General features: G+C 34.7%; 2 protein-coding genes across 4 annotated transcripts; both read right to left on the bottom strand.

The window, feature by feature from the left end:
• Positions 1-66303: 66303 nt before the first annotated feature.
• On the bottom strand, positions 66304-67271 carry LOC128558772 (transforming growth factor-beta-induced protein ig-h3-like). The gene has a single exon (XM_053548983.1). The coding sequence runs from the start codon at positions 67187-67189 to the stop codon at positions 66305-66307; it is 885 nt and encodes a 294-aa protein (XP_053404958.1). The 5' UTR covers positions 67190-67271; the 3' UTR covers position 66304.
• A 4492-nt stretch (positions 67272-71763) lies between these two features.
• LOC128558437 (calpain-5-like) lies at positions 71764-120305 on the bottom strand. Of its 3 annotated transcripts, none has more exons than XM_053547599.1 (13): positions 120235-120305; positions 99331-99502; positions 92273-92404; positions 88206-88408; positions 86909-87092; positions 85498-85688; positions 84917-84994; positions 84046-84223; positions 82916-83029; positions 81950-82146; positions 80424-80551; positions 77454-77590; positions 71764-75560 (listed from the first exon to the last, which is right to left on the bottom strand). In XM_053547599.1, the coding sequence occupies exons 2-13, from the start codon at positions 99499-99501 to the stop codon at positions 75366-75368; spliced, it is 1908 nt and encodes a 635-aa protein (XP_053403574.1). In that variant the 5' UTR covers position 99502; positions 120235-120305; the 3' UTR covers positions 71764-75365. The 3 variants fall into 3 exon arrangements, with proteins under 3 accessions (XP_053403574.1, XP_053403575.1, XP_053403573.1); XM_053547600.1 differs by lacking the exon at positions 120235-120305 and adding an exon at positions 112295-112414; XM_053547598.1 differs by lacking the exon at positions 120235-120305 and adding an exon at positions 111880-111903.
• Between the last annotated feature and the right edge of the window lie 23874 nt (positions 120306-144179).

The raw sequence follows: 144179 nt of genomic DNA, 5'->3' as shown, positions 1-144179 counted from the left end.
TGTTCAAAACAAAAGTAGTGAGGACGTGGTCGAATCAGGAAGCAGTAAGAACTTAGTAAGAACGTATAAATGACGTAACTAAAACCTAGTAGGACTTAGTACAAGCGTAGGCGGACGGGAAAGACTGCATGACGTTCTCAATGCGCTGTCACTGGGTTGTCATTGCGTTCTTGCTCCGTCAATGGAGTTCTCACTACGACCTATCTACATTTGTGTGCTATGACCATGCTATGTCCGTGCCACGTTGTAGAATACCGCATTGGGTAATCAATACGTTCTTTTGGTGCTTCACATGTCACGTTTGCAGTAGGTTCTCACCGTGTCTGTTATAGATTCTGAGAATTGAGTATGAATACTGGATCCAATTCCCCATCACTTCATTTTCAACCAGCATTGGGTATGATCCCAAATCATCAGGAATTACCACACACTCACAGACTCAGTAGCATTAGGAGCTTGTCAGCTTGTAGTGGACTTCTTTCCTTTTTTCCACCACGGCCTCTCTATAAGAGGGTTCTGATTTCTTCAGGGGGTGGGGGTTCTGGGGGATCGGGGGGGGGGGAGCTTGTTGTATATTTTATTTGATTGTTGTTGAGTGTAAATGGGGACACAATATAACTTGCAGAAGGAATGAAAAAGATGCATGCACGTGGCGTAGTATTTATGAGGAGCCGGCGAACGCAGTGAGAACGTGATAAGCCAATGGTAAGCAAGAGGTGCAATCTGACTGGTCATACTAAGAATGTAATAAGAACGCATTGGACGTGAAGATGCATATGTGCGTGATAAAAAAAAATAGTGCGAACGTGTTAGACGCAGTGAGAACCTGGCAAGGATGATGTAACGGCGCAGTATGAACTTGAGAACTGCATATTTTTCGAATTTGACCTCTGCCCCAACTGCGTCGAAATTTTCAGGACGCAGTGTGGTCTTCATGGTCTTCGTCTGAGAGTAATCAGGGCATTAGTGACGGTACATTAAACTATAAAACCATTGTTATGGAAAAATGTGCCACAATTTGACAAAAACAGAACATTACAGAACTTGCAAATGTAAATTTGATTACGCTGATCAAACAGCAATAACTTTTTCCCAAAGAAACCATGATGGTCTGACAGGCTAAGGATGTTCACATGGTCTATCTCCCTAACATAGCTAATAATTATATATTTTTACTAAGTGTCATTAGTTCTCTTAAAGTAAATAAATCTAAATGAACACAGCAACACTAACAAATTCTGAGTCGCGAAAACTAATGACAAAGTGAAACACAGTCAGGTCATTTATTCACTAATACACACTACAGTCAAACCTCGTTCGCTCAAACTCAGATAATTCGAACACAATCTTCCAATTGAAGCTATCGTCAGGTCCCGACCAAATTATCTAAAATATATTTACGATCAATCAAACAACCGATAACATTTTATCGGTCCCGACGGGCTCCAGTTAACGAAGTTCGAATGTATTTATAATGATTTACAATTGTTGTAAAGTTCTACACAGGACTGTTGCCATTTTAAACATTCTTGATATGCCAGTTGCCATAATATACTTAATTTTGAATCACATAAATGCATTCTGACTTTCCTTCTGCTTAATAGCAAATTTTATCCAAGGGAGACAACTTTTTTTTCATTTTTGGCGGAAAAGCGGTATTTTTGTTTATATAATATGTTTGAATTTATTCAGAGAGGTGATTTTAGCTAATTATACTGATGACTGTAAGTGTCTATATAAGTTTTGTAGATAATATTTATTTATTTAATTTAGGTATTTCTGAAAATATATACATGCATGGTGGCCATCTTGGATTTTTCGGCCATATTGGATTTTTGGAGTGGGTCTCATGCTCATTTTTTTGTGTTTTGCCCTAAAGTAGTTATGTATCAAGTTTTGAGCTTTTCCCATTTTCTTAAGTTTTTTTACACGATTTTACTGGAATGGTATTCATCTTCAAGTTTGTTACAAATAAGACATATTCTATTATAAAATGGTGCATTATTCCACCTTCCAGTTTCCACTTTAAGCCTATGGGAAGAAACTCTAAATCTGGTAAATGCAACCCTATGTTTCTTAACATTTACTTGATTGACGTATAACTGATAATTAAAACTGGAAAAAATATATATACAATAATGCTCTACTTGATTCTGCAATCCGATAAGTCCTCTCTTGTAACTGCATGTCTTTTATTCTTTGTTTGAAAATTGATAAAAAAAGAAATGATTACACCACCAACATTTTGTGTGAACTACACTTGGTAAAAACCCATAATTGAAAGAGTATTTCTAACTAGTGAAGCCCAGTTTGTTTCATCTGGATGGACATCAAGGTCTCTTAACATTAACTTATATACAATTGAAATATATTTTCTTTCAGGTGCGTTTACAACTTTAAGCCAGTATTTTATTATTCTAAATGAATGTAATGATTAAAATTTTAACCTTCAAAGTTCCCCGCAAATGAAGTCGTTCTGTGTAGATGTTTTAACCCCCAAATGAGACTTACAAAATTGTAGATGAACTCGCTTTATTTGATTAGCCTTACAGAATCCCCAAGTTTCGCTCCCATAGTTCAAAATTGGCGAAATCAGTTTATCAGATAGTTCTAGAGAATGGGAATCACTAATATTAACATTAGTTATGTTATGTTAAGATATTTTCTAAGTTTAAAAACTGCTTTTTGTGCTTGGCCGGCTAGCGTTTTTTATACTTCACAGAAAGAGCCCCTGAGGTGAAAACAATATCTAAATATGAACATTTATTAACTACTTCTAACTGAGTATTGTCTAAATAAAAACTTAAATTTCGTGGAAATATACCACCTTTCCTGAAAACTATAATCTTTTTCTTTTCTTTATTTACTTTCAGTTTACACTTTGAACAGTACGAATGCAGAATATTCAAAGCTTTTTTCAAGTTCTTCCGGTGATTGCGAAAATATAACAATATCATCGGCATACATTAACAAAAGTAATTTGAAAAAAAAAGAATAGCAACACCCTCAAAGCCATTAAGCAATAATTCATCTTCTAAGTCATTAAGGTGCATTGAGAATAAAAAAAGGGGATAAGCTCTCCCCTTGACGAACACCTAAATAACATTCAAAATTTTCACTTACAGCATTGTCGCACTAAACTTTTGATTTAACTTTCAATTGATATACCAACTTTTAAAAATATCAAATATTTTACCTCTAATACCAAGCTGTATCAATTTGTATCATACATTTTCTCTTACTAAGTAATCAAAGGCTTTAGAATAATCCAAAAACAACAATACAGTTTAGAGTTATTGTTTAACATAAGATTTACAAGTCCAAGCAATGCAAAAATGTGGTCATTTGTACCCATTTTAGAACAAAATCCTGCCTGTGATTTAATGTAAATATAATACTGCTCTGCCCAGTTAGTAAATAATTTATGTAAGTAAGGAACAAAGACATCCTCTCTGTGTATAATAAACTCATTTAAAATTCTGTCCGGTCCTCCAGATCTACCTGTTTTAAGATTTGAAATTTCCTTTTTAATTTCACTAGTAGTAAATGGTACGTTTAATTCTTGAAACATAATTCTTATTTCTGAATTAAGGAAAGTGTCATTGAAATACAACACGTCTTCATCTGGTTGGAAAAAAATATCATCGGGATTATTTACCGCCTTAAAATATTCATAAGATGTGTCTACCGTTCTATTTTGGGGTTTCTTAATTTGACACGAATCTTTAAGCATCTTCCAGTACATTCTTTCTTTTTTCGATTTTTCATCCAACCTTTCAACAACTTTTTCGTATTCTGTCTATCATTTTCAAAATTGTATTTTCTGACTTTTTTCTTATAAGCAGTCCGGGATTGTACCATTCTTTTACGATTCATATCAGACGGTTCTTTTCTAAACAAATTTAATTTTTTATAGAATTATAGAATTCTGTCCGTTCGTCATGGAATAAATCCTCAAATAAAATATCCCCCCTAGCTTTAAAACTGCTTTAGGTATTCTTTTTAAAGTGCTTATTACATACTGTATTAATACATGTCATAAAAGAGGACAATGAATTATCGATACCATCCGCTGAATCGACCTCATTCAACGAATAAAGTAGTTCAGACAATTTCAGTTTAAAGGAATCCGTATTTAAAGCTTTTTTGTTTAGCGCTTTTTTGTCGTCTCTCCGTTTATAGTAATAATTAAAAGTTTCAACATTTACAGTTTCAACAGTAGTTGTGTTCGGTCTATCATTACTTCCAAAACGTGAGAATTCAATCAAACTGTAATCTGATAAAATATTTGGATCGTGCACATAAAAAGATGAGAATATTTTTAATATTCTGGGTTTACAATACAATAATCTACTACACTTTTACCAGATGATGCAACATAAGTAAAGGATCCAACATCTTCACAAACATGCCCATTTGCTATCCGGAATCCGGATTGTTAAAAAAATTCTATTAGTAACAGACCATTAGCATTAGTAGTTTAATCTTGCGAAATTCTTGGTATAAAACAATCTGATATGTAATCATCGGGTAAAATATCACCTTGTGTCAAAAAAGTACTATCGTCTGAAACAAAATCATTCAAATTTCCCACTCTGGAATACAAGTCGCGAAGTAACATAAAATGGCAAATTTCCTCACCATACATATCTTGTAAATGTATAACATCTTCTAGTAAAGTATCATATACATTTTAATCAATAAAAACATTTCTGCTAGAGTTAGAAGGCACAATATAACGGACACATAAAAAAAGATCTTAGTCTAACCCTGTAAGGTTTTTACATATCAGGTTCTGTTAACACAAGCATGTCATTTGAAACAAACTTATTTCGTACATATACAATAATTCTTCCCGAATTTCGAGTTGTCCTTTTTAATTTTTCTGTTCTGGTTAATTCAAAACGTGTAAAATCTTCAACACATAAAACATGTTCAATACCACCCTATGTCTCCGCGAAACATACGATGTCGTTATTGTCAAATATTTGTTTCACATATGAGGAATTTAATTTATTAAAACGTTTACTTATCAATGACTTAATATTCAATAATGAAAATCTTAAATGTGTATTACAAGTATACTCAATGTTCTCCTGTCGTCTGGCCTAACTGTGCGTAGCTCCGTACTTTCCATCGGGTGCAGTTGAACTTGTGCAACTATCCTGCGAATTTGAACGTTCCTGCGCATTATTTAAAGATAAATGCGACCCTTTTCCCACGCTTGCTGACCTTCTTCTATCCTGATTGGTCGAGCCTTTCTGAGGACTACCATGTGGTTTCCCCGATCGACGACTGCTAGACAAAGAACGGTCACGTGGTGTTTTACTATTACTACGCGATGTACATTTAACACTACTGGGCTGTAGAATGATTTTTGATGACTGCGAATCATGCAATGTGTCATTTTCAATAGTCTGTGAAATTGTCTGTTGCTCCGAATTTGATGTTGATTACACAGTCTTAACGTGCGTCTGCTGCTCCATATCGAATACTGGGCTATCACTCACTATAGGTTGTACATTATCACCAAAGTTGTTTGTACAAATGTCATTCCTCTGTGTTGCCTGGGATCGAGTAGGGTCACAGTGCGAGTCTCCCGTGCTAAGAACTTGTTGCTGAGGGGGCGGGGGTGGGTGGGGTGAGGGGGGAATCAATATTTTTTACATCTCGGGATTTACTATACGTTTTAAGAATTGGTGTCTTACCATTAACTAGTCTGTCCCATTCAGGGAATTCGTTCTCCTCAATTTTGCCATTAACAAGTAATGCTGCTGGAAAGATCATTTTAACATTCGTCCTAGGTAATGCCCTATAACGCATGAAGGCTGGCCAGAGCTTCTTCCTGGCTGCCTTTATATCTGGCGAATAATCTCTATCTATAGCATAATTTGTGTTCCGCAGGTATGCAGCCTCGCTTGTTGCGAGATTAACTTCGGATTCGTAACTAAATGTGAAGAGAATCGCCCTCTCACGTCTGCGCTGACCCTGTCTGGGTGGGACTTTTAGTTTTTTACCAAGTCTAATTGCATGTTTAATACTTATTTCTTCATAGTCTAAATCGAGATAGTCATATTAAAAATTCCTGACTTCGTTCAATGTAGCATGTTGACCAGAAATAATAAGATGACACTTACGACTTCGTGGCTAAATATCGATAAGTCTGTATGTAAGATCGGTAGGTGGCGCACAGACTTAGCTAAGCAATTACTAACGAAGAACAAATATTACAACTTCAACGGTCTATTATGAAATTTTCAAAAATTAAAGTTGATGATATTTACGATTGACCGATAGTTTTCAGTTCTTTATTTTTCTCCATTTTGCAGCTGTAAGTCTTCAAACATGACCACAAACGTCTTTTTTTTCAGCAGGAGCAAAATGGTGTTCTTAAAAGGTTTTCTAAGTAGCGTTTCTGTATACAACAAAAAATGCGGCAAAAATTCTTCATTTTCAAGTTTTTTCTAAAATTATCTCTCCAATGATATATAATTTTTCAAATTTAATAAGACGTCACATTGGAGGCAAACGATTTATGAACGCAAAACTCGTAAAACTGACGTCGAGTTTAACCAAGCGTACATAATTTAACAGCTATCGATTGAAAAAAGACAATAGTGCAAGAATGTCACAATATACGCCCGTCGCAGCGAATTAGAAAATAGCACCTGCATTTGCAAATGGATTCTTCATTTTGTGGTTGTTTAGTAATTATTGTAATTCTTTTGTTTTTCTAAGTCCACAAAAAAAACTCCTTACCAAGTAGAGATACCTTAAAATACATGCACCTAAAATTTGAAAGTAACATCTATGTTACAGAAAAGTGGTCTTGGTTTTTTCCTACGGTCAATTATAAAACAGTTACAATATAGGTTATTTATAGTAACAACTAAGGGAAGTTAATCTTAAAAAAAAAAGAAAAAAAATCCCCCCCAAAAAATGTGTAAGTTCACACAAAAATCCTTACCCGGTAGAGAGAGGTCAAAATACACCTCAACATTGGATGTAATATGCATGTTGTACCACAGAAAAGTGGTCTAGATTTTTCCCTACAACAAGTAATGAAACAGTTCCAATGTCAGCTATTTTTAGAAACAGCAAAGGGAAGTAATTCTAAAGAAGGGATCTGCGCACGACACTCCGTCTCATGATGGTGTACAATTGCAAATTACCCCTAGTAAAAAGAAAAAAATAGGACCAGGATCTTTACTGTTCGCTATTCACTCAGTAAAAACAACTCTATTAACATTTAATGGTATAATTCATAGATGGAAAAGCCCATTACGATAACTTATTACAGTTAATTTTAAAGCCGGTTAATAGTTTATACTGATTCTTCCTACTGTCATAAGATTTATGAAATAAGTGTAAAAATAAAAAAAGAAATAAATAACTCCCCAAGAGAAAGAAAGAAGACGATTTAAAGACAATAGAAAGTGATATATAGTAAGTGGGGTAACAGAGCTTTTATGACCCAGCTTGAAACGACACTGACCGGATATTGCTTCTCCCTAGGCATTATTGTTATACACAATAAATTTAAAGGTGTTTAAACATTTGACACAACTAAATTATTAACAATCTTGGGACTAAAATAAATAAAAGATAACGCAATTTTTAAACGAATAATTTAAAATATGTTTTTTTTTCAAATATGTTGAAGTTAATGGTGTATTTCTTAAGAACGCTGACAGACTATTTACTGCGGAAACACATGAGTATTAGTTGTTTTAACTACTTTTTACGATGAAGTTTGTATATTTGACGCGCATTGAACACTAAACCCTCCATAGCGTTATTGGTAGCTAGCGGAAAACTTTTTTATTGACGCGGCGGTCGGACTTCGATTCCCGTCGCGATCATCCTTTTTTCTTGATATGGCATTTTTAAATAGTTTAGAAACAAAACTTCCTACTGTAATTTCTAACTTTCATCATATGACCAAACTCCAGTTAGAAATATATCCTGGATGAACTGATTATTTTGCTTTTTAGCTCACCTGTCACAAAGTGACAAGGTGAGCTTTTGTGATCGCGCGGCATCCGTCGTCCGTGCGTGCGTGCGTTCGTCCGTGCGTAAACTTTTGCTTGTGACCATTCTAGAGGTCACATTTTTCATGGGATCTTTATGAAATTGGTCAGATAATATCTAGATCAAGTTCGAAATTGGGTCATGTGCGGTCTAAAACTAGGTCAGTAGGTCTAAAAATAGAAAATCCTTGTGCCTTCTCTAGAGGCCATACTTTTCAATGAATCTTCATGAAAATTGGTTAGAATGTTTACCTTGATGATATTTAGCTTAAGCTTGAAACTGGGTTACATATCATCAAAAACTAGGTCATAAGGTCAAATAATTGAAAAACCTTGTGACCTCTCTAGAGGCGATATTTATCATGGGATCTTCATTTTTCCTTTTTGTCTAATTCCATTTTCCATTTCACAGTGACAATAGTTAAGTCTAGTCTTGAGATCTTTTATAGGAATGATGTTAAAATTATCAGACATTAGATAATAGGTAAGAGTAGATTTTTTTGGAAGCACAGAGCACCAAAAACACAGCCCCAGAGCCACGCATTTAATTAGTAGGCTTAAAACAAAAAGAAGCTGAAATGGAAAAATATTTCAGACGGTTGCTTCAAACATCCAACAAGTACATATTAATATAAGCTAAATATTGATAAATGGGAAGGAAATGGTAAGGGGCGAAATGGGGTCGGGGTTGGGGGAGGAATCCGAAGGGGAAAGTTGAACAAGGACAAAAATACAAGAGAATGCCATGTTCTATAAAAACAAGTCGCACTCCAACGTAAACCACAATAGCGCAGACACTCATGTACCAAAGACAAACACACAACGACGATCAACTGAACAACATAGAAAAACGAACAAGCAACACATAAGAAAACAGTAGGGCACCGTTATAGACTCACAAGCTTACAAACGCACCCACACAAGTAGGAAAAAGCAATCAAGTACCGTCTTGGGATTCGGCTGCAAAAATAAAGAGGAGCCACGAAAACTTACTAAAAGTAAATGGGATGCAAAAAGTAGCGTAAATGCAAGGGAAAGGAGACGGCAATACGGGGAGTAGGGCGGAGGAAAAACGCTTACAGCAAACAAGAAAACATACGCAACACACAATACAAGACAGACAAAACAACCTGTTGAAAGTAGGGGCACCGCCTTGGAACGGTCAGTTGAACAACAACAATGTAAATAAAATCCCCGCTGAGAAAGGCTCTAACATAAGTGCAAAAGTAACAGATAAATAAAGCAAAAATAAAAAATAATGTAAATTTAAGGTACAATTACACCAATGTACTCAACAACTTGTCTGAAGTCAGAGCAACAAGAGCCTAACTTTTAAGGGCACGACTAAGAAAACTATTAGACAAAAATCAACTCCCTCCGTCCGTTGTATGTAGGATTTAGGGGAAAAGCATCATGGAGTCCTACACTTTATTAGTCATCGCACCATCAAATAGGAAAGCGTAGCAATTAACTGTAGAAGGTGTCAATCACTAAACATGCACTGTGCTCCACGATTTTCGCATCGTATCCTCTTTTGATAAACTTTTTAACCAATTTTACAAAAACTTGATTAAAATAAGGGTTATGTTTAATTTTCCAAATGTTATCAACTACATCTCCATAGTATTCCGGATGTGTAAGTCCAAGTTTTAAAAGTGTTTTAAGGGGCGTATTGTATTTTTCTAATAGTTCAGACGATCTGTAGTAAAATTTACTAAAAGCTTTCCGTAACTTATGATAACGGTAACCCTGTTGTAACAATTTCTTGGTGATATGAAGAATTCTGTCATTAAAATCCAAATATTCATGACCCTGCACCTCCACCACCTGATGTTTTAGATAATTAACGTTATTTAAAGGATTCTAGAAGTGGAAATAAGTATTTGTTCTAAACACTTGATTATATGTATATGTATTCAAGAAAGTAATAGAATGTTTGATACACCATCGCCAAGTGTGCAATGCAATATTCAATAATAATTTAATTCTACATAATATAAAGCAGTTGCAAAAAGTATCATACTTGAGCCGCGTCGTGGGAAAACCAACATAGTGGGTTTGCGACCAGCATGGGTCCAGACCAGCCTGCGCATCCGCACAGTCTAGTCAGGATCAATGCTGTTCGCTGACGGTTTCTCTAATATCAGTAGGCTTAAAAATCGAACAGTATGGATCCTGACTAGACTGTGCGGATGCACAGGCTGGTCTGGATCCATGCTGGTCGCAAACCCACTATGTTGGTTTTCTCATGGCATGGCTCATTTATGTTTTCTCTATTAAAATGTATGTATGGTATTAACATTGTACGTATAACTTTACATTGTTTTTAACATGTCTACTGAGTAGTGATATTTATGCTGTAAATAAGGTAGCGTTTTGTGTGTTTTTTGTGTTTTTTTTATCTGTGTAAAAATATTTTTGTCCACTGATTTTGATTTTTTTTGCTAATCAATTCAAGGCTGATCTTATCGACAGGTTTCCTTTCACCTACAACCATTTTTTTTAGTTATTAAAATGTGTGAAATAGTAAAAAACATATTTTCAAATATTTGTATTGTGCTCTGTACTTTTTTATATTTAATTATTTTTAATAAGATACCTATGGATTAGCAAAACTAGTTCGATTATATTGTTTTATAGCTTTTGTAAAACCATTGATGTAGATATGATTGTGCATGGTTACATTCTACCAATTCAATTCCTTACTTATTTCATATTAATAACAAAACATTCAGACCTCATTTTCAGCACTTTAGAGTATTTCAATGATATGAAAACCATATATGGTCATTTAGTATAACATGTCTTCTTATCAAAAATAGAAAAATATTGACATGTTATGTTGTATATAAGAAAAATAATCTGTTCTGAGAAACATCACCCTCTAAAAATGCCCCCATGAAAACAGCCGTTTAGCAATTACGCGTAGGTAGACACTTTTCGCAAAGAATAAAACTTATTCCAAGAAATTTACAATGAAAATGGTCTAGATCTATTTTCAATACTATACGCGTAGGTAGACACTTTTCTCAAAAAATAAAACTTATTCCAAGAAATTTACAATGAAAATGGTCTAGATCTATTTTCAATACTATAAGCAATAAACATAAGCCAAAAATTTAACTGTCACCTCCTCATGTCACTCATTATACCAGATGTCATCCGTAGCATGGAACTACATTTTGGACTATTTCACATGTAACACTGAGTAGTCACTTCCGGTTTGGTGTAATCCGTCCATAATCCCTTATAGTTTCAACATGGAACGGCGTAGTACATATATAATTGTAAATATATATAGCTGTTTATTTGTTGTATGTATTACGATGAGAATAAAGATTACTTTTGTTTTAGTTACAAGATGAAATGCTCTATTCATAGTCGGGCGTCAACAACATTTCAATATTAACTATGAATAGCTATCGGCCGACTTAACAAATATTATTATTTTACAATCATGTTATAAACAAAATAAATAAGTATATATGATATATTTTAAAGCAAGAAAGACTGGTTAAATATAATACAGTTGCAGCACTTTAGATTGATATACTGTAAAATCATTTAATTTCGTGGGCATGAAATTTCGTTGTTTTTGTCAAGACGGCAATTTCGTGGGGATAAGAATTCGTGGATTTCAACTTTTGAACATAAAATGAATTGGAATTTAACTTGTTCGCTGGGATTAAATTTCATGGATTGACTAAACCACGAAGTCCACGAAAATTAGTCCCCCACGAATATTAATGATTTCACAGTACCAGATAAAAACTGAGAGATGGATTCTAATCTCGACCCGAGTCAAGCAGCTTTATTAGAGACATTTGGAAAAAATCTAAAGGTTAAATAAACGCAAAAGTGCACGAGCTAAAAATGTGTTCAAAAATTATATATCATTTTGAATCGGATTCAAAGAGACCTGACTGGCGCGTGTGGCACAGTTAAATGTCGCAACACCGCTTAATGAAGCAATCACCGTTAAATGGTGGGCAAGTTTTTTTTGCGACATTTAACGTTAAAGGTGCGACATTTAACGTCAACCTTGCGACAGTTAACGGTGGTTGCGACATTTAGCAGTTTTGCTACATTTAACGGTGCCACAGCGCGCCAACGTCTCTTGTAGTAAATTAGAATTCCAAGGAAATCTTTACTTTAAAGCACAGACAAATGAGCACACACAATCAAACTAAGCAGAAACAAAGGTATAAGCTGCTTCTATAATATATAAGCACACAATCAACGTCTAGCATAACTAATTTCAGAATGTGTAAATATTCTTAGAAATATGCATTGACAAAATATTAAAAAATCTTTATCGAGTTCATTCTTTTTTTTCCCTGTTATTTTTCAAATTTGCGTAACAAAAGATATATCATTTTCTGACAAATTTTATGTTTATAATGCTTCATGTATTTTCATTATTGTTACATTTTGCCTTTCTTAGAAATGCAATAATTACTGTTTATGTATTTTTTTTTTTTGGCATTTTTCTAAAACATTTGTTTAAAATGTTAATTTTTCATTAACATGTTTCATATCTTGTTTCAGGGTATATTGTTTCATACAATAGTCCTTAATGTAAAAAGTTGAAAAAAAAGATATAAGAGTTATAATACGATAAGCATATATTCTATTTTAATCTTTATTCTTCACCCGATAGTGTACAAAAAGTTGAGCCTCATATGAAAATGTATGTGTATTTTGAAAGGAAATGGTGAGCCATATTTCTTTAAATATTGAAAAAAAAGCCTTTAAAACATTCAGTTACTGCTTTTTAACTTGAATTTCAATTTGATGAGTTTTCAACAATACAAAATAACTACATTTTTATAATCAAAATGTAATCTGCAAGAGTAATGTACTACTAGGTAATTTCCACGATTTTATGAGCCACGGTATACTTTGTAGCAGCATTTAATTGAGTTTGGGTGAAGTGTTTTGTTTGGTTTAGTGATGACCGATTATGCAAAAAAAATTGCATAAAGTTAAGAATCATATTTAAAAACTGAGCAATTGCCACTGACACAAAAGACAGGATTAGATGTATAATGGCACTTATATGAATGGTCGATTCAAGGTTTGTGCTCAATGTCCATGTGTTTCCTGGGTTAGATATCAAAACAAAAATACCTGTGAAAAATTATTCTTGATGTCATGTAATAAGACACTAACGTATTGAATGGTTTGGCGGTCAAAAGTCTAAACTATTTGCCTTCGGTCACCCAGTAAGTGTATATTGTGTATTAAGGTTAAAATAGTACAGGCTTCATCAATGACTAACTAGTTATTGTACCGACATGTGTTCCCACTAGAAACTGATAGTTCTTTAGCAAACGACTGTTCACACGCATTGTGAAAGCATCTCAACATACATAGCTACTTTCTATATTTAGCCAAGTTAGATAAATTTTATGAAGATTTTGTACATGATGATTTGGTGAAAGATGCATCTAGTAATCCATTAATGATGTTCTTAGTTCGGTGATTACATTTGAACAACTTTGATAGAACACCAGTCAAACTGCCTTAATGTCTGGTACTACACCCGCGTCCTTCCAACACCATTCAAACTTTCTTACTTTTTTAACGATATCCGCAGCCTTCCACCACCATATATACAACCTGTCTTATTGTCTGGTAATGTACCCGTGGCCCCTCAACACCATTCAAACTGTCATACTGTCTGGTACTATACCCGCGACCTTCCAGCACCATTCAAACTGTTTTACTGTCTGGTACTATTCCCGCAGCCTTCCAGCACGATTCAAACTGTCTTACTGTCTGGTATTATACTCGCGGCATTCCACCACTGTTGGGAACTATATCCAAAGCCTTTTTACACCATTCAAACTGTCTTACTATATGATACCATACCCACAGTCTTCCTACACGATTCAAACTGTCTTAAAGTCTGGTATTATACTCGCGGCATTCCACCACTTTTATAGCTGCTTTATTGTCCGATAATATAAATGCAGCCCTCCAACCCCATTCAAACTATCTTACTGTCTGGTAATCTACCCACGATCATCCTCCATAATTCAACTTGCCTTACTGTCTGGTTCTAAACCCGCACCATTCAAACTGTCTCATTGTCTGATACTATCCCCGCTCTCTAGTACTATAACCGCTGCCTACCTCCACCATTCAAACTGTCTTACTATCTAGTACCATACCCTCAGCTTTCCTTTACCATTCAAACTGTCCTATTGTCTGGTACTATACCCGCAGTTTTCCAACACTATCCAAACTGTCTTATTGTCTGGTACTATAACCGCAGTTTTCCAGCACCATTCAAACTGTCTTATTGTCTGGTACTATAACCGCAGTTTTCCAACACCATCCAAACTGTCTTATTGTCTGTTACTATACCCGCAGTTTTCCAACACCATCCAAACTGTCATTGTCTGGTACTATAACCGCAGTTTTCCAGCACCATTCAAACTGTCTTATTGTCTGGTACTATACCCGTAGTTTTCCAACACCATCCAAACTGTCTTATTGTCTGGTACTATACCCGCAGTTTTCCAACACCATCCAAACTGTCTTATTGTCTGGTACTATACCCGCAGTTTTCCAACACCATCCAAATTGTCTTATTGTCTGGTACTATAACCGCAGTTTTCCAACACCATCCAAACTGTCTTATTGTCTGGTACTATAACCGCAGTTTTCCAGCACCATTCAAACTCTTATTGTCTGGTACTATGGCCGCAGTTTTCCAACACCATTCAAACTGTCTTATTGTCTGGTACTATAACCGCAGTTTTCCAGCACCATTCAAACTGTCTTATTGTTTGGTACTATAACCACAGCCTTCCAACTCCATTCAAACTGTCTTATTGTCTGGTACTATAACCGCAGTTTTCCAACACCATTCAAACTGTCTTATTGTCTGGTACTATAACCGCAGTTTTCCAACACCATTCAAACTGTCTTATTGTCTGGTACTATAACCGCAGTTTTCCAACACCATTCAAACTGTCTTATTGTCTGGTACTATAACCGCAGTTTTCCAACACCATTCAAACTGTCTTATTGTCTGGTACTATAACCGCAGTTTTCCAACACCATTCAAACTGTCTTATTGTCTGGTACTATAACCGCAGTTTTCCAACACCATCCAAACTGTCTTATTGTCTGGTACTATAACCACAGCCTTCCAACTCCATTCAAACTGTCTTATTGTCTGGTACTACATCTGCTCTTTACACATGACCAACTGATACATACAATTCAAACCCATTATTGTACTTCTTTTTTTATCTACTGTTTTAGATTAAGGGCATATTAGAATCGAAATAATTTATAGCACAACCGTGTTTTAACACTATTTATACACTCGGGTGGTAATACGTCGTACAAATAATTTCACTCGGGCTGCGCCCTCGTGTAATTATTACGCCCGACGTATAACCGCCCATTGTGCATAAATAGTGTTAAAGCACTCTTTTTGTTATAAATTATTTCTTAATTAAAGACGTTATTAGTGAACATCACTTGTAGCGTAGCCGCTTATTAAAGCCGCTTTTATAAATAACTCAATACACTGTTTTTCGTTCCTATCTAGTTTATTTTCCGTCACCAATAGTATAACTGCGGACTGACAGAGCTAACAAAATTCCAAGTAGCACAAATAAACCTTTAAGCATATCGTAACTCTCTGTCTTCGACTTCAGCCCTTCTCGGGCTGCGCACAGCGCCAGGCCTTAGCTCTGGTTGGCTTCCGAGCCACCACTTGGTTGCTGTGTGAGTGGGCGTCCCCTTCAGCTTTCTCCGACAATACACAATTTGTCTCCATATTTATACAACCGCGCAGTCTGGTCAGGATCCATGCTGTTCGCTTTTAAAGCCAATTGGAATTGGAGAAACTGTTAGCGAACAGCATGGATCCTGACCAGATTGCGCGGATGCGCAAGCTGGTCTGGATACATGCTGGTCGCAAGCCACTATGTTGGTTTTCTCATGGCTCGGCTCATATAAAGTGTCATATGAAATTACCAATAAGATGAGGTGGGAAAATCATATTTAAATGGAATATTTCGGTTATTGAGATATTTATACAGCTGCATGATAAATTTACAATTGTACGTTTAGTGTATGTACATGAGTAACATAATAATCAAGACCTGATATTAAGGTAGTTGTGTACTTATGATAAACCAGAAGTAATAGCGTAACAACATTTATCTGGATAACGTAGAATAAATTCTGGATGCGGTATAAGGAAATTGAGATAATTGATCGACATCTATTTGAGAAAAAGGAAATATTTGTCTTGTTTGTGTAAAATATTTCCTAATTACGTTTTTTTTCTAACTGAAACTGTCACCGACCTCAAGAATGAATGCCCTGTTTTAGTGACTTTCATCTTTCATTTAATCATTGTCGGCTTTTCTTCAGTAGACAGCCTTGTGATATATTTATTTACAGCATGAGAGTTATTTCACTTCATGGTATGACATCATGGTACTATGTAACTCCAGTTTTATAGCACCGATGTAAACAACAGAAACTCATGTACGGCAAACAAGAAAAACATTATCACACATGTTTTATGTACTCAAAATGCCTTGTGTAACAGTGTTTTGAGACGCTCCCTTTAAATGGATCGATGCGTATTTAAATCCATTTGTGGTTGTACTATAGCATAGAAGTCTGAAGGCCGCGAACAGGAACTTGGAAATACATTTGCGTTGAACAAAGGTATGGATTCTTTTATTTTTATTTAGCATGCTTTATATTATATGAGGGTCAGTCCAAGAGTGGATGGACAGCTCAAGTGTTAACATGCACTTTTTGATACTGCCTCTCAATTTATCGTAAAGGGCCATGTCAACGGAGATGAAGTAAAATGCTGGTTTGTTTATAATGAGATAATAATGAAGTGCTTGTTTGTATTTTATACTTATAAAAGTAAAGTTTCTTGTTTAACGTGGACGACGGAAGTTCCAACCTGGTATGGGTGGAAAACATATTTCCAGGCGATCCCACGGCATGTGTCATATCTACCTTTCCAACATACAAACTAGGCCGATACTGCTGGAAACAGTATCAATTAAACTAAATCCCCTGGCTCTGAACACTAGTCGGGATGTAGTTTAAATATAAAGCTTGTAGGTATTCTTTAGAGAGGATATTACATGAGTGTCTTTCATATTGATTTATTGAGTTGAATAAAATAATAAAATGCGAGACTCTGCCGAGCATTTTATCAATTGTATTTAACAAGTTTAATAAATTCAATGTGGAAAGTCACAAATGTAATATTCACATGTTAGCCTTTCCTGTCGAAAAATTCTACTTTCGTTTACAATATAAACAAGACAATTTTACCAACGTCTCCTATACTATAGACGACGTCGACGTCAAAGCTTTATTACACTTGTGTATTATCGTTTTTATTTAATGGCTTTATTACACACACGCGACGTCAAACATGTGATAAATAATGTTAGGCAGTCTAACAGAATGCGTTGCAAACTCTAAACGATAACACTTTGTTTGACACCGCAGATAATTCAGTGCGACACAGCATCATAGTGATGAAAAAGTGTTATTTCTTAGGTAAACATGTACCTGTGGCATTGACAGTTGATATATCAATGACTTTCGAAACATGTTTTGAACATTTTGTGTATGTGGTGTTACGTCAGAGGGTAACAAATTCTTGTAACAGGAAATAAAAGTAACAGAAAGACAAACCAGCAGCTATTAACAATAACAAAATTTTATTCATGAATTTAAGCAACAATGCAAATACAAGAGCTGTCAAATCCAATAATGTGTAAAAATAGTCCAAATCCAGTCCAGGTCAAATTTAAATCCAGTCGGAATAAATTGCACAATAGTTCACACAATTCAAAAATAACTTTAATATATCAAACAAAAACAAATAACAATTCCTCTCTGAAAGATAGCTCTTTAAACCCAGAATTTAAATAAATCCTTCAAATAATTCTTCAAAACATCAAAGCCCACCCGCTTAGCTCAGAGGGTAGAGCGTTGGTCTATGGATCACGGGATCGTGAGTTCGATCCTCGGGCGGGGCATATGTTCTCCGTGACCACTGTATAAGTGGTTAAGTTAGCGAGATGGAAATATTGGCGAATTTCGCGTATTTAGAAAATTCGCTAATATTTTTCTAGCGTAAATATTAGTCAGCCCATCATAAAAAGAGGGTCATTGACCCTAAAGCGTTCACCTGTACAAGACTTAAGCATTTGTATAATGTAATGGTGCAAGTACAGAGTTAGGTTTCTTCTATGTTAACCTTTATTTTATTCATGTCACACAATTTTTAAAGTTTCCACTACCGGTATATACATATAGAGAAAAGTAACCTTGCTTACTGGCAGCCATGATTTTTTGACAAATCAAAATAATCAGAGGTCAAAGAAGGACCATTTGTGTAAAATTATTTAAAAATCAAGGCAGCAGTTTCACAAAAGAAGAATACATATAGGGAAAAGTAACCACGCCCTCTGGCAGTCATGTTTTTTGACGAATCGGTAAAATTTGAACAATCTTGGTAGAGGGTATCACAAGGACCATTTGCAATAAATTGTTTTAAAATCAGGACAGCGGTTTCACACAAAAGATTGTTTTTTATTTCCACCATAATGTTATTATACATGTAGGGATAAGTGACAACGTCCCCTGGCGGCCATGTTTTCTGGCGAATCGGAATAATTTGAACAATCTTTAGTTATTAGAGGATCACACAAAGACCATTTGTGATAGATTATTTTAAAATCGGGCCAGGAGTTTCACACAAGAAGATTTTTAAAGTTTCAACTATATACATATAGGGAAAATTGACCGCGCCCCCTGGCGGCCATGTTTATTTGACGAATCGGTAAAATTTGAACAATCTTGGTAGAGAGTGACATAAGAACTATTTTGTGAAATTACTTAAAAATCGGGTTGGTGGTTTAGGAGCAGATGTCGTTTGAAGATTTTTCTATTTATAGCTCTTTGGTGGCAAATATGTGCAACCAAGCGGAACCATTTGAACAACTTTGGTAGAACAGCATACAAGGAATATCCAGGCCAATTTTCATTAAAATCTATTCAGTGGTTTTGGAGGAGATGTCATTTAAACACAATTGTTGACGACGGACGGACGACTTGACGAATGAACGGACGCACGACGGACGCCGGACAAAAGCAACTTCTTTTGGCCTTAAAAACGCAAAAAAAAGCTATAGTTGTTTGGTTACACTTAAAAAGGTAAGGATTAGATCTATCATAATTTGATTAAATATCCACTTGCTGAATTTCACACCTTTACAAAATGTTACAAAAGGCTTTACTTCGTTATTATACTGAACAGCAAAAGAAACTATCCAGTTTTAAAACTGGGGTATTTTTTATTCAAAAACTTTAATTAATAAATCACTTGTGTTTTTCATATCACATTACACTTGAAGAACTTTACGTGTAAAATTTAAAAAAAATCAATCAACCATGAAGTCAGTTGTCCCACAATAGCCGTTTTGCACGAAATTCACGTGCGCCTGTAATTAACAATTTTCTTTGTGAAATTTTATTGTCATTGGAAATATTGATAATTGGCTAACTCGAAAAACAGCATAAAGTTTCAAAAATATTGTTGGTTACACCGCACGACTGAATCAAATTTAGCGCGAGCGCCTAATTGGGATGTCACTATGCAACTGACGCGCAGAAGATATAGCCTTTCAAACGGCTATTGTGGGACTACTGACTTCACGGTTGATTGATTTTTAAAAAATTATCATGTGAAGATCTTCAAGTGTAGATTCTAATTTTGATATGAAGAAACAATTCAAATTTGAAAAATTAATTTTTATTTCAAAATATACCAGTTATACATCTGGATAGTTTCTTTTGCTGTTCAGTATATATAGTTAGATTTTTCAGTTTAATAATTAGATATGATACTGCTTTTCTTAATAATACCAGTACATTTTAAGTAATTACATTTTATAAAGAAAAGACACACAACAACTTTAGTAATGTGTAGCATATTCTTTGATATATGAACATTTGTGAATAACATAAAGCTACAATCATTTGTAATGTCTATACCTTAAAGATATGTCATTTTTACTTATTATTTTTTGAACGTATAGAAAATTTAATATTGAAAGAACAGGTTTGTACTGGTACAGAATCCAGGAACACTGCTTTGGTTAACTGCCCGCTGTTATAGTACTTTTGAAGAACGGCGTTAATCAAACAAAACAAACAAATAAAAACAATATCCAAACTGTTAATATTTTGTCATAAAGGAATAAGGGAACTTATTTATCTAAGTTCTATGATCTAAGTTCTGGACAGTTTTCAGAAACACTCTATTTAATATATCATGGAAGGTTCCAGAACTCTCATGTAACACTAAGAATAAAAGGAACATTCTGGAAAAATCAGAAACAATCCTTTCTAAAAATAATTGTTATATACTGTTTATCAGTATTGTAGTAGAATTTTCTGGAACATAGTAGAAATAAAAAGAACTTATTTACATGATATCTCAAAACTAAATCAGTTAACAATGACTCATCAGTAAAATAAAGGGGAAGAACAATACACATAACAGTGGAAATCCATTTGAAAACAGACACTAAATTACTTATAAACTCTATGGGGTTCTTGTGACTCTACAGAATAACTCACAAGCTGTGATGTAAAATAGGATTGATTTGTTATTTTCTGACATTTTTAAACGTACGTTTGAGAGACAGAAATGGATTTACTGACATAGTGTCCTATGATATTTGGATCTGTAAGGCGTTAATCGTGCGAAAGATTTAGGTTAAAGTAAAAGATAATTTAGTTGTATTTTATATTATAATCAAATGTAACTATGTTTTTGGATATCTATATACATAGTGATCTGCTTAAAAATATATATTAAATCACTAGTATAGTCTGCTGTTTTTTCTTTTTATCTTAGGTTTTTTTTATGTTTTCATGAATTTTATCAAACATTTTACTGTGAACAGGATTTGTTCGCGTCAAGGTTACAGGATACCTGTTTACCTAAGACACCTTTTCATAACTATGTCATCTGACACTATTTTGCACTGAATTTTCTGCTGAGTCAAACAAGAATATCTGTGAAAGGAAAGATGAAATGTATGATATCATAGTTATGATATTCGTTGCGAATCTGTCACAATATTCCCAGAACCGCCGATAAGAGCTGATAACATATGATTGTGTCGTCGTTTAGGGTTTGCAACGCTTTCTTTTAAAATTCGTTAAAATTTGAAGAATATCCAAGACCTTAATTTTTAAACTACCTATCCAATAATGATTGTACACTATATGTAAGATCATACTGACAACAATTATATATTATTTATGATATTTTGTAACATGATATCGTTGAGACTTGACACCTCTTCCGTAGTGATGCAACCTACTGTTCATGACATCTCGTAAGATAAAAAAAAATACAGTAAATGAAAAAAACGCGGAAGAATATCATGATGTGTTTAGAAAAATCTGTGTTTATTTGGGTAATATAGCTAATAAACGGGCCAACTATGTATTACAGTATAAAGTACCCGAAAGAAAGACAAAGACAATAACGCCTAAGGAAAAATATTCATTGCAGCTCAGCATTTCAAATTTTCTAACTTTTACAGTGACTTTGATTACTTGATAAACAGTTTTGGGGTTTTATTCCAGTTAGAAGAATCTGTTGTTAAAATTATACGACAAAATCAAAACATACAATCATAATCATATCATATACAGTGCAACCTCTGTTGGCAACACCCTTTGGGAGATACAACTATTGACTACTATGTAGGGGTTGTTGTTCTGGAGAGGTAAATTTGATAGTATAATTCATCTCTGGTTGATTTCGATGATGTTATTAGATAACTTTATTCATTGTAAAAAGTCGCAAAAAAAAAGAAAAAAACAAACATGATAAATTAAATTGCACATATACAATGTAAGTATAACAATCACATTTATGGTTATTTGGAGCTATCTAAAACATTAATTTTGTTTTAAACTGCATTTTTGAAATGCGAGACAATAGTACAAACGGGGCTACTCATCCCCGAAACATTTGTGGTATTCAATGCATACATGTTAAACATCTCGTAAAATGTTAACATTGATTGTATGATTGACAATTTAGTAAGGACTTTCAACATTTTCATATTTTCCAGTGTCAGATATACCTTCTTCTTCAATTTATCATATGAGCCGTGACATGGGAAAACCAATATAGTGGCTTTGCGACCAGCATGGATCCAGACCAGCCTGCGCATCCGCGCAGTCTGGTCAGGATCCATGCTGTTCGCGTTTAAAGCCTACTGCAATTAGCGAAACCGTTAGCGAACAGCATGGATCCTGACCAGACTGCGCGGATGCGCAGGCTGGTCTGGATCCATGCTGGTCGCAAAGCCACTATGTTGGTTTTCCCATGTCACGGCTCATATGAGTATATAACGATTTCACAATTGTATCGGAATAAGTATGAGTGGAGCTTTTAGAAAGGAGCCATTATTAATGGACGTAACATTGTAGGTAATAAATGTTCTCAAAATATGCTCACAAGGTTTATTTACTCTATTTATATTGATGGGTTTAACGTCACACCAACACAATTATAGGTCATATGGCGACTTTCCAGTCCCTCCGTGCACTATTTCATCAAGAGCGGACACCTGGGTAGAACCATCGAGCTTCCGTAAGTCAGGTTGATGGCTTCCTCACACGAAGAATTTAACGCCCCGAGTGAGACTCGAATCATCATCGATGTGGAGCAAGTGATTGGAAGGCAGCGACCTTAACCACTCCGCCACGGAGGCCCCTCACAAGGTTTAAATCCCTTTCTAGTTTGTCAAAACAGAGGTGTTATTGTAAGGCTATTGATTCGAATATTTTTTAGTTGAAATAAAACTTTCTTATTAAAAAGATTGGATACATCTGTGTTTTGTGACTTTAAGAATGGGGCGTGGTGTAAAATGTGTAAAAATATTAAATTAATTAAATCTATTTCTGAACGACATCCACACATTAATATGAACCCTGGTTGACATTAAACATTAGATATTTCAATAAATATCCATAGGATTTGTTTTATACATTTTATTATCACTCTTTGCGACAACGTTTCGGCCCAGGGCCTTTCTCACGTCACACGTCTTTGATTACATATTTTTTTCGATTCTTCTCTTATTCAACTCTTTTTCTGCTGTTTCCGCCATTCCGCCATTCTTTCTGTTGGTGTTCCGATTCCATTAACAATTCATCTGTACGGATGGCCTTATTTATGAAACTTCGAATTTCCTCTCTGAATCCCTGACACAGATCGCCTTGGTACTAAATATTCTTTCAATTCTTTCGATATGTAACCGTTCTTAAACATTCTATTTCCTGTAGTTTTAACTTTTTTCTCTGTCTCCATTATTCTGTTATCGTTTGCTCGGCAGTATGACTCGTTATTTTCAATCTCGTTTTCTATATGTTTGATATAGTCTTTTTATCGGTAATAGTAACTCCCGATCCTTCGTCATACATTTCTCGCTTGATCCGTCAAGTTTATCATTTTTTTCTTACTTCATCTATGTATGTATCAAGCTATTTCATTCTGCCAGGTTTTTGAGTAAAAAAGTTCTCTTTCTTAAGCCATGGAGGTTCTTCCACAAGCTGTTTCTCCTCATTATTGTTGAAAATTTCGCGTTACCTCATTCTTCTTTCCCATTCTGTCTGATCGCTGTGTATTTTTGCTAAATCTTCATTCAGAGAAAAATTGCAAATTATGTAATCTAAGACTTATGCATGTGATTTGATAAAGGCCCTGGGCCTAAACGTTGTCGCAATGAATCATAATTAAAAAGTTGTCGCAATGAATCATAATTAAAAATTTTGACAAAATCACGATTATGTAAAGCAATAAACCATCGTCTCAAGTATCTACTTTATCAAGAATATACAGCTGTCACACAATTCTATAAAAGTAAACAAATCAAAACACAAGACTGAGTAGAGCTAAAGTCAGAAAAGCAGTCAGTTTTGTCAAGGAATGTCTAAATCAAGAGTAATGCCCATTTCAAAATGAAATTCAATCCAAAGGACCGGCCACTTTAAAGATTTGAATGTATATCTCTATTAATAATTAATATCCACATTGAGAGAATTGCAATGATTATTCTTAAGACTGAAAAAAGTTTTGATGAACTTCAGATAATGACCATGTACTCCAAAGGAAACACACGTCTGTCCAACTCGTATCCTGATCTGACTGTCAGAAGAAAAACACAGGATGTGGAGACAAGCAAGTTTTCTGATATCCATACATTTTCTGGAAATTATATAATAAAAAGAGACATGATTCTGAGCAAGTCATGTCCGGATCTGAAAAACTTGGAAAAGCCAGTGGATCAGTTTTCAAGCTGCTCTGAAAGGGCTTCGCTTATAGCAGGAGATGAATTAGCGCTAACTGATAAAACAAGAGATATTTCTTATGAAACGGATAGAAATGGACAAAGTTCCCCAGGATTAATATTTGAAAACTCTCTAAGTATTTCTGATAACAATTCTTCAAGTGAATTTCCATCAGATGATTCACCAGGCTCACATGAGGACTTTAAGACTCCTGGTAGAGACGTTCCAGCAAAATCACCACAATATAACTTAAATCGGTCTAGCGTTTATGAGAAATTGGGATCCAGTCCCGATCAATCAAACTTGAAATACAGGCCATGTTATCAGCTTATGCCACAATTCAGCTTCCCTCAAGCTAATATGCGATGGAGTTTTAAAAAACAATCACGTGTGGAATCAAAGGATCCAAACATTATTACATTAAATGAAGTTGATGATAACAACGATGCTGCTGCCCCAAATATTTATGCCCCTGCACCTCCACCACCTGATGTTTTAGATAATCAACGTTAAAAGATTCTAGCAGTGGAAATAAGTATTTGTTCTAAATACTTGGTTATATGTATATATGTATTCAAGAAAGTAATAGAATGTTTGATACACCATCGCCAAGTGTGCAATGCAATATTCATTGAAATCTAATTGATAAAAAATAATAATTTTATTCTACATAATATAAAGCAGTTGCAAAAAGTATAATATTTGAGCCGCGCCATGGGAAAACCAACATAGTGGCTTTGCGACCAGCATGGATCCAGACCAGCCTGCGCATCCGCACAGTCTGGTCAGGATCCATGCTGTTCGCTACCGGTTTCTCTAATAAACGGTGCTATGTACTTTTTAGCTCGACTATTCGAAGAATAGGGGAGCTATCCTACGCGCCCCGGAGAGGAGGCAACTCTATCAAGCATTTTTGACTGAATTATGGCCCCTTTTTGACTTAGAATATGCTTATTGTAATGTTAAAGTTTTACTTATTGCTTATATTATACTATCAAGCACTGAGAATAGTCGTGCGCGCTGTCCACTGACAGCTCTTGTTTTAATATCTAATTATTTATATTAAGATACCTATGGATTAGCAAAACTAGTTCGATTATAATGTTTTATAGTTATTGTAAAACCATTGATGTAGATATGATTGTGCAATAATCCCTTATAGTTCCAACATGGAACGGCGTAGTACATATATAATTGTAAATATATATAGCTGTTTATTTGTTGTATGTATTACGATGAGAATAAAGATTACTTCTGTTTTAGTTACAAGATGAAATGCTCTATTCATAGTCGGGCGTCAACAACATTTCAATATTAACTATGAATAACTATCGGCCGACTTAACAAATATTGTTATTTTACAATCATGTTATAAACAGTATAAATAAGTATATATTTAAATACATTTTAAAGCATGAAAGACTAGTTAAATATAATGCAGTTGCAGCACTTCAGATTGATATACTAGTACTAGATAAAAACTGAGAGATGGATTCTAATTTCGACCAGAGTCAAGCAGATTTATTAGATACTTTTGGAAAAAAATTTAAAGGTTAAATAAACGCAAAAGTGCACAAGCTAAAAATGTGTTCAAAAATTATATATCATTTTGAATCGAATTCAAAGAGACCTGATTGGCGCGTGTGGCACAGTTAAATATCGCAACACCGCTAAATGTAGCAGTCACCGTTAAATGGTGGGCAAGTTTTTTGCGACATTTAACGTTAAAGGTGCGACATTTAACGTCAATCTTGCGAAATTTAACGGTGGTTGCGACATTTAGCAGTTTTGCTACATTTAATGGTGCCACAGCGCGCCAACGTCTCTTGTAGTAAATTAGAATTCCAAGGAAATCTTTACTTTAAAGCACAGACAAATAAGCACACACAATCAAACTAAGCAGAAACAAAGGTATTAGCTGCTTGTATAATATATAAGCACACAATCAACGTCTAGCATAACTAATTTCAGAATGTGTAAATATTCTTAGAAATATGCATTGGCAAAATGATGAATCTATATCAAGTTCATTCTTCTTTCTTTCTATTATTTTTCATATATCCGTAGCAAAAGATATATCATTTTCTGACAAATTTTATGCTTATAATACTTTAAGTATTTTCATTATTGTTACTTTTTGCCTTTCTAAGAAATGCAATAATTACTGTTTATGTACTTCTTTGGTATTTTTCTAAAACACTTGTTAAAATGTTAATGTTTCATTGTTTCATTAACATGTTTCATATCTTGTTTCAGGGTATATTAATTCATACAAAAGTCTTTAATGCTAAAAACATAAAAAGTTTGAAAAAAGATAATATTGTTATAATACGATAAGCAAATATTCTGTTTTAATCTTTATTCTTCACTCAATAGTGAACAAAAAGTTGAGCCTCATGTGTGTGTACTTTGTAAGGAATTGGTGGACCATATTTCTAAAAACTATTGAAAACAAAACCCTTTAAAACATTCAGTTACTGCTTTTAAACTTGAATTTCCATTCGATGAGTTTGCATATGAAAAACACGTTGTTTTTATTTTTTTCAAAATAACTACATATTTATGATCAAAACGTAATCTGAAGGAGTAATGCACTACAAATATTTTGCATAAAATTAAAAAAAAAAAAAACATTTTAAAACTGAACAATTGCCACTCACACAAAAGACAGGACTTTGTGTTAAATAGCATTTATATGAATGCCCGATCCATGGTTTATGCCCAGTGACCATATGTTTGCTTGGTTTAGATATCGAAACAAAAATATCTGTGACAAATTATTCCTGATGTCATGTATTAAAACATTAACTTATTGGATGGTTTGGCGGTCAAAAGTATAAACTATTTGCCTTCGGTCACCCAGTAAGTGTATATTGTTTATTAAGGTTAAAATAGTAGAAGCTCCATCAATGACTAACTATTTATTGTACCGACATGTGTTCCCACTAGAAACTGACAGTTCTTTAGCAAACGACTGTTAGTGCATTGTGAAAGCATCTCTACATACATAGCTACTTTCTATATTTGGCCAAGTTAGATAAATTTTATGAAGATTTTGTACATGATGATTTGGTGAAAGTTGCACCGGGTCATCCATTAATGATGTTTTTAGTTCGGTGATTACATTCATGGTAATTTTATTATCAGTTATTATAAAGGTAAACTGCAATATCATTTTGTTGTAATTTAATTTCCAGTCACGTGGATGCAACTGGATACAGGCGCTTTTCAGATTTTCCCTGTTGTCAATAAGATCTGGATACACTTAAAATTTTATGGCAAATTCTTATTAGGTTTTTCGTGCTAAAACAAATTCTTTCTAGATCTGTATGGAAATAATAAAAATAAGATTATCTTGAGATTTATTCCAATTTTGTCTTCCATATTTCCCATAGATTAATTTAAAGATAACAATTTTAAGATGAGTTTGATTTAATCAGTTGATATCATTTTTCATAGAACATAACAGATAAACAAACACAGTTTATCTTTGACATTTCCTAAAAAGAAAACACGTCTCTTTAGATAAATCCGTATGTACATAACAAAATAACAATGATGTAGCATGGCTTTACCGTCCCTAAATTTAGTGTTTGAATAATTATTAAATATAATACCAGATTTATATAGCGCCCTTTTTATGATAAACACTTTCAAAGGCGCTTTACATTATAGCAAACGCAGTCACACAGTGCGCGAAATCATCCTCTACTAGTACAGACACAGAGTGATCTGACCAGAGGGACAGTGTGAGATAAAGCCCCCAGAACAGACAGAGAGAATGTTTTAGATACAGACGTGTCCGGCTAACTTAGCCTAGCTCTTTGCGAATAGACAGTCTGGTTCTTTAACGTGACCGTTGTATAGCACCGATACACGCGAAGCCGTCTTTCCTGGGAAGAACCAGTACAGGCTTCTAGTTAGATGGGAGACACTCAAGAGCATCTCAGAAATGTCCAGTTCCTGGACCGGGATTCGAACCCCGGACCTCTAGATTGACAGTTAAGCCTGTTACCACTAGTCCAACGCCCCCCACCCCCCTAAGTAATAAGTAATAATACCTAAGTAAGAGCTGTTACAAAGATTAATACTTTTGTACGGAGGAAATGCACGCTGTCAAGTTTGAGGATCGTCGGTCAAAACATTCTAATGTTATGGAGAAGACAATTGTTGATGAGACCCTTCGCACAATACGTCTCTTTAAACATTAAACGTGCTTAGGGCTTGAACGGTAGTTTCTCAAAATCTAATCCAGCAACATATGAAAATGTCATTTCTTAATGCTCATTGTAGTGCCGTTAAATGTCGCAACACCGCTAAATGTCACAATTACAGTAAAATGTCGCAAGTTTGACATTTGTAGTACCGTTAAATGTCACAACACCGCTAAATGTCTCAAAATCATCTGCCACTAAATGTCGCACCTTTACTTAAATGTTCACACATGATATCTAAATGCTAAGATATAGTGAAAATGTCTAAACGATAATAGGTAAGGGAAAAGAAATTTTGAGAAGATTGAGAAACACTGAGAAACTTTGGTCTACTTCCAAGAATCGGATTACGAAACTCATGGAGGAACACATACCATCAAAATTGCTCAAAGGTCATAAGTCGAAAAAGCCTTGGATTGAGAAGAAAGTAAGAGCTGCTGCCAGGAAGAAACTGAAACTATTAAAAGAATGAAGAAAGCAAAAGATGCTATCGACATCCGTAAGATCAAACCCACGACCTCCAGCACGCGAAGCGGAGGCTCTACCACTAGGCTATCGGTGATGACGGGACATGCGATTCCGGTTTAAAGTAGGTTTTATCGAGAAAAATTTTAAATGTCAGGATCATATTGAATTTATAAACTTATAATGTTTGGGCCACCAAAGAATACATTCAACTCCGACAGTAATAGTATGTTTAAACTTGGCCAATAAAGTTTCTTTAATGAACTTTTTCGAACTCATATATGCCTATCTTTACGCCATTAAATGTGTTTTGCATATATTAAAACAGGTAAAACTCGTCGTGCAAGATGTTCAATTTAATATGATAAAGGAGCTGAATAAAATCAACATTGACGTTAAAAACAATTCATCAAACGAAGTCAGACCAATAATTGTTGTGCGGTATCACGGTTTTCGGATTGATTCTGATGTAGCTGAAAGTCTTCAAGGATATACTAGTAAGTGAAGTGTGCTTATGATGAAATTTTAAAATTGTGTTTCGAAATTGTGTCTAATGAACATTTCGGAATGATTGTTAGAGGGTCAATTTAATTTTCCTGAAACTTTCGTATGCTTTCTTTGAAAACTTTCAAACATGCAAATTGACGCCGGTCTTTAAATGAACGCAACTGCCATAATGTATAAGTGGTGTAAATCTTTGGGTTAAATTAAATCATACGAGTCAGTAATTAGCTTTGGACAAAATGTCCCATTATGAGATTTCTTGTATGTCAATGACTTGCGCTAACGATTTTTGAATGATTCCCCAAGAAATATCAATGGGGTTTATACCCATCAAAATGCACAAACTTAAATTCAGTCTTTATATATGCATTTTTACAGTTGTTTGCTAAAATTAGGAGTTTACCATGAAAATCAGAAATTAACCATCTTTAAGATAGAAAGTCGGCGTATTTAGACAAATATTTAAAACGACAACTTCTGTATTCATATTCATGATGCAAATTATGCTGAACAAACGACCTATCTTTACTTATAAAACTGATTTTGAGTATCAGTTACTTTTATCAATGAACACGTATTTTGAACATAATTTACAAATGTATATAAGCCCCGATTGTTTTTCAAATTTGTACCGGCAAAAACGAATCAACCAAAATGATTTAACCGAAAAAAATTCAACTTTCTAGGTCAAAAACACAGGATCAATACTTGGCGCAACAAATTATTCACTAGACGTCAAAGCACTCATAAACTTTTCTGCGGGTAGCCGCTTTGCCTTGGAGATGAAAATTATACTGAAGAAGAAAATTAACTAATATTTTCAAAAGTACAAAAAAATATTGAATATACAAATCGTTTTCGTGAAGATATCCGAGTGCTGCCGAATTACAAGCTTAACGCATCTGTACCTCACCAAATGATGAGCAAAAACTTCGGACTCTGACTCATCCTTCTATCTCTCTAGCTTTCTCTTAATTTCTACAGTTATGTCATCTCTACCTGTTCTCTAGCATTGATGTTATTCATTTTGCTTAATTTCGTAATCTTCAAATTATACTTTGTCATTTTTTCCACAATAAATACAATGCTTTTTTGTTTGTTTTGTTTTGGGTTTAACGCCGTTTTTCAACAGTATTTCAGTCATGTAACGGCGGGCAGTTAACCTAACCAGTGTTCCTGGATTCTGTACCAGTACAAACCTGTTCTCCGCAAGTAACTGCCAACTTCCCCACATGAATCAGAGGTGGGGGACTACTGATATCAGACACAATGTCGTTTATCAAATAGTCACGGAGAACATACGCCCCGCCCGAGGATCGAACTCGCGACCCCGAGATATGTAGACCAACGCTCTTACAAAAAATACAATGCAATCAATAATATAAATTTTCCTTTAAATATACCTTCGGGAATGGACCGAACTACTAATCTTATATGAATATGTGCTCAAGCCAATTTGCCTTTCTTAGAATGTTTTTGTGTATGCTCTGTATAATATGTACGTTGTATATGTTGTCATTAAATATGAAGGAATAAAATATGTTTAAATCTAAAAAGCCTGTAATAAAATTATCAACAACTGTCACATTGATGTCACATGGACATACTTTTTAGCACCATATATGCACCATGCAATAGAACTTTCCTGATTAATCCGTTTGCCTACATAAATGATATACTGGAAGCGAAGTGATATATACTCTGAATCTATTATGTTCTACGTTCAATAATTCATGTCCCTTACCAAAAGAAAAGTTTGCGGCAAATTTGCCGCAAAGTTGCGGTAAATTTGCCGCAAACATTTTAGTTCACCAGAACAGAGTAATATATGTTTGCAGGAGTTCGCCGGTAGCGGCGACCTTTCGGCAAACGTTTTGGTGACTTTGCTGCAAACTCACCACAGACTTTACTGAATTAAGAGTTTGCCATAACATCTCCAGAAACTTTATCACATTATGCTGTTCACCAAAACATCACCAGAATCTTTTATCTATATTTTCTTCTGCAAAACATTCGCCATATTATCTTTTAATTACCTGACCAGATGTGAATGCTCGCCAGAGGATTGCCAGAACAGTGTCACATGACTTCTTCTTTGTTTGTATTGGTTGCATAGAGTTTGGCACCATTTTCAAACTGCCAAACAGTAGTTGAACATCGATGTATTAACATGAATTATTTATGTTTCTTTACTAAATAAAAACTTCCAGAAAAAGATGGATAAATCACCGAAGTATACTGTGTTTAATTCCGTGGATAAATATTGCGATGTAAGGTTAGTTTTCACATTATTAGGCATGCAAAAGCAGAATGATTTTTATACGGTTAGCCTTTGTTAATTTCAGACATGTGTCACCTAAAGACCCTTAGATACAATAGATTGCAATAAATAACTTAGTGAATCTGCAAATTTATTAAGACATTTGCACACAGAGGAAATTTTTGCAAATCAGTTATCAGCTTTCACAACGGTTCCTTTAAAATATTTAAAGAGTTTCAAACCCATGTAAGCATAAAATATATTTACTAACGACATACTTTATCATAATCATCTCGTGCATTTGTATTTTTTCTTTATAATTATTTAGAAAAGATAAATCATCATTAGCAGATGATATTTTGCTAATTTAATAGACCTTTCTTACTTTTCTTGAAAATATATCCTTTGTTCTTCAAAAACAGAAGGTCTGTTTCTTTAGCGCCAAAAGTTTGCAGCAAATCTGCGGCAAACAAATTTGCATAATTGTTTGCTGCAAAGTCGCCGCAAACTAATTTGCATAAATAGTTTGCCAAAGGCTCGTCAGAACATTGCCAGAAGTTCGCCAGAAAGGTTTTGGCGAATTTGCGGCAAACTTTTACCATGCAAATTAGGTTTGCCGCACATTTGCTGCAGACTTCATTTGCATATTCATTTGCATAAATTTTTGCGGCTAATTTGCCGCAAACTAATTTGCATGGTATAAGTTTGCCAAAGGAAAGTTTGCGGCAAATTCACCAAAACATTTGCGGCAAATTTGCCGCAACGTTCGCCTGAAGCCTGATATTTTGGTAAGGGGTAGGCTACGTCCGTCTTCAAAGTGTTAACTATTTATATATTTGTAAATAAACATATGTATTCTTCTACAAAATACAAAGTGAATGTAAGTATTTAAGGTATATGACCCATAATAGTGTACTTCCTTTTTAAGAGTATTCAGTTTCCATCATTAACCTAATAATACTTAAACTTAAGTTTTTCAGTTCGGTGTAAGTTCAAGTCTCACTGAGACCAAAATTTCCTTATATTCATTTATTCTAGTAAGATTTTACTTTTTCTAGACTTGTTATTGATTTATTGAACAAAGTAAAATTTTCATTTGATAAACGATAGCATGCTGTTTACAGTGTATTAACCTCTGAAACAGAAGGAAGCAGAATTAGAAATCTTTAGAAACTTTAGTCAAATGCTGTAAAATTAACCTGTTTAGCCTTAAGTTTCAGATTACATATTGTGGAAGAAATGCAGGTAGATTTTACGTCTGCTCTGCCCCAATGTTAGTTTAGAATGAAATAAGCAAACTTTAAAACAGTCTCACAGAACTCGACATCAATTTTTCAATGTTGAAGTTAGAATTCTGTCTCATTAAATGCGTTTGCTTGAGGCAGCCTCGGAAAAATGATATTGACAATTTTATTTTGTGTTTTGTTATCATTAACAAATAGTTTGATGTTTCCTTTATCATAATTAATGGAATAACAGTGAAATCCCTGCAATTTACGGACAGTGACCATCACTTTAAAATTTGTCTCTACTTCAGCTTGAGGAAGTATCCAAAGTAATAAAAATGTATAAAAAACGGCACGGTAAAAGTTGTTTAAGACTTGCAACACAGTGTGAAACAGATTCAGCTTTAAGAATATATAATACGAGTGCCATTTTTGAAAATTACTATTAGATGTTCTACACCTTAATAAAAATTGGGTTGATATTTATGTTGCATTCCATGTATCTCGAAATGTACTTAACCTTAACTAGAGTGATAAAACATAAGACGATATGCATGTAAAGTTGTATACCTGCTGTTCTCTTTGAGATTCACTCACGACAATGATCCTTGACTTATTAAAAAATACACATAAGGTACTTTTACGTTTTCCTTGCATAATCTTAATGAATATTTCACCTATGGCCATTAAACAATGTACAGTGACAAAGACTGATGACTCCTGTGTCAATACCTTTCGAAAAAAGAAACAGTATTTTTTAATTATCGTTATATGTTATTGATCATTAGGCACAATTTATAAAAGATATTAATTATTTTATTTGTTTCAGTGTAAGATCAAAATATATTTCACCTAGTGAACATTAGATGCAATATCTACATTGAACTCTTCCAATCAACATTCTGACAATTAAAATTTTCATTATCATGATCGCTAATATCAAAATAAACATATATTGCATTTTTCAGGAGAGGAAATTAAGCGAATAATTCTGATTATTCTTCACCGATACGAGGAAAGAGCTGAATGCTTATATCGAAAAGTACAGGATCCAGAGAAGATTCCGTACAGTGAAACAGAAACACCAGATTACAAAGATTATAAAATGCTAAAAGGAATTATCCACATTCAAGTGGGGCCTAAAGAAAAAAATATTTTCAAATATGATGCAAAAAATCAGTTAAAAACTTGGATAAAGGAAATTGAAGATGATAATCCTTAATGCGTCCGAATCGTATCCAATGTTAAATTAAACATAATTTTGTAGACTTGTCAATCGTAACTTTATACTTATCATGCGCTGTCGAGAAGTTATTCAAATCGTTTTATTCAATATGCCCTTTATGCGCCATTTAACAACATGTTGTTCTGTAAAATGAAATTATTGTCTAATATTGAAAGTAACAGATTTACTATGAGGTCTTCAGTTAAGCCAAGTGTCCTTTATAATACAGTATAATAATCTGTTACTGGTTATGGCTGCAGATTGATGTACTTGGTTTGGTCGTACTTTTTAGCTGTAATGAGGTTGTCTAGATATTCCCATCTTCTACAACCAATGGGAGATTATTTTATTGCATGTCGTTTTTTATGAATGAAGATAAAATTAAAGCAAAATTAAATACTTTCTATTTAGCAGCTTTTTTGAACGAATCTCGGGAAATGAATGCTCGTAAAAAGAAATGATGTCATAACGTTCAAAGACGCACAACCACAAAGTTCCATCTTCTGTAGCGTAACGTTACGAGGGATGTTCAAATATGAATGCAACTAGGCCTATTTTCAAAAGTGTTTACATGTAACAAACAATGCCAAAATAACTATCTCAATCGTTCAAAATTGATATTTTCTTCCAGCATGGTGTTTTTTGAGCCTCGGAAGTAGGTAAAAAGTCACAAGGGGCAAGATCTGGCAAATAAGGAGGGTGAGGAAGTTCGACAACATTTTTTCTGTTTCAGATATACGCGTACAATGGCCGCTTTGTGTGAAAAAGCATTGTCATGCAACAACCCGACACCACCGAGACCAGCTGCTTGTCGACGGTTTACGAAATATATCTTAAATTTATGAAGGACCTTATCTTTGTAAAACTTGGCATTTACAGATTTGCCCTTCGTGTTGCTATGCAAGGTCTTTGGCTTCCTTTGGTTGCCCATTCATATTTGAACACCCCTCGTATGTTTTCTCCTTAAAATAACTTTTTCTTGCATACTGACCGAGACATTTTTATAAATCTTCCGTTTCGAATAATAACCAGTATTTTACTTTTAAAATAACACACCGAACTTAAGAAAATCGTACTGATGTCTGCTCTTTGTGGGGATATAGGCTGGTGCAGGATTAATATTCATGATCATTTTCGCATAAATTGATTCGTAATACAATTTTATTTTCATTTGTATTTATATACATGTACTAATAGGCTAAGTTTGTTCAGTTGTCAGAAGAATATAGTTATATTATGATATTAGTTAATAATTAATGTTACCATGAAAATGAGTCACTGAACCCATAAAATATACTTTAAGATTCAAATATGTGTGTACTGACCTATTTAAAGGAAACTGATTCAGCTTTTGAGCTGTATTTTGAAATGGTTCATGAACCTTGCAAGCACGCATGATTTGTTTTTCTATAAAATAAAGCTTTGATAATTGTTAATATAAATAAAAATAAAACAAATATATTACTTACTATGATAATAGAATAGTTTGAGGCTACTTGAAATATATTAAAATATAAGGAAACTCATGGTTACTAAATTCTTTAAGATACGACGGGGTAACATGTTAAGCGTTTGATATTCTGCTCCTAATTTAAGGTGATGTCACTTTTTGAATTTCTGGTGAATAACATAAAAACAAAGAATATTCAGTTCTTTCCAAAAACCGTTATATTATAATTCAACCAAATAGTTTCCTTTGTCTACCAGAAAGGAACAATTCTTATATCTTAATATTGAGATTTGGTACCTTTATAACAGACAATAAACTAAAACAATAGAAATTCGTATTCGTAAGCAATTTCAAGCACAAATATTAATGTGGAGTGTAAAGTAAGTTACACACTACAATATCCGACCAAGATACTTTCAGAAACAATGCATTTGCAGAACAGAGAGATAAAAATAATTTTGACAGCTCGTGAAAACTAATGACAAATTTTGACAGGTATATCATGAGTCATGACTTAATTACTTTTTTCTGTTATTTTCTAACTTCAAGTTTGATTTTCATAAAAGGGTATTCTATATTGTAGCTTACAACTCATACATTAAAACAATAAAAGAATATATTGTTACCTCACTGTCGTTTTGTCTATCCATCTCTCGTACGAATTCCTATTGTTTCAGACATTTGTCAGTAATAAAGGAACTCACAGTGTTGCAATCATACAAAACACATCCCTTATTTTCACATAGATATTGAGGATTTATCTAATGAGCACATGTATCGGAAACACAATTTCAATACCGACTGTGTATTGTAATAATGCTAAACTATCTCAGCCGTGACGTGTCCTTAATCCATTTAAGTCATAAAGGAAATGGTGCTCATCCGGCGAAAAATAAATCATTGATATGCTTAAAAAGGAGAAAACGCGTTACTACGGAAGAACGAGCCTCACGACGCACATCTTTTAAGCTTACATTAGGCAGTTATCGCACACACTTATAGAATTGTCAAAAACGCAGAGGTCTCCGAATAAAGCTGAAACGTGTTAAATAATCACATTGTCCTTTTATTCTAGAGACCGTCATGGACTTCAAATATGGATAAAGTATTTCATTGAAATGAATAGAAGATTTAAGTAGATAAAACATTAAAATAAAAGGAAGAAAAATTAATTGCTACGGCTAAATGAATCATTATCTAGCCTGGTGACAAGGAAACTGATTCTTATAGCCTATTACGTATTTGAAGTCTCTTTAATTTCTTGACAAACGGAATATTTTCTGTAATGCAACCCCATCCTGATATGATACCCATGGTATACATACAAACTATATGTAATTGCATTAACATATTTGATTGACATTTGCTGTGGTTAGACTGCTGTATTAGTCTACCTAAACTTTGGTTATCAATATTTTCTTCTTGTAACAAGATAAAAATAGGAAATATCTTGCTTATTTATGACTTCAAACATCTCAATAGCTGTTGTCCTCATACACCTTACCCAAAGGAAAACTGCAGTAACACCAAACAAAATAGGTGTGTTATGTAAAAATAGCGTATCTTGTTTAGCCAGATTTGTATACATACATCAAAGGGCCGTAATATATGCACAATAAGCTGACTACTGGTCAAAAAATAATGTTCTGCCTGCAGTGTTAAGTAAATTTGGTATCCATTGCTTTGCAGTTTGTTTTGCTGTGCATTGAAGTATTGTTTCCTTCAGACCTAAAATTGTTTTATTATCATGATTATGCTGCTTCATCGTGTTTTCATGAATCATATAGTATCTATATTGCAATCTGATTTGCTAAACGTTTTTTTTTTTATTTTGTTTGTTACACACATGAAGTGCTATTCTGTTCATCCCCATCCACATCGTTTCGTATTTTGTTATTATAACCTTTGGTTATATATCTATTCCATAATACGTTTAATCTTTTTTGTAGTGGTTCTTATACAAATAAATAGATTCTTTATCTGTGATATTATCGAGTTCTTTTATGCAATCCATTAGCCAACCAATGATTATAATCTAGATTTAGAATTTGTATTGTTTCATTTTTTAATCTTAATATGTTGAATTCATCAGGACGTGTGTTTTCTGGCTTGAAATGAAAACAGACATGAATTTAACTTTTTCATGTTTCTAAATAAAATTGGGGATCTCAAAATAATGTTTTTCATAAAACTCAACCCGGTTGCTATTGAAGTAAATTCTTTCGAGATGCTCATGCATGGAAAGTGTGCATTAGGAGTGAAGCGTATGGGAAAGCTAAAGCTTTTTTTATCAAGTATAGATATCGTAATAAAGCAGTGAATTTTAGATGCACCGGGAGAAACTGAGCATTATTGTTTTATTCAAATTGGGGACATATTTCAAATAACTTTGTTATATGACCTAACAGTACATTTAGCCAATCAGAACTGAAGTGTCAGACGCTTGTAACAGTCTTTATAAACCAATGACACGTAAATACATTTCAAACAGACTCGGATATTACGTTTGGGCCTTCAATATTGATGCAAAGATCGTCGCATTTACTGTGTCTGGCCCATGTCAAGTATACGTTGAATCAAGCAAATGTCGTGTTTCCATAGTTGTTCCCGTAAGCCAAAAACGAGTGGATAAATTTAGGAATCTGGGTATTCTATTAATTTATAGAATGTTCTACCGTGTGACTTGCGAATTTTGTATTAAACAAGGGCAGAAATAACATATAACTAAATTTGGCCGGCGTTCTTGACCAAACGTCCACGACAGGGTTGGACAAGGAAGATTCACCTTATGCCATTTGACTTCTGCCTACCTGGACTTCTACCACTTTCGGTCATTCTTGATGGATATGTCCGCATATGTACGCATCGTTAAGCCGCGTACAAACCTTACCTTTGTTTTTATGGCCAAGACCTTTCTAACAATTGGCGTTTGTTCCAGTCGTTGAAAGCCACTTTGCCCTTGCAAATGCATAAAATCCAACTCCACTTCCCCCTCACCCATCTCTCTCTATTTTTTTTTTAATTGATATAGCAAATAACTAAATATGAAATTTTAAACAGAATGAAGAGTGAATTGGATATAATTGAAACAATCAATGGCGGGTTTTGCCCGTCTTGGCCAGATGGAGTGGGGGAGATTTTGTCCGAAGGATTATGACCCTATCTCTTCCAAAGCTCTGAAATAGCTTAACTGTTCAGTGGTATATCTAGGGGCATGTCATTATATGATAAGCAATAAATGAAGTTCTTTACGGTAATGCTGTTTTCAACCTTGATGCGCAATAGGTACGCTTACAGAAGATGTTTCTTTATTTTGCGAGTCTGTCGGTAAGATGTAATAAAATGTTCTCCATAGCACCGGATTAAATGGAATATTATTACAATACTACTAGGTATAAAGGAAAGACTTTATATACGCTTTCCTAAAATTAAGTTTTGGGTAGAAGGTTCATATTGTCGCAACTGTGTGCTGGTTTTCGGATTTAACTGTTTTCCATATTGTTTCTGCAAGGTTTTGAAACCCCCTTGGTTTCGACATGTTCTTAGTCTTATGTGGGGAATATTGACATATGTATATATACTCTGTTTACAAAGTTGGACATACTTTCAAATTGCTGAAGGAACTGAACACGTAATATGTATATTGTTTACTCATTTTACTTCCCACTTTCTTATATCCTCCTTCTGTATGGTAAGGTTTTGACATGATTTGTCACTGTGAAATATACTTGCTAGACATCGAAAACTTTTCTCTAAAATGTTCAATTTCCAGTAATTATCTGGCAAGTGACACAATTGCGTGTTATCCAGATAATTAAGTTAACGGGACAAAACTACTTATTAGTGCCTACTTCTGCCGTCCACATATTGAGGTAAATAAGTGGTTATTGTGAAAGTTTTCATGATATCCAGTTAATATTCGTACCCAAATTGACGATTAACGGTTAGACTTTTCGTCCCCTATACGGAATTGTCACGATATAGAATATTGAAACGGGAAGAAAATCTATAGGTGGCGGGGTCGCTCAGTCGGTAGAGCATTGGAACGGTATTCCGAAGCCGCGGGTTCGAGTCCCGGTCTGACTGCACATTTTTCTCATCCTGTGACATTTGGCGCCCAACGTGGGGCCGTGGTGGCATTACACTGGTTAGTCTCCGACGCATGTAATTGCTTGATTTATAAAGTACCCGCTGAAATTCGAGGACGAATTTCAAAAAGGTGGGGAAATATGTCACGGTATAGAACTTGAATATTGAAACGGGGAGAAAATTTGTAGGCGGTCGGGTAACTCATTCGGTAGATCACCGGAATGGTATGCTGAGGCCCCGGGTTCGAGTCTCGGTCTGGCTTCACATTTTTCTCACCCTATGACAGAATGAATGAGTTTATATCCGCCTTATCCCCTACCATCACCCCTAATGGTTTGTGCCCATAGGTAGGCTTTGGAATAATAAATTTGCATAATTTTTACGCCCCTTTATGTATTTTTACATTTATTCCGTAATGATGGGGACGATTACTGGATATTGCCAATCGTAACTGTCAAAAATCAAGATACCTAGTTAACGTAAGTAAATATGAGGATGGCAGTAGTTGGCACTAACAGGCAGTTTTGTCATCTTAAGATACTTAAGTGGATAACAGGCAGTTTTGTCACTTGCCAGAAAATAGCTGAATTAGTGACATTTTTACGAAACATTGCGAAATAGATAAGTGGATATGTGGTTGGCAGAAATACCACCATACAAATCACATGACAGAACGTCCAATTTGAGACAAAACTGTGGTTCAAACTAAATAATAATGAGGCCGATAGCAAATCCACCACATAAAGTTTGTTGCTACATTGGATTTTCCGTAGTTCACATTACGTAATTTGACTGGTGTATACCATACATGTCTTCATTAGGTATACGCTAACCAATCTGCAGCATTTAACATATTAAATTCTAGATTGCATGGAGTTTTATTAGATCTGAACTCCTTTCACCATGCTGTCCTCACATGAAGTTTAAAGGTAAACGTCACCGATTTCCAGTTTAAGGTAAAATAAAAACGATTATGAATAAATTGTTGGAGAGATAAGGTTTTAAAACAAATTCAAATTTTTTTGTTGTTGAATAAAAGTTCGTCATTTTGCGCTCTGTTGAAAATACTACGTTAGTGCAGCGGTCATGTTTGAGGATATACATTAATTTGTAGCAATACTGAGAACAATATAGAACTTAACAAGACACCAGTAAATATCGTCAACTTTATTCTGTGAACATTTCATAACAGTTCATTGATAAATGATAGACGGCGGCTCATATTACCTTAACAACTTGATGCTATTAACGTTCTGCTGATCTCGATATCAAAATTAGTTATAAACATATCGCGGTCTCTCTTCAGTCATTGAAAGACTAACCTTAATATCAGTAGATGAAATCAACTGACTGTCGGCGATTATCCTGAACTCTGTAACTATGCTTTTTGTAGATGAACGGATAACTTTGAAAGCTGTCTGAAAGTTGTGCTACAAGCCAGTGGCATACTTACAATGATATTTACATGTATTACGTACGATGACATCAAAAGTCAAACACTATATAGCCCATCGGCAAATGTGTACAAAGCTTCATACCACTGCTGCTATTTACTTGCATACAGAATGCATTGTTATATCTTTATATAAGTCTAACTCGATGGTTTTCTAAGACCATCCCAGCGTTCATTGCAAAGAAAAATAAAAAAATACATATCCCGAATGCGGGTAAATTTGCACATAATTATATACTAACGTATAAGAATTGTGCATTTTGGCACTATATTTAGTGTGCTGCCGCTCCCTCGTTCAATGTGTAATTTCAAAAGTCATTGTAGCCATGCCAATGGTGTATGTCTAGCTACAATATGATACCTTTGTAAGAACAAATAGGAGCATCCGGATGGAATGGCTTAACATTGTCATGTCGGAACGGAATTTAATACTTCGTCCTCTAGGGCCACCCTTGTGTTCATAGTAATCAAATATTGCAGGCTCTGAAATTTTGGAACTCTGCATTCTTTGCTTGCAGTTAAGGCATAACTAAGCACTTACCTTCATTATGATATAACGGCTTTAAGCTCTGTTTCAGGACCTTCCAAATCTCAGTATTTAATTTTCTTTCGTAAAATTTCACTCGTGCTCGAATATTTCGGAAAAGGAAATTTTAAAATTTTATTTCTCTCCAGGTCAGTCCCTATGAAAATTCGAGTTTTGGGGTGTTTTCGGGTATTTTGCAAGCAAATTCATGCTAGGGTTGTACTAGATGACCAAGCATTTACCTACTTTAAAAATACCCAACGATTGGTAGATCTTTTTATTTTTTGGATTCCTTGCAAGGAATGATAGTATGGTCCTAGGCGACCAGCTACTGATATACTGTCTGTTTTCCGCACTACATTTATTTTTCTGCAGCTTCCCCATTCAAGAGAGAAGGCAAGGGGATGGGGTGTGATATTATTATATCGTCATGTAAGTTGTTGGTCTTCTAGGACCATCACAGCGTTCATTGGAAAGAAAACTTACGTGTGTCGAATTCGGGTTACATTCGGGTGAAACCGTAACATTCTATGCACATATGTGTTTAATAATGTATGGAAATGTGCATAGCGTACTGCTGCTTCCCCATTCAATGTGTCATTTCAAAAGTCATTTTATCCGTGCAAAGTGTGTGTGCCTAGCTACATTATGATACCTTTCGATTGTATTTCTGCAAAGCACAAGGCCCAGGAGAACCTCGTGCGTGCATAGAAATATAAAAGGTTTATTGGCTTGATATTGTCATGTCGGAATGGAAGACCACCTAGAGTTCATCCCAATCAAATATTACTGGCTCTGAAATCTTCGGACTCTGAAATCTTTGCGTGCAGTTAAGAAAAGGATGGTTTAACATAAATAGCCACTTACCTTTATTATGCTATAACGGCTTTAAGCTCTGATTCAGGGCCTTCCCACTTTCAGTATCTAATTTTCTTTGGTCAAATTGCATCAGTGCTTGAATACTTCAGCCTGGATTCTTATAAATCTTTATTTCTCTCCAGGTCGAGTTTTGGGGTGATATTTGGCACCCGGTTATTTTGCATGCATTCCATGCCTTAATAGTTCTAGATGACGAAGCATTTACAAACTTCAAAAATACAACCCGAAACAGACCGGAGCACCACCCTTAATATTGTCAGCTCTCACCAGGTTGATACCTTTGAAAAATTCAATCCTTCGCATGCAATACATGCCTTAATAGTTCTAGATGACCAAGCATTTACAAACTTCAAAAATCCGACCTGAAACAGACCGGAACTGCACCCTTAATATTGTCGTTTTGCTCTAAGTGAAAAAATCGAGTTTTGAGGTGAATTTTGCCATTTATTTCCAGAGTTATGGCCCTTGACATAGTCAAGAACGCACAATTGCACCTTGTGACACACCTAGCTCAAAAACTATTTGATATCGATTGATGAAACCTTGCATGAGTCTTACATATGATATGAATTTGCGCACCTCCTATTTTTCAACTGGCTCCACTCCCTATTTCCAGAGATTTGACCCTAAAATAGTCGAAAATGCACATTTTTACTTTGTGATGTGCCTAGCTCAAGAAATATTTCATATAAATTGATGAAACCTTGCATGAGTCGTTATCGTGATATGAACTTGCACACCAAATTTTCGCATGGGTCCGTCCCCTATCTCCAGAATTATGGCCCCTGAAAGAGTCAAAATGCACAATTCACGTTTTGACGCGCCTAGCTCAAAATGTATTTCATACAAATTCATGAAACCTTGCATGAGCCGTAATCATGATATGAACTTGCACATCTTCTATATTTCATCTGGCTTTACCCCTTAATTTTGAAGTTATGGTCCCTGAAATAGTCAAAAATGCACATTTTCACCTAATGACGTGCCTAGCTCAAAAAGAATTTGATGCAAAATTTATGAAACCCTACATAACTCTTGATTATGGTGTGACCTTGTACACTTGGCATTCTTCTTGAGAATCTTAACACTTATTACATAGTTATGGCCCTTGAAATAGCCAAAATAGTGATTTTTTTGTTTGTGATGCTAATAGCTCAAAAGGTATATGGCCTAGAAAAATTAATCCTTTATATAAAATGTGTGTTGAGGCTATACCCTCCCCATTAAGACTGCAAACATTTGAATTATTACCACTTATTTGTGAGAAATGTACCAGTGGGGGGACACACCCTGTGTCTTACAGTCACATTCTTGTTTTGTAAAAGCATGGAAAACCAGAGGGAGATTTTTCTGTCTCCTAAAGATTTTAAATCAAATTGAAGCATCATTTTATGACATTTTTCATTCAAGTGTATTCTGTTATGAACAAAAAGATCAATTAGATAAGAGTTAAATCCCTAGTTTTATCATGTTCATGGTAATTTCTCCCCTTTATTATTAAAGTATTAAAATGATGGACTATTTCTTTGGATTTCGATGTAATTTCTATTTTTACATATTGCATTTCACAGATACATGTATTTAGATATCTCAACAATTGTAACCAAAATGTAAGTTTTAAAATAGTGTGTAGATTCCTAATTCATTTATTTTAAATTTAACAACATAGGTAAAGGGAGGTAATATTCGGTTTACAAACTTGCATTTAAAATAAATTTTAGCTACATATATATTTGTTAATGTAAGTATTTGACAGGTATAGTTCAAACGTTCTTATATTCAAATCATTCCTTAGGCTAAGTATGTTTGTTAAATTTAAACATATGCTAAAAAACTCTAACTTTGTTGGGCAACTACGGTAGGGAAATCAAATACATTATATGAAAACACTCTCACCTATAATCTCATATGTATGGGACATTCAGTGAACACAGATAAGCGTAAATGATAATTTCGACCGAATCCATTATTTGATAAAAGTCCCATTAACCGCCTGTATTAAGTTTCTTTACTAATTTAAAACATGTCCTTTCTTAAACCTAAATGTCTTCCGGGTTGACTGAGTGTATAACTTTCTATTATTTTAAACATGAAGGTATATATGCGTTATACATTTAAATATTGCAAAAAGTAAACAAGGGAAATGTTACAGATGAACCTGTCTTAGCGGACACCTGTATTAATCAGTCACTTGCCTGCAGCCACTCAGCTAAATTCCCATATTGACTCTTTGTTCTAATTTCAACATGCACTGTGTTTGAAGATAAGTTCGTTTCTGAAAAGATATCATTTAAAGCTACTACCCCACCGCCCGAACAACTTTCCCAACCCCAACCCAATGTTTGTGTATCTTGCATAACATTAAAATGTACTTGTACACCAACGACTACGATACAGCCTCTGCATGTGAAGGGATTGATTTAAGATGAATGGCTTTGACTGTGTAATATAGTATGCTGGTCTCAGTGCTTTCATGAAATCTACCCTTAAAGCAGCCACTTGCCTTAAGCAGTCACACTTTGTCGCTCCCTTGACTAGCTGCTTAAATCAGGTTTGACTATATGTTATTTCAATAAACATGATCAAACCAATGCAAATAGAAATAGGAATATTATATATTCGTACGTCATATATATAAATATAAGCAAATCCCGTGGATTGACTACACGTGTGCATTTATTTGAAACTTACAAAGGAGTGCTTATTCTAAAAATGAAGCTGTATATATATTACTTTATGGTATTGTCAAATATAAACATCTAATGTAAATAGGGGTTGCGAGGGGGGAACTCCAGTTACAGTCGCATATTTTGAATCACTTTCTGCTTGGAAACCTCGTGTTGGTTGTAGAATTCTTCATAAATGAGGAAGCCATCAAGTTGGCTCACGGAAGATCGGTAGTTCTTCCCAGGTGCCTGTTCATGCCTGAAATATATATGAGAGACACATAATTTCGAAAAGGCTGTAGATATTGTGTAGTCTTTCCGCTGTTTATTTAAACATATTCAGTATCAACTAACGAAAGGACATTATTTTGTGTCATGTATGGGTAATATTAAAACAAAATTAAAATAAATCGCCAGCTTATTTTTTTATATTGCACATAGATTAAGAAAGAACATGTTTCAAAAAAAGACAAAAACAAACACAAAAAACTAATAACATATTGCCGTAAAATTATGTGAAAATTGTACTCAAATATTAAACATTGACAATGGCTGAAACTCGACATGTCTACAGGCTCATATCTGGTTGCATCCGCATGATGCGTAATTTCTACAATGTATAACAAATTATATTGCAGTTAAACTTCCTTTCTGTCTAGCAAAAGTACAGTGAATGCGGTTATCATGTTTTCCCAACAAAAATATTTAATCAAGTTTATAAACTTATTTCTAAAAATAATCATCATCGGATACTCCTTAAATACATTGTTTTGTTGAAAACGGCCATTTGGGCCATTTTTCCTCATTGTATTTATAGACAAACTGGTGACAACAAATTATGTCTGTTTTAAAGTAAATCCTTTGTGAGGTTCTATGTAATGTAAGGTGTTGAATGTCATAAATGTCATCAAATTTATTAATTATTATTATTCATTAAACAGTTTCGATGCTTAGTTCAATGAGTTGTAGGAAAAGCATGTCCGGTCATTGTTTCATAATATAGCAGACATTGGTTGATGACGGACGGAACAGGTGTGGGACTCTGGTAGCTAGCTCTTCGATCAACCTCTCGAGACGGACTGGTTTGATATTTGTCCTCTGCCCTGCTTCGTCGTGCCCTCTTGGTGCTCTGGCACCTGCTAAGTCATTGAGTACATAAGTATTTGGGTTCCATTGGGTTCCATGGGATTTGGTTTATCTATCTTTAAATGAGAATATTTCGTGTTTTACGATGTGTTCTTTTGGTTACTGTTGCATGTGTTAGGGATTCACCTTGCGGGAAACAATTTTATTTGCACTTGTGTCTTGTACTATAAGAACATGGCAGGGCTTAGAGAGTGAGGTTTGCTACTAGTAAACTAGTTTAAACACCCAAGTGGTGTTTCTGCCCATGACTGTTCCAAGGCCGTGTTCATGTATGTATCTTGTAAACATTTTGTTGCTTAACTTTGTTAGGGATGGGTCGTCATTAATTTCCGGGAAAAAATGTGATCCGACCCATTTGTTTTGAACAAATTACATGTGCCTGCTTTCATATTTATTCAATTATGTACTTATTATGTTACATGTTTTAAAAAGCAATAAATGATTTCTTGTGTCTGTTTGTCAGTTCTTAGTTATTAATGCGCCAGTTTGTAATGATAACAATTATTATACTTAAGTTATCTCATAATTATACCCATTACCGTATAGCAGTGGTCGGAGCCCAATTATTAATATTGTTGTCAACGCTGAATATTTTCTCATCTTCATGTCCTGTTTCATACGGAAGTGAACAGAGCTGGATAATATCTAATGTGCTAGGTAATATCTAATGTCTCTCATAATGTCGTAGTGAACGGAGATAGATAATATCTAATTTCCATCATCTTTTTGTAGTTAACAGGTTTAGATTAATATCTAATGCCCAGTGCCCTAATGTATTAACGGAGCTAGATAATATGTCTAGAGCCTAGTATCATATTGTGGTGACGGTTCAATAGAAAGATAGTTATTCATGTGTGAATGAGTTATTACACAGAGTCCTTAATCATCTCAACAAAACATTGTTAAAAGTTACTTGTCGTACGCATTTTCTTCCTCTTTGCATATATTAGGATATAATATGAATAGTCATGGAAAAGCATACCAAATAAGTTCTCCTAAATATATTTCTATTTTTATGATCCTATTTTCATAAAGAATATTTTGCTTCTGCTATTAAACTGTTCAAAATTTGTTATAAATATTTAAGTTAGTTCTAAAGAATAAGCTTAACTTATAAGCTCTGATATTTTGTTAATGTACAAATACTATCCTTCTAAAATTGCCGTTTTTTTAGGCTAACAATTTTAAAACGGATGTTCTGACGTCTGCATGAACCACGACTGGTAAACTACAGAGCTACCTCTTTAAGAGATATACGGTAAACTGCTCTGTCGCAACTTCCGAGGTAGTGCACGTCGCGATAAAAAAAACATCAACAAAGGCGAGTGTCATCATATCTTTTGCATTTTTACAAGCAGTGTATCGAATATCAAAAATCGGGGAATGGTAGGCGATGTAGATATAATTTAACTTTAAGAGAACTTTAAGTTTGCTAATTCATTCTTAATTTGTGGTCGTGGTGATGTTTACCAACAAGCTGATTGTGCAGTAAATTTGGCCATTTCGTCATGAAAGCACTTTCATTGTCAACTATTTACATTATAACTAATAGTAAGAAGCAAACCGAGTAGGCGTGAGATAGCTGTAAAATGAACAATGCATTTGGAAATAAAATATGTACCGAAAATGGTTCGGGATTAAAATTATTCACTTTTTATTGAGAGAGATAGCTCTGTCGTGAAGGAGATAGTCATGTCGCTAAGGAGATAGATCTGTGCTGCATGAACAGAGCTCTGTGCTCATAATTTAAACGTTTCAATATTTACAATAGCTTGTCCTCATTTGAAATTATATAAAGTTACTGTTCCATTTGATATGCATATGTATGAATTTTTCAAGTATTGTTTTGATAAAGGTTTTTCATGAGTTTATACTTGTAAATTTTGAATAGTTGTACATTCTGTTTAATTTTTTGCTCAGACGAGTTATTGTGATCACTCGATGTCCGTCGTCACTCGTCTGTCTGTCTCTCTGTCAACATTTAGCTTGTGTATGCAATAGAGGCTGTATTTTTCAATTGATCTTGGTCAAGTAAGAAAATGTATTATCTGGGGTCCAAAACTAGGTCACTAGGTTAAATTAAAGAAATACCTTACCTATGCAATAGGATCTGCATTTTACACTCTATCTTTATGAAATGTTATGAGAATGTTTGTCTTGATAAAATCTTGGACAAATTTGAATATGGCTTAACTGGAATAAAAAACTAGGTCACCGGGTTAAATCAAAGGAATTCTTTAAATATGTGATAGAGGCTGAAGTTTTTCAATTGATTTCATGAAATTTGGTCAGAATGATTACCTTGATGAAATCTAGGTCAACATTTAATATATTTATTTTTCACTTGTGTACAATACTAAAACATCACGTTTACTGGCCACCCTGAGTACTTAGACTCAATGTTGTTATAATCATTTTGACCTCCTTGGATCAATATATACCAATGGCGAAATTTAAGTGCACTAAAAGGATATTCAAAATGTGTTTATGAGCAAGTAGTCGAACCACTTGCCGCTAAATGGTACGATATCCACCTGCGCTGTACGCGCATATATATACTATAATAATGAGCCGTGCCATGAGAAAACCAACATAGTGGGTTTGCGACCAGCATGGATCCAGACCAGCCTGCGCATCCGCGCAGTCTGGTCAAGATCCATGCTGTTTGCTTTTAAAGCCTATTAGAATTGGAGAAACTGTTAGCAAACAGCATGGATCCTGACCAGACTGCGCGGATGCGCAGGCTGGTCTGGATCCATGCTGGTCGCAAACCCACAATGTTGGTTTTCTCTAATTAATTTATAAAGTGTCATATGAAATTACCAATTAGATGAGGTGGGAAAAATCATATTTTAATGGAATATTACGGTTATTGAGACACTTATACAGCTGCATGATGAATTTACAATTGTACGTTTAGTGTAACTATGTAGCATGAGTAACGTAATAATCAAGACCTGATATTAAGGTAGTTGTGTACTTATGATAAACCCGACGTAACAGTGTAACGACATTTATCCGGACAAGGTAGAATAAAGTTTGGACGCACTATAAAGAAACTGTGGTTAATGATCGACATCTATTTGAGAAAAAGGAAATATTTGTCTTCTTTGTGTAAAATATTTCCTGATAACGTTTTTCTCTAACTGAAACTATCATCGACGTGAAGAATGAATGCCCTGTTTTAGTGACTTTCATCATTCATTTAATCACTGTCGGCTTTTCTTCAGTAGACAGCCTGGTGATATTTTTATTTACAGCATGAGAGTCATTTTACATCATGGTATGACATCATGGTACAATGTAACTCCAGTTTTTACAGCACCGATGTAAATAACAGAAACTCATGTACGGCAAGCAAGAAAAACATATACTAGTATCCCACTCAAAATGCCTTGCGTAACAGTGTTTTGAGACGCTCCCTTTAAATGGATCGATGCGTATTTAAATCCATTTGTGGTTGTATTATCGTACAGAAGTCTGAACGCCGCGAACAGGAACTTGGAAATATATTTTGCGTTGAAAAAAGGTATAGATTCTTTTGTTTTTTATTTAGCATGCTTTATGTTATATGAGGGTCAGTCCAAGAGTTGTTGGACAGCTCAAGTGCACTTTTTGATACTGCCTCTCAGTTTATCGTAAAGGGCCATTAGGTCAACGGAGATGAAGTAAAATGCTGGTTCGTTTATAAAGAGATAATAATGAAGTGCTTGTTTGTATTTTTATACTAAGTCTTATAAAAGTAAAGTTTCTTGTTTAACGTGGAGGACGGAAGTTCCAACCTGGTATGGGTGGAAAAAAAGATATTTCCAGGCGATCCCACGGCAAGTGTCATATCTACCTCTCCAACACACAGACTAGGCCGATACTGCTGGAAACAGTATCAATTAAAGTAAATCCCCTGGCTCTGAACACTAGTCGGGTTGTAGTTTAAATATAAAGCTTGTAGGTATTCTTTAGAGAGGATATTACATGAGTGTCTTTCATATTGATTTATTAAACGAGTTGAATAAAATAATAAAATGCGAGACTCAGCCGAGCATTTTATCAATTTTATTTAACAAGTTTAATAAATTCAATGTGAAAAGTCACAAATGTAATATTCACATGTTAGCCTTTCCTGTCGAAACATCAAAAATTCTATTTTCATTTACAGTATAAAAAAGACAATTTTACCAACGTCTCCGGATCCTATACTATAAACGACGTCGACGTCAAAGCTTTATTACACTTGTGTATTATCGTTTTTATTTAATGGCTTTATTACACTCACGCGACGTCAAACATGTGATAAATAATGTTAGGCAGTCTAACAGAATGCGTTGCAAACTCTAAACGATGACACTGTTTGACACAGCAGATAATTCAGTGCGACACAGCATCATAGTGATGAAAAGGTGTTATTTCTTAGGTAAACATGTACCTGTGGTATTGACAGTTGATATATCTATGAGTTTCGAAACATGCTTTGAACATTTTATGCATGTGGTGTTACGTCAGAGAGTAACACATTCTTGTAACAGGAAATAAAAGCAACAGAAAGACAAACCGGCAGCTATTAACAATAACAAAATTTTATTCATGAATTTAAGCAAGAATGCAAATACAAGAACTGTAGAATCCAATAATGGGTAAAAATAGTCCAAATCCAGTCCAGGTCAAATTTAAATCCAGTCGGAATGAATTGCACGATATTTCACACTGTTCAAAAGTAACTTTAATATAGCCAAAAAAATAACAATTCCTCACTGAAAGATAGCTTTTTGTGCCCTGCATGAGTGGTGGGGGCATATAGATTTGGTCTTGTCCGTGCGTCCGTGTGTGCGTCCGTGCGTGCATGCGTCCGTCCGAAGTTTGTGACGCGCCTAGCTCAAAAAGTATTTGATATAAATTGATGAAACCTTGCACGAGTCTTATCATGATATGAACTTGCGCACCTCCTATCTTTCGTCTGGTCCGCCCCCTATTTTTAGAGTTATGACCCCTAAAATAGCCAAAAGTGCACATTTTCACCTTGTGACACGCCTAGCTCAGAAAGTATTTGATATAGATTCATGAAACCTTGCATGAGTCTTAATCATGATATGAACTTGCGCACCTCTTACTTTTCATTTGGGTCCACCCCCTATTTTCAGCGTTATGCCCCTGAAATAGTCAAAAATGCTAATTTTCACCTTGTGACGTGCCTAGCTCAAAAAGTATTTCATATAAATTGATTAAACCTTGCATGAGTCTTAATCATGATATGAACTTGCGCACCTCCTATTTTTCTTTGGGTCCACCCCCTATTTTCAGAGTTATGGCCCCTGAAATAGTCAAAAATTTTCACCTTGTGACGTGCCTAGCTCAAAAAGTATTTCATATAAATTGATTAAACCTTGTATGAGCCTTTGTCATGATACGAACCTGCACACCTCCTATTTTTTGTCTGGCTCCGTCCCTTATTTTCAGAGTTATGGCCCCTGAAATAGTCAAAATGCACATTTTCACCTTTCGACGCACCTAGCTCAAAAAGTATTTAATATAAATGGTTGAAAACTTTCATAAGTCTTTATCATGATATAAACTTGCACACCTCTTACTTTTTGGCTGGCTCCACCCCCTGTTTTTAAAGTTATAGCCCCTGAAATAGTTTAAAAAATGCACATTTCACCTAATTATGTGCCTAGCTCAAAAAGTATTTGATGTAAATTCATGAAACCTTGCTTGAGTCTTTATCATGATGTGACCTTTCACACTTGGCATTCTTCTTGAGAATCTATATGCTTATTATTGTAGTTATGGCCTTTGAAATAGCCAAAATAGTGGATTTTTTGTTTGTGATGCCCATAGCTCAAAAATATATGGCCTAGAATAATGAATCATTTTCATAAAATGTTTGTTTAGGCTAAACCCCATTAGTACTACAAACATTTGAATTATTGTCCCTTATTTGTGACAAATGTACCAATGGGGGTGGGGGGCACACCCTATGTCCTACAGACACATTCTAGTTAAACCCAGAATTTAAATAATTCCTTCAAATAATTCTTCAAAACATCAATGCCTACCCGCTTAGCTCAGTAGGTAGAGCGTTGGTCTATGGATCGCGGGGTCGTGAGTTCGATCCTCAGGCGGGGCGTATGTTCACCGTGACTGCTAGTATTTGATAAACGACATTGCGTCTAAAATCATTAGTCCTCCACCTCTGATTCATGTTGGGAAGTTGGCAGTTACTTGCGGAGAACAGGTTTGTACTGGTACAGAATCCAGGAACACTGCTTAGGTTAACTGCCCGCTGTTACATGACTGAAATACTGTTGAAACCCAAAACAAACAAATTAAAACAATATCCAAACTCTTAATATTTTGTCATTAAGGAATAGGTGAACTTTTTATCTAAGTTATATGATCTAAGTTCTGGACAGTTTTCAGAAACGCTCTATTTAATATATCATGAAAGGTTCCAGAACGCTCAAATAACACTAAGAATAAAAGGAACATTCTGGAAAAATCAAGAACAATCCTTTCAAAAAATAATTTTTATATACTGATTATCAGTATTGTAGTAGAATTTTCTGGAACATAGTACAAAAGGATTTAAAATTACCAAGACAACACATTCTTGACTAGTTTCGACCTTTATGTCTTCGTCAGAACATAGTAGAAATAGAATTTATTTACATGATATCTCAAAACTAAACCAGTGAACAATGACTCATCAGTAAAGTAAAGGGGAATGGCAATACACATAACAGTGGAAATTCATTTGAAAACAGACACTAAATTACTAATAAACTCTGTGGGGTTCTTGTACTCTGCAGAAAAACTCACAAGCTGTGATGTAAAATATGATTGATTTGTTATTTTCTGACATTTTTAAACGTACGTCTGAGAGACACAGATGGATTTACTGACATAGTGTCCTATAATATTTGGATCTCTAAGGCGTTAATCTTGCGAATGATTTAGGATAAAGAAAAAGATAATTTACCTGTATTTTATATTAGAATCAATTGTATGTTTTTGGATATTTAATTAGTGATCTGCTTGAAAATATCCATTAAATGAATTGTATAGTCTGCTTTTTTATCTTATGTTTTTTTTTTATGTTTTCCAGAATTTTATCAAAAATTTTACTGTGAACAGAATTTGTTCGCGTCAAGGTCACTGGATACCTGTTTACCTAAATAAGGACACTTTTTTCATTACTATGTCATCTGACACTGTTTCGTACTGAATTTTCTGCTGAGTCAAACAAGAATATCTGTAAAAGGAAAGATGAAATGTATGATATCATAGTTATGATATTCGTAGCGAATCTGTAACAGTATTCCCAGAACCGTCGATAAGAGCTGGTAACATATAATTGTGTCATCGTCTAGGGTTTCGTTAAATTTTAAAGAATACTTACAACCTTAATTTTTAAACTAGCTACCCAATAAAGATTGTACACTGTATATGTAAGATCATACTGACAACAATTACATATAACTTTAAATATATATATATATATAATTGTAGAGAAATTTCAGCTTCATGTTCAGTTTAAACTAACGTTAATAGCTTTGAATGGGTGGAATATGCATCAACGGTCATGGATAAACTATGACAGAATCAAATAACAAAGAACGTTATGTGACCATGTCCATTGCTGATGTTCGTTGAAATCAAGAAACTGTTGCCATGTTTAGGCATATGGAGCGACACAGTAACAGAAATGTTAAGATACCATAACGTGTGTTGTTGGTATTTTGTAACATGATATCGTTGAGACTTGGCACCTCTCCCGTAGAGGATAAAGATGCTGCCTACCGTTCACGACATCTCGTGAGATTATAAAACACAGTAAATGAATAAAACGCGGAAGAATATCATAATGTGTTTAGAAAAACCTTTGTTAAATTGGGTAATATAGCTAATAAACTGGCCAACTCTGTATTACAGTATAAAGTACCCGGAGGAAAGAAAATGACAGTAACGCATAAGGAAAATTATTCATTGCAGCTCAGCATTTCAAATTTTCTAACTTTTACAGTAACTTTGTTTACTTGATAAACAGTTTTGAAATTTTATTCTAGGTAGAAGAATTTGTTGTTAAAATAATACGACAAAATCAGATCATACAATCATAATCATATCATATACAGTGCAACCTCTGTTGAGCAACACCCTTTGGGAGATACAAATATTGACTGTTATGTAGAGGTTGTTGTTTTTCTGGAGAGGGAAATTTGATAGCATAATTCAGCTCTGGTTGATTTCGATGATGTTATTAAATAACTTTATTCATTGTGAAAAGTCGCAAAAAAGAAGAAAAAAAACATGATAAAGAAAATTGCACATATACAATGTAAGTATAACAATCACATCTATGGTTATTTGGAGCTGTCTAAAACATATATTTTGTTTTAAACTGCATTTTTGAAATGCGAGACAATAGTACAAACGGGGCTACTCATCCCCGGAACATTTGGGGTATTCAATGGATACATGTTAAACATCTCGTAAAATGTTAACATTGATTGTATGTTTGACAATTAGTAAGGACTTTCAACATTTTCATATTTTCCAGTGTCAGATATGAAGAATTTAACGCCCCGAGTGAGACTCGAATCAGCATCGATGTGGGGCAAGTGATTGGAAGGCAGCGACCTTAACCACTCCGCCACGGAGGCCCCTCACAAGGTTTAAATCCCTTTCTAGTTTGTCAAAACAGAGGTGTTATTGTAAGGCTATTGATTTGAATATTTTTTTAGCTGAAATAAAACTTTCTTATTTAAAAGATTGGATACATCTATGTGTTTTGTGACTTTAAGAATGGGGCGTGGTCGCGAAATGTGTAAAAATATTAAATTAATTAAATCTATTTCTGAACGACATCCACACATTAATATGAACCCCCAATAAATATCCATAGGATTTGTTTTATACCTTTTATTATCACTCTTTGCGACAACGTTTCGGCCCAGGGCCTTTCTCACGTCACACGTCTTGGATTACATATTTTGCGATTCTTCTCTCATTCAACTCTTTTTCTGCTGTTTCCGCCATTCCGCCATTCTTTCTGTTGGTGTTCCGATTCCATTAACAATTCATCTGTACGGATGGCCTTATTTATGCAACTTCGAATTTCCTCTCAGAATCCCTGACACAGGTCGCCTTAGTACTAAATATTCTATTTCCCCTGTAGTTTTAACTTTTTTCTCTGTCTCCATTATTCTGTTATCGTTTGCTTGGCTGTATGACTCGTTATTTTCAATCTCGTTTTCTATATGTTTGATATAGTCTTTTTATCGGTAATAGTAACTCCCGATCCTTCGTCTGCTGGTCTTATCACAATATTACCATCATTTAAAAATGATATAGATACATTTCTCGCTTGATCCGTCAAGTTTGATTCAAAATTTTCCTTTATACCATTTATCATTTTTTTCTTACTTTATCTATGTATGTATCAAGCTATTTCATTCTGCCAGGTTTTTGAGTAAAAATGTTCTCTTTCTTAAGCCATGGAGGTTCTTCCACAAGCTGTTTCTCCTCATTATTGTTGAAAAATTCGCGTTACCTCATTCTTCTTTCCCATTATGTCAGATCGCTGTGTATTTTTGCTAAATCTTCATTCAGAGAAAAATTGCAAATTATGTAATCTAGGACTTATGCATGTGATTTGATAAAGGCCCTGGGCCTAAACGTTGTCGCAATGAGTGATAATTAAAATTTTTGACAAAATCACGATTATGTAAAGCAATAAACCATCGTCTAAAGTATCTACCTTATCAAGAATATACAACTGTCACACAATTCTATAAAAGTAAACAAATCAAAACACAAGACTGAGTAGAGCTAAAGTCAGAAAAGCAGCCAGTTTTGTCGACGAATGTCTAAATCAAGAGTAATGCCCATTTCAAAATGAAATTCAATCCAAAGGACCGGCCACTTTAAAGATTTGAATGTATATCTAGAATAATAATTAATATCCACATTGAGAGAATTGCAATGATTATTCTTAAGACTGAAAAAAGTTTTGATGAACTTCAGATAATGACCATGTACTCCAAAGGAAACACACGTCTGTCCAACTCGTATCCTGATCTGACTGTCAGAAGAAAAACACAGGATGTCGAGACAAGCAAGTTTTCTGATATCCATACATTTTCTGGAAATTATTCAATAAAAAGAGACATGATTCTGAGCAAGTCATGTCCGGATCTGAAAAACTTGGAAAAGCCAATGGATCAGTTTTCCAGCTGCTCTGAAAGGGCTTCGCTTATAGCAGGAGATGAATTAGCGCTAACTGATATAACAAGAGATATTTCTTATGAAACGGATAGAAATGGACAAAGTTCACCAGGATTAATATTTGAAAACTCTCTAAGTATTTCTGATAACAATTCTTCAAGTGAATTTCCATCAGATGATTCTGAAGTTGGAGATGTCATATCACCAGGCTCACATGAGGACTTTACGACTCCTGGTAGAGACGTTCCAGCAAAATCACAACAATATAACTTTAAACCGTCTAGCGTTTATGAGAAATTGGGATCCAGTCCCGATCAATCAAAACTTAAATACATGCTATGTTATCAGCGTATGCCACAATTCAGTCTCCCTCAAGCTATTATGCGAAGCAGTTTTAAAAAACAATCACGTGTGGAATCAAAGGATCCAAACATTATTACATTAAATGGAATTGATGATAACAACGATGCTGCTGCCCCAAATATTTATGTCCCTGCACCTCCACCACCTGATGTTTTAGATAATTAACGTTAAAAGATTCTAGTAGTGGAAATAAGTATCTGTTCTAAACACTTGGTTATATGTATATATGTATTCAAGAAAGTAATAGAATGTTTGATACACCATCGCCAAGTGTGCAATGCAATATTTATTGAAATCTAATTGATAAAAAATAATAATTTAATTCTACATAATATAAAGCCAATGCAAAAAGTATAATATTTGAGCCGCGCCATGGGAAAACCAACATAGTGGCTTTGCGACCAGCATAGATCCAGAACAGCCTGCGCATCCGCACAGTCTGGTCAGGATCCATGCTGTTCGCTAACGGTTTCTCTAATATCAGTAGGCTTTAAAATCGAACAGCACGGATCCTGACCAGACTGCGCGGATGCGCAGGCTGGTCTGGATCCATGCTGGTCGCAAACCCACTATGTTGGTTTTCTCATGGTACGGCTCATTTATGTTTTCTCTAATAAAATGTATGTATGGTATTCACATTGTACGTATAACTTTACGTTGTTTTTAACATGTAAGTAGTGATATTTATGCTGTAAATAAGGTAGCGTTTTGTGTGTGTGTGTGTGTGTGTGTGTGTGTGTGTGTGTGTGTGTGTGTTTTTTTTATCTGTGTACAAATGTTTTTGTCCACTGATATTTTAATATTTTTTTTTGCTAATCAATGCAAGGCTGATCTTATCGACAGGTTTCCTTTCACCTACAACCATTTTTTTGTGCTCTGTACTTTTTTATATCTAATTATTTTTAATAAGATACCTATGGATTAGCAAAACTAGTTCGATTATATTGTTTTATAGTTTTTGTAAAACCATTGATGTAGATATGACTGTGCAATAATCCCTTATAGTTCCAACATGGAACGGCGTAGTACATATGTAATTGTAAATATATATAGCTGTTTATTTGTTGTATGTATTACGATGAGAATAAAGATTACTAGTACTTTTGTTTTAGTTACAAAATGAAATGCTATATTCATAGTCGGGCGTCAACAACATTTCAATATTAACTATGAATAGCTATCGATCGACTTAACAAATATTGTTATTTTACAATCATGTTATAAACAATATAAATAAGTATATATGATATATTTTAAAGCATGAAAGACTAGTTAAATATAATACAGTTGCAGCACTTCAGATTGATATACTGTACAAGATAAAAACTGAGAGATGGATTCTAATCTCGACCAGAGTCAAGCAGCTTTATTAGATACATTTGGAAAAATTCTAAGGGTTAAATTAACGCAAAAGTGCACGAGCTAAAAATGTGTTCAAAAATTATATATCATTTTGAATCGGATTCAAAGAGACCTGATTGGCGCGTGTGGCACAGTTAAATGTCGCAACACCGCTAAATGTAGCAATCACCGTTAAATGGTGGGCAAGTTTTTGCGACATTTAACGTTAAAGGTGCGACATTTAACGCCAACCTTGCGAAATTTAACGGTGGTTGAGACATTTAGCAGTTTTGCTACATTTAATGGTGCCACAGCGCGCCAACGTCTCGGGTAGTAAATTAGAATTCCAAGGAAATCTTTACTTTAAAGCACAGGCAAATAAGCACACACAATCAAACTAAGCATAAACAAAGGTATTAGCTGCTTGTATAATATATAAGCTCACAATCAACGTCTAGCATAACTAATTTCAGAATGTGTAAATATTCTTAGAAATATGCATTGACAAAATGATGAATCTATATCAAGTTCATTCTTCTTTCTTTCTAAAGTATTATTTTTCATATATCCGTAGCAAAAGATATATCATTTTCTGACAAATTTTATGTTTATAATACTTTATGTATTTACATTATTGTTACTTTTTGCCTTTTTAAGAAATGCAATAATTACTGTTTATGTACTTCTTTGGTATTTTTCTAAAACATTTGTTAAAAATGTTGATGTTTCATTGTTTCATTAACATGTTTCATATCTTGTTTCAGGGTATATTGTTTCATACAAAAGCTTTTAATGTAAAAAACATAAAAAGTTTGAAAAAAGATATCATTGTTATAATACGATAAGCAAATATTCTATTTTAATCTTTATTCTTCACTCGATAGTGAACATAAAGTTGAGCCTCATGTGTGTGTACTTTGTAAGGAATTGGTGGACCATATTTCTAAAAACTATTGAAAACAAAAGCCTTTAAAACATTCAGTAACTGCTTTTAAACTTGAATTTCCATTTGATGAGTTTACATATGAAAAACACGTTGTTTTTAATTTTTACAAAATAACTACATTTTTATGATCAAAATGTAATCTGAAGGAGTAATGTACTACAAGGTAATTTCCACGATGTTGTGAGTCATGACTTTGTAAGAGCATTTAATTTAGTGATGCTCGATTATGCAAATATTTTGCATAAAATTTAAAAAAAAAAATATTTAAAAACTGAACAATTGCCACTGACACAAAAGACAGGACTTTGTGTTTAATAGCAATTATATGAGTGCCCGATCCATGGTTTATGCCCAGTGACCATATGTTTGCTTGGTTTAGATATCGAAACAAAAATATCTGTGACAAATTATTCCCGATGTCATGTATTAAAACATTAACTTATTGAATGGTTTGCCGGTCAAAAGTCAAAACTATTTGCCATCGGTCACCCAGTAAGTGTACATTGTGTATTAAGGTTAAAATAGTAGAAGCTTCATCAATGACTAACTAGTTATTGTACCGACATGTGTTCCCGCTAGAAACTGACAGTTCTTTAGCAAACGACTGTTAATGCATTGTGAAAGCATCTCTACATACATAGCTACTTTCTATATTAAGCCAAGTTAGATAAATTTTATGAAGATTTTGTACATGATGATTTGGTGAAAGATGCACCTGGTCATCCATTAATGATGTTTTTAGTTCGGTGATTACATTCATGGTAATTTTACTATCAGATATTAGAAAGGTAAACTGCAATATCATTTTACTGTAATTTAATTTCCAGTCACGTGGATGCAACTGGATAAAGGGCACTTTTCAAATTTCCCTGTTGTCAATAAGATCTGGTTACACTTAAAATTTTATGGCAAATTCTTATTAGGTTTTTCGTGCTAAAACAAATTCTTTCTAGATCTGTATGGAAATAATATTTGTAAAATAAGATTATCTTGAGATTTATTCCAATTTTGTCTTCCATATTTCCCATAGATTAATTTAAAGATAACAATTTTAAGATGAGTTTGATTTAATTAGTTGATATCATTTTTCATAGAACATAACAGATAAACAAACACAGTTTATCTTTGACATTTCCTAAAAAGAAAACACGTCTCTTTAGATAAATCCGTATGTACATAACAAAATAACAATGATGTAGCATGGCTTTACCGTCCCTAAATTTAGTGTTTGAATAATTATTATTATTATAATACCAGATTTATATAGCGCCCTTTTCATGATAAACACGTTCAAAGGCGCTTTACATTATAGCAAACGCAGTCACACAGGGCGCGAAATCATCCTCTACTAGTACAGACACAGAGTGATCTGACCAGAGGGACAGGGTGAGATAAAGCCCCCACAACAGGCAGAGAGAATGTTTTAGATACAGACGTGTCCGGCTAACTTAGCCTAGCTCTTTGCGAATATACATTCTGCATGGTTCTTTAACGTGACCGGTGTAACGATACACGTAAAGCCGTCTTTCCTGGGAAGAACCAGTACAGGCCTCTAGTTAGATGGGAGACACTCAAGAACATCTCAGAAATTTCCAGTGCCTGGACCGGGATTCAAAAAAGTAAGAGCTGTTACAAAGATTAATACTTTTGTACGGAGGAAATGCACGCTGTCAAGTTTGAGGATCGTGGGTCAAAACATTCTAATGTTATGGAGAAGACAATTGTTGATGAGACCCATCGCACAATACGTCTGTTTAAACATTGAACGTGCTTAGGGCTTGAGCGGTAGTTTGTCAAAATCTAATCCAGCAACATATGAAAATGTCATTTCTTAATGCTCATTGTGGTACCGTTAATGTCGCAACACCGCTAAATGTCACAATTACAGTTAAATGTCGCAAGTTTGACATTTGTAGTACCGTTAAATGTCGCAACACCGCTAAATGTCTCAAAATCATCTGCCACTAAATGTCACACCTTTACTTAAATGTTCACACATGATATTTAAATGCTAAGATATACTGAAAATGTCTAAACGATAATAGGTAAGGGAAGAGAAATTTTGAGAAGATTGAGAAACTCTGAGAAGATTGAGAAACTTTGGTCTACTTTCAAGAATCGGATTACGAAACTCATGGAGGAACACATACCATCAAAATTGCTCAAAGGTCATAAGTCGAAAAAGCCTTGGATTGAGAAGAATGTAAGAGCTGCTGCCAGGAAGAAACTGAAACTATTAAAAGAATGAAGAAAGCAAAAGATGCTATCGACATCCGTAAATACAAACACCACAAGGCAGAACTACAAAAGCTAGAGAGACGATCCTATTTCTCATACATCAACAATCTCATAGAAATTTGTGATCCATAAGATGAAAGACCATCAAAACAGAAACGATTCTGGAACTATATAAAGTTCCTCAGAATAGACAATACAGGCACTTCACCGCTGAAGGCCATGGGCCGACTCTTCAATGAACCAAATGATAAGGCTGAAATCCTGAACAGGCAGTACAGCTCTGTATTACACATGAAAACCTGGACAATGTCCCTAGTCAGTCAGGTCCATATTTGCCATCAATGGAAGAGATCATGGTCACCACAGCGAGAGTAGAGAAGCTACTTTGTATCACCAATCCAAGGAAGGCAACGGGACCAGATTCTATCCCTGGCCACATCCCCAAAGAATGTGCTACTGAATTATCTCCTATCTTAGCCATGATCTTCAATACTTCTTTTTGCAAGAAGGGTCAGTACATGATGACTGGAGACATGCTAATGTCACCGCCATATTCAAGAAGGGTAACCGTCATGATGCTGGGAACTATAGGCCAGTCTCGTTAACATGCCTCATCTGCAAGCTGCTGGAACATGTTATCGTGAGCAACATGTTGAAGCACATGGATAACCACCAAGTCCTTCTTGGCTGTCAGCACGGCTTCAGAGCTCGTAGGGGTTGTGAGACACAACCACTCACCTTGCATCACGAGCTTGCCTCTACACTCGACAAGGGGATTGATCATTCAGATAGACATGGTTATCCTTTATTTCAATAAGGCGTTTGACCGAGTTCCCAACAGACGCCTACTGAACAAGGCTGAACATTATGGGATCAGGGGTTACACGTTGCGGTGGACCGGGAGGACCCAGCAGGTACTTGTGGAGGGACAGGCATCAGCAACAGCCCCTGTCGTCAGTGGCGTACCCTAGGGATCGGTCCTAGGTCCACTGTTGTTCCTGATTTTTATCAACGATCTCCCGGAGTGCGTCAAATCCAGAATCAGACTGTTCGCTGATGATTGTATCCTATACCGCCATACTGAGACGATCGTCCAACTACAAGAAGATCTAAACCTACTCGCCGCCTGGGAACAGAAGTGGGGTATTGCATTTCATCCCCAGAAGTGCAATGCTCTCCGTGTGACAAGATCCACAACCCCCACATACCATCTGAAGGGTGTTCAACTATGTGTAGACAGCAGTACAAAGTATCTTGGTGTGGATATACAGTCTACCCTAGTCTGGAACCAACACATCAACCGCGTAACCAAGAAGGCCAATAACATGCTCGGCTTTCTCAGAAGGAACCTATCAAAGGCTACAGAAGAAACCAAAACCAATCCTATTACACCTTGGAGCGTTCTAACTTGGAGTACTGCTGTACAGTATGGCGTCCCCACACAAAAGGCCAAAGAGACCAGGTCGAAATGGTCCAGATTTGTTACAAACCGCTACAGAAACACCAGTAGTGTGACAGACATGTTACAACATCTAAATTGGGACTCACTGGAAAGCAGAAGAAAGAATGCGCAACTCATTATGCTGTACAAGATAGTTAATGGCCTTGTTGACATACCATCGTCACAGTATCTGAAACGGACAAGAGCATCACACAAAGTTCGAGCATAAATCACCCTCTAATCACAACTTCAAGTACAGCTTTTTCCCCAGAACTATTCCTGTGTGGAACAGACTTCCAGCCAGCGTCGCTGAGGCTCCTTCTTTGGCATCATTCAAGAGAGAGCTGTCTGCCCAGCCCTTCTAAGGGGATCTACATGCCTGTCTGTTGCATCTCAGATGACGGGGGAGCATTGCCGGCGGAACGTTGTGTCCTGGTAGCGCCACGCAAGCCGGACTGGTCACTCTAATGGGTTGTAGTAGACGGTATATTCACACTTTATATCATACTTTTATCTTTTATGTACCCATTCTTGACCGTACTATTTTCTGGTTTTTCTGTTTTTATCATGACTTTGTTTCTTGTCCGATTCTTTGCGCACCGTTAAAGCATGGCCGACGATGACATTTTAACGTATCATATAGATGTAGATAGATGTTAATAGTAAGCCATGTTCAATTATAATAACTGCGGTTAACCATGTTTACTGAAATTAAACAAGGTAATGAAACAAGATGATATAAAAAGTGTCCTATTTATACATATAAAAATAGTAAACCCGTCCATTGAGGAGCCGACTTAAACAATTTTGGTAGAAAGGCATGTTCTGCCAAATTATTTTTTGAAAATGCTTGTTCGATTTTAGAATATTTGCAAACAATAATTGTTCTTTGTATGTTTTAACAGCATTTTATTATGTTAAAAGCATTGCTGTCATGACCGTAACTTTTTTCTATATGTTTTGTCAAAACAATTTATCGCAAATGATTCTTCATAGAACCAGTCTACTTAGACTGTTCATACTACAATACTTAAGAGAAAAAGATGACCGCTGATGGCTCCTGCTTGCTTTCATATGTGTTCTAATATATGTCTGAGCCGCGAAACTCGGGTGATCGATCTAGAATCATCATGACTCTTTTGTTGTAAGAAAAAATCTCAAGCGCTCAACATATTACTAGTATCACGAGCGCATAAATCAAAATCTTATTTCGTGTGCACGATATCATATTTCTATTGAAAAACAACAAAACAATTCGAAAGCAGGTGCAAAACTATTCAAATATCATTGTCACGGTTAATATGTCGAAAATGTAACACAAGAAACTATAAAGTACACATATGATCTCAGACTGTGTTATCTTCAAAATATATCTTTACCACAGACGTTATGTGGAAACGTTTAAAGGGTTTTCTTTTTAGCTACTGTAGCACCCTGAAAGGAGTTAAAAGCGAAACAATTTGAATACAGATATTGCAATACACGAATGCTACAGACAAAGTTTGGTGAAAATCTATCAAGTGGTTCGGAAAAGAAGTCGTTAGAAGGTTTTCCCATATTTAGCTCTGGTGGCCCCTCAGTGTCAAACAAAACCATTTGTGAGAGAACCTTACAAATAATGTTTAAAGTGGTTCATGTCTTAAAATGTTTTCTGTTTTCAGTTCTAGCGGCTCTACATCAGGGTCAAGAAGATCAATTTGAATAAAATTGAGGACTATACAACGATACTACAGACCAAGTTTGGGGATGATCCTTCAAATGGTTCGTGGGAAGTAGTTTTTTTAAATGTTTCTCTATTTTAGCTTGTGCTGTCCAAGCAAAACCAATTGTAAAAGACTCAAGAAAGACATTAAAAGTTGCTACAGACACAGTTTGTAGTTCTGAAGAAAAAGTCGTTTCAAGTTTTTATTTCAATTTTAGCTCTAGCGGAACCAATTGAATAAATCCGAGGGAGGACAATGGCGATAGATATACTGACTGTTTTTGCAACAGTTTGCATTCTACACAGTCTACAACCGTTACAGTAGTATTTTTTCCTATGAATGATTATGCCTGTATCTATTATTCATATTAATCAATACATGATAGTAATTTAGATTCTTAAAAACTTATCCGAACTCTAAGTGTAGCAATAATGATGATGATGATGATGATACCGACAATAATAATTATATTAATATTAATATTAATAAATTTAAAGAAAATGATGATAATAAAGATGATGATGAGAATAATAATAATAAATCTAAAGGTAATACTGACGATGATGATGATGATGATGATGACGATGATGTATCCGTGCAGTCTGATCATAACCTGCACTGTTCGCCATTCAGCCAGTACCTCTTTAGTATGCACCCCTTTTAACAGTTAATGGTACTGTCCAAATTGAAAGATGGAAGAGTTTATTATAGAAAAGCAGGGTGAGGGTTAAGGAAAGTGTGTGCAGAAATTAACTTCAAAAACGAAGATTTGTTCTTGTTAACGTTTCATTCATTTGATCTGATTATATCATGAGTTTTATGTGAAAAATGATTTGTTTTCGGAAGAACTGAGACGGAGTTAAGCTGACTTTATATACGTATTAATTTTCAAGGATTTAGAATCAAAACTACTCATTGTACTAAAACGTGATTTGTTCCCCCCGTTTAAGTAAGGTAAATAGAGGTACAGTGCAACCAAAAACTAATAAAACTCATTGAAGTTACTTGCTTTTTATCATAATTGCCGCCGAAGTATTAGTGAGCAAAATTATCTCACACTACATCGGCCATTTCTGACGCCATTCTGATTTTGAGTGCTTTACCCACTGACGCCACGATGGCATAAGATGGATTTAAAACAAACAATTTGGTATGTAACATGGTTTGTGCTTTTACATAGACCACTAACAATAGGTGATATTTTATGGTGTTGTTTTATTTTCTTAAAGAAAATGAAAATAGGTAGAGCAAATCGTTGACTTAAATTCAACGACCACTGAATAAGAAATCAGGTTGCCGAATATACTACACATTCTGCACAATGCAGTGGACCGTCGCGAAGCCCCGCCCCTCCGCGCCAGGTCGATGGATCAATGTGCAAATGTCCTGTTTAGGCAAGTCAGATTGCCCGAATTAACGAATTAATAGAATTATAACGCATAGGATAGAAATAGCTCAAGTTTATTAAGCAACAATACAACAGTAATGCAACATAGGTAAACGTTATTTGCAAAAAAACATCAACCAACGATTGGATCTGCATGTGGAATGAGTACGTGATCAACGATGTGTACAACGCCGTTGGCTACGCCTATATCTGGTGACGTCACGAGGGCATTTTCTACCTTCACGTCCGTGTGATGGTGTGTGAAGTGGATAACAAGATCGTCGTTGGAGTTAAGCGGGGATAGATGTTCCTTTTGATATAGTCCAGCAGAATACTGCGTACTGCCTACAACATGATACGTTAACACTGCCGCAAGTTTTGCCGCGTTCCCTGTGATATCATTGACCTGTGCTTGTGAAAGCTTTGCAAACGCAGCGTTAGATGGAGCAAAAAGGGTAAGAGCATCCCCTTTAAGTGCAGTAGTGAGATTGGCTTGCACGACCAGACTGAGAAGAGTGGAGAGTTCAGAATTACCCGAAACGTAGTCTACTATGTCTCCTGTAGGAGCCAACATGACGCTGTCAATAACGTGAATTATCCCGTTGCTGGCATTCAAATCAAACTGAGAAATAACGTTGCCCTGGATGGTGACGACGTTGTTGCCGCTGTGAGAATAGATATTGATGCGCGCATCTTTGCCGTTTGCCATTGTTATTTTAAGTTCATTCGACGCTGCTGAACTCGGTACGTTTCCGGAAATGACGTGGTACAGTAGAGCGTCTTTAAGCAGGGAGTTGTCGTTCTCAAGTGCTGTTTTGGTGGCTGCATCGAGCTTATTGAAAGCTGCATCAGTCGGAGCAAAGATGGTGAATGTACCATTGTTAAGTGTGCCGACAAGTCCCGCCTTAGTGACGTAGCTGACTAGCGTCGTGAATCTCCCGTCTGCCACTAAACGCTCCACTGTCGTCTGACAGACGACACTAGCTATGCACAAGTAAATAATTCCCAACACTTTCATGTTTCAGAGGTGTATTATTTTACTGTAAATAATAAAAAACTGAAGTCTTACCTCAATTTAATCTCTTTTTATACATATCTATCACGTGTTTGCAAAATGGACTGCGTCAGCCGACTGGAGTTACACAACAAATGTCACGTTTCACGGACTTGATCCAAATCTAACGTATTTACATAATTCTAAAACGGCACGCCCCTGTCGTATACCAAATCATTTATGCAGTGTATTGCCACAAGATAAAACTCATCTATATTTAGTTAAGGCTCACACTACCTAGTGATCTAACTGATTCCAACCACATTTACTTCATAAATTTTTAAAATCATTCTAATAAATACAGGTATAATACAGCTACAATAGAAGATGAATGACGGAAAATTTAAAACCTTTCCTGAGTCAGTCACAACTTTATCTGTTACCTCTTTCCAGTCAGTCTCATTTGAGTGTATTTTGAAAATTTAAGAAAGGAAAAAATAAAGGCAGATAATTCGCCAGTCCCAATCCGTGACTCTAGTTACCTCCCCTGACGGTCCGTCCACAGTATAGAACAGAACAGAACAGAATAAACTTAAATACTTCAAACACTTTGCATATTGCTGCATTAATTGCAAGAAATAGACATTAAACACATTGTCTTGACCTCCTGTATGTCACTTTCAATTTGTAACTGTAGAAACAAAGTAGTTATACGCGTTTCTCGTTTTTTTCCAATGCAAATCATGTATATCTATAATCACCACAGAATACAAATATTCTGTAATGGTTCATTAATCTATTTATTTAGACCGACTGTACGTCATATAACCGCCCGAGTGTATAAATAGTGTTAAAACACGGTTTTGCTATAAACTATTGGGATTCTAATATGCACTTAATCTAAAATAGTAGATGAAATACAGTAACGTTCTGTCTTGTTCGCAACAAAAATCTTTGACGTCATCGCACGTTAACGTGACGTCTTATTAGCGTAAGCGTGTTTTAACAGAGACAAGCAGGTTAGAATAAGTGTTAATATGCCCTTAATCTAAAACAGTAGATAGAATATAGAAGCGCTCTTTCTTGGTCGCAACAAAAGCAATTACGTCAACGCACGTTAGTGTGACGTCATTCTAGCGTATAAGTGTTTTAACAGGGAAACGCGTATTAGAATATTTCGAAAGAAATGTTTATATTTCAAGTATAGCGTTAGTTTAGACTTTTCCTTGTAACGTGGCATATCCAAACTGAAAAGTGAAACAAAATAACTTGACAAATAAAGTAAAAAGTAAACTTTGAACTTTAACAGAATTGAATTGTTGTCACAAAGGAAAATGATTGAAGCTGGCGCAAAATAAATTGACTGTGATATCATTCAACTTCCAGTATATCTGTTGGAATCCACAGAGTGTCAACAAATATATATATTCTGGATACGAAAAAAAATAACCCCGATGGTGCAAAATATATGTACACATTTAACATTAAACCAACCATTTTGAGCGTACATTAAGTTTATCAAACTTATGATATAAAAGACACGTATGCATACAGGGAAATCAAGATAAGAAAAAGAAAGTTTTGAAATATACATGCATGCTAATGAAAGTGCATACATGTTGACTTCCCTTAATACAAAGAATTTTGATATATCGATACAGGGCAAATATTATGGTATTGTAACATGGTAAGATGTTTTGACGGTGTGAGATTTCGACACGTGTCTGACAGAACGTGATCCCAAGATAGTTTTATAAGAAGTAGGTTAATATGGCGAACTTCATTATGTCAGCAAGTGTGTCTAAAGACTGACCGCCTGACCAAAGGTTTGTTTTAGGATAGGTAGGTTAATACGGTATAACTGCGTTATGAAAGCAAGTATGGTGATCTAAGGGTCAACATATTGGACATACATGTACACATACATGTGTCTTTTAGACTAGCACGATTTTACCTTTAGCTCGAACATATAAATCTAAATGTTTTAATATCGCACCTTGTGCCCCCGCTCCTACTAGGTGTACACTCAAACCTGTATTTTGGGCAATATGGCTGACGGAAGCAAGTTGCTACTTATTAATAAGGTAAATTTAAATTAAAATAAGCTGACATTCTGATCGCCTCGGTCTTTCTGCTACGCAATAGATGGGGAATACGGAAATACCCGATGTTTTACGATTGATAAGCCGACTGGCTACTCCTAGCAAATGGTTGCTTGTTCAAAACGGATGACTGCTAAGTCAAGTTCAGTTTTTGAGATACTTTATTATGTACAACAGTCTTTCTAAACTGAACAGTTACACCCGCTGTCTGATTTTGTTAAAACAAAATCATACACCATTATCTAGACTGAAAAGCTTCACACTATGCTTTTATTAATACCATCAAAATCGTTCATTTGTGAGCAGTGAGCACTAATCATTCTTTCATTTTCAAAATCAGTATTTCACAATTTAATTTACATACTGACTACAAAAGCTCATTCGCCATTTGTTATTCTGCCAATATCTTAAAAACAACGAAAGTTTCCGTATCACCTTGTACCACGGAGTTTATCAGGACAAACTAGTCTCAAGGCGAGAGTGACTTCTCACTACGACGACCTCTTTTGACCTTAGACAGTATCTCCATTGATTTTACTAGTAGTACCTATCTTATCATTTAAATAATACTCTTGGGACTGGTATAGCCAAGAGAACTGTTGGAGCCAGTGTCACAACTTGGACACAATTTATCTCAAAAGCCAACACATGTCATAAACTAAAGTTATGTAAAGTATCTGCTACAATACTATATAGAGAAAAGTTTTGAATACCAACGTACTACATCTTTTCTGAAATTATGATCAGCTTAAAAACATTACTGTCAGAACTGCATATATGTATAATGTCCAGACTCGCAATTTTTAACAGTCAGGCTAAGTCTATCTCAGGTAAAGAGTCACCTGAGAAATATGGTAAGTAACAAGAAATGACCAGTGTAAAATAAATGAAAACACAAAACTTTCATAATTAGAGCTGCTTTATTTAAATATCATAATTAAATGGACGGATTATACATGTCAATACTACACTAAGACAGCAAATAAAACTTAGTAAATTGTGTCTCTTAACGAGGGAAAAATAAAATAGGGAAGCAAAATAATAAACATACAATCAAAAAATTTAGGAAAACAAAAACAGTTATATAAAGTTTTCTAAATACTTAGCAATCTTGAGATAAAAACTGCATACAAAATAAGTTGGTTAACAATTTGAGTGAAGCAAGAAACATCTTTCAAGATTATCTTTAGTTAAGGTAGTTCTTTACCTTCGGATCATTTAAGCCGCGCCATGAGAAAACCAACATAGTGTTTTTGTGACCAGCATGGATCCAAACCAGCCTGGGCATCAGCACAGCCTGGTCTGGATCCATGCTGTAGGCTAACAGTTTCTCTAATCGTAATAGGCTTTTAAAGTGAACAGAATGGATCCTGATCAGACTGCGTGGATGCGCAGGCTGGTTTGGATCCATGCTGGTCATAAAAACACTATGTTGGTTTTCTCATGGCACAGCTCATTTTTGTACAATGTACAATAATCATTTGATTTAATGTTTTCAAAGCATGGTGGTATTAACAGAAAATCCAGCTAATTAAAACAGGGTTGTGTACGTAATTTATTCTACCACTGAATGTCAGGCAAGTTTTCCATAAGTTTTCCATATTTTGCAAACACAAATACTTCTACAAAGAAGATTTTATTGAAACTTCTGAAGATGTAAATCTAAATATTCGCTACCGTATGCGTATCAGTCTGTGCATTTATTTCTGCATTATTATATGATTACAGAGACCAACAAATTTCAAAATGATTTTAAGAAATTATCTGAATATTTTGCGCATAACTGGGTTTTGTTACCGTGAATGTTTATTCTTTAGAAAGTTTGTTTATCTTTTAACCCATGGGTTTCCATTAAATTTGAAGCATGATTAGCTTTTCAGTATGTCAGATCCAGGCTTTGTTCTGTTTTTGCCGAATATATCATGTTATGCCACTACTTTTTTTTCAAACGTGCAGAACTACCTTAAGAGTTATCATATCTCATTCTGTTACAGCAATATCAAATTACAAATGTTCACTTTCCCTCCAGCAGCCGTTTTATCTGTACTGTACTGTAGCCAGGGAAGATAATGTAAAAGCAAATATTTTTGCTGTGTCAAAATTTCGCGAATTAAAAATTTTGAGTGTTTGCGAGGTATAATATTTGTGAAATTGTTAAAATGGTATCCTACTTGAATGAGAATTATACTTGTGGTAAATATATACGCCAGGATTTATTTTCTCGAGATGCAAGGCCTTGCAAATATAGTGAAAATTAAACCATCACAAAAATTTCTGCTTTTACAATAATGTTATACAGACAAATAAAGTTTCTATAATTTGGATCTCGTATATATTCGATGTATAAACAGTTGTCTCTGGTTTATTTTTCTTTGAAAACCAAACACTTAAATCAAACTGATGTCAATTAACATGAAAAAGATAACACTACTACAGTTGAATATTTACAATAATAACCCAAAATCTCAAAATGGATCACCTGTTTTAAGTTTAAAAAAAAAAAAAAACACAGTACAATATGCATTTGTCAATATACAGTGATAGTGTTTGGTTATCAACCATATGAGGTAGCTTTCCTCCCTCCTTTCTAAAATGCTGACGTACAAAACATAATATGAGCCGCGCCATGAGAAAACCAACATAGTGGGTTTGCGACCAGCATGGATCCAGACCAGCCTGCGCATCCGCGCAGTCTGGCCAGGATCCATGCTGTTCGCTAACAGTTTCTCCAATTCCAATTGGCTTTAAAAGCGAACAGCATGGATCCTGACCAGACTGCGTGGATGCGCAGGCTGGTCTGGATCCATGCTGGTCGCAAACCCACTATGTTGGTTTTCTCATGGCATGGCTCATATAAACAGTTTGCAAGGATAAAGTACAAAAAATAACATTACAAAATATTGCACTATCTACTGCAGACAGAATATTTATCACAGATGCTTAACACACGCAATTTCCAGGAATACATTAGAAAATAGCCAAACGCTTGAAAACATACATTTTTTTTGTCAGAAGCAGTCTATTAAACTACACATTGCTACATATAATTTATACTATTTTACAAAAATATATCTGTAATGATGTTGATTTTAACTGGAAATGGAACTTCTTTGAAAAAGGCTTACACATAGCAAATACAAATTTTGGTTTTAATATCATTTCGAATGAATGTGAATTTTATTCTAAGAAAAAGACATGGGGTACTTAGCCAAAATACATATTTTCTTTTATATTACACTGTTTCAACACCTGTTCTTCATGAAAACATACGATATCATCTTTAAAATAAGAAGGTCCAGATGAAGGTCTATGTTAGACTGAAACCAGTAGTCTAAAATTAAAATAGTTAAATTCTATCCAGTGTGTTACCTCATCTTTCTTCCGTTTTGTTAACTATCATATTCTCAGATTCCGTTTTGTTAACTATCATATTCTCAGATTCCGTTTTGTTAACTATCATATTCTCAGATTCATCATAACATTAATTTTGGCATGGTTAGATAAGAAAAAAATAAACAATAAAATTATGCATGTTAATCAAAAGAAAATCTGACAAAATAGTCTTGAGAAATTTCCTCACCTAAATAATACAATATAGAAACAATTTTGAGGTACATCATTTTGACTGAATAAATTACTTGTTTCAACAAAAAATATGAAGTGACCAGAAATACTCTTATACTTTGTCCAGGTAACCTATTTCCTTGATACCAAAGTTTTCTTAAATGAGAAAGAGTTTTCATTAAATAAAATCTGCAAAATTTACCGGATTTTTTTTCTTTCTATTTTACTCCACCTCTAATTCATGTGGGGAAGTCGGCAGTTACTTGGGGAGAACAGGTTTGTACTGGTACAGAATCCAGGAACACTGGTTAGGTTAACTGCCCACCGTTACATGACTGAAATGCTGTTGAAAAACCGGCGTTAAACCCAAAACAAACAAATTTTATTTCAAATATTATTCCAGTGTTTTTTTTTTTATAAATAAAGTTGGCACATCTAGTAAATATTTGAGCAAAACATATTAAACATGAGGTTGCTATGGATACTGAAGTTTTTTTTTAACAGTATGACAGATAAATCACAATAAAAAAAAGCTCAAACGAGCTCTAATCTCAACTATAAAGCTTAAAATATGGACGGCATTAACATTATCATGAATACAGATTATACATGAAGTTGCTATGGATACTGAAAAAATACATTTAACATTAAGACAGACAAATCACAATAAACAAAAAGCTCAAAAGAGCTGAAACCTCATCTAATCTTAAGAAATGGCCGGGATTTACATTATCATGAACATTTTGATGGAGTCATGTTCAGGTAAAATATCATTATCACAAAAATACACATACAATGTACAATGTTATGTGAGAGGACTTATTAATAGAATATCTACACTTAAGACCATTTCAACCAATCTTAGAAACATGCTTTAAATAACAGATAAAAAGACATAAATTTCTCCTTGTTATAAATTATTCATCAAATATTGATATATGTTACTGACTAAGGATAGTTCATTTTTCCTTTTATTTTTTAAAACTTCTATATTTGGTAAAACAAGAGCTGTCACTAATGGTGACAAATGCTCCCCCCACACCCCCTTGACCTTTGACCTAGTGACCCAAAGTCAATAGGGGTCGTGTACTAAATAAGTACTATTAGCATGAGAAGTTTGAAGGTCCTGGGTGCAGTGGTTCACGAGTAAAGTGCCTTCATGCAAAAAGTTAACATTGGCCCCTGTGACTTTGACCTGGTGACCCCAAAGTCAGTAGGGGTCGTGTACTCAATAACTACTATCAGCATGTGAAGTTTGAAGGTCCTGGGTGCAGTGGTTCGCGAGTAAAGTGCCTTCATGCAAAAAGTTAACACTGGCCCCCTGTGACTTTGACCTTTGATATGGTGACCCCAAAGTCAGTAGGGGTTGTGTACTCAATAAGTACTATCAGCATGTGAAGTTTGAAGGTCCTAGGTGCAGTGGTTCACGAGTAAAGTGCCTTCATGCAAAAAGTTAACGTTGTGACAAATTACGAACTAACGAATGAACGAACTAATGAACGGACGAACAAGTTGAAAACTAATATGCCTCCCTTTGGGGGCATAAAAAACCTGAACATGAGTAAAACAACTGCTACTTTTAAAACTCAAGAACTTATCGTTGTAAATATTCTTAAAAATGCATCATTTGTGATAAAATACATGTTCTTACATTTTTTAAAGATCAATTTAACAAGGCACAGTAAATATCATGTGATAAAATAAATCATTTTTCTTTATTTTTTTAGAAGGCTTTCTTCACATTGCTATATGATGTATGACAAATCTGTCAAACAAGACTATTTTTTCAGAATAAAACTGTTTGAAAAATGACTGAATTATTTCATGATTTTTTATCTTTGAAAAACTATAGGATTTTACAAAACATGAATAAAATCCAACATACATGCAAGACTTGTTCTTTTACACTTATTATTTATTTAAAGATATTTGTCAATACTTTTACTTGAAAGAACTCATCATTTTCAACAAGAATGATAAACATTGACACATGCCCCCTGAAAATGTTTGACAGAGTAATAAATAAAACTGACAACAGGGTGGAAATTGTAATATTCTGAAATCTAATCAGAGGGGCCATAACTCAAGAAAACATAATCAGACACAAAAGTCCCAGTAATATGTGCATGTCTACTTCATTTTGATGAAGAATACCAAGTTTCATTTCAATTGGACTGAAAGTGTAGGATAAGGTGAATACACACTGTAATATTTCAAAGTCCAAAAAAGGGCCATAACTCAAAAAAAAAATCAGATATGAAATTCCCAAAAATATGTGCATGTCCATTTCATCTTAAAGATGTATACAAAGTTTCATTTGAACTGGATGGCAACTGTAACAGGAGTTGAAAGCACAAGAAATCGTGACAGACAGACAGTTCAAACACTATATGCCTCCCATGTCTTTGACAATGGAGAAGTGTGAAAATATTGCATAATGCAACACCATGGCAACTGTTTTTATATCATGTAGTAAGTTTCAAAAGTTCTGGAGTGAAAGAGTACGCTGACTGGTATCACAGAAATTTGAGTGTTTACACTGTCCCCATATTATCAGTGTGTAGAACTTTGAGCCAGAGTCCTCCCGGCTTTGAGATGAGACCCTCTTTTCCCTTTGCGGCGAGATTATACCTCTTGATGATGTTGCCTCCTGTATACTGGTGAGGATTGTCCATCGGAAGTGTGGCAAACCCCATCAGCTGATCTTTAAATATATTGTGGTTCCAGACCTGTAAAAAAAGATATTCAGTATCAGAAATATTAAATAGAATATTGAGAAATCATTTACCCTTTAGCCTGTTAAATTTCTAAAATGGACTGGTCCATTATTCAATTTGGGCAATACCATTTATTATTGGAAGGGGTGTTCACTGAAAATTTACTGACAGAATATGGGCAGTTATGTCTGCACTGGTCGCAAAGGCAGAATCACTTGCCGCAAGCAGGCTAAAGGTTAGAATTTGTGGGAGACTAGTTCTCACTGTGATTTGGCAATCCGCAAAATCAGATACCAATAAACAAACTACATTTTGACTTTTGACCTATTTAACTCAAAAACATCAGGGAGCGTCTGTTGACCAAATACAATCATTTTATGAAGTTAAAAGCAGTAAGCAGTTTGCATACGTCAAGTGGAAACTGTTTTCACTCTTAAGGTCAATATGACCTTGGCATTTGACCTACTGGCTATGGTCATCTACTGTCCACAGTCAATCATCCTATTAAGTTTGACAACTGTAGACAAAAGCGTTCTTTAGGTACTGAGTGGAATCCATATTCAGTCTCAAGTTCACAATGAATTTGACCTCTGACCTCATGCCCCATCCCCAACATTCCATAGCAATAGGGGTCATCTTCTGACCACAGACAATCATCCTATAAAAGTTGACAACTGTTGCCCAAAGCACTCTTAATGTATTGATTGGAAACAAAATGGTTTACTGACAAACAGACAGACAATGAACAAAACATTATATACCTCCTCTTTGAAGTGGGGCATAATATTCGACTAACTTACTCCTCTTGAGATCATACGAGGCCATTATCAAGGTTTTAATTCAAGCAAGAGCAGTTTGTAAAACATATGTCTCTGAGATGGCTTCTCAGAGCTAATTAAAATGAGTAATTCATAGTCTTAAGTATACAGTGACCTTGACCTTAGATCTTATGACCAAATAATGGAAGGCATCTTCTGACTACAGCGAGACATGTTACTAGTATTGAGCAGGAGTTGAAGTGTTTAAGGACAAATGAACGGATTGACAGACAGACCTGAAGTGACTAACCTGAGCAAAATGGTGGGAGTCATAATAATGATTCATTGAAGCACGTTATTACTTTAACTGGTCCCTGTTGACATTATCTCAAATCTTCCTTTGTTTACCCATACTACACATCTCTAATGTCACACATTTTCCTTTATTTGTCTATAACTCATACCTCTACAGTGACACATTTTCCTTCTTTTCCTACAAAACATGTCTCTGATATCACACACTTTCCCTTGCCAATGTTTTGCCTACAATACATACCTCTGATGTTAAACATTTTCCCTTCTCACACATTTTCCTTTGTTTTTCTTCAATACATATTCTGAAACACACTCATTCTTGCAACAAGTTTTCCCTTGCTTTCTTACAATACATACCTCTGATGTCACACATTTTCCTTCTTATGTCACACATTTTCCCTTGTTTACCTACAATTCACACCTCTGATGTCACAATTTTCACCTCTTATGTCACACATTTTCCCTTGTTTACCTACAATACACACCTCTGATGTCACACATTCTCCCTTGTTTACCTACAATACACACCTCTGATGTCACACATTCTCCCTTGTTTACCTACAATACACACCTCTGATGTCACACATTCTCCCTTGTTTGCCAACAATACATTCCTCTGATGTCACACATTTTCCACTGTTTACCTACAATACATACCTCTTATGTCACACATTTTCCCTTCTTTACCTACAACACATACCTCTGATGTCACACATTTTCTCTCTTATGTCACACATTTTCCCTTCTTTACCTATAATACATACCTCTGATGTAACACATTTTCCCTTTTAATTATGTAACGCATTTTCCCTTGTTTACCTATAATACATACCTCTATTACTACTTCCTGGTTAGGTTTCTTCCTGTATAGTGTAACCCTGTCATTCCATTCTGGATTCAATGTATCTTCCTTGTAGTGGTTCTCTAAACTTCTTCCCTCATACTTCACAATGCAATATGGGTCAGCGGCTATGAAAATACAATGGTAACAAGAGCTGTATGTAAGACAGCACGCTTGACTTTTCTCAGTGCTTGAGTCTGAATTAGAGCTGTGACTGTAAATTTTTTATAAAACTTTAACCAAAAAATTAAAAAGGGGCATAACTCTGTCAAATTCAAACCAGAGTTATGGGGATTGTTTCTCCTGGTGTAGACTTTGATAGTAAATAACTATTCTAAGTTTCAAGTCAAAAGCTTTGATAGTAACAGAGGTATTTGACTTTATCAGAAACTTCAGCCAAACATTTCTAAGTCAAAAAGGGGCATATCTCTTTTAAAATACAAATCAGAGTTAAGGCGATTGTTTATCCTGGTGTAGACTTTGATAGTAAATAACTATTTTAAGTTTTAAGTCAATAGCTTTGACAGTAACAGAGATATTTAACTTTATCAAAAACTATAACCATCAGCAACGGTGACGCCAATGCCGGGGCGAGTGCAATAGCTCTACTTTTTCTGCGAAAAATCAAGCTAAAAACAACTTAATTTACTAATGAAAGTTACTTTGACATGCACTGTACATCACATGAATCCTAGCTACGTGTGTTAATTGTCAGTTTTGGTCACTAACAATTTTCTAGCTTTAATGCTGAATGGAAGATTGACTAGGGCATTCTTTCAAACATAGGCAAGCACACAAGAAGACTTATCCAAGTTTTAGTATCACAACTGGGCTGCTTCCATACCTAACTTTTCAAGGGGAAAGGGTAAAATCAATGCATTATACGATCGAAGTTTGGATATCAGACGTAACAAGTGACCGAGTATTGCAGTGGCAATACAGAAGTCCCCTACCATATAAAACTTTGTTAGTGTTCATCCCTTGCAGTTGTTGGCAACATGTGTAAGGACTAAAAAATGCTTCAAGGAAACTAGGAGCTAACAAACAAAAACTGTTTTTACTTAAAATTCAATAGTGACCTTGACCTACAAGCATAGATCATACACGACACATTGTCTTATCATGGGGAACAGTTGTGTGCAGTATTAAGATAATCAATCAATGCAAATAAAAGTTATGAAACAAATTTTTACTTGATCTTCAATAGTGACCTTGATCTCTGACCAATATCAATGGGTCATGTGCTTGACAAATTAATTTTAATTATGGGAAACATTTCTGTGTAGTAAAAAAACATTCATGCAATTAAAAGTTATGGGGCAGAACAAATTTTCACCTGACCTTAAACAGTGACCTTGACCTTTAACCGACAAGCATAGATCATGTGTTGACACATTGTCTCATTTTGGGGAACGTTTGTGTTACCACTAAGAAAATCCATCAATGCATATAAAAGTTATGAAGCAGAAACAATTTTTACTTGACCTTCAATAGTGACCTTGACCTTTGAGCAACAAGCACAAATCATGTATGTGCATTATCTACATACTGCCCTCTATACACATATCAAGTTACAACATACCAAGTTTTATGAACCTAGCTTCAAGTTGATTACTTTTCTCGTAGCTGCAGGATCTAGATTTGCAGAAAGACAGATGGACAGACGGATGGATGGAGGACACTCTTATAGTCCCCTTCGATGTTATGCAATGTTGGGGACTAACAATTGGTGCCATTTTCTTGCAATATTTATCTAACAAGAGGACCATGATGGTCCTGAATCGCTCACCTGTCCCAACATGATCAAGTTTTGAACTGAGTATGACGTCGTTTTTTTCTATTATTTGACATAGTGACCTAGTTTTTGAGCTCATGTGACCCAGTTTTGAACCTGACCTAGATATCATCAAGATGAACATTCAGACCAACTTTCATACAGATCCCATGAAAAATATGGCCTCTAGAGAGGTCACAAGGTTTTTCTATTATTTGACCTACTGACCTAGTTTTTGACGGCACATGACCCAGTTTCAAATCTGACCTAGATATCATCAAGGTGAACATTCTGACCAATTTTCATGAAGATCTTGTGAAAAATATGGCCTCTAGAGAGGTCACAAGGTTTTTCTATTTTTAGACCTACTGACCTAGTTTTTAATCACAGTTGACCCAGTTTCGAACTTGGCCTAGATATCATCAAGATGAACATTCAGACCAAACTTCATACAGTTCCCATGAAAAATATGGCTTCTAGAGAGGTCACAAGGTTTTTTTATTATTTGACCTACTGACCTAGTTATTGATGGCACGTGACCCAGTTTCAAACTTGACCTAGATATCATCAAGGTGAACATTCTGACCAATTTTCATGAAGATCCATTCAAAAGTATGACCTCTAGAGAGGTCACAAGGTTTTTCTATTTTTAGACCTAATGACCTAGTTTTTGACCGCAGCTGACCCAGTTTCGAACTTGACCTAGATATCATCAAGATGAACATTCACACCAACTTTCATACAGATCCCATGAAAAATATGGCCTCTAGAGAGGTCACAAGGTTTTTCTATTATCTGACCTACTGACCTAGTTTTTGAAGGCACGTGACCCAGTTTCGAACTTGACCTAGATATCATCAAGATGAACATTCTGACCAATTTTCATGAAGATCTTGTGAAAAATGTGGCCTCTAGAGAGGTCAAAAGGTTTTTCTATTTTTAGACCTACTGACCTAGTTTTTGACCGCACGTGACCCAGTTTCGAACTTGACCTAGATATCATCAAGATGAACATTCTGACCAACTTTCATAAAGATCCCATGAAAAATGTGACTTCTAGAGAGGTCACAAGCAAAAGTTTACGCACGGACGCACGGACGGACGGACGACGGACGCTGCGCGATCACAAAAGCTCACACTGTCACTTTGTGACATGTGAGCTAAAAACTGAACAACCAAATACTCACTGGAACCTTTATCCTGGGGCTCAAGCCCATCAGCTTTGACCAGCGTGATCTGTGTAGCAGCAATCTTAGACCTCTTCATGGCAAACCCACAACAGGATCCTGGCTGGGGCTCGTCATGTATCAGTTCACTGTGATTAATGACAAAACATTTCATTTTCCAAATTGCCTTGTTATTTAATCCCATGGATATTACATATGAATAAAGAAATACTACTGTCAAATCAATTCATTCTGTGGGCATAAAGTTCTGAAGAATTCAAATTAAAAGGAAAAATTGCTTGTTACTATAAAATTTTGGGAAATTAGTCCACCAAAAATTATTTAAGATTTCACAGTAATGGAGAAAATATCAATACAGCATCAGAATCTAAAAACTGGTATTTCTGGAAAATTAATTGTAGAAATTCAAAGTTTAACCTGTAAAAAATCACCAACTTCTGAGAAAAACAAATGTTTGCTACAAGAATATAGATATTTTAAAATTATATAATATTATGTAGTAATATTATGTCAAAGGTGCTACGGAATTTGTTATCTTATCATTTTTATTGATATATGCGAAGATACATAACACAGTCATTTAAGTTACATCAAGTTTATATTGTTATTTTTTCAAGTTTAAGTTTTAATACTTATATCAAGTTTAATTTGTAACATTTACATATCAAGTTTAAGCTGTTACACTTACAAAAAGTTTAAGTTGTAAAACTTAATTGTTACACTTATATCAAGTTTAAGAAGTAACACTTACATACCAAATTTCAGGTGTTATATATCAAGTTTAAGCTGTTTCACTTGCATCAAGTTTAAGTTGTGACCCATATCAAGTTTAAGTTGTTAAACTTACATTAAGTTGTTACACTTACATCAAGTTTAAATTGTAACACTTCAATCAAGTTTTAGCTGTTACACTTACATATCAAGTTTAAATTGTTACACTTGTATCAGGTTTAAATTGTAACAGTTCCATCAAGGTTAAGTTGTTACATCTACATTAAGTTGTTGCACTTATATCAAGTTTAAATTGTAACACTCCAATCAAGTTTAAGCTGTTACACTTACATATCAAGTTTAAATTGTAACAGTCCCATCAAGTTTAAGTTGTTACACTTACATCAATTTTAAGTTGTTACATTTACATCAAGTTCAAGTTGTTACACTGATATCAAGATTAGGTTGTTATACTTACATCAAGATTAAGTTGTTGCACTTAAATCAAGTTTAAATTGTAACACTTACATCAAGTTTAAGTTGTTACAGTGACATAGAGTTTAAATGGTAACATTTATATCAAGTTTATGTTGTAACAGTTACAAACAAAGTTTAAGTTCTAACACTTAAATATACAAGTTTAAGTTGTTACACTTACATCAAGTTTATTACACTTACATCAAGTTTAAGATGTTACAGTTACATCAAGTTTATTACACTTACATTAAGTTTAAGTTGTTACACTTACATCAAGTTCAAACCAAGTTCAAGTTTAATTTACAACACTTATATCAAGTTTAAGTTAATACACTTACATCAAGTTTAAGTTGGTACTAGCATAAATCCGCAGGACAAAGTCCCCAACTTGTCCTGGGTCAAAAGTTGAAGGAATAATACAGTAGCGTCCTCTAGTCAATTTGACACGGTTAAACACACTTCTTGACAGCACAAATGGTCCAGAGGACACACGATCAAGTCGGTCATGCATTCGGTACTTCCGGTTTATATCCGCCTAAAATCAACATATAAAATCAATCAAACACCTCCTCAAACTACTAGACTGTTTTCTATTTGGATTTTTAGGCAAATTACCAAACATATTTCATCTATATAACACAAGAATTCAGTTTCTTATACAAATAAATATATTATCTAAAAAGTACTCTAGAAAATATATTTTAAATAAAACCATTTTGCTGTAAGTTCAAAAGCAGTTGAAGATATTGTTCTAACAACTAGAATTTCAAAAGGAAAGTCAATTTATTTTAAGTTAAACAAACTTAACCAATATATTATACAATACAATATATACAACACAATACAATGTATACAATAATCTGAAAAAGTTTGAGTCTCATACCGAAGTTTTTCTGGGAACACTTAGAACACTGTTTAGTTTTTTTGTTTCTTTTGGGTTTAACACCTCTTTTTAACAGTATTTCAGTTATGTAAAACCTTAACCAATTCTGTATCAGTACTAACTTGTTCTCCTCAAGTAACTTAAAACTTCTTCACACAGTTTCCTTTATCAAACTGTACTTAAGAGCATACGTCTTGCCTGGGACAGAACTCAAGACCTACAGATCTGCTCTCTCCACATAGAGCTCAGCTAACAGGCCCCTTACTTCAAGGACTTAAATGTGCCTGTTGTATAGAGGTTGTTGATCTTGAAATGGGAATTTACTGAGAACTTTCTGCAAAGCAGAAACAAATTTCTATTTACTGTCATAAACTCCCCCATTTCCTTTTATACAATTAGGTAACAGTAAAACAAGACTTACCCTCAGTATAGTGAAGCCAATGGTATAGTTATCCTTTCCTTTGTCAACACGTTTATCCTGTTGTTCTAGAGACACCATTATCTCATCTTCATCCTCTGTTATGTCAAATATGTACTGTAACAATAAAACACAGTCTGAGACATTATCCTGTTGTTTGACAGACATATTTATCTCATTTTCATTACCTGTTATGTCAAATATACACTGGAATAATAAAACATATACATTTTCCTGTTGTCGAGAGACATATTTATCTCATTTTCATTACCTGTTATATCAAATATATACTGGAATAATAAAACATAAACATTATTCTGTTGTCGAGAGACATATTTATCTCATTTTCATTACCTGTTATGTCAAATATATACTGGAATAATAAAAAATATACATTATCCTGTTGTCGAGAGACATATTTATCTCATTTTCATTACCTGTTATGTCAAATATATACTGTATATAAAACATAAACATTATCCTGTTGTCGAGAGACATATCTGTCTCATTTTCATCACCTGTTATATCAAATATATACTGGAACAATAAAACACAAACACTGTCCTGTTGTTCTAGAGACACCATCGTCTTCATCCTCCATTATATCAAATATACCGTATATCATAACAATAAAACACAACCATTATCCTGTAGTTCTAAAGGCAACATTATCTCTTCTTCATTCCCTGTTACAATAAATACAGGTGAATCTCAATATCTTGAATTTTAAGGGAATATCCGACTTGAGGGTATCTGATTATGTGGTTACTCGGCACAGCCTCATTACTGGCTACACAATAACCCTGGCGCCGGATATTCCCATCTGCATCTACAATGAGTGAAAGAATCTTATATCATTTGAACACTTCTTAACTTTTTCTGTGAAAAACAAGTATCTGAGGTTATAAAACTGAGTTTGGCGACCAGTCTCAAAACTCATCTGACTGGTTAATTCTGAGCTCACTTCTGAAATTGACCAATGACAAGGCTGCATTCACAGACTGGTCTCCAAACTCATTTTTATGACTCTGGACTCTGTTCTGGTATCACACAAGATGTTGCATTCACTCCCACTACCTCTAGGGTGAGTGGCATGGACCTTTTCTGCTACACCATGATATCTTTATAGCTACCTGAGGGTTATTGAGGAATGTTGAGTGATTCCCGCAACCTCCAGCCCTGTCTGGTTTCTTCCACATGCCGCTAACCTTCCCTTCCCGCCATGTTTTCTTGAAGGAAAAGAATGACATGTTGATCATGTGACAGATGTCCATGCTGGTAAAGTAATGGCAGAAATCCTCATAGGACATCCTGAAGTACAAGCAGGAAAACAAGTTTGGTATTTTTATATGATTTTCAAATTTAAAAAATGAAGGTTAGAATTGCACACTTGAAGTTTTATACTGACTTGTCTTACATAGGTTTTAACATCTTTTTTTCAAAGGCATTTTTAATGTAAAAGTGGTCAGTTAACCTGACCCGTCTTCCTTGAAACTATCCTGATTAGGGAGTGCATTCTAATTTTACACATATGCACATAATTCTCACATGTTCTTTTTTTAATTTATAATGTTGAAAAAATAGTGTAGTAAAAAATTTGTAGTAATCAATGAAGCATCTATATATATATATAATATTAGATTCATTTCTTTGATACATAAGGGACTGCTGGTTATTTACATGCATTAAGTGTATAAAATTAACCATTATTCTAACACAACTTGATTATGGTGGTTTTCTCATGGTGCGGCTCAATTATATTTCAGTGACTTTCTCTTGCATAAAATAATTTTTTGTTATTCACATGTGTATTCTCAGGCTGTTCCCTTGTGATATAATTCCATTGCATCTGAACTCCAACAATTTTATTCAACAACAAATCACATCACTGTCCAGGATATATTATTTCTTGATTTATTAATTTCAATCACTTTGTAAGAACAATGAAAACCCCAACATCTCTATCCTCATATTAGTTATACAATGCCAAGTAAATAAACATACCAGAATTCTCCATTGTCATCAAATGTTAGTCCTAGATCTTTCTTCTGACTGTCACTGACTTTCTTCCATTCTGCTGACCTATAAACAGAAATGAATCATTTTTTTATACAATGTATCACAGTCAGGCATTGTGATTAAAATCATCAGGTATTAATGCTTCATTTAGGAAGATCAAGTATTTTAGTGAGATTGCCAAGTCATGTACAGCAAGGGTTGTTATTCTGTACTGGTTGATAATCATTTACCAGACATTTTAATGTAATTTTCTTTGCATGTTACAGTTAAACAATGCTCGCTCAAGTCCTAGGGCGCCCTAAAGCAATTCATGTGTTTCAAGATCATTTTTCTTCTATCTCATATATGGATGGATAACTTCAGAGATAGAGCACTTATTTCATCCCCTTCCAACCTCGAGCCCCTGGCATTTTACTGTATGTATATGTTTTTAGAAGGCAGAATGAAGAACATACTAAGGTTTGTTATGTAATTTTAAAGAAGGGTGTATTATAAGAATTTAAGGCCTTGTTCAAAGCTGCCTTTAATTCATTTACTTTTATGTTAAAAATACATTTAATACCTACCCATCACTCCAAGCCCCTTTCCACTCGGTACCGCCCCACGGGTTGCGACATCTCACCATCTGTAGGTAATCTCGTGCAAATATCGAAAACAGTCCAGTCCCTAACTTGATCTTCTTAACAGCTGTTACACTGTAGGCGTGGCCTTTGACCAGACCACACGATAACTCCGCCTCCATATCGTTACCTGTTGCCTGTTTAGAGTAGTTGTGAGGGGGCAATTTAAAGTTAAAACTACTTGGTCAATGTTTTATGTGATATGGCATGAAATATACAAATACTATCATTTTAAATTTAAAAGGTTGGGTCAAATTATCATTTCAGTGTTCACTAACAAGTCTGTTAGAAACTAGATTATTAGAACTGCTCAAGTCTGAGAGCAGACAACTTCTGCTTGCCACTGCAGGTAATTAATTAATACATCCAGTTTCATGGGCATACAAGAATGCCATGAAGTCTTACTATGAAACAATGGGCAACATCATTAATTCATTTATTTTATTCTGTTATGTTTAACGTCGGACCAACAAAATTATAGGTCATATGGCGACTGTCCAGCTTCGATGGTGAAGACCCCAGGAGCACCTCAGTGCAATATTTCATCTTGAGTGGGCACCTGGGTAGAACCACCAACTTTCCATAAGCCAGCTGGATGGCTTCCTCAAATGAAGATTTCAACGCCCCGAGTGAGACTCGAAGCCACATGAATGAGGGCCAAGTGATTTGAAGTCAGTGACATTAAGCACTCGGCCACGGAGGCCCCTTGCAGCATCATTACAGTCTTTTTCCAAATTGAATACTCTGAAGATACTGATCATAAACTCATAGTAAATTTGGACAAAGTATGAGACATATGAGCCGCACCGTGAGAAAACCAACATATTGCATTTGCGACCAGCATGCACATCCGCGCAATCTGGTCAGGATTCATTCTGGTCTCTTTCAAAGCCTATTGCAATTAGAGAAAACGTTAGCGAACAGCATTGATCCTGACCAGACTGCACAGATGCGCAGTCTGGTCTGGATCCATGCGGTTCGCAAATGCACTATGTTGGTTTTCTAATGGTGTGGCTCAAATGCTGCTTTTTTTTCAACTGCAGTACCATGAAATCATTAAATTACTGTTACAAATAGAGGGCATTAACCGAGATTTGAAAACTGTTGCTTGTATACTTAGACATCTATATTGGTGTTTAAGTTTATAAAATCCTGTAATTCAATTGCATTTTCATTTAATTTCATGGAGTTGTGGGAATTTGACAATGTGTAAAATAAAATAAATTGCTGTGTTTTTTTATTCAATTTTATGGATGGTAAATTGTAACACTACTTAAATTAGGAAATATAATATCCACAATATCTTATGTATATCAACATCTTATAGTTGACTTAAAACAAGAAAGTAAATACGTACTACAATAGATGCACTCATCAAAGAATGGTTTTCTTTGGAATGTTTCAGAATCCTGAACAGATCTTTCTGTTTTTCTGGTGTTGCATAGTCTTCCATGGCAATTCTCTCCCCTACCCCGCCTGTCATATCTACCAGTGCATCTTTCGCATTTCCCGCCACCAGGGATTCATAATCCCCAGCTAATCTGAGAAAAGAGGAATAAACATACAGGTTTTGCCTCCTTAATTGACATACTAATTTGATAATATACATTTTACTGAGTGGTCAGTATTAATAATCTAGGTTAACATGTCAGCTGCACAGATCAATATTTTTAAAACAAGATTATTTGATATGGGTGAACCAGGCAGCTAGTATTACAATATCTACGTCTTCTGTACTACTTATATATAATATGTAGATACTAACATGCCAGCTGTGAGCACATTGGGTCACCCGCCTGAAATCAATGTTTATATATTGATTTGCTAAACTGACAGGTTATCCTAAATGATTAGTACCTTAAACTTTAACCTGCTAAATTTCTGCAATGGACTGGACCATCATTCAATTTGGATGATACCATTTATTATTCACAGGGGTGACTGAGAATTTACTTACTGAACTACAAACAGTGTAGACCACGATAAGCCTGCTCCGCGCTGCTCGGATGTGCAGGTTGATCACAGTCTGCACTGATCACAAAGGCCGAATCGTTTGCCACCAGTAGGTTGAAGGTCAATGATAATTGAAGATTTTTGCTTTGCCTACATGTGCATTAATGATCCAAATTTTTTGTGTAGTGGAAGACTGGTGGGAAACGTTCAGTACAGTAAAACACTTGGTTATCCATGGTTTGAATAAACAGGCTCCTTCAAGCAATTCATGTGGTTCCCGGTTGTTTTACTTATATTTTTCTATTTTTAGATCAGTCCAAGTCCTGGATAACTTATGCATATTGCTCATCCCCATGCCACCTTGAGCAATCGAAGTTTTACTCTTTTTTTAGCATGAGTTATACATCAGACTCAGACTTTCCGACTAAAAATGACTTTTTACCCTTCCTTAATTAATGCGGCATGCTATACTCTGTGCAGTATCTAAGAAAACATCTCTGAAATTAATGCATCTACTGTCCTTTGTTCTCCACCTATGCTCTATGTTGGGAAGATGTCAGTTACTGAAAACAAGTCTGTATTTGTGCAGAATCAAGGAACACTGGTTAGGCTTAAAATGCCAGGCATAAGGTAGCTGGCTGATAAAACTGTGTTAAAGCTTTACCAAAGAATCAATACAGATATAATAAAACACTACGTACTTTGCATAAGCTTTTTCCAGAAGTGCTGACCAAAACTCATTCCTTGTGTTGGAATGGACAAATATTAGACGACCTTGCCTAGTTGGCAAGTAATCGTCAATTACTACATCCATCCATTGCCCACATCGCCAGAATTTAAAGTGAAATATCCCAGCATATTTATTCTTCTCATTCCATTCCTGCTCTTCATTGTCTGGTACAATCTGAAATATAATAATGGTTCTTATAACAAAACCTGTATTTGGCTCGAGTGGAATAAGTCAGGCCTGGATTTCAAATAGCGCTTGCACTGCACGTGTTTCAGCATGGCTAAATCAACAATACTGTATTTTGCAGAATTTACTTAAAAGGCCAAGTTTAAAAAAAAAGTTTTTTGATACTAACAATAAATACAACTTCTAATGAATTAATTATCACACCAATACAGTCCAACTTCATTTGCTCTATTTCGACGGGGCCTGGAAAAATCTGTTCGAGTCATCAGTAGTTTGAGCCATCAAACAATATACTGTGAAATCATTTATTTTCGTGAGCATGAAATTTCGTGCTTTTGTTCAAAATGGCGATTTCGTTGTGATATGAATTCGTGAATTTCAACTTTTGAACATAAAATGAAAGGGAATTTTACTTGTTTGTTGGGAGTAGATTTCGTGGATTGACTCAACCACGAAATCCACGAAAATTAGTTCCCCACGAATATTAATGATTTCACAGTAGTACACACATTATGTAAAGGGACTTGACAACAAGTTCAAGTGAAGGGCAGTACTCAAATCATCTGTGTTCAAGCCAACAAAGTTTCACTTATTACTCTTGAGTTTCCACTTAATTACTTTTATATATATTTTTTTTCAAATATGGGGTTGTGTTTAAGAGTGGGGATGTTTATATGGGGTATATGGTATATAACATCAACTTTTTGTGTAATATAAAACCTGCACTTTTAACATTTCACGCACTAAATACTTCCATCAAATAAAACATTTTGGACAGCGAACTTATTGTGGGACTTATTAACTGTAAGTAATGTACTATTTATAAACCATCATCAGTAGTTCTTTAATCTTCTATATCTATAATTATATGCAACCAGAAAATAAATTAATATGAAAATTAATAATTCTATTTTTTTTTTCTATTTTAAGCAACATTTTTATCATAAAATATGTTGTATAAAAAGTTTGTACACAAGTAGTGAAATCAAAGAAATAAATTTATATCAGGTTTTTAAATTTTTTCATTGTATGATTCAGTTAATGCCTGTTTTATTGTTTTCATCAGAAACCGAAGTTACAATTTTAAGCACTGGGAAAAGAAAGTCATCAAGAAGAGGAAATATTAAGAGAATATAACTGACATTTAACAAACATTCCAGAAAACTACAAAATTACAATAAAGTGAGGAATTTACTCATCTCCTAATCTTCTGGATTTAATCATCTAAATCCAACTAAAGCAACAGTTAAGCTATTCTGTTACAGCAGCAAGATGGAATAAAATGCTATCACATTATTGGCCAAACTACACCAATAAAGTCACTAAGTACAGGAGTGGCGATATCTGATTTTGACTTGCTTGTCCATTTTTGTCAATTGTTTTTTTTGTACTTGTCCGTATGATATTTATATAGTAAATTCTGGTCAAATTTCACTTGTCCATACAAGCTTTGGGACAACCTGGGCAATACGGACAATTGAAGTAAGTTAAACTTTATCAAGGACATACAGATCGAGCGCTGTCAAACACATTCAATAAAAGCCAATGAACATCAGACTTTGTCAAGAAAAGCAGTCAACATATAAACACATAAAGATTTGAGCTGAAGCCAGAGAACCAGTCAATTAAAATGAGGACTGTCTAAATCTTAAGAACCAGCCATTATATATCAAACCCAGTCCAGAAAACCAGTCATTTGGATTTCATCCAGAGAACCAGTCATTTTGGATTTCATCCAGAGAACCAGCCATTTGGATTTAATTTAGAGAACCAGCCAAGTACATATATATCTTGAGTAATAAGTAACAAGAGAACTGCAATAAAATTATTCTTCAGAAGATTGGAAAAGCTTCAAATTGTGATCATGTACTCTAAAGGAAACACAGGTCTATCAAACTCCTGCCCAAATCTGACTGCCAGCAGAAAAATAGAGGATGTGGAGACAAGCAAGTTTCCTGATACCCACACATTTTCAGGAAATAAATCAACAAAAAGAGACAGAATTCTTTGCAGATCATGTCCAAATCTGAAAAACTTGGAAAAGCATGTGGATCAGTTTTCAAGCCTCTCGGAAAGTTCTGCACTTCTGCCACAAAATGAAGTACAAGCAACTGAAAAAGCAAGATGGTTTTCTTCTAAGACAGATAGTAAGAAACAAAGTTCACCAAAAGTAAGATTTGTAGACTCAGATGCAGAGCTTTCAAAATTTCCGAGATTTAAGTCTAGGGTTGACATTTGGGAAGGTAGATTATACAAGCTATTATGTTCTCCTATTAAGGACAAATCGGATAAGAAATTAAGAATTCAGTCAAAGGATCCTGAGACTATTACAGTAGATGAAATAGGTGATAACCAAGATGCTGCTGCACAAAATATCTATGCCCCTGCACCTCCACCACCAGATGTTTTAGATAATTAACAACCAACGACCAGGGCAAGTACTTGTAGTAATTTGACAAACCATTAGAAAAAATAAAATAATATTTGATATGCGATCACAAAGTGTGCACTATTTATTGAAATCAGATAGATCCTGCGTAATTATAGCATGTGCAAAATACAATACTTTTTAGATTGCACTGTGTAAAGGATTTTAACTATCTTTTGTATTCATATAAATGTCTTGTTACTGTGCCTAAATAAATCTAAATTGAACTGAACAGTTCGCAGTGCTTTGGGTGAAGAAATTGGATCAAAATCTGCACTGTTTGCCATTCTGTCTTTTTTGGTAAGCACCCCTTTTAGCAGTTAACGGTACTGTCCAAACCGAAAGATGGACCTGTCCATTGTAGAAATTTAGCAGTCTAAAGTTTGATATTCATAGGGTCCTTATTTTCATGGATTTTGCAACTGAGCCAATTTAATCAACAAAATCAAATTGCAGTGAACAAGTAAATTGCCAAGCTGAATATATGAATTTAAATCCCCGTAAATGTGCCGTTTTAAGCAAGACCATGAAATTTCATGCTCAGTGAATTAACTGCTTTCACAGTGTTGCAAGTACTTGTGTGGTGAAACACTATGATCATAAATGTATACATGGTCTGTGCGTAACACCAACTCTGCATTATTTTGTTTTATTTATTTTGTTGGGTTTAACGTCACACCGACTCAATTATAAGTCATATGGCAACTCACCAGCTTTGATGTTGGAGGAAGACCCCAGGTGCCACTCCATGCAACTCTGCATTAACGCCACTATAAAACCCACATAAGGTGGTAACTATTTTCTCTTCAACATAATGATAAAATATAGTTTTAAAAGAACTCCAGTCCTGTCATCAAACACTATTTTTACATTTCAGACAGATTTAAGGGTCAGAACATATACGGTAATGCATAAACGAAATGACCTCAGAAGCTTTGTCAAAATTTCACACAAAACGTTTTCAAGGGCAGATAACTCCTTTTCAATACCAGTGGACCTATGATTTTTATTGCATATTTTTGTTTCTTAGATGACTGTCCTTCAATATCCGAAGTTTGAAGAAATTCTGTTATTGGGAAAAATTTTGCCCTGAATTCTAGCAAAGTCGCCCTTAAACTTATAAAACATCATAGTTTCGTTGGGTTTAACATCAAACTGACATAATTTTAGGTCATATGGTGACATTCCAGCTTTTCACGATGGACCAAGACCCCAGGTCCATTATTTCATCACAGGCGAGCACCTGGATACAACCATCAATCTTCCGTAAGTCAGCCGACAGCTTCCTCACATTTAGAGTTCTATGCCCTTAACCAGCTGGCTCGAACCAACATCTGCGATGTGGCAACCTACTCCACCATAAAGCCATCTATAACACAGGTGTAAAGACAACAGAACAGGAGTTCAACACTGTGGTTTCTTACCTTTTTCCAAAGTTTTGAATCTTCCGCCAGACACGCACAGGCAGCCACAAACCAACAGTTACCAAGGGAACCCTGGGAAAAATCATCAGAACTCACACCTGCCTCAAAGAACTTCGGATTTGACACAATCTCCTGAAATAACAATTTTAAAGGTGCTGCCTTAAAACATTCTAGTAGCTAATTAAAAATTATGTGTTTGTAATGAGAAAAACATAGCGTTTTTATAAATAAACTGGGAGGGAAATTATTTACAGTCGGCTGTAGAAAGCTCTTAATATTTATTAACTTTTAAAATTCTTGGCAACACTTACAAACATTATAAACAATCTGTACAAAGTATGACTGTTCCGGTTTAGTACCGACCTAAATCACTTTATATGCATATCAGTATGTGGCATAGCTCTGAAATCATAATGCTGTATGGATTAGGGCTTAGACATCCAAATGAAAAACTGAAAATCATTATAATAAAATTGATAATTTTGAGAACATTATTTGGTATTATCTGGCATGTTTTGCCAATTGTTTTTTTTAGAAAATTTGTGAGAAAACTGTCTCTCAGTTCTACCATTTGTTTAGAATACACATTACCATTAAATTTTGTTTCCAATTTTTGAGAATAGTATCTGTCATTTTTTTCCAATTTTAGAAGAATATAATCTGCCATTTCTTACATTTTGTTCTAATCTCCACATAGCCTATGCAGTTACCTGCATTAAGCAACCACAAAGTTGTGTCATCTTTTGACTGGCTGTTTAACACAGGTTTGTACAGTTTCAATTCGGACACAAAAATACCAGTTTACTGCACTCCAAAGGTCTTTGTACACTGTTAGTCTGTATCATAATTCTATATTCATATGTTATACTTTCCATAAAATTTCGAAACCTTATATATTACTCACACTTCTCGTTCATCACCATAAAGTTTTCTAACAAACCTCTGAGTTATGGCCCTTGTGTTATACAGTACAGGCAATGATGAGGAACATCTATCTTAAGTTTGAAGCAAATCCATCAATAATAACAGACAGACAGATGGACAGATGGACAGAAGGCAGAACAAAGCGGCAACTATATGCTCACCCTTCGTGGAGCATAATAAAAACAAGCTGTGGACACAGACATGGATGATTAAGGGTTAGTAGGATTGCAACTTTTCATTAACATCTTATAGTGGTAGAAAAGCTAAAAATAACAAAATGTTCATGGAATTTGATGCATCAAACTACAAATTTCTAAAGAAACTGGCACATTTTGAATATTTATCATGTTGTTTTATAATTTTGGAAGAACAGTTCAAGATGTTCCACTGGTGTATGCTTGCCAAACATCATTAAGTTTTCTGAGATTTTCGATCTACTGTAAGTTTTTAAAGACTTATTTGCTGGTTTCTAAGACTACTTCCTGCATCTTCCGGCTGATTTTATTGCACCTTACCGTGCTTGCCAATAGTGCTTTTATTCAATTTATAGGAATTATCATAAACAAGTAACATCAGCAACAAAACAAGATATTTAGTGCATACGTTGTGATGTTTTGACATACTGATGAAACAGAATGATGTCTGACTATGCAGATGATAAGCTAAATATATGAGCCACACCATGAGAAAACCAACATAGTGCATTTGTGACCAGCATAGATCCAAACCAGACTGCGCATCCACACAGTCTGGTCAGGATCCATACTGTTCACTTAAAACCCTATTGCAATTTGAGAAATGTTAGCGAACAGCGTGGATCCTGACCAGACTGTGCGGATGCGCAGGCTGGTCTGGATCCATGCTGGTCACAAATGCACTTTGTTGGTTTACCCATGGTGCAGCTCATATAATGTTAGACATCTGTCCACACTGACTGTTAAAGGACATTCTACTTTCCATCTGACTACAAATTATACCCCTGTATACAATTATATATGTTCCCTTACCTAATAACCCGTCCTACACCCTCTAAAAGATTAGTTGGATAGATGACACCATGTGAAAATCAATCTGTCTACTCAATGTTCTTTAACTCCCTGAGGCCGATATCATAATATACATGCTGCGGCGAGATAAGAATTACCACCTGACGTCGAAGAACATCATCTGATCTTATCATAATCACATTCGCATGCAGTCAATTGAAATCATGCATGTAAATATTATTAACATGAGTGTAAATCAAACTATACTTATAAAATCTTCCAAGTTTTAAGAAATATTTATATATATTTACTTTCGTCCGTAACTTATATCCAAATGGAATACAAAATGTAATAATTTCACTTTGAAACATTCACCATTTTTACACACCTATTGCGTTCAATAAATATTTGAACATTTCCGATTTTATTACATTTTTTTACATGTAAACACATTAAATTCCAATAAATATAAATACATTATTAACACAGAGTATTTACATCAGCATTACTCAAAATTAACACACTTTTTTGAATGAATATCTATGGTTTGTTTTGATGTATAATTAATTTCTAAACATGCATGTACACAAACGTTGTGTGACACGCACTGAGACAGTTAAGTTGTAATATTTACACCCATCTTTGAAGAATTATTAAATTTACAAAAAGCGTTTATTTACACACAGTCATTGTTGTGTATGAAACATGTTTTGCTGTTTTATTTTAAATCATTTTAATTTAATGCGATGTAAGTGTACGAGTATTTCAGCTTTCTAAAACTTAACATTTTCCGAGCATTCATTTCTCTGATAATGAAATTTCACCGTCAGAATCATCATCCGACGGAACTGATACGTCAAAATCTGCATGATAATAAATATTTTCTTCAATGTAAGAAAAATCTCTGGCAGCCGACATTATTTTAATCTTTTGAAATATTGTATGAACGAAACACAGCGGAGTTCGTCTTTTTTATTTCCTTTACTGCATATTTACAAACATTTATTTTAACAAGGAAACTAATTATTAGCATAATTAATAATTATAACATCTAAGAATTAATAGCCAGTATGCAAAATAATTTTTCTTTTATCAGGATTATCAAAAATTAACAAGTACGTGACGCAATCAGCATGATCACGGTGCTGCGACTATACTCGTCAATCGCCGTCCTGGGGAGTCCTGATAACGCGCGTATAGTCGGATATCGACGCTACAGGGGTAGAAAACATAGCGCCTTTAGTCGCATTTCGGCCCCAAGGAGTTAAACAAAAAAATATTTATTTTTAACTGCATGTATTTCAGTTTGTCAGCACAATGTCCTATAATTTTTACAAGAGATCACAGAGTGATCTTGGCGCCCACCAATGTGCCATTTTGGAGTGTTCCAAATTTCAAGACTTACTGACTAGCTCAAGGTCAAATTTCATTTCCGTACACAACACTGTGCATGTGGTCCAAATTCGAAAGCTGTAGCTTGAGAAATGTGAAAGTAGGTCACTAGATCAATCTTAAGGTCAAAGTTTAATTTGGTACACAAAACTATGCAAGTGGTCCAAATTTGAAGGCTTAGCTTGAGAAATGTGTAAGTAGGTCACTAGGTCAAAATCAAGGGTCAAATTTCACTTCAGAACACAAATCTATGCATGTGGTCCAAATCTGAAGCCTGTACCTTCAAAAATGTGAAAGTAGGTCACTAGGTCAATGTCAAGGTCAAAGTTTGTTTCGGTACACAATCCTATGCATGTGGTCTAAATTTGAAGCCTGTAGCTACAGAAATGTGAAAGTAGGTCACTAGGTCAATCTTAAGGTCAAAGTTCATTTCGGTACACAAAACTATGCATGTGGTCTGAATTTGAAGGCTGTAGCTTGAGAAATGTGAAAGTAGGTCACTAGGTCAAAATCAAGGTCAAATTTTATTTCAGAATACAGAACTATGCATGTGTCCAAATTTGAAGCTTGTACCTTCAAAAATGTGAAAGTACGTCACTAGGTCAATGTAAAGGTCAAAGTTTGTTTCGGTACATAAAACCATGTATGTGGTTCAAATTTGAAGGCTGTAGCTTGAGAAATGAGAAAGTAGGTCACTGGGTCAAAATCAAGGTCAAATTTCATTTCAGAACACAAAACTATGCATGTGGTCCAAATTTGAAGACTGTACCTTCAAAAATGTGAAAGTAGGTCACTAGGTCAAAATCAATGTCAAATTTCATTTTGAAACACGGAACTATGCATATGGTCCAAATTTGATACCTGTACCTTCAAAAATGTGAAAGTAGGTCACTAGGTCAAAATCAAGGTCAAAGTTTTTTCAAGTGCACAAAACTACGCATGTGGTCCAAATTTGAAGGCTGTAGCTACAGAAATGTGAAAGTAGGTCACTAGGTCAAAATCAAGGTCAACTCATGTCAAGGTTCATCTTGCCACTCAAAAATATACATGTCCAAATTTGAATGTTGTAGTTATTGACAAGAAGATTTTAAAAGCTTTTCCCTATATAAGTCTATATGAACCATGTGACCCCCGGGGCGGGCCATATTTGACCCTAGGGGGATAATTCGAACAAACTTGGTAGAGAACCACTAGATGATGCTACATTACAAGTATCAAAGCCCTAGGCTTTGTGGTTTGGACAAGAAGATTTTCAAAGTTTTTCCCTATATAAGTCTATGTAAACCATATGACCCCCAGGGTGGGGCCATATTTGACCCTAGGGGTATAATTTGAACAATCTTAGTTCAAGACCACTAGATGATGTCGCATACAAAATATCAAAGCCCTAGGCCCTGTAGTTTTGGACAAGAGGTTTTTCAAAGTTTTTCCCTATACAAGTCTATATAAACCATGTGACCCCCAGGCGGGGCCATATTTGACCCCAGAAATAATTTGAATCATCTTGGTAGAGGACCACTAGATAATGCTTCATACCAAATATCAAAGCCCTAGGCTCTGTGGTTTTGGACAAGAAGGTTTTCAAAGTTTTTCCTATATAAATCTATGTAAATTATAGAAATAAACAAAGGGCCATAACTCACTCATAAACTGTTGAACCACTCTGATTTTCAGGGGGACACAACTAGGGTACCAATACATCATTCTGACAAAGTTTGGTCAAAATCCCCCCAGTAGTTTCTGAGGAGATGCGATAACGAGAAATTGTTAACGGACGGACGGACGGACGGACGGAATGACGGACGGACGGACCACGGACGCAGAGTGATTTTAATAGCCCACCATCTGATGATGGTGGGCTAAAAATACCAATTAAGCCAAGTAATCTATAGCTTTTACTTGTTATTTCAATAGTTTTATGTTATGGTGAACATCCATCAAAATAAATCAGAAGTCTGTCTGCAGAAAAAAAACTGAAGGAAATGTCTTTGATGTTATGCAATGGCTTAGATGCTGTCAGAAAAAGAAAATGTTTGTTTAGTTTGACCATTTCAGTGTATAAACAGAGACCTGTGAGTTCCCGGCAAAATGAACATTTGTACAGTAGAGAAAAATATTATATGAGCTGTGCCATGGGAAAACCAACATAGTGGGTGTGCGACCAGCATGGATCCAGACCAGCCTGCGCATCCGCGCAGTCTGGTCAGGCTCCATGCTGTTCGCTTTTAAAGCCTATTGGAATTGGAGAAACTGTTAGCGAACAGCATGGATCCTGACCAGACTGCGCGGATGCGCAGGCTGGTCTGGATCCATGCTGGTCGCACACCCACTATGTTGGTTTTCCCATGGCACGGCTCATATATAATTGGTGCTGATGCTGATAAGTAAAGCAGGTACCTCAGTAATTTATCTTGTAAGAAATCTTGACCAGAGCCACCTGTCCATACCTTACATACTACTCAATCTTAACCACTCAGATGTATTATAACACATCTGTTCACAACTGGGGTATAAAGGTTTGAAAGCATTTAAGTGATTAATTTATAGAAATACGTATATAACCAAAGAAGTGAAAGTGAAAACCTAGTACGTGAATAGCCTTAGGCCTAAAAAAAATTCTTTGTTTCCAGTAACATGCTCAAAAAAATTAGGGTAGGTAGGTTGGAAATTTTTTTTTTTTGGGAAATTTTTTTTATTAAGGGAGACTTTTCGGAAATTATTTTTTTGTCAAAAAATGATTACAAATAAGGGGGTTATGCCTTTAGAGCATCAGTAAGTTGATTTCTAACATCACCTGCCATGTTTAAAGCATAAAAAGTGCAGTTTTGCATCTTTTTGTTAAAAAGTTGAAAAAAATATTCTCCATGGCCATAAAAACATTTAGGGTCGGGCCAAAAATTTAGGGTAGGTCGGGATACCGGAAACAAACAATTTTTTTTTTTTACGCCTTAGCCTGTTTGACCCTTTTGTTCATAGGAGGTAACTCCTGGAGAAAATTTGTTTAATGTCCCATATTTCTCCATAAAACATACATAATCAGAGCTAGAAGGAAATTTCACTGAAAAAAAAAGAAATTAAGAAAATATTTTTCATAACATTTAAAAAAGGGATATCCAGTCAGCAGCAAGATTAAGTCCTTAGCTTTCACAGAAGCTGAGAAAGACAGGTAGAAGATTCCTCATGCTAAACCTGTATTCAGACCCTGTGTTTGTTGAAAGGAGATAACTCCCATTAAGCTATTCAAATTTTGTATAATTATGCCCCTTTTCCTCTTAAAAACGCCAAGAAAAATCAAGTCAGAATAATTATGTAAGTGAAAAAAAAATTAAAAAGATTATAATTATCTATTCAGTAGCCAGACAAGATTCCTCACCAAAAGGTGAATAAATATTGTTGCTTGAAGGTATGTCTGTTGTCATCAGTACGATTAATCTAATGCCAGGTTTTGATTTGACTGAAAACAGCCACACAGCAGCAGACATGTGTTCTCTTCCAGCTATTAACACTAAGTCTTGTTCAGTGCAATTCAAGTGATTAAAAGGTAAATTCATAGTAAAACTTTGGAATGCCAGCGGAACCTCTATGTCACGTACAATAAATACCCACCATTTCTGTGAGTATAATCCTACTTTTGCACTGTGTTCAGTACCAGGAACAGCCATTGCCAGTGTGCATTTTGTGCACTTCTTGAGAATTATGCATTAAACAAGCCTCCATACACGTTCTCAGACCTTTATTTTACAATCAGATATTTACCCCTGGTCTTTTCCATACAATATCTGATGGTGCCGCACGGCTGTAGTACAGAGATCTGCCACTCGCTGGGAATGTTGGGTCACAAAATAATACTCCTTTCTTTATACAGTTACTCTTCAGATCTTTGTACTTCTGCCCCTTGAAAGGCACTGTGTCGTCAAACAAACCCATTCTGAAACAAACAAACAAAAAACATTTTTCTCTCTCTGTTTTGCCATTATACAAATCCTGTATGCTTTCTTCATAGGAGATAACTCCTGAAGCTATTCAGATTTGATATAATTATGTCCCTTGCTATATATAATACTGTCATTCTTTTTTTCAAGCCAAACTGAGAGACTTACAAGTAACATTATAATTAGTGTTTTTACCGACATCACAACCTGCAAATTAACCCTGTTGTACTCCAGTGTCAGCCTTGATTCTTCATTAATTAAGTATGAAACTTAGATGTGTGTCTATAGGACACTGGCGCCCCCTTCCCAATTCCTGTAACTGTACATGGTTTCATGACTCTAAGTGAAATATTTTAAAGACAGCTGCAACACAAACTTTTAAGCATTTAATCTGCATTTCTAAATAAGTCAAGGACCACAACTCTGGTCCGGGTGAAATCTCCAACAAAACATCAAGTTTTTAACTTCACAAAGTGAATAATAGTCCAGACCTATAATATTTCATAATCCTAGGTCAAATACTTTTAGAAATATGTGTGACACAAATTTTTTTGCCCTTTTAACACATACTTTTTACTAAGTCAAGGGCTGTAACTCTGCTGTAGCTGTGTGAAATTCAAATTACAACACCAGATGCACAAGGAACTTCTCATGATGAACCACAAATTATCCCAAAACCTTTCCTCTAATGGTAAACTTCCTAGGAAATATTTCCCACACCCTGGAAAATTGACCCAACCCTTTATCAGTCCCAACGGTTAATTATTTTCAACAGTTCACATAATTAAGGCAGTGTCACTTATAATGTAAGAAACCAATATTTTTTACCTTAGGCCTAAGATTTGATTTAGTTCTTGGCAGTGTGTATCAACAAAGAATTTCTGTATCATTAAACATCAGTATCACAATTCCTACATCAGCTTTTCTTACAGCTGTCTGCCAATCTGTTCTCTACAGACAGAATATATTCTGTTTTCTTTATAAATCAAACACAACCATCATTAGCCATACAGTTTTCCATGCTAACTGTTCAAATGAATGTTATTTCAAAAGTATCGGGGAACAATGATTATTATCATTCTGTTCTTAAACCTTCGACTCAATGCTTTATATCAAATGAATTCCTGGAACTATCAGAAACAACAAGTTCTTAAGATTTACCAAGATTGATAATAATTAATTAAGCAAACTGTGATGCTCATTTTGCAAAATGAAGTTTTTATAATGCATGTATTAACTTTACAGCACTAAGAAGTAAGATTATCGCAATATTCAAAACATGACACATATAATTATTTCACCACTCCTTATATACGTAGGCTTATACATAAGTTTGTGCTTCTGAAACACTATAAAATTGGCTGATAGGTTGAAATCAAATCCTGAAAAAAGGAAAACTGCAAGTTTATTTCAGATGTGACAGTCATGAAATAAAGCGACATTAGTATTCAGAAAAAGTTTTTTTTGTATAAAATAAGTTAAAAAATTGTGACCCTATAGTGTTAACAAGGTTTTTCTTATATTTGACCTAGTGATCAAAGTGACTTTTAAAAGTTAAACAGTTGACGATAATGGACAACAACGGACAACGACGACAAATGGCACACACAGGGCTGTCAAAATATAACGAAAAACAACCACAGTGACTGCATGCAAACTCTGTGTGTGTGTCACACACCATGCCGATCAAATGACAACGATATGATTACAATAATTTGGATAACTACTAAAGATCAGTTTTTATAACTTCTCCCCTATATACCCTATTAAGCCTGTAATTATTTTGTTCATAGAAGATAACTTGGATCCCTAAGCTATTAAAATTCTATTTTATTACCTCCCTTCTCACCCCAAAACAGAATGAAACAAGAGCTGTCGGAGGACAGCAACGCTCGACTATTCAACAGCCTTGTCAACTGAATGAATACAAAAGTTGAAAAAGGGGCATAATTTTGTAAAATGCAAAGTAGAGGTATTGAACCTCTGTACTGCATGTCATATCATGACAGTGAACAAGTGTGTGAAGTTTCAATCCTTTCCAATTTGTGGATACTGAGATACCAGCTTACATACAAAAACTTCACAAAAAACTGCTAAGTCAAAGGGGCATAATTTTGTAAAAATGCCAAGTAGAGTTATGGGACCTTCACAGTGCATGTTAGATCATGACAGTGAACAAGTGTGTGAAGTTTCAATCCATTCTAATTAGTGGATACTGAGATATCAGATTACATACAAAAATTTAACCAAAAACTGCTAAGTCGAAAAAGGGGCATAATTTTGAAAAAAAAGAGAGTAGAGTTATGGGACTTGCTTAGTGCATGTCAGATCATGATAGTGAACAAGTATGTGAAGTTTCAATCCATTCCCATTAGTAAGTACTGAGATACCAGCTTACATACAAAACCTTAACCAAAAATTTCTAAGTCGAAAAAGGGGCATAATTTTGTAAAAAAGCAAAATAGAGTTATGGAACCTGTGCAATGTAGATCAGTTCATCACAGTGAATAAGTGTGTGAAGTTTCAATCCATTCCCACAAGTGGTTACTGAGTTACAAGCTTACATACAAAACCTTAACCAAAAATTTCTAAGTCGAAAAAGGGGCATAATTTTGTAAAAAAGCAAAATAGAGTTATGGAACCTGTGCAATGTAAGTCAGTTTGTCACAGTGAATAAGTGTGTGAAGTTTCAATCCATTCCCACAAGTGGTTACTGAGATACCAGCTTACATACAAAACCTTAACCAAAATCGGGACGCGGACGCGGACGCGGACGCGGACGCCGACGCCGACGCATGGGCGAGTGCAATAGCTCACTATTCTATGAATAGTCGAGCTAAAAATAAAAAAATCATGAATATCTATTTTTAAATTAGAAAGAAAAAAGATTATTTTAGTCCACAGACTACAAATGATTCATTAAGTGTGTTTTTAAAAGAATCAGATATGCACCAAGAATCAAGTAATATTTCACCAACAGCCTTTAATTACCAACTACAGAAAGCCACACAGGCATGTTTTATTCCTATCTAAATCAAAATCTTCAAACACTCATGACTAGCATGTATAAACATTTCGTCTCTATTTTATGATTATTTACTTTTCTCAAGAAAATATTTAAGCTGTAAAATATGTTTTTCTCCAGTTGTTTTGATGATACTTTACCTAAATGCTAATAAGACAAAATGACTTTAAAGTCTTTATATAATTATCCAGTCTTAAAAGTATTATTATTATTATTTTTTTTTTTTTGCAGTGGGCTGACTTTTATTTTTACATCAGAGTATGAAAATTTGAGTTACATTTTGAGTCTAAATAACAATTTTATCTTTTGTTCTTTGAATTTCACTTATATTTGGCAACCAACCTTCCGTCCAGTATCAATCTAACTCATTTCTCTAAAAGTACATTTCCCAAGTTCAACAAAGGTGAGAGGTGGAGTACTCTGCACAGAGGTGAATAGCTCTACAATCAAATGACAACTTTTTCATATTGGTCAGAGGCTGAGGACCCTGCAATTAAATGACAACTTCACAACTTGGGTCGGAGGTGAATGTCCCTGCAAGTAAACAACATCTTCTCCACATGTGTCAGAAGCTGAGGACTCTGTAGGTAAATGACAACTTCTCCACATGTGTCAGAAGCTGAGGACTCTGCAAGTAAATGACAACTTCTCCACATGTGTCAGAAGCTGAGGACTCTGCAAGTAAATGACAACTTCTCCACATGTGTCAGAAGCTGAGGACTCTGCAAGTAAATGACAACTTCTCCACATGTGTCAGAAGCTGAGGACTCTGCAAGTAAATGACAACTTCTGAACATTGCTTAGAGATGAATGACTGCAAGTAAATGAAAACTTCTCCACATGTGTCAGAGGTGAATAATTCTGACTTTAAAGGACAACTTCTCAACATGGGTCAGATTTGTAGGACTCTACAATTAAATGATAACTTCTCCACATGGGTCAGAAGTGGCTGAGCTGTACATGGGTCAGATGTGGACAGCTTGCCAAATAAATGAAAACTTCTCCACATGGATCCGAGGTGGAGAGCTGTGCAAGTAAATGAAAATGTATCCACAAGAGTCAGAGAGAAAGTTTTTAGAAAAGAAAATGACACTTTCTGAGAACAAGTCAGAGGTGGAGAACTCTGTACTAGTAAAAGAAAACTTTTCCAATTGGTTTGAGTAAAGGACAATTTTTCCACAGGGGTAAGAAGTGGAGAATTTACCCATTAAATGACAATTTCTCCACAAGGTTCAGAAGTGAAGAACTCTGCAAGTAAATGACAAATTCTCCACAGGAGTCAGAATTGGAGGAACTGGAAGTTAATGACAACTTCCCCACAAGGGAGAGGTGGTGGAAAGAAGGTTGCAATCCTATTTTGTATGATAACTTAATTTACTTATCAAAATTTAGCACACTAGTGAATTTCTAATTTAATTTCAACACAAACAAGACCTAGTTTACAGCAGATAAAAGGTGTGCCAGTCATGAGTAGGCAGTAATCAGTAATATATCTTGGAATTTAACAGTTTACTTTCCATTTATCACAGACTTGTAGACATAATCAGTTCCCAATAATTGACAGCTTGCAGGGAGAGTTATGGCAAAAATCAAGACTTTCTGACTCACACTTAATATCAAAGAGCCATTTTTTGTCAAAATTTAGGTTTGGCCTATCTAGGCCTAGACAATAACATAGGTATGTTTCCGGTGGCCAGACCAACCATAAAGTTTGACTGCTAACCACATTTCTTTTGTAGGGCCGCAAATAAAACAAGTAATTTTGCACAATTTTTTGTACCAAGATGGAATTGTTACAAAAGTTATTGTCTTGAATCCTTTCTTTTGGTGTTAACCCTTACCTGCTAAATTTCTATAATGAACTTGTCCATCTTTCAATTTGGACAGTACCATTAACTGTTAAAAAAACAAGAGCTGTCGGCGGACAGCAAGTTGCCAACGCTCGACTATTCAACAGCCTTGTTGACTGAATGAATAAGAAAGTCGAAAAAGGGGTATAATTTAAAAAAAGCAAAATAGGGTTATGGAACCTGCATAGTGCTTATCAGCTCATGACAGTGGACAAGTGTGTGAAGTTTCAATCCATTCCCATTAGTGGGTACTGAGATACCAGCTTACATATAAGAATTTAACCCAAAACTCCTAAGTTTAAAAAGGGGCATAATTTTGTAAAATGCAAAGTTGAGTTATTGACCCTTTGCACTGTATGTCATATCATGACAGTGAACAAGTGTGTGAAGTTTCAATCCTTTCCCATTAGTGGATACTGAGATACCAGCTTACATACAAAAACTTAACCAAAAATTTCTATGTTGAAAAAGGGGCATAATTTTGTAAAACAGCAAAATAAAGTTATGGGACCAGAGTGCTTTGTGCATGTCAGATCATGACAGTGAACAAGTGTGTGAAGTTTCCACGGTGGCGATACCCTGGGTATGCAGGGGTGCAAAATGGCGGCGGAATCTCTCGATTCAGGTAACATTTTTCATTATTACTGTCTTAATACTTAACCAATTTTAACGAATTAAAGACGAGTGCCCGCTCATAAGAATACTACACCCTCGGCTATAAAGCTTAGGCTCCTGAGTTTTGTTGTTTTTGTGAAAAGTGCAACGGCGCATTCTGATGGAAAAAATGCAACTGCTATGTAGGGGGGCATTTTTATGAAAATGACTAAACCAACTATCCCCGTGTGTTTCGAAAAACGGCTTGTAGGGCGGAACCGGGCTTGACATGTTCCAAAGCTGCTGTAGAACTTTATCAAGTGAAATCGCCAGTTTTCAGCAATTCCGGGCGATTGAAAGGAAATGCTATGTGGGGGAGGTGTTTTCATTACGTTATGTGGGGGTGATTTTGACATGTGGGGGTGACTCAAGTTAACTGGCTGCTAAAGACACGCAATAATACGGACAAATAAAGCCAGCGAAAAATACTTTTAACTGTTAGGGCATATTATATGTCAGTATATATTGTGATGATGTCCGTCCGTTCGTCTTTGCATGTTTCTTCTCATACATCGTTGGCACTAGAAACTTGAAACTTGATCACGATTCTATGGCATTTGGAGAGTACATTTTCATACGACACCTAGATATAAAGCTATAGGTGTCATAAGGGGCCTGGATCTATTATATCAAATTTGGCCATAACTTGTTCTAAATTAGTACTTTACCAATTTGGCTAATAATCAAATAACAACCTTGTTGACAAGATGTTCAATTATATTTTTTAATATTTGACCTTTACCTATATTTGACTTTTCACCTTTACTTTTAAAGTCGGAACATAGTCATTTTGATGTCCATCTGATATTTGACATCTACTGTTTAAACGCTAAAAACAGTTATTTTGCTGAAATGTTTTTTATTACTTCACACATTTGACTCATATTCACAAATACCAATTCTTGTGACAATGTGTTCACTTTGATGTATTTAAGTGTGACAATGTCCTTCATTTTACTTTGATTTTTGCGTTTAAAAATCGGAAATAATTAAATTCCCCATAACCTTTGTCAGATTTTATAACCAACTTGGCTGTAATGTAAACTGAACAATCCATGCAACAAAAAAGCGGCGTATATACGCGATGGTATCATTTGACAAATTCTAGTGATTTATTGTAGTCTTCCTTTAAACACATTGTAGCTACGGACGAAAACACATATTACTTTAGGCAAGTCAATAAAACTACAAAATTACCAATAGTAAGTCATTTATTGTAATGTTACATAGTCAATACTATAATATCAAAAGTTGTAATCGCTTTACATTTCCAAATGAATGCAATTCTGTTTCAGTATTGCTATTATACGACAAAGATTGTCTTTATTTAATGAAGAAAACGCTTCACGATCTCGTTTACCACCGGTGCAAATGTCATGTGAGATAGTAAAATTTAATTTGAAATACAAATGCTGTTTCAGTAAGACTTACCCCGACGTATATTACTGAAAACATATTATATCTCCGTTGCCGCTGTTGGATTTTTTACGAATTTTGCGACCGGGTTTATATCAGTTGATCGGCTGCATCTTCACAACCAGGAACAGCGGTGGTAACATTCGTAAAAACTCTTTTAAAGAAATTGGAAAAAATATTAAAGGTGGCATTAGAAATTGTATTGTACTGAAATATAGGCATGACAGTTGAAACTTAAAATATTCTATGGTTCTAAGTGGTTAACCAGTTGTCTAAATAACGATTTTAAACATATTCGATATCGCTATCTTCTGCCGTTCGAACAAAATTTTGATGGGTCAAACTCGTTCACATACACAGGCTAAATTTCAAATATACAACAATTCGGTTTGAAATATCATGCTACGATTTTGACTTTCACTATATATTTCTACTAACACGTTCTTCTTCGTTTTTTTTTCAAAGTTAAAACAGTTAATCAGAAAAACATTGCTGTCACGGCACTCGAAGCATCAAAAACAAAACAAAAAATATTTGGTAGATGGGGCATGGAGTAGGCTATAAGTATACGAGAAAACTAAAAAAAACAAGATGTGTTTTTGAAGCACAATGCCCCCATATGAAGCTGGAAAAAGAGCTATGTGCTTGACGTGTAAATGTGTCAAAACGAAGACCAAGGTCAAATGTTTATTTACCAATGTAATGGGCATGTACATTGTACAATGAATGGGATGTGTGAATATGGAAGGATTTCATAAAGAAATGAAAAAGTAATGGTAAAACTTAAGAAATTTTGTGTTTGGCCTCGAAAAAGTTATCTTGAATGCCGAGTTCATACTTTTAAGCGAGGAGAAGCATGTATGAGTTTCAAATATATATATTACCTGCAACGGATGCGAAGAATATTATATTGGCCAAACTGGCGATAAATTAAGAACAAGAAGAACTATCCACGCACAACAAATACGAGACCCTTCAACTAGACAAATTCCACTAAGTAATCATATAGATATTTGCAGTAATAAAAATCCAAAGTTTCAAATGTTCCCATTTTTTAAAATGAAAGTAGATAATACTTCAGCTAGGTTAGCGAAAGAAAATTATTTTATAAAATGCTTTAAACCAAAACTTAACAGCCTACAGTAACAGTTATATTCTAAATAATTAAATAACAACGTTTATTACGCCCCTTTGGGAAAATAACGTCAGAATTACGTCCCTTTATATTGACGTCGCGTCATTACCATAGTAACGTCACGTTACATTGTATGTACACTGATGAGCCGATAGGCGAAACTAGTTTGTATTTTTATAATTAAATAGTGTTGGAAAGGCATGTGAAGTCATTTTATTTATTTGATATATATATATATATATATATATATATATATATATATATATATATATATATATATATATATATATATATATATATATCAAGAAATGAATCATTCATTAGCATTAATTTGATAAATAGGAAAATTGCTAAGTGTCTTACCGTGAAAAAGTTATCCTGAAGGTCATTGTAACATGTCTATATATATATCAATGTAAAGGTAATATGACAATGAGTAAAGAATGTGAGTTTCAAAGACATCAATTAAGAAATGAATTATTTATATGATATGTTTACGTTTGAAGACAGAGCCTGAGAGAGAGCAACAAAAATATTGTCCCTGATGTAACGGATACGGGGATAAAAACACAGGGAATATTATCAAAATACAAGTACGAATCTGAACGGACGGAGTTGACAGTCTGTTCCAGAGATATGTACCTAAATGTGTCCGTAGAAGGCATTTATATGTTAACTTCACATCCACCTTGAAAATGAAAAATTCTTGAAAAGGTTTTTTTCCACTGAGATAATTTCTTTCCATATTATATATACTTTATATATCAAATGATCATATCACTGCGAGCCTCTAGCAGCCTAGCAGCCAGTTCAGTCACCCCCACATGTCAAAAGCACCCCCACATAACATAATGAAAACACCTCCCCCACATAGCATTTCTTTTCAATCGCCCTGAATTGCTGAAAACTGGTGATTTCACTTGCTAAAGTTCTACAACAGCTTTGGAACATGTCAAACTCGGTTCCGCCCTACAAGCCGTTTTTCGAAACACACGGGGATAGTTGGTTTAGTCATTTTCATAAAAATGCCCCCCTACATAGCAGTTGCATTTTTTTCCATCAGAATGCGCCGTTGCACTTTCCACAAAAACTACGAAACTCAGGAGCCCAAGCTTTATAGCCGAGGGTGTAGTATTCTTATGAGCGGGCACTCGTCTTTATTTCGTTAAAATTGGTTAAGTATTAAGACAGTTATAATGAAAAATGTTACCTGAATCGAGAGATTCCGCCGCCATCTTGCACCCCTGCATACCCAGGGTATCGCCACCGTGGTTTCAATCCATTCCAATTAGTGAGTACTGAGATACCAGCTTACATACAAAACCTTAACCAAAAAATTCTAAGTCGAAAAAGGGGCATAATTTTGTAAAAAAGCAAAATAGAGTTATGGAACCTGTGCAATGTAAGTCAGTTTATCACAGTGAATAAGTGTGTGAAGTTTCAATCCATTCCCACAAGTGGTTACTGAGATACCAGCTTACATACAAAACCTTAACCAAAAAATTTTAAGTCGAAAAAGGGGCATAATTTTGTAAAAAAGCAAAATAGAGTTATGGAACCTGTACAATGTAAGTCAGTTTATCACAATGAATAAGTGTGTGAAGTTTCAATCCATTCCCACAAGTGGTTGCTGAGATACCAGCTTACATACAAAAACTTAACCAAATCGGGATGCGGACGCCGATGCGGACGCCGAAGCATAGGCGGGTCCAATAGCTCTACTATTCTATGAATAGTCGAGCTAAAAATACTGACTGATGTGCAGGCTGATCATGATCTACACTGGTTGCAAAGGCAGAATCAATCGTGTCCAGCATGGTAAGGGCATGTAATAATAGAGATTTTTAAATATTCTCTGTGCACCTTTTGGCTCTTGTTTTTATTATCTGTTTTATTAAGCTTTTATATCAAAAAGATACTGTTCATCAAGATTTAATTACAATAAGAGACAAACTAGAACTGATGTGTGCCAATAGGAGACTTCATGGTGCCCCCATTTACCATCATTCTATGGTGATATGATGCTTGTTGACATAATCAAGGCTATTACCTTTGGGCAGTGTTGGTAGTGCTGGTTGTGGAGCTATGGGTAATACAAATTTAAATAGCATCAAGAACCACAGGATAAAAGAAACTGGAAGTAAAAAAAAATGTTTGGTGTGGGGAGTGGGGGTGAGGATTGGGGTCAGCAAATCCCAAATATATCCTGAGATGTCTAGTTTCACATGCTGAATAACGTTCCTACACAGAACAAAACTTTTCTAAAATAATGTTCAAAATAGGCTTTCAGGCCATTTATGCATATTTTTAACTCAGTCAAGGCCCATAACTCTAGTTGTGACATGACCTTTCACTCCCAAAGTCTGACAATGACCTTTGTAATAGGCACCCGAGGTCTGCCCACATTATGTACTCCCTGTCTTATTAAGATAAACAATTACAATGTGCAATACATAAGAAAGGTTGTTCCCTCCATGTCAAATTTATATAATCATAGTTTACACACAATTAGAGACATTATACAAGTATATCGAACAGCTATTTTGACGACTATGTATTACATTGTATTGAATTAACTGATCTGCAAGAAAACGAAACTTTATACACTTAAAAAAAAAGGTAGTTTGAAAGGCTTCAAAGTACACAGATCTACTGATAATTTTGTTTTTATACATTCATTATAAAACTGTATTTGGAAAAATACCTTAATTAGCGAATGAGAACACTGCAAATCCTGCACTTTTTCGCCACATTAGTTATTCAAACAAATTTATATAGATTGATAAAACTTAATATCTCTGAAATTTTGTAGAAACTCATCATTTAACATGAAAATCTATGGTATCTGAACAGAAACAAAAACAAAATTTTCATTTTTTAATACAATTTCTTTAAATATTTAAAAACATGAACATTCATCACAGAAGCACTTGGCTTATCAGGATGGCTCATTTTATGATCTTTTACAGTTGCCATCCTTAGATATCTTCTGGTTTTATCTCAATTTCATTTAGAAAATATTTGCAGGGTTTTGATTTTTTGTTACCTTGTATTGCTGCCATGTCTCACTATATTATAGTGAATCAGCAATGTTGTCTTAGAGGGGTACATTAGAGCTCTTGTTTTTGTTGAATTCTGTAATGTTAGGCAATGTTGCATAATGATCTAAAACATGCAATAAACTATACAGGATACCTAGAAACAGCTATTGTAGATGATACCAGCACTCAGGTAGTACATTAACCAAACGTTTCAATGCTATGACCTAGTGACCTAGTTTTCATTGTACAGCTCGTTTAAATGGGTCAAGCGTGTTGTTGTACTTATAAAATAGACTGGCCGGGTTTATACACTGGTCAGGGCTACGATATATTGTGTTGTATTTGCAATCGAAATATTTCTGTAAAAAATGCTTCTTCCTCGTCCATTTGGATCCGTCCATGTTTATAAACACGTTTGTTTATTTTATGGACTGTAGTTGATTGAGTGATTTGATAAATACAATAAAGATTGGATATAAAATTTGGCCTCTAATACTTAACTACAATAATTTGACCTTTAAAGACCTAGTGTCTGGCCTGAGCTGACCTTAACCTTAATTTCAAAGGGTAGAAGGATAGAAAATGGGGCTTCTGGGGTGTTAACAAGGTTTCTTTATGATCTAGTGACCTAGTTTCTAAACCTAGATGACCAATCATTAAAAAAAATATTTTGACTAGGTTTCATGAAGACCAGGGTAAAACATGACATCTGGAGTATTGAAAAAAAATCTAAACTTTAACCTACTGACCCAGTTTTTTACATAAAACGTCACAGTTACAAATATATCCTAGATTTAATGCAGAAAAAATTCATCGTTGACAACAGATGACAGAAAACACATGCATCCAGACACAGAGTGATTGCAACAGCTCAACTTGATCATCATTTTGTATTCAGGTGAGCTAAAAAGTCAGGAAAACAACTAACTAATACAGTCTAGCTACAAATCTTTTTTTTTTTATGTCATCAGCTACTTTAGTTGTACAACATTATGTGACAATAGTATGCAGCATTATATCAATAGTATTACAATCAGTCTCGACAGTTGTGTCTAACTGAAACAATCCATAGATATTGACTTCCCACTATTAAAATTTTTACAATGTTGAAAAAGTAACATTATGCCTATATATATAACAATTTGGAATAGTTAATTTTTATAAGAGTTGACTCTTATACATTGATAGTTAACCTTTAAGCGACTTGACACTTGCATATTAATAGTTAATCTTTAAAAGACTTGAAACTTACATATTTCACTGCCTTTTTTTCCCTGGAATTGGAATTATTCAAAATACTTAACGTCCTTTCAGGTAGTAAAGTCACTGCTTTGTTGCCAACTCCCAAAATCAAAATGATATCTTATTTATAAATTAAAGAATATGACTTACGAGTCATGTCATATCAAAATGTACCACCTGAGTAAATTCACATTTTTTCTTTTAACCGATTTATAAAAATAAAACTTTCCTTTTCATAAAAGAAACCATATTGCATGTCTGTATTTTGTGTGACTAACATATTTTGAAAAAGATTTGTGAGTTTTATAAAAATACTCATAAAAAATGACAACAAAATCTAAATCTTTAAAAAAACAAAAAGAAAGAAAGAAAAAAATTCTGTCACATATCCAAGGAAACTATTATATCTACACAACATATCTCACCTGAATCAGTAAGTCCTCTCACTGAGACTGATTGCAAGCTTCTATCTGCATTTGACTGGCAAGTTTCTCTCAGACTCTGATCTCAGTAGTATTACCTAGACACAAATTCCTGGTTACAAATTATTTCTGACAGGGCTAATTCAATGCTGGGATACTTACTGACTTATATTTCATTTTTAATGACATGTTTATGCCTACATCATAAAGACGCCTCAGAATGTAAGGATTAAGAATTGTTTTTTTTTTGGAAGGGGCATGTGTCAGAAAGAACAAAATTTTCAAATTACAGTAATAATTATTATAAATGACTTAATAATTAGTGCTTTACCAGGAGCAGCTCCTTTTTTTAGATTTAGGAGGAACTGGGACAGGGCCCATTAGAAAGTGAAAATCTTGTCTTAATGACTAAAATAGGAGAAAAATTCAATCAAGATATAGTAGTACTTTTCATTATTTAATTAATAAATACTTTAAAAGAACAAGAACTGTCACTAATGGTGACAAATGCCCCCGCATCACCTTGACCTTTGACCTGGTGACCCCAAAGTCAGTAGGGGTGGTGTACTCAATAAGTACTATCAACATGTGAAGTTTGAAGGTCCTGGGTAAAGGGGTTCACATGTAAATTGCCTTCATGCAAAAAGTTAACATTGGCCCCTGTGACCTTGACCTTTGACCTGGTGACCCCAAAATCAGTAGGGTAGGTGTACTCAATAAGTACTATCAGCATGTGAAGTTTGAAGGTTCTGGATGCAGTGGTTCGCGAGTAAAGTGCCTTCATGCAAAAAGTTAACGTTGGCCCCTGTGACCTTGACCTTTCACCTGGTGACCCCAAAGTCAGTAGGGGTGGTGTACTCCATAAGTACTATCAGCATGTGAAGTTTGAAGGTCCTGGGTGCAGTGGTTCGCAAGTAAAAGGCCTTCATGCAAAAAGTTAAAGTTGGCCCCTGTGACCTTGACCTTTGACCTGGTGACCCCAATGTCAGTAGGGGTGGTATACTCAATAAGTACTATCAGCATGTGAAGTTTGAAGGTCCTGGGTGCAGTGGTTCGCGAGTAAAGTGCCTTCATGCAAAAAGTTAACGTTGTGACTAACGAACTAACTAACGAACGAACGGATGGACAGTTGAAAACTAATATGCCTCCCTTCGGGGGCATAAAAATGTGTTTTTAATAAATGACACTTTTGAGTTTTGGTTGGAATATTAAAAAATAATGGAGGGGAATTTTTGTCAAAAGTGCGGGTCCTGAGAAAGACATACCTTTTGGAGAAGAGAAATTGGTACCAAATTTTGCACCAGAAGTGACCGGAAAAAGAACACTGACTAGTCACTTAATTACACATTCTAGAGAAAATGCCCTGGAAAGTCCTAATCTTGTTAATTTATCTGATACAGTCATATTTGAATTTTAATATTTTATCCGTGCAGTCTGATCATGATCTGCACTGTTGGCCATTCAGTCAGTATCTTTTTGGTATGCACCTCGTTTAACAGTTAATGGTTCTGTCCAAACTGAAAGATGGAAAAGGTCATTATAGAAATTTAGCAGGGTAAGGGTTAAATTTTTAACAGATGGTAATATTGAACTACTGTCACTGTGCCATGAACCCAATATAAAATTTCTCTCAGCCTAACCAAGAAATATCTAAGAAATATCAACAGGAAGATTATGCAGTTATAAGGATAATCATCTTCCCCTATTTCATTATCTGCATTACAAGATGCAGCATGAAAATAAACCCACAGCCTTTCACATGTATAGAGTACATTTTGTACTGCAAGTTATATAATATCTGCACCTGCCATTTAACATCTACTCACCTATTAGGTGCTTTAAGCAGTGTTCTTCACAAAGTAAATACTGTAACAAGAGCTGTCCTAAGACAGCGTGCTCAACTTTTCTCAGTGCTTGACTCTGAATTAGAGCTTTGCCAGTAAAAAGAAAATCCAAGTTAAAAAGGGACATAACTCTGTCAAAATTCAAATCAGAGTTATGGGAATTGTGTCTCCTGGTGTAGACTTTGATAGTAAATAAATATTATGAGTTTCAAGTCAAAAGCTTTAATAGTAACAGAGATATTTGACTTTATCAAAAAAATTAACAAAAAAATCTAAGTTAAAAAGGGACATAATTCTGTCAAAATTCAAATCAGAGTTATTGGGATTGTTTCTCCTTGTGTAGACTTTGATGGTAAACAAGTATTTTAAGTTTCAAGTCAAAAGCTTTGATAGTAACAGAGATATTTGACTTTATCAAAAACTTTTACCAAAAATTCTAATTTAAAAAGGGGCATAATTCTGTCAAAATTCAAACCAGAGTTATGTGAACTGTGTCTCCTGATGTAGATTTTGATAGTAAATAATTATTTTGAGTTTCAAGTCAAAAGCTTTAATAGTAACAGAGGTATTTGACTTTATCAAAAAATTTAACCAACGGCAACGCCGATGCCGGGGCGAGTACAATAGTTTACCTTTTCTTCGAAAAGTCGGGCTAAAAAAGGTGCATTTAATAAGGGGCTTAATTCCTTTTTTTATTTTTTGTAAATAAGGGGGAAGTAGGGGATAAATTCATGCAGGGGAATATGGTTATTTGATAAAATAAATAAAATAGGTCTGAGAAATTTTTTTTATCAGAAAACTGTATTAAAAGAGGGCCAAACTGGATCTAAGTTGCTCACCTGATATTACAAAGTACAACATAAATAAATAAATGTGAGTCAACAGCCTCTGTCCAAGTTTCGTTGGTAAATACCGGTATCGCAAAGTTTTGTTAACCCTGAGCCTGCTAAATTTCTAAAATGGACTGGTCTATCATTCAAATTGGGCAGTACCATTTATTATTCCAAGGGGTTTCACTGAAAATTTACTGACTGAATAGCGAACAGCGCAGACCATGATCAGCCTGCACAGATGTGCAGGTTAAAGGTTTAGTGCACCAAAGTAACTCATCTGAGGAGGGAGCCAGAAAATACTGTTACATTAATTTTAAGACTTGAAACTCGTTACACTTTGAAACCTAATAAAAGAAGTTCCCACATGTGTTTTACTGTCAGAAGGCATATGACTATCGTATAAAGTTTTCAGGGTTCAAATTTAGACAAGCATACAAGCTAAATGCTAGTGGAATTTGAGAATAGCTAGTGGGCTTGGAATGTACTAGCTAATTTCAGCTAGTCAATAATAAACCAAGCAAATGTCTTCAAAGCTTGAATGAAGTTGGTTCTGCAGGTATACATTTTTCTGCATGAAAGGAATGTTATCATTTATGTTTATAAATGCATGATATTTCATTGTTCAACAAAACTCTGATATAATGCATGATTGCAGCTTGCATCAAGTTAACATGGAAGGATTTGACTTTAGCTTGTAAGTGGATAAAAATGGCACTAGCTATTTTAAGCTAATAGATTTTTTTGTGACTGGCTACTTACAGAGATTAATCAGTAGGTTTTGGCCAGTAAATTATTAATAAAGTAATTAAATATTATTGTCTAATATCAGCCGGTATCTTTTCATTTTAGCTAGTGAACAAAAAGGGCACTAGCTAATTTTAGCTAGTAGAAAATGTTGTTAATTTGACCCCTGGTTTTGACATAAAAACACAAGTAAACTGTTACTGTAACAGTCTGGTCAGGATCCATGCTGTTCGCCAACAGTTTCTCCAGTTCCAATAGGCTTTAAAAGCGAACAGCATGGATCCTGACCAGACTGCGCGGATGCGCAGGCTGGTCTGGATCCATGCTGGTCGCAAACCCACTATGTTGGTTTTCTCATGGCGTGGCTCATTTAATTATAATTCTGTCCAGAAATAAACATTTCCTGCTAGAGCGAGTTCTAAATTTTGCACTTGTATGCATCATACATATAACTTTACTTGAATGATTGTAATAGATTAATTATAACATTTTAATTGTTTTTATTGCAAGCAAGCTTTAGAGATAGCAACAAATTAAAATGGCCTGCTTAATCTCCATATCTCGACTCCTTTATAGCTACCAAGTTTCACAAAACAAAAATCTCCAATATAGTTAAAATTATGACAAAACAAGAGGGTCATGATGACCCTGGATCGCTCACCTGAGTAATATCAGCTACATGTTTCAAATGTCAAACTGATGATAAAATATTAAGAAAGTAAGGTCACATTCATGGTCAATGAAATTCAGTTTTCGGTGTGTTAAACTCTGTATGTCATCAAAATTTCAAGGCTGTATCTTAAAAAACAGGAAAATAGGTCAGTAGGTCAAGGTCACAATCAAGTGACATCATATTACTTGGGGTAGTCAGGTATTTATAATTAAACAGTCTTGGAAATAGGATCAGATGATTTTTTAAGTATTTTTTCCTATATAACTCACATGATAAGTAAGTGACCCCAGGGCAGGGCCTCTTTTAATCCCAGGGGCATAATTTGAACAATTTGGTAGAGGACTACTAGACAATGCATCATACCAAATATCAAAAGCCTAGGTCGTATGGTTTCAGACAAGAAGATTTTAAAAGTTTTTTCCTATATAAATCTATATAAAACTTGGGATCCCCAGAGCAGGGCCTCTTCACCCCTGGGGTACAATTTGAACAATTTTGGTTGAGGACAATAAGACAATGCTACAAACCAAATATGAAAGGTCTAAGTGTTGTGGTTTCAGAGAAGAAGATTTTTAAACTTTTTTTCCAATACAAGTATATGTAAAACTTGAGAACCCCGGGCCAGGGCCATTATTGACCCTAGGGGGTTAATTTGAACAATTTTGGTAGAGGACCACTAGATGATGCTCCACACCAGATATGAAAGCTCTAGGCCCTGTGGTTTTGTACAAGAAGATTTTCAAAGTTTTCCCTATATAAGTCTATATTAACCATGTGACCCCCGGGGCGGAGCCATATTTGACCCTAGGGGGATAATTTGAACAATTTTGGTAGAGGACCACTAGATGATGCTACACACCAGATATCAAAACCCTAGGCCCTGTGGTTTTGTACTAGAAGATTTTCAAAGTTTTCCCTATATAAGTCTATATAAACCATGTGACCCCCGGGGCGGAGCCATATTTGACCCTAGGAGGATAATTTGAACAATTTTCGTAGAGAACCACTAGATAATGCTACATACCAGATTTTAAAGCCCTAGGCCCTGTGGTTTTGGACAAGAAGATTTTTAAGGTTTGTCCTTTTGGTTGCCATGGCAACCAGAGTTCTGCACAGAATTCAATTCTTTGAACAATTTGAAACAAATTTCAAACAATTTGGCTCAGGTGAGATAAAAAGTGAAAGAACTTTTTGATATTACAAAAAAAGGCCTTCATATTCTCCATACTGCCCTTTCTGTCTATAAACAACTTTCATGAAAGAAAACTTTGGTACTTTCTGTATCTCAAGATACATCTTTTGGACAGACTAAACAAGGGCTGTGGAAGAAGGCAGCACACCGAATTATGCCTATGGTTGATTTGAAATAGGGCATATCTAAGGAAACCAGAGCTATCACAGATGTGGAAGATGATGTGGGATGACAGTATAAAGGCTTATCATGCCTGTGTTTAAGATGTGGCTGCCACATTTTCTGTTATGAACATAATCTGTAGTATTGCATATATACATATGATAAAAATAGTAACAAATTTACAATTTAAACGTATATGAGCCAATATTAGTTTTCTTGTGAGCTGGTATGCCTGATATCGATATCAGGCACACTTCAGGCCATATCAGGTACACTTCCGGCTGCACAAAACATCCAGATTTGATACTGCCAATGACAAAATGGCAAGTATATATACAAACCTGACATTTATTTTACAACAGAATGCTTAGTAAATTAACATAATTTCGCTAGCTTCCTTTTCTAGTGTTGACAGAAGAAATTATGACCCTAGAATGCATGAATTTAAAACAAAATGTTCAAAAGGAAATGACATCAGTGTCATCAGACAATGCTGACGTTCCCGCGCATAACATGAACATTCAATGACGCTGTGCAACATTAAATTATTTTTGATCTCGTTTTCATTTTAACAGTGTAGTGTGAAACATATGCAATAAAAAGGTTATAAAACAGGGCTGATGTGCCTTGAAGGCTAAAGCCTTCGGGCCAATACCTCGCCTAGTAGGCAAATACCGCCTTAAGGCACACCAACCCTGTATAATAACCTGTAATTAATTTCTTGTTACCTGGTATTCCCTATTTCCAGTTTTTCTCAAATATTTGACAAAGTTTGATTATTGATGAATACAGTAGAAAGATTTATTGAATGTATTCTTTTTTATTACCTCCCTTTATGGCTCTTAACTGTAAATGTTCATGTGCAGTATTAAAAGTAGCACTTTTCTAACCATGCAAGTATGTATTACTAAATCCGGAGATTGTTTATATCATCTATTTGGAAAGTTCTTTTATCTGTTTTTAACACAAATTTATATGGAACATTGCATTTGAGTAACATCCATTTAATAGTTAAACAGCGATAACATGATACATTTACCTGAATTTCTAAGTATAAAAGAGACTTATTTTTGCCAGAGCTACGGACCATGTGTCACAATTATGGTGTGGGCGATGATGTGGAAAAACTGTTTTAAATCTTAATCAAATTCATTTAGTAATAACAGAGATACATATAGAATCATGGAAGTGCATCAAAACTTTAACCTGAAATTACAAATTGATAAAGAAAGTAGCATAATTCATGATATAATCTACCAAACGTTTAAAGTTTGTTATTTTGAAAATGTGTCTATTATTGTACATTAATTTTGTATTAAGAAGACATTTTAACACATTATTGTAATGTGATGCAGGAATAATTGCTGGAGCAAATCAATTTCTGTTGTCTAAAAAAGCATTTACCTCCAAAATAATTTTCAAGTATACTTTTCTTGTCAATGGTAAACATGTATAATGTTCACAACATTAATAATAAAAGTTAATAAAAACTAATTTTTAAGTCAGTCACTCCGACTCATTGTTTAAGTTTAATAACAGTCCATCCACCCTTTCAGACACAATGAAGCATATAAATGCCCAGTAGAGTATAGACTGCGAACATGTCCCTTTTCATGTTTTGTTGCCAAATAGGGATAAAAATTACCTCTCTGCAATTCCCAGAAAGTATTGCCCCGGTGAAACAGAATGAAGCGGCCAACAAGACCTGGACGTACTTAAGTCCAAAGTTTGAGTCTTGATCAATTTTTTTAGTAGAAAATCATTGACTTGTGATGTTGACACTGTGTTTTCATACCACATAATACAGCTTTTACATTCAACGGTGCAACGTGTAATTTCTATTGCATGAATATAAACATCACAGAAAGTAAACATTGAGGGAGACAATTCAAAACCAGTCACCATGTGTTTTGGTGCATGAAACTGACAAAATGTTACAGAAAGGGACAGACATATCCACTGACAGCCAGACAGATGAAGACCACTTGTGTTTTTCTACTAAAAAAATTGATTGTTTTATTTTTTAAAATGCGTGTAACTTGGCATAGTAGGTGTGTGAGCGTGATCTAGGGCCGAAATGAGTGTGACACACGTGTAATGTGTGTGTGTCTTGACAGGTATGAGACACTTCCTTGTTTTAAAATACTTTGGAGTTACCATTGTGAAGTTGTGTTTTGGTGCATGAAACTGACCATGGCCTGCAAAAAGTTACAGAAAGAGACAGACATATCCACTGACAGCCAGACGGATGAAGACCACATCTATGTTCTCCATCAGTTATCTAAAAAAATTGCATTGACAACCAATGCATCTGTTTTAATTCAGTGACAGCAAATAAATATCTGTTGCTTACTCGCGAAAACATGTTACAAATACGTTTAGGAGAAATAAACAACTTAATGTGTCTATGTACAACAACATCAATTTTAAACTATATCAAATCATTGCATTTAAATCAGAAATATTTTGATTCGATTAAAAGATCCCTTTTTTACCTAGATATTTATGCAGGTATTCTTGTTTGTTTACATTTTGTTTGGGTGATGCGACTGTCACGGTTCGTATGATTCAGGGGAATTAACTCTTAAACACTGATCCAGTTAAGATACTCTAAGCTATCTCCCTTTACTCATGTTTATGTGGTGTGAAACTCTGAAGTGTGTTGTTCCGAGTGTGTGAATTAATTAAGTCATTTCGACTCTGGGTACTGTAATATTCTCTAATAGGGTTCTATCATTTTATATTCATATGGAATAGTATGTGTGAGTCCCTGATCCACAGATGTGGTTGAAAGAAACAAATACAAGTGTACTGTTCAACATTTATTCAGAAGACTGATGCTGGCGGGAAATGGTCAAGATCTTGTAGGCATGCACATGTAATGGAATTTTACTGGGTTCTTTGAGAGTTCATGAAACATGATCTCATTACATTTCCCTCTCTTAGAGATATTTAGAATCTTAATTTCTAAATCAAGTAATATTCATTAATTAAGATCTAACAATATTATTAACATAAACATGTTACAGAAATAAAGATATAAATATATAAATGCGTTTATTATTGAAAACTGTTGCTCATGGCTAATTCAAATGTTCTCTCTATGCATTTATTATTTCGGAAGTGTTGCTCATTTATAAATTAATCAAATGTTCTCCGGTGTCAGTTAATCAGCTTCTATTATATCATGTTTAACCATCTAAATCAATGTTCTCCAGTGTCCGTTTTGATCAGATTTTATTTATAACATGTCTAGACATCTTTCCCACGGGAAATGGATGTGACATGCGTAAAACCCCAATCATTTGCGAAATCTGCAAATAATTTTGATGACCATTCTGGACCATTGTCTGTAACCAATTTCTGGCAAATCCCGTATCTAGCCATATGTACTTTGAGTTTTCTGATGACCGTCAAACTTTGCTTATTGGTTAAAAGATCTATTTCAAAAAAAGCGGGAGTAATAATCCGTCGTTATTAAATAGTCTTTGTCATCAAGAGTGAACAAGTCAGCGGCAATGTTTTGCCATGGTCTGTCTGGAATTTCATGTTGTTCAAGGGGTTCTTTCGCATTTGAGTATCTGTGTTTCTGACACACAGAACACTGAGAAAACATAGTCAGAAATTTGTTTGGCCATGCCTGGCCAGAACATGAGTTCTCTTGCTCTTAGAGTGGTTTTTTCCACCCCAAAGTGACCTTGGTGAACTGCCTCTATCAGATGTTTCCTAGCAGTGGCGGGAATAACTATCGTCTGACCTCTGAATATTAGGTCGTCTGCAACGGAAAGTTCGTCCCTGTGATTAAAAAATTCCACTATTTCAGCTTTACAGTCTGCGCGGGAAATTGGCCAACCGTCAATTATTGTTTGTTTTAGGAGCTGCATGTTAACATCGTTTTTTGTGTCGAGCCTTAACGACTCTAGACGGCGGTCAGAGATGTGCAGACCTTTAAGAACTGTGTGAACATGAATGTCAAGGTCATTGTTTTCAAATGTCAGCTTCAGAGGCTGTCTAGACAGAAGGTCGCTAGTGGGAATTTCTTTACCCGGTACAAATTGCACGTCTAAGTCGTATTTGCTTAGTGCCAGTCTCATTCTTTGTAGTCTTGGCGGACATGCACATAGATGTTTTTGCATTATCGCACATAGAGGTTTGTTGTCGCTATGAACGGTGACCTTTCTACCATAAATATACTGGTGAAATCGAGAGCATGAAAATACAATCGCGTTCATCTCTCTTTCGATATTGGCGTATCGGGACTCGGTTTCCGTCAGGGTTTTACTTGCAAATGCTACAGGGCGGCCATTTTGAAGAGGGCGGCGCCACACCCATATAAGGAACTGTCACATTCGAGTATCACCGGCTGTTTAGGGTCAAAATACGCCAGAACAGGACTGTGCGTAATGATGTCTTTCATTTTGTCAAATGACTGAGTCTGTGGTACGTCCCATAAAAACTCAACATCTTTTTTTTAACAATGCTCTCATTGGGCTAGTTACCTCTGCCAAGTTTGGTGCAAATTTCTGCATGTAATTTGCCATACCAAGAATATTTTCTAATTCTCGTCGTGTCTTCGGGACTTCGAGGTTTGCAATAGCCTCGATTTTTGAGGGGTCAGGCTTTAATCCGGTTGACGTGATCAAGTGACCAAAGAACGGTACTTCTGTAACCCCTATCACGCACTTGTCAGGATTGAACTTGACACCTTTTGACCTTGCTCTCTCAAGAGCGTTCTTTAAGTTCAAGTCATGTTCCTCTCTTGATCTACCATACACAAGTATGTCATCTACAATTGCCGTCAGTCCGTCAAGTCCTTCAAATACTTCGTCGATTTTCTGCATGAATATGTCACTTGATGCAGATATACCGTAGGGCAGTCTCAGCCATCGGTATCGCCCGAACACTGTACTAAATGTCGTGAGAAAAGACGATTTCTCGTCGAGCTTTACGGACCAGTAGGCATGTGTAACATCAAGTATACTGAAATACTTTGCGCCGGTAAGTCGTGACGTCACATCGTCAATCGTTCTCATGGGGTAATGTGGACGTTTTATTGCGTCATTAAGATTCTTACTGTCAATACATACCCTCAACTGTCCTGATTTTTTCTCAACTATTACCAGGGAGTTCACAAAATCTGTTGGGACAGTGACCTTTTCTACGATTCCCTCTTTTTCCATGCGATTTAGCTCTTGCTTTAATTTCTCTCTCAGGGCTTCAGGAACTCTTCTAGGGGGGTTGATAACCGGTGTGGCGTCCGGTCTAATATGCAAACTAGCTTCCCCGGGCATGGTCCCCACCCCTTTAAATAGGTCGCCATATAGAGTCATCATTTTGCTCTTGTCTAAGGGTTCACAAGTATCGATAGAGTACGTTAACTTGACCAGACCTAGTGTAAGACATGTGTTTAAACTCAGCAGGGGAACAGAGTTGCTCTCTACAATGTAAACAGCTGATAAACAGCTGACTCCGTTGTGACCTAGATTTAACCTAATCATGCCACGAATTGGCAATGAGTTACCTGTATACGAGGTTAAACCATTATCAGGGGGTTCTAAGGGGTAACTGATTTTAAGTTTTTCAAAATGGCTGACTGGGATTACATCAGCTGAGCTACTGTGTCTATTTTAAATTTCAGTGGGGTCTGGGAGGGGCCTACGGACAAAACTACAAAGGCTTGCTCTGGAGGAGACAAATTTTTCGAAGATGTACAAGTATTTACCATGTCAACAAAGAAGGTATCCTGATCACTATTATCACTCATATTTAATCCGTTTAAATCCAATTCATGCACTGACTTGTTTCTACATACGCGTGCGAAATGATCTTTAAATCCACATTTATTACAAGTAGCGTTTCGAGCTGGACATTGTTCATGTCTTTGGTGTTTATTGTATCCGCAGTAGCTACACTTGGAGTTCGCCGTCGTCGGTGGTTTTCGCCTTGGTTGTTGTTGTCGTCTGCGTTGTGACGGTTGCGTGTCTGGTTTTGAGGGTCTTTTCTTCACTGCGTCGATGTTGTTTGCGTTAATTGCCTTCAGTTGTTCCTGGCAATATTCAAGGTTTTGCATAATTGAAATAGTTTTGTCTAATGTTAATTTCTCTCCTTCGTTTATCAATTTCTCTCTTGCCTTGGCGCTGTTCGTGCCAAAAACGATTCTGTCCCGAATCATTTCATCGTTGTTGTGGAATTGGCACTCTCTTGCACTTATTCGTAGACGGGTTAGAAATGCGTCGAATGAGTCCGATCCTGGACTTCATTGAAAAACTTATACCTGGCAAAAATCGGGTTCAGCTTCGGTTGCACGTAACTTTTGAACCTTTTGTAAAACGTGTTCAGTTTTTTGGCTTCAGCGTTGCTGATAACCCATGTCTGTTTGATTTCTCTTCCGCGTGCACCGACCCATAGAAGCAGATAATTTACCTTTTGTTCTTCAGTTTTTTCACTCAGGGGTCCTTGAAAAATTAGCTTCACATGCTCTTCAAATTTTTCCCATTCATTAACAAGATTAGATGAGTTCCAGTCAATAGTTGGCGTTGGTATTCCTTCCATTGTTTATAAACTATGTAATCCAATTTTTTATTAATATTCCATACTGTCACAATAATCCAATAAAACACTTCTGACACCATGTAATATTCTCTAATAGGGTTCTATCATTTTATATTCATATGGAATAGTATGTGTGAGTCCCTGATCCACAGATGTGGTTGAAAGAAACAAATACAAGTGTACTGTTCAACATTTATTCAGAAGACTGATGCTGGCGGGAAATGGTCAAGATCTTGTAGGCATGCACATGTAATGGAATTTTACTGGGTTCTTTGAGAGTTCATGAAACATGATCTCATTACAGGTACTATTCGTTGAACATACTGTAGATCACATAATAATGCGTTGCTCACTCAGTCTTGTTCTTTGTACATGAAGAAGGACTGTTTTAAGGCAATGAAAAACTATTTATAAACAATATACTTTCAAGTATTATAATGTTATGTGTTACAGTTATAAAATTTATCAAAATTTCTAAGTACAAAGAAGTACAGACATGAAGAAGGACTGTTTTAAGGCAATGAAAAACTATTTATAAACAATATACTTTCAAGTATTATATATTTTATATATGTATAAAATGTTTTATGTACTTGTTTCTTATTCTGTTCTGCATATATGTTTTAACCATGACTCATGGTTCAATGAAGGGGCTTATGTTAAGTTTATTATAAAAAGGAGCAAATGAGATCCATTCCTTTATGTCACATGGTTATATGAACCAATCGCTTGCTGAGTAGTCAGTCTTTATTTAGTTGCGGAATCTGTTAGAGGTGATTCATTTTCGTTTAGACCTCCACCTCCCCTACCACCTCTTTTTATAACATTTTTTGAACATTTGGATTCGTTAAGACAATCAGTCCATAGTTTTTTAAAGATTCTCATTGGCTCTTCATTTTATATAAAAAAAACGTTGTAATGTTCCATTTTCTAATTTGCTTATTTGCTTGAAATTTGATGCCTTTTACATTTGTGAAATCTGGTTTTATGACAATTTTCATTATACTGTGTTTTACATACGGATCGGCGGTTTCTGGTCGCCCAGATATAGAAAACTATCACTGATGTTTAATCTCTTTTACTTTTATGGTATTTTAATAATAAATACCTTTTATTCAATTCAATATCTGTTGTTGAGTTTTCTATACAGAGTGATACTTCAGTAACCTTTGGGGAAACAATAGGACATAAATAATGTTATGTGTTACAGTTATGAAATTTATCAAAATGTCTAAGTACAAAGAAGTACAGACATGAAGAAGGACTGTTTTAAGGCAATGAAAAACTATTTATAAACAATATACTTTCAAGTATTATAATGTTATGTGTTACAGTTATGAAATTTATCAAAATGTCTAAGTACAAAGAAGTACAGACATGAAGAAGGACTGTTTTAAGGCAATGAAAAACTATTTATAAACAATATACTTTCAAGTATTATAATGTTATGTGTTACAGTTATGAAATTTATCAAAATGTCTAAGTACAAAGAAGTACAGACATGAAGAAGGACTGTTTTAAGGCAATGAAAAACTATTTATAAACAATATACTTTCAAGTATTATAATGTTATGTGTTACAGTTATGAAATTTATCAAAATGTCTAAGTACAAAGAAGTACAGACATGAAGAAGGACTGTTTTAAGGCAATGAAAAACTATTTATAAATAATATACTTTCAAGTATTATAATGTTATGTGTTACAGTTATGAAATTTATCAAAATGTCTAAGTACAAAGAAGTACAGACATGAAGAAGGACTGTTTTAAGGCAATGAAAAACTATTTATAAACAATATACTTTCAAGCATTGTAATGTTATGTGTTACAGTTATGAAATTTATCAAAATGTCTAAGTACAAAGAAGTACAGACATGAAGAAGGACTGTTTTAAGGCAATAAAAAACTATTTATAAACAATATACTTTTATTGCGATTTTGTTCATTTCTTTAAAAGTCTTATTCAGGATACTTTTCTATAATATTGGTTTGAAACCTAATTCTCTAAATATTTTAGGATATTATCCTCTATAGGTAAATTTCTTTCATTATTAGAATTCTCATAATTTGCAGCAATTAGCAGGGAAGGGCAATGTTTTCCCTATGTTTACGTATTTTTTATACAAATTTAGACATCCCTTCCTCTTTATCTTTGGTATAATAATAAAGAAAAATACTATTTTATTTTGTATATAATTTGACATTCAATATATGTTTTGTCTTCTTTAATCAACTACCGTGTATGTCACGCGTGTCATATTTGTTTGAAAATATAATGCGTTGGGTTACCTGTGAAATACGATACCGTGAATGTGCTGATTATGGAGATAATTTGCTCGAACCTTTCACATTAATAATTGTGTAACTTTTAGGAATTTAAATTGATATTGATATAATTGTAGTTGATTAAGTATAACACTATATATATATATATATATTCGAAAATGTATTATTAATTGTCTAGGTGTTATACAGTCGCGTTTGACTTATTTCATGTGATCTTTTTAAGATTTTGGGGAAGAATTCACAGATATTTTAAATCCAGTTCAAGAAGATATGACAGTAAGGATTCAAAGTCAAATGCATATGTAATTAAACTTTCGAATACGTAAGAAAAATACACAGCATTAGTCACACCGAAAATATCAACTACTTATGAAAGTTTGATAACATTGATAAAACAATTTCTGTATTTCATAGACTATGTGTTTACCGTTTTAATTCGTTGTTATTTTTGACAAAGACATAAAAGTCGGAACTAGTAAAGAGTGTGATGTCTTGGTAATTTTAAATAGATTTAGTAAATAAATATTGCGGTCATTTCATTGCTTATGTTTGAACACACCAATGCTGTGGTGAAAAAAAAATACATAATATACATTACGCCTTTATATATTACTTTACATTTTCAGTCTGTAATTACTCGGCAAATAATATTTATGATTTGATCCTAAAACTAGAAACAAGAAAATGTAAAACTAATTCAGTATATATTCAAGCATGTTATGAATTACAATTAATGAATTTTTAAAAATGTCTAACTACAAAGAAGTACCAACAGACACGAAGAAGAGCTGTTTTAAGGCAATGAAATGTTATTTATAAACAGCAATTTTATTTTTTTTTTTTTTTTTGGCGATTTTGTTAATTTCTTTTAAAAGTCTTATTCAGGATCATTTTCTATGTATTATAAAGCCATTAAATGCCTTTATATTTTCAAAGGATACCGCGGATCAAATTCTTAAAAAGCATTATCATATTTGATTTAATCAAAATTATATCGCACTATCGAGGAATGTTTGTTAATCAAGCGCAGGAACGAAAACGTGCTACTACAGTGTATATCACACATGTCTCCTTTAATCAACTACCGTGTATGTCACACGTGTCATATTTGATTGACAAAAATATGTCGGTTTAAAACAACACTGAAATTATTAAAAGACCGCACCAATTAGGATCTCAATTAACACGAAAGGTATTTTAAGCCAAAATTGTCCTGTGTTCAAGAAAATGTTCAGATTATAACTTTCACATTAGTAATAGTGTAACTTTTAGGAATTTAAGTTGATATTAATATAATTTTAGTTGATCAAGTATAACCTTATATATTTTTTTTAAATATCTAATATCAGTTTACCATAGAATTTTTTTTTTTGTACTCCATAAAACTTGTCACTCAGCGAGTATTTTAGCCTTTGGTATAAAATTTATACATACATTATACCTCTACAAGCTTTACTGGTAATCATTACTTAGCTCCGAGAGCGATCTAGCTATATAATGTGTTTAGCCGCATATAAAATAATATTTCTCATTAATTTATGAAAATTAAGTATAGGTAAATACATGGGAGAGCGGTGCCTTTGAGTGATAATGGCCCTGGCAAGGTGATAATAGCCCGAGGGCTATTATCTTCTTCCAGGGCCATTATCACTCAAAGGCACCGCTCTCCCATGTATTTACCTGTTTATTACATGTTTACCTATAATATTGTAAGAAATGTTTTTTTGTGTCATTTTTATGGGTACTTGCGTCTTCTGGTACGATAAATTTCAGGTTTTCAGTTTCTATATTATTTGTATAAGAGTCTATTTACTGTATAAAATTAAATACCTGGATAGTTGTACTTTCTTGCTTATTGCATAATTTAGGGACAAAAATACCTTATTTCACGAAGAATACACGATGTTACGCTCAAGATGATAACATTAAATGGAAATATTCGCTGTTTTACCTCCATGAAACGCCATGACGTCATTTCTGTTTACGGACGTTAATTTCCCGCGCTAACTCCAGGGCCATTATCGATAATGGCCCCGGGGCTTATTATGATAATGTGATAATGCATGACGCAATGCGATAATGGGAGAATTTTAAGCACAAATTTGTTACTATTTATAGGTACTCATGTAATAATGGTTAATATTCCATGAAAGATGTCATTGTGCAAGTATTTTATCACTGGTATTAAATTTATATCTACATTACACTTCTACCAGTCTTACAGGGCATCATTACGCCGATCTGAGCTTTGAGTGCTATCTTGATAATGTATTTTACTATTTACAAAATAATATTTTTCATAATTTTATGAAAGATAGTGATTTATATTCCATAAAAGATGTCACTATCCCAGTATTTTACCACTGTTATTAATTTTATACATCCATTACGCTTCTACCAGTCTTACGGGGCATCATTACGCCGATCCGAGCTTTGAATGCTATATAAATAATTTGTATCATAGCTCGGTGTTTTTTCTTAACAAATTTGCTGCAGGTAAATCTTATACACTGACTACAGGGTGCGGTAACTAAAAGTGTGCAGGTATTTAATACCCGCACGCTAGTTACCGCACTGCTAGATAGGAAAGTATGCCAGGGTGTCTGGAACAGTAGACAGCGAAGTGTATTTTATTGATTTTCTGCTCTCCCATTGGTTTGTTTTACCTGGGCTTTACACATTTGTAAAGCAAGGATTTTAAGTACTCACTGAACTGCTGTATATGGCAATGAGGAACGCCTACAACTACCATATATGGAAGGCTATGATACAAAACAGAAAGAACATTAAAACTCTCGGGTAAACGATTTATACTCGGGGGCTACGCCCCCTCGTACAAATCGTTTACCCTCGAGTTAGAATGCTCTTTCTATTACATGTTTTGCCACTTACAAAATAATATTTTTCATCAATTTATGAAAGATTATGATTTTTATTCCATAAAAGATATCATTGTACAAGCATTTTACCACTGGTATTAAATTTATACATACATTACGATTCTACCAGTCTAACGGCATCATTACGCTGACCTGAGGTTTGAATGCTATACAAATAATATGTTTTACCATTTACAAAATAATATTTTTCATTAATTTATGAAAGATAATGATTTATATTCCATAAAAAAGATGTCATTATGCAAAAATTTTACCACTGGTATTAAATTTATATATACATTACGCTTCTACCAGACTTACGGGGCATCATTACGCCGACCCGAGCTTTGAATGCTATCTAGATAATGTGTTTTACAATTTATACATTTTTTTCTCAGTTTATGATATAAAATGTTTTATATGCAATAAAACATGCCACTATTCAAGTATTTTAGCTCTGGTATTAAATTCATATATACAGTACGCCCCATTTTGCACCATTACGCATCATTTTGCTACATTACTGTACATTACTGTATTAAGGCAGACCCCTACTTTGAGTACACTGAGTAACTTGTTCTAGAACCTGTTGTACAAATTCACTTAAACTAGTGTGAGAACGTGTACAGTACTGCTCACTGAGTAGTGTTCACAGTACTGTCCAAATCGTTGAGTAGTGTTCAAGGCACTATGAGTGGCACTTTCAGTACTACTCAGTGATAAATGTTCACGACACTGTGAGTACTGCTCACTACTATGGCGTACCATTTGGGTTGAACGTTTCCAGGTACCACAGGTAGTAATAAAATTATACCTGCAGGTATAAATTTATAACTGCGGGTATAAAATTAATCATCCCAGACGCTGGGCTTGTTGTGACGTTTGACAGGCCACGTTCACACTAGCAGTATTCTTAAACTAAAGACTATATCCGCTGTTGTTACATCTCATGTTTTAACAGAAATGTTATTTCATGTATACATGGTCGTACGTGATGTACTGATAAACTGAAACAGCGCCCGAGAAGAAGGCAAAATATGAAAAATGGCACATTCTACCCCGTTCGCCCTTACTGCTCGTTGATAATAGTGTTCACGGCACTGTGAGTACTGCTAATTGAGTAGTGTTCACGGCACTGTAAGTACTGCTCGTTGAGTAGTGTTAACGGCACTGTGAGTACTGCTCGTTGAGAAGTGTTTACAGCACTGTGAGTACTGCTCGCTGAGTAGTGTTCACGGCACTGTGAGTACTGCTCATTGAGTTGTGTTTACGGCACTCTGAGTACTGCCAAATTAGTAGTGTTCATGGCACTGAGGGTACTAGTAACTGAGTAGTGTTCATGGCACTGTGACTACTGCTCATTGAGTAGTGTTCACGGCGCTGTGAGTGCTGCCAACTGAGTAGTGTTCATGGCATTTAGAGTACAGGCAACTGAGTAATGTTCATGGCTCTGTGAGTAATACTCACTGAGTAGTCATCACGGCACTGTAAGTACCGCCAACTGAGCAGTGTTCTCGGCACTGTGAGTACAACCAAAGTTCTGAGTTAGTGCAATGCAAGTACTACGCATTGAGTAGTGTTCACGGCAGTAGTATAAGAAATGCCGTGTCTGGCACACTTTTTCAAAAAATTAAAAAAAAAAAAATCTAAATCTATTTTTAGTAACGTGTAAACGTTTATTTTTAGATGATGTACAATGTTCACGTTTATTTTTAGTAACGTTTATTTTTAACATTACAATGTTCATGTTTATTTTTAGTAATGTTTACAGTGTAAACGCTTATTTTTAGCATTAGTGGAATTTCTTACTCCCGTGTACAATGTTCACGTTTATTTTTAGTAACGTTTACAGTGTAAACGCTTATTTTTAGATTACTTGTTGTATTATTTGTTCATCGGGTATATATTATATATTTAAAGTAAAATTTGGATTAAATTAAAATACATATAATATAAATGAGTTTACAGAATAAGATATATTGTTTGAAAGAAAGAAAATTCACCGACAATTTAAATCCTCATTATGTTACAGCAAAAAACGGGAGAAAAGTGATAATGGCTACCTGTTCATCTTGTGGAAGAATAAAATCAAAGTTTGTTAAAAGTACAGGGGGTAATTTAGATATTCATAAAGCAATGTTACCTTTATTACCTAAGAAAGGTTTAACACTCCCAGGATATAACTATTGTGGACCAGGAAATCCTTTAGATAATGGACCTCATGTTAATGAACTAGACACAATATCTATGGACCATGACTTTTGCTACAACAGCGGCGTAAAAAAAAGTACATGTGACAAACAACTGCTTTCCAACTTAAATAACACTAAATCAAAAACATTTGGAGAAAAGATTGCAAAACATTTAGTTGTAAAACCTGCAATTAAAACGAAATACAAACTTGGTCTCGGACAAAAACGAAAGTCAAAAAAACGGGAAAAGGGGTAGAGTATTTACTCAAAAAGACCTCCGAAATAAAATGGAGTGATGAATTAGCAGAAGAATTACACAAACCAATTAAACGAAAATTTATGAAACGAAAGTGATAGTTAATGATATTGAGGATACTTGGTCTGCTGATTTAGTTGATATGCAAGCTTTTTCAAAATATAATAAAGGTATGAAGTACTTGTTAACCGTTATTGATATATTCAGTAAATATGCTTGGGTTATTCCATTAAAGAATAAAACCGGAGAATCTGTTGCTGAAGCATTTGATAAAATAGTTTCAGAAGGTAGAACACCTACAAATTTATGGGTAGATGAAGGAAAAGAATTCTATAACAAAAAGTTTGAATCATTTTTAAATAAAAATAAGATTAACATGTATCATACATTTAATGAAGGAAAAGCCGTTGTAATTGAAAGATTTAATAGAAGTTTAAAAAGAATAATGTGGAAATATTTTACAGCAAATAATACTTATACTTGTTTAGGTAATTTACAGGAAATGGTTGATAAATATAACAAAACAAAACATTCTAGTATAAAAATGACACCAACTGAAGCCAGCAAAAACATAAACAAAGGTACTGTTTACTTTAATTTGTATGGTAATTTAAAGACATCAAAGAGTAAACCAAAATTTAAGATTGGTGATCGTGTTCGCTTAAGCAAACTTAAACGACATTTTGAAAAAGGATATACACCAAACTGGACAGAGGAAATATTCATAATTTATGGAATTAATAATACTAATCCCAGAACATACACTATAAAAGATTTAAATAATGAAATAATTCAAGGTTCATTTTATGAACAAGAACTTTTACCTACTAAACAAGAGGTTTTTAGAATAGAAAAAGTTATTAGACGAGACTATAAGAAAAGACAAGCTTTAGTAAAATGGAAAGGTTATAATGAAAAATTTAATAGCTGGCTACCATTTAATGAATTGGAAGAAATTTAATTTAAAAACTATATTATATAAATGAGTAATAAAAATCTAATTTCTAATGAAGACAACGGATTTCCTAAAATAGAAACAATAGATCAATGAATTAATCACTTAACTAAACTTGCTGCTGCTTACAGAAAAAGTTACAGGATTACAAATTACAGCAGGTATTTTGGTTGCTCAGCTGCATTAGCACTTGTTTCAGCTATTCCTATATTTGTAGCAGTTGCTGGCGTTGTTCCATCAGTAATTACTATATTTATTAATAAACTAAAAATTGGAGACAAAAAAGCTATTTTAAAATTACACCATCACAAAATAAAACAACTAATAACAAAAGCACGGATCGGAAAAATAAGTAAAGACGATCCAAATAAAGTTATTCAGGATATTTTTACAATACTGTTAGAAATGCAGAAAGAAAAAAACTATTCAACACCTCTTGAAACACATATGAAGGAATTGAAAGTGGAACCCGCAGGATTGGAACGAAAGACGGGAATTTAGCTGCTGATAAAATTACAGAAAAAAATTAAAAGTTTCAAAAAAACCTGCTGTTGGTAAACCTGTTGGTAATTTATTTGTCAAGGAATTACAAAAAACAAATAACAGTAAAAATAAAGAGGAGGATATTAATATAAGAATAAATAGAATATTGTCAGGTTCTGGAATGCGTAAACGTATTAACAGATTAATTTATAAAAAATAAAGTAATATATAATATACATGTTTAGAACAAAACAGTATTGTGAAAGATATGAATTAACTCCTATTCAGTTAATACAGCTTTAATATCCGTCCTGGGAAATGGCGTTAAACAACAAAAAAGTGGATATCATTTTACAATTAATGATAGAAGTTCATATTTTGATTGGTTTAATGGCTATTTTGAAGTAAGTTTTGAAGTTAATAAACTTGCTGGTGGTGCTAATTATGCTGATGGAGATCAATTTGCTTTAATTAATAATGCAGCTTCAATAATTGATCAATTAATAGTTAAACAAAATGGAAAAATTATCTATGTTTGTAATAATTTATATACGGTAATTAACTTAAAAAATTTAGTTGAACTATCTAAGGATTATGTAGAATCAACTGGAAGAAACGAATTTATTTATTTAGATACTACTGATGTTGCTGAAAGCAGGGATGACCAGGCTGGATATAATAAAGGTTTTGATATTAGAAAGGGATTAATCCAGGGTGGTAATGAGGTAAATGCTAAAATTCCGTTAAATAATAATTCATTTTTTCAGGGTTTGGAACAAAACATGTTACCCCCAAGTCAAATACAAATAACATTACAATTAACAAATGATGATGAATTAATTTACAGAGTTAATGCTGCTGATGAAGGTAGGGTAATTGTAAATAAATTAATTTTGAGGGTTACACGTTTAATTTTTAATGATTATGGACTTAATTTAATTTCTGAAAGATATACGAACGCAAGGTGGAAATACCTCCGAGAAATGATAACACAGTCAACAGATACACAACAGAGTAATATAACTTTTAGAATAACAGCTGGTGTAACAAAACCCGAACATGTGCTTGTTTATTTACAACGACCTGACAAAAGGAATTCCCAACAACATAACCCACATTTATTAGATACATTAAAAGTTAATGCAGCAAATAATAATTGTACGTTGGATTCTTGCCGTCTTGAAGTTGGTAACGGTGTTTTTTATTCCGAAACGGAATATACAAGTATATCAAGAATTTACGATGATGTTCTTAATTATTCTTATAAACAAATTAATAAAACCACTGGAAGTCTCTTAAAGGTCCAAATACTAAGGAAAGTGAACATTTTAATTTCTTTTAAAAAGCACAGAAACTATTTCATTTTATTGGAAAATGAAAGTTGGTATGTAGAAATTCGAAATAAATCGCAGTATATGTACAATTATTTTTCTATGAAGTATGAAGAAAGTTAAAAAGACCTGGGGGTCATTCTGTCGATTCATTGAAATTTCAACATAATACACATACATTTCTTTGAGTTCCAAAGACCTTCTGTAAATTTTGACCTACCATTCTTCATTATTTAGTGTCTTGCAGAAGTCTATTCACTGGCTATAAAAAAATTGCCAACTCACTTTCCCTTAGTAATGGACCTTTAAATAGATCAAATTTTCACAATTTGTTTGGATTTGTTCATTTTAACTTAGAATTTAAAAAGGAAGTAATTGCAGAAGATCCTAAGCATATTACATTAACAGTTAAATTAAATATTCCACGAACAGCTATTATCCGTGTTTACGCAATTGTATTGTATGAAGAAACAGTTGAAATAAATACTATTAGAAGTGAACTTGTTATTGTTTAAATAAAATATAAATTTAATATATAATGGTATCAAATTATATTGAATATAAAGTTAACCTAACAGATGGACAAAAGAAAAACAGTAATAAAAACAATAATAAAATTCCACATACTATTAGATTAAAATACGAACAATTACGTGGAAACTTCCCTTTAATTTTAACAAAAACACACATTAATCAAATTGAAAAGTCTATTAGAAGTAAGAAGGGATTAGAAATTACAATTTCAAAAAAAAACAAAACAAATGTCCAGTCAAGGTCAGAATGGCGGATTTTTAGGAGCTTTGGCCGGATTAATAGAAAAAAAAAACAATTCTTCCAATGGCAGCAAAAATAGCTCCAAAAATATTAGCTCCTCTAGGCATCGGCGCTGTGTCTGGGCTTGCCAGTACTGGTGTTAGTAAGTTGTTTGGAAATGGTATGATTTCAGTAGCTAATTATAAGAGAAATATGATAATACCGTATATAGCACCTAATCAAAGAAAACAATTAAGAGGAACGGGAATACTTAAATTAACTCCAAAACAAAAACAAGATGGAGGTATTTTAGGTATGCTTGCGGCAAGCCTTGGAATGCCTTTGATTACATCTTTGTTAAGTGGTAAGGGGCAAGGTCAGGGTATACAGATAGATTCACAAAGAAGACCTTACAGACGAATTCCAATAGTAAAAAGAAATATATAAACAAACCTATTTCTAACTTTGAAATTGAACAATGGGTACAACAATTAAAAATTAAAAACTTTAGGGGTGTATTTAGTAGAAATAATTTACCAAAAACAAAGTTGAATAACGAGTGTGGAATAATCAATTTAGATGGTTCTGTTGAGTCTGGAACACATTTGGTATGTTATATTGATAAAATATATTTTGATCCATTTGGATTTCCTCCACCGAAAGAAGTAATCGGGTATATACCAAATGTAAAGTACAACAATGTTCAATATCAGAACAAAACGAGTGTATTGTGTGGATATTATTCTTTATTTTTCATAAAAATATTACAAAACGAAGTACCGTTGTATGATTTGTTGTATAAATATTAAAACCTAATAACAAAGGAGAAAATGAGCAATTAATAATAAATTATTTTCATTAATCGGGGTGGTTGTTATTGTTTAAAAATTTTTGAAAAATATTTTTTAGATAAAAATAAAAAAAATGTTTTTATTTTTTGAAAAAGTGTGCCAGACACGGCATTTCTTTTACTACTCACGTCACTTCGAGTTCTACTCAATAAGTAGTGTTCACAGTACTGTGAGTACTACTAAGTGAGTAGTGTTCATGGCACTGTGAGTTCTACTCATTGAATAGTGTTCACAGTAATGCGAGTACTACTCAGTGAGTAGTGTTCACGACACTTTACTACTCAGTGAGTAGTGGTCAATGTGAGTGATACTCATTGAGTAGTGTTTTTAAAGGTAAAGAAAATCTCCTATATAAGTGACCCCCCCCCCCCCCCCCCCAAATACTAGACTTTTTAATCCCCTATATACAAGATCCTGTCTGGTCCAGTCTGATAAGGGTCAATAAAACCCCTGTAGACTTGACATGTAGCCTAATTATTGTCAGAGAATCATAAATTTTATTGCCTACAAATAAATTGGTTATTTCCTTTGTTTTGCATTTTATTGGAATGCTGTTTTTTTGTTTGTTTTTTGTTTTTGTTTTGTTTTTCTTTAGAATGTACACAAAATTAATTTAACTGATGTTGAGTAATGTCCCGACCAATTAAATAGCAACTCTTATAGCGAAGCAATTCTTCTCACTCCTTAACAATTAAATAATTACTTAAAATTTAATAAAAGAAATTAAAAGTTTGTTTATTCAATGATTATGATCTTTTTTTATCAAAAGTAACAAAATAAAACCAGAAAAAGAAATGATAATTGCTGGATTTTATTAGAAATTAAAGAAGCGTCCACTTGCATTTTTAATAGATGAAATGGAATATGGACAGAAAGATTTTATATATTAAAAATGCATAATTCCCTTGTGTTGTCTAAATAACGACTCTTTTATGTATAATAAAATCCAGCAATAAAGAGATATCATTATTCAAAATACACATATAATTTATTATTTCTAAAAGTTATGTGCCTGAATGCATTTTTTATATATTTGATTAAAAAAAACACAGCAATGATGAAATGTAAATGTTAAAAAACTTGAATATTAAAAATATGAAAAAACATTGTTGTATCTTATCACTTTGTTTATTTAGCCCTAAGTCAATCAAGCTTTCTAAACTCGTTATGAAGGTGAGAACTGATTTGCTCTGAAGGTGAGAAATATCACCTGTAATTTATGTACTGCACAGTAGCTATACAGTAGCTTATTATAATAAACAGAAGCAAGTCTATCAATAGTCCAGTCTTGTGTATTGGCCCTTACCACCAATACGCAGACCTTATCATTCCCATAGGTCACATACCTGGCATACCAGAATCAGTGTCTTTAAGGACCCACCATGACCTAGTGACCTTCTTTTTCCTCCCACATGAACTTCATGAAAATCATTTTGACAATACAATTTTATTACGGTAGAGCTATACTAGAAGGTGACAGGTGGACAATTTAGGCCCTCCTTGAGTTAATGTTATACCGATTAACTTATTTGGACAAAAACATAGATCTTACTCTGCAGAAACAATGTGTGGTCTAATTTCAACTTTATATAACCAGTGCTAGGCATACTTCAACATTTATATGATAAAATATTTAGACATTAAACACATTGTCTTGGCCTTTTACATAGAAATGCCAATTTGTAAGTAGATATTTGTTTTTCTCAAATTTTTTTCATGCAAAGCACACCATGGAAATACAAAAGAATACAGATATTCTGTGGCGCGTCTTGAATGGGATCGCAAATATTCCATTTACATGGCTTTTGAAAATATGACAATAAATATATTTTGAAAAAGATGATTATCGGCATAATGTAGCGTGTCACTTAAATATCAAGTTACTTTAATTATGTCTCTAGACATAATTTGTGTTCGAATGCTCGACGTGTTTACCTGAAGTATCAATGGAACTCCGCAGCTGTCTTATGTCGGGACAATTCATGCTATCATGTCAGAGCGTGGTGTTAACGTCTGCAACTCTTAAAATAGCACTTCGCCACTGAAATTCCATTATGTACGTCGTTATCTACACATTTGGTCAGAGAAAAAAAAAGGCAAAGTGTTTTAGAAAAAGATCAAAAATAAGTGCGAACTGTGATCTTACCTGCAATTTAAGATTGGAATTATGACCTGCAAACGGGCCCTCCGTTCGAGATTCGGATTTCTAACTGCAGATCAGTTTGCAGCTTTCATTTTACTGAATGCATAATCAGGAAGAATAGCAACATAAATTATATGTATATATCAAATACTAGGATTTATGGTATACACCGTTATGCTATTTTAATTTAAACAGAAAGGCATTTTAGGGTTCTTTAATTTAAATATTTGTTGTACTTAGTTTTCTAAAAATGTCAATTTGTAACCTTTAAAAAAAAGTAAATCTATCGTGTTAACATTTTGTACGTATATCGGGCGTTTTTATGTTATGTAGATCGAACTGTATTCTTGTCTAAAATTCAAGACTTGAATTGTGCACCGGTAAAAGTTCTCCACTTTCCCAACAGAATTGCGACCTGCCGACTAGTTCATAGTTCACAATTAGAGCCTGTTTTCAGCCCGTAACTTCAAATATTAAATTGCAGACAAATTGTATATTTTTTGTTCAAACTGCGAACTGCAAAAAGTGTACAGTACGCACTTCAAAGTCCGTATTAAGGGCTCGGGAATAAAACTCTTAAAATTATAAAGTCAACTCCAATTCAATGACAAAATGCTTACAAACAGCTCACCCGGTATTAACCAGTATGAATAGCAAAGTCAGATCAGTTTGCAGTGCGCAATTCGAATCGGAAAGTGCAGACCCCTTTTCAGTGCGCAAATCAAATCTGGAATTCTAGACAAGGCCACAGTTTGAAATTATATGAGCCGTGCCATGAGAAAATCAACATAGTGGCTTTGCGACCAGCATGGATCCAGACCAGCCTGCGCATCCGCGCAGTCTGGTCAGGATCCATGCTGTTCGCTTTCAAAGCCTATAGCAATTAGAGAAACTGTTAGCGAACAGCATGGAGCCTGACCAGACTGCGCGAATGCGCAGGCTGGTCTGGATCCATGCTTGTCGCAAAGCCACTACGTTGATTTTCTCATGGCGCGGCTCATATCACCATAACATAAAATCGCATGATATACAGGTACACATGTGTCACAGGGTGAAAAAATGTGCAGTCAGTCCGGGGCTCTAACCCGGGACCTCTCGCTTACAGGTCGGTAGAGCACTCGCCCTGTAAGCGAGGGGTCCCGGGTTCGAGCCCCGGACTTACTGCACATTTTTCTCACCCTGTGACACATGTTTTAGCTGTCATCTCTAATCAGGAACCTTACCAACGACTTGATACTCAAATATATTTTTTCATTCTTCATAATTATACAATTTACAATCACGAACATTCAGATTACAACCTGAAATGCAGTTTACACTTCGGTTTGGGAAGTGCTGAATAGATTGGCCTCTCAACCCTATACCCAAACTTGGACGTGTGAATTTACTGCACTTCTAACCAGACTTCCTATCGATGATAAACGAAAATCGGCGAAGACCTTCCACCTTGCCGTATACTAGTACCTGAATAACTCTGAACCATACAGACAAGCTACATCGGTATTTTACAAAGTTTTAAAAATTTTGGTACATACTCATAAAAGTACGGAAGAGCATTAGTGCCAGGTGTATGTTATTTATCAACTCGAAATTTCGAGTTACTTAGTCGAGATTTCAAGTTAGTATATTTCGGGTTGCTATCTCGAAATTCCGAGTTACTTAGTCGAAATTTCGACTTAATATATTTCGCCCACTACTATCTCAAAATTTCCAGTTAATAAATAAAACGCACCTGGCACTAATGCTCTTCCGTACAAAAGACATAAAACAGAACGCTCAAAAATTTAGCTTACCGTTATGCCTTCCATGGTCAAAATGTGTCTCGTATGTAGAAAACATACATAAGCATTACTGAAATATTTATCTTCAACAATTTGGAAATACAAGTAACTATGTAAAAGCTGTCAGGATAATCCTTTGTTGTCTCCCTTATAAGTGTCTAATAATGACACTCACCTGAAAAATTATATAGCATTCTAGTAAGAAACAACAGCTCTGCAAAGCGGGGCAATATAGGTCATAAATTTTAGATCAGAGGAGAAGAAAGTGAAATTTCAAGAAAAAAAATGTCTTTGTATGTAGGGGATGGACGTGGGGGTAATGTGGCCATGATTAGGTATTAGGGTGGGTTGGAGGCTTTTGAAGAGGGCGGTGATAATTGCACTCTGTATATTATCTTACCATCATCCATATTGTTCAAAGTTTCAGGTCAATACCTTGAATAGTTATTAAGTTATGCTCAGGACACGAAATTTCTGACTGACTTTTGACCTAGAGACCCGGTTCATGCGCTCTGCACACCGTCTTATCGCCAGTCAGTACCTTGAATGGCTATGACACGATGTCTTATTGCCAGAGTTTAAAGATAATACCGGTACCTTGAACGACTTTTCAGTTATGCTGTAAACACAAACGATGACGGACAGACGCACACATCATTACGTAATACGTCTTGTTCTTCCAAACCGGGCGTGCAAAAGAAAGATTATTTCATAAGAAAAAATGAAGGAACGTTTACAGATTTCCTGTTTTAACTGCAATCATTTTTTTGTTAGTAAGATAGTTTCAAATGACCAACTACCCATTATGAAGTAAAGTTACATGCCAACAGGCATAGCATTAAAATCAATATTTCACTTCGGGTAAAGAAAATTAAGCGAGACAAAAGTTAGGAAAATGGTAAATTGGAACTCACTGTTAAGAAGGGTAGCGGGTAGGAAGAGTTTCTCTGAATGGTTTTGGACGGGTGATTACGTTAATAAGCTTATTAGAAAACTAAATAAGGTGTCACTGAAATTACCGAGACCTGCAGATGGAAAAGATTTTATAAGTCGCGAGAACGAAAATGCAAGGCCGCATATATATGGAGTTCTCCTTAAACACTGGAACATTTCGGACGCCGACAGAAATATTATGGGTAAATGGAGATTCGTTAAAATTGGACTGACTCGAGTGTCGGCGGCCGAAGGGACTAACAACAGAATGGAGCGTGTTGCAATGGCAATTAAAGGGATATACAAAGGTGAAGATGTTGCAACCGTCTTATTTTGTCTTCCCATCGACCCAAGGGATTCAAGAGTACACACTGCTGTTGAAAAGGAAGTTAGAGAAAGCTTTGGAATTCGTGTTGATAATCGGCTTGCACAAAAGTTAAAGTTCCCAGTTCATACTGAATGGGTTATCACGACACAGCCGTATATAAAAATATTCACACAGAAAAAGAGTGAAGCCACCGGCCGCTCGGGAGCAAATACTTCAGTGATTCTTGGTTATAAGTTTCGACATGATAGGCGGTTACCATTACCAACAGGACTGAAACTCGAATCGGAAAAAGCTGCTCTAGACGGTGTTTCAACATTCTTATTAAGACCTACGTCTTTTCAATAAAACCCGTGAACATAGCAGTATATGGACTACATGTTATGTACTAACATATGTGATTAATGTTTTTTAAATTTATTGTGTTTTGTACTATAGATCGACCAAACTATGGACCGAAATTTTATATAAGGAGTCATGAGCGTGCTGGTAAACATGCCCGCGGGAAAAAATTGTTAGAACTATCATCCGTTAATAATAATAATAATGATAATAACAATAATAATACTAATAATTATGATGATGATGAAGATGATGATGTTGATGATGATAATAACAAAAATAATAATAAAACTATACAAAAAATGCAAATAAAAAGTAGAAGTAACATACATGATATAATGATTCTCAAGTGGAGTATGCTAAAGACGCAAATGGCGGTATATTTTCATACAATGAAAAGGGGATACATATTGCTAGTTTAAATATTCAACATGTTTTTCCTAAACTTGATGAAATCAAGTATCTTTTAAGTTTACCAAATCCAAGTGATATTCTTGGACTGTGTGACAGAAAACGTCGAAAACCAATATTTTTAAAAGTATCAATAATTTCTCGTTTGAGAGAAAAGATAGACCAAACATGTATACAGGGTTGTCAAATTATCTCTGTTTTATTGTTTTATGCTTTTGTTCATAATTACTAAATGTATACAGTTCAACAATTTATGAATGACAAATTCATAGTCGGTTCAAAAGCATCTAGAGTGCTTATGTTGTATTGTTACTTGTCTTGCCGACTCAAAATAAAATTTATCTTATCTTATCTTATCATTATCTTATCTTATCTTATCTATCTTACAAATACATCGGTTTTAACGGTACAATGAAAACCAATCTATTTATATAAAGTTTGCTATGATCAAAGGAAATCGCATAACTTGAGTCGATACTGATATATATAATCCACTAAATAGACGTGTTGTTCTTTTGCCAATTTCTTAAACCTTACCGAAATAATGGCTTTAATTTTGCAAAGTAACGGAACGTATATCATTTTTTGTCATACTTCAATTAATTTGAATGAATTTAAACCATATAGCTAACTTTTTTTCATTATTGACTAAATTACAGATATTATCTTACGAATATGAATATACAGAAATGCAGAAATGAGATGTTATCTGTGACACACGAAACTTGTCTAGTATGTCCTAGTATGTCAAAACTAAGCTCTTTGTCATCAAAATTGAGCTGATGATTCTTTGTTTTTACAAATTTACCATTTTATGAATATTCAAGGATGACTTGCTAGAATTGTTTTGAATAAAGAACTGCAGACAAGTAAAACTGAAATGTTAGGTGGATGAAATTTTATGAACGATGCAAATACCATACTGGAGTAATGATAGATTAAACCAAAAAAAAATCTTATACCATCTTACATATCTGATATTTTAACATTTTCCAGCAATGAAATTTATGGCCTTAGATCAGTTGTACATATTGATATTTTAATTACCTAAATATCGCACAAATTACGTGAAAAGGTCCTTTGGCTATAATAGTGCTATTTTGAAGTATGGAATTACATAGTTTCTGCCGAAACAATATTACAAAGCAGTATTCTGTTACAATGAATTGAGTGATTTTATAAAATGTTGCAAGACATGATCAACATTTCCCTTTGATAAATAAATTTATTTGTATTTCAGTAGAACGGTAGTGTATGTACATTTAATTAAGAGGAATAAACATCAACCAGTCGGTCGATCGATCGATCAATCAATCAATCAATCAATCAATCAATCAATCAGGTAGGTCGGTCAGTCGGTCAGTCTGTCAGTCAGTCAATGTATTTAGTTTAGTTTATACTAGTTTGTTTTAGCTCGACTGTGGTGAAAACTTTAGCTTATTTCAATCACTCGAGTCCGCTTTTTGGAAGAAATAGTACTGGTGTTATATGAAAAATCATGGTCGTGAGCAAAGTTGAGCTCGAACCCACGACCCCCGGGTCAATGTATTTGAGACTGGCAGGAGTTTTGGACCGAATCAAAGTTTCAAAAAGTCACTGATTTTGTATTTGTTTATTCAATCAGTTTTAAACAATATTGTTTATGCTGTTGTCACAATAACCCTTGAGAAAAAAAGATTTTCCTGACAAAACACCGACCAGATAACCATTTCTTGATCAAATGTGACTTGAAAATGTTAAAAAGTAAATGACGTAAATCTTGCACTATTGCATATGCGTGAAATTAGCCAGAGCAGCCAGAGTAGCCAGAGTTCAGCCAGAGTTTAGCCAGAGTAGCCAGAAAAGTCAGAACTCTGGTTACTCTGGCTAGCTAGAGTTCAGCCAGAGTAGCCAGAGTTCAGCCAGAGAAGTCATAACTCTGGTTACTCTGGCTGGCCAGAGTAGCCAGAATTCAGCCAGAGTAGCCAG

The sequence above is a fragment of the Mercenaria mercenaria genome, chromosome 7, assembly GCF_021730395.1.
Source record: "Mercenaria mercenaria strain notata chromosome 7, MADL_Memer_1, whole genome shotgun sequence".
Classification (NCBI taxonomy): Eukaryota; Metazoa; Mollusca; class Bivalvia; order Venerida; family Veneridae; genus Mercenaria; species Mercenaria mercenaria.
The sequence above is the reverse complement of the archived record's forward strand: the minus strand, read 5'-3'. Positions and strand labels throughout refer to the sequence as shown.

Excerpts from the sequence above, each read along its gene's own strand:
- LOC128558772 (XM_053548983.1), bottom strand. The coding sequence starts at position 67,189 with ATGAAAGTGTTGGGAATTATTTACTTGTGCATAGCTAGTGTCGTCTGT.
- LOC128558437 (XM_053547599.1), bottom strand. The coding sequence starts at position 99,501 with ATGGGTTTGTTTGACGACACAGTGCCTTTCAAGGGGCAGAAGTACAAA. Across the intron at positions 85,689-86,908 it reads TGATGAGTGCATCTATTGTA|GCAACAGGTAACGATATGGA; the intron begins GTACGTATTTAC and ends TACTCTAAACAG. Across the intron at positions 75,561-77,453 it reads ACCAGGAAGTAGTAATAGAG|GTCTGGAACCACAATATATT; the intron begins GTATGTATTATA and ends CTTTTTTTACAG.